Consider the following 113,374-nt stretch of genomic DNA (forward strand, 5'->3'; position numbering starts at 1 on the left):
GGAGTGCAGCAGCAGTCAGGTGTGCCTCTGAACAGGGAGGGGTTCCATATTTGAAAAACGGATGCTTGAGCCACAGCAGGGATTATTCGAAACTGATGGACACACAGCAGGGCCCTCACCGCTCAGACAGCCTTGTTATCCTACACTATACAGCCTTTACAGGTTGAGCCACTATTACTGGGATGAGGAGGTACGTCCCCCACTGTTTTTTTTTTCTTCCTCCAATCCCGTCTCTCTCTCCTTCTCATTCGTCTGTGCGGTAATCTTTTCTGTTTCTTGATACAGTCCTCCACACAAACAAACACCTGTCTTCTGGTCCCGGTGGATGCTTTCTACAAGCACTTTCTGACCTTCTGAGTGCGGATGTCTCAGAGCAGCTGCTCCAGCTAAAGACTCTACTGACTTCTTCAGAGGAAAAGGTGTTGCTCATTTCCTACATGGCTGTGTTTAAGTTTTACTTCACTTTACTTGAGTTGAAGTTTTTCAGATATTAAGTTATTTATCTTACATTTCAACCTTCCATTTCAAATCTCTAATTTTGTTCTGTTTCTCACTTTCTAACTCCTCCCTTTCACTGGTGCTGTCAAGTTGAGTGGAAGTTTGTAGATGACCCAAATGCAGAGACAAAGGTGGTATATTGGAGATTTATTGAGGGCTGATGGCAACAGAAGCATAAATCCAGAAATAAAGAAACAACTAAAACACAGGACCCACAACAAAGGGAACACAGAGCTCCAGGGGGGAATTAAGAGAATCCAACAAAGAGTTACTGCAGAGGTGGAGTATATGCCAAACACGACAATGAAGGGAGTAATAAACTGACTGTGAGCTGGTTTGGACAGAAGTAACTAGAACAGAGCTAAGGGGAGAGGAGAGTGCAGCTGTCATAAGGTTCAATTTGCATGTTTCTAAGCCAAAACAAGGCTTTGTTTTGGTCCGCTCTATAAAGCCTCATTTCAATTTTTGACATTTTAAATTGAAAAAGCTTCTTGGATGGGAAGCAAAAGAGTCTAGTATATTGTTGACTATGAACTGGATGACTGAGAATCTTCACAAGCAACAAACCAAAACATCAAAGTATAAAACGAAATGACCCAACCAAGGTGGGCGACAACGAAACTAGTGTCTTTAGGAGATGACAACAAAGAAGAGATCCAAAAGGGCAGCCGGAAGGCCAGCGACAACAGTCCCTGGACGACAGTGACGAAGAACAGTAAGTGGAGAATGTTTGGGGGGCACTGTCTGTAGTGCAGGAACCTTGGGGGCCGGTGTCAATGCCAGCTTGTTAAGCAATGAGCTTTCCTGACTTGGGTCCTTTGGAGATATATACAGTTGGATAACTGTAAAATCAGCAGCTCGGTGAAACCAAAACAAATATACTAGCTACTAGCCACCTCCTGCACTGGTCTCAGTGCAGGAGGTTGGAAACCAAAGGACCCTAACTAAATTAATATCTCTATTGGATAATGTCTCCCACCCCATGCATGAAGCTGTTGCTGAACTGGAGAGCTTCTTCAGTGACAAACTGCTGCACCCTAAATGCATCAGGGAGCGTTATCACAGATCCTTCCTCCCAGCAGCTTTAAGACTCTATAACGATCACTGTTCCCAACAACCTTAATAAGTTGCTACATTCATGCTGATTTTGCACAGTTTCTATCTTAGTCAGTAAAATAACATGCTGCTGTCATTTTGCACATCTCTGATGTTGCTGCTATTTTGAAATATTCAGAACTGTAAAGATGTCCATCACTGTATATGGGTTATTTATTTTAGCTGAGTATTTATATTGTTAAAACACTTTAAAGTACAGTATTTCATTTATTTTTTTTACTTTTCACTATTGTTATTCCTATACGCTTTTCTAAGATCCACATTTGTGTTTGTGTTTTGTGATTTTCTATTCTATTCTATTCTATTCTATTCAAAATTACTTAAGAAAAATTGGTCCCTTACAAGAAAAAGAGAAATTTACAACTGCTTTAAACTTTAAATTTTCAGACATATATGCTTCTGTTATATGGGGACGCATTCCTTCAACATCTAAGATGTAGTCCTTTTTTTTAGCGGTATAAATTTATATTTTTTATGTCTGCTTAGAGGGCTCAGAGAAGAGGGCAAGGCAAAACTAGATTAAGAAATACCAAGCTGAGACCTGGCAGCTGTCTGCACTGACCGAGACTGCTGGGGAAGTTGTTTGTCTGCCAACTGCAGCAGGAAGGCATTCATCTCCTGTAGGCTGCGTTAAGCACGAATAAATGATCGGATCTATAGTGTGTAAGTCACTGTTGCAGCAACAGCTCTAAAAATAACCCGTACGTAGCCACGGGCTTGTTGCTTTAGTATTTCTTTTAAAAAAAGGAACAGGTTCGAGTGCTGCTGCTCGGCCCCAGTAGATATGAAATCAAAGCCAAGGAATGTTTTGATTCTGACGGCCAGCTGGTGATGCCGGGAGACGGCAAGGTCGTCTGGGTTACGGCTTGAAACCGGCAGCAGTTAGTGGCGCTGCCTCCGCAGTTTGTTGTCAAGCGGGTCCATCTGGCGGGCAACATCAGGATTGCTCATTTAGAGACACTGTCGTGTTTGTATTCCCATTTTATTTATTATTTTTATGGTTGCAACTCTCACCTTCATCTGGCTACATTTCCCCCTTGAGCCACAGGGGCGAAGCTAGATGGGGGGCCATGGCACCCTTAGCCAATCATTGGCCACCCCCACCATTTTTTCCCATCTAATAGAGATGGTAGCAGCAGTAATACTCTCAAGTGGAATATTGAAAACATCTATATTGTTCATGTAGTAACAATTACCTGACAACAATAAGACTGTGGTTGATTATGCACATCAATATACTAACATTACAGATGATAAGTACAGAATTCACGCCCTTTTCAGAACTAGATTTTGAGTTATATGGGGTGCAGAGAAAATAATGTGCCTCTGCAGGTCATCTAGGAGTCTTCAGTGAAATCATAAAAAATAACTATTTTAATATAAAAAATATATATATATATCAATTTTATGCAAAATGATTATTGGTAAATGTAGGTAAGTAATGAAAATGGAAAAGATGTCTGCCCCAGAACTCAAACCTGAAAGAATTTTATCCACTATACCTTTTATCTACAAAGCACAGATGTCTAAATATAAAATGCGTCTATTTGTTAGCAAAGGTTATAGGAAAGTATACTTTGTCTCTATTAAGAACATATGGATGTTTCGCTCATTAATTGTCCTGTTGGAACAGTGTAGATTGACACTGAGGTTCTGGCGCCTATCAACTTTCAGCCACCCCTCATTGTACATTGGTTATTGCCTGGCCACCCTTAAAAAAATGTTCTGGCTACGCCTCTGTTGAGCCATCCCATGACACACTTCCCCACCTTGTTCAGTCCAGATGAGAGGAAATGTTTGCAGGAAAGGTGCAAATAAGGCCGGTTGCTGCTAGAAAGAACCCCCCATCCTGTGCAATAGCCCGTTAGAAATTATTTAGCTTTTATTTTTCTACTCCCTCTCTTCCTTCAAGATCAATGTGTGCATATATATAAGTGTATCTTGCCATGTTTATGAGCGACACTGCCCACCCACGGAGCTCATCAGCTCTCACTAGTGTGCGTGGAACTCAAGCCCCCTGCCCGTTCGCTGAAGAATAGCCATCGTTAAATATTCATCCTCTGTTCCCGGTGGCACACTTCTCCTCCCTGCAGACCGACCCCTGCCGCTTTTAGCTCAAGCTAGAAGAGCATAAATGCATACAGCAGTGTGGGCAATTAGGATTAAGAAAATATAAGAAGGACTTTTCTTTCATTTTTTTTTTCTTCTTCATTTTCTTTTTGACCTCTAGCCTAAGAGGATGGGGAAACGTGACTACGGAGCACCCGTGACGTGAAGTCTTAAAAGAGGTATGTGATGGAGAGCATGGATCTTAGAGCCTACAATAGGATATGCATGCACTTTCTAGAGTTGGTTCTCACAGTGTCTCTGCAGAGGCGTAGCCAGAACATTTTTATAAGGGTGGCCAGGCAATAACCAATGTACACTGAGGGATGGCCGAAAGTAGATAGGCACCAAAACCTCATCTACACTGTTCCAACAGGAAAATTATGAGCAAAACATCCATATTTTCTAAATAAAGACAAACTATACGTTCCCACACCCTTAGCTAAAAAATAGACGCATATATTTAAACATCCGTGCTTTCTAGATAAAAGGTATCTTGGATAAAATTCTTTCAGGTTTGAGTTTGGGGCAAACTTCTTTTCCATTGTCATTACTTAACTACTTTTATCAATAATCATTCTGCATAAAATTGATATTTACAAGTACTAATATCTACATAAATTGATTATTTAATAAGTTTTTATTAAAACAGTTATTTATCTATGATTTCACTGAAGACTACTAAGTGACTTGCAGAGACATTTTCTCTTTACCCCATGAAACACAAAATCTATTTCTGAAGAGCATGCATTCAGTCCTGATCATCTTTAATGTTAGTATATTGATGTGCATAATTAACCAGTGTTTTTGTTGTAAAGTTATTGTTAATATATGAAATTTTTTTTGAATATTCCACATGAGAGTATCACTGCTGCCCCCATCTGTATTAGAGGGAAATGAATGGTAGGGTTGGCCAGTGATTAGCTTAGGATGGCCATGGCCAGAGTAAAAAAAGCTTTTAGTTTGCACAGCAGCCAATTGTCACATAACATAGCATGTCTTAAGGTAAGGATGATTATTCTGGCTTATCTCAGGTGTAAATACATTTCTGTAGACACATCCATGGCCAACCCTGCCCCCCATCTAGCTCCGCCCCTGATCCTCTGCCCTACAAGGTGAATGTTTACAAAAGAAAAAGTATTGATCAAGGCCATCTTTTTGTTTTAGATATCCTCATAAGTGGTGCATTCACATTAATTTTACACCACATGCGAAACAGGATCAAAGTAAACTTTTTATATTTGAATTATTATGTCCAATTGTGCATGCTGTACTGAAAACTTGCTGCTGGTCGGGTTTAACTCATCCGAAACTGTGGTATACGTGTCATTTGCCTCAAGAAAGATTTAGTATACTTAGTTGCAAAATAAGGAAGTTTGAAATATTTTGTTTTTCTCTGCATGTGACCCATCCTTTAGGGAGCAGTAGGCTGCCACACTGAATAGTGTCTGGGGAGTTTCTGGGGTGAAGTATCTTCCAGTCCTCAAGGAACCCTCAGTGACAGCCTGAGTTTTTCAGCCTGCAATCTTACGGCCTTTCCAGACAGCAACTGCCCCACTTCCTCATGCAAATATGCATGTATTAATTGTAATTAAGAGGTAATAAACACAATAATCATTGCATAATGTGCTAAAGTTTTTATAGGTCTCAGTTAAAAATGAAGTGGGTGACAATAAATCTGAACAAGGATTATGGTTGCATATGCATTTCTTTAAAGCTCTTTGGAACTTGGATCTGTAATAACACCAAATTCAATCTAATAGTCTTTAGCTCCAAACTCTCAATAAATCACACTTCATATTTGAGTGCAAACTTGATGCATAGTTAATGCCCCAGACTGTGCCAGACCTTTAGCCCCAGAAAGCTTACAGTGGATGCTGCACAGTGGAAACCTACTGCTGCTTTAGGGATGGGCTAACAAACAGCATGTAAAAGTTGCTATGAAGAATAAAGATGTTTTTTATTATTATTATTATTATGCTTTTTAACTAAACTATGTTGGAAGATACAAATATCTCTCTCCTGTTCCTATAGTATCATCTGAGATACTGACACTATCCATGTCCATTTGTAAACATCATGACATTTTGCTACAAAAGAAGGTTGAGAACCACTAACTCAATCAGCTCAGATTAACTCCGAAATAAGAGCGCTGCAGGTGTTGATCTGTTCCACTAGATAGCAGCAGATTGCTATGTGTGTGTGTGTGTGTGTGTGTGTGTGTGTGTGTTTGTGGGTGTTTGTGTGTGTGTGTATGAGTGCGTGTGTGCGTGTGTGCGTGTGTGCGTACATGTGTGTGGTGGTGGTAGTGTGTGGGGGGGCAAATTGTGTGTTAACTGACAGAGATGATCTCTTGCTTCCCCTCAGGACCTGAATGCTTTTGATGAGGCTCATCATGTGCACCTCTGTTGTAATTCTACTTTGTTCTCCCAGGCATGTATTCTGGTGTCTCTATGCTGTTTCCTCTTTACAAATTCTATCAAAAGATGGAGGACCACCTGCCAGCACCAATTGCTTTGGGAAGGTGGAAAACTGGCTGCCTACATTTAAAGTTTTTTTTTTCTTTTATTCTAACAGCCACATGAGCTGCAAGACAAACTGTGGGATAAGGAAAAAAAAGTATTGTGCATAGAAAGAATCAAGCTTTTTTTAAAGTGTCTTTGTGAAACCTTGTGCAAACATGCATTAACATGGACTACATGGTTTGTAATAATTAGATAGACAAGCATTCTGAAAGATCCAGATCTGGCAACCTTACACCTGTACCCTGTAGTTGGACAGATCTGGCAATCTGACCCCTTCTCTTGGGAAGAGGGATAATTTGGTTGATGGCACTAATAATCACAGCCCTGTTACTGATCCTTTACTTGCTGGACCTCTGTAAGTTTGTGAGAGTCATTCTTGAGTTACTGATACCTTAGAGGGAAGACGTCATATCTTTAACAACTCCCAGCTTTTCCCCATTTCCTGTCTTAACACATGTAGAAATAGGTTAGCAGTTGAGGCATACAGTAGCTTGTTTCTGTTTGATTTAAATGCAGAAAGTATATATATACATTAAAACCTGAGTTTAATGATTACTTGGTATTTGTAGATTTGACATCATGTTAATACTAATCAAGGTAATCTTCTGCCGTTCAGAGGATAAGCTAATCATGCTTATCTTCTGTCCGGACGTTTTGTATTATTTATGCCCCGCCCCCTCAGCCACTCAGATATCTCAAGTTTCAACTGCAGAGCCAGATGACAAATTAAGGCTCCTTCCATGACCGGGAACAAGGAACTGTCCAAACACACACACACACATAACCACACAGATGCTTGCACATAAGTGCACACAGACAAATGCAACTCATCTCCTGTCTCTCTTACTTGCACACATTTGATATCACATTCTGCACAGGATGCTGATTTGAGTGAGGAAATGTGTTGCAGGTATTAGTGAAGGACATGTAAAGTCAGAGGAAGACACACATTGCTATCTGAAATTATTATTTTCTGCGTTCTTCTTTCTGGATCAATAAAGAAGAGACTTGTGATCATATCAGGAGCCACCTTACTTGAAGACTTTAGAGCCTGACCACAACCAAGTCAGGTCTTCTTCAATTCTGATTGTCTTTCAACAAGGAGAAAGACAACAATTGGATGCTAAAATTGTCAACATTGTCACAGGAACTTGATATTGGCTACACATCTGACCACTGAGAAGGTAAAACTAATAATTTAAAATGTTGTATTTCATTTTTACATTTGGCAAAATTCACTTGGAACTTGGAACTAAAGCTGTAATGTCTTGGTTTTTTTAAGTTCTAAGACTTAGACTTTGACTTAAACCACTATAATAAATCGCACCAGGGGCATTTCGTTTGAGCAGTATAGGAGGAAAAATAAATATATAAATAGATTAATAAATAAACATTTAATAACATAAAAATAAGATAATTAAAAAGAAAAAAAATGTGAGAGGGAGCTTAAGGAACAGAATAAAAAAAAAAAAAAGTAATGATGAATTGAATTTGTTACATTTGGAGAAACGTTGGACAAATTATTGCCATATTTTCAGTATACTTGGTTTCTAAGCCCTTGTTTGATAGTTCTCTTGTCTTTCTATATGTCTTTCATAGCTGTTGTATTTATCCCCTGGTGGTTTTTCACTTCAACTTTAATTCAAGTCCATGGGTTTAATCATGAAAAACTTTTATGTAGTTTGTGTGATTAAATCCATGTAAATAACTGGTGGGAGATTATTCGTCACACATAACCAGTACCTGAAAGTAATTTCTATAGGAAATATATTTTTTTAATGTGACAGAGGCTGCTGAGCAGTTAATTTTAATAGAAGAGCAGGAAAATATGTTACCTACTGTCTTACCAATGTGATTTTTCTGTTAAATGAATTCTCGTCTATTTTTACTGAAAAATAATCATGGGTGAGGTTACCAAGTTCCCTTACCAAGTTTCTTCTTGTTTTTTGAAGATGGAGGTATAAACAACCTGTAAAAATTTTACTTATTATTATCTTGTTTCTGGAATACTTTGTTTTCTTTGGAATTTGTATTACCGCTACAACCAATTTAGTAAAAATTAACAAAACAAGTTTTATGAAGAAATTTAACTTGGGAAAAAATCCATATAGGTTCTAAAAAAAACTTGACAATACTCTAGAGGGTGTCAACAATTCCACCTCCACCTAAAACACAATGTAAGAAAAAATGAAAAAAGGAAAGGCCCAATTAAAACTTATACAGTATTAAATATTGTTGTTCAGTTCTACCCTCTTCAACCCCCTTTGAAGAAAGTGAGATGCTTGAATAAATCTAGATTTTAGTGGTTTTACAAGAAATGTGTTTTTAAAGACTGCAAGTATGAGCTCTTTTGTATCCCCACAGGTGACTTCATGGGGACTAGATTTGAACAGTGTGGAGCTCATAAGAACAGGTGGATTTCTTCTCAAACTAATGTTGAACCCTCACAAAGTCCAAGTGCAAAATCATACAGTCACATCTAAAACAAAAAATACTTTAAAGGTTTGTTAAAGATAAGATTTTATTTGTGCATCAGTGGCTATCGTTGTGGCTTTGCAGACCTAATTTCACTTTTTTCTTTCTTTTTGTTTTAAGGTCAGCATCACTGAATATACTACTAGGGTCATGGTGTAATTCCAGCAACTGCTCAAAATGCCTGGCAAGAAAGACAATAAAAAGGACACCAAGAAAAGTGGAAAACCGGAACCGGAAAAAAAGAAAGAGGATGAAAAAAAAGCTAAGGATGACAAAAAGGGAGGAAAAGATGACAAAAAAGCTGGAAAGGATGACAAGAAGGGTGGAAAAGATGATAAGAAAGGTGGTAAGAAGGGAAAAGAAGAGCCATCCAAAGGAAAAGATGATGGTAAAAAAGGAAAAGACAAGGGGAAAGGTAAAAAAGTAGAGTCTGAGGAGGAAGAGGAGGATCTGAGTGATGAAGAAGAGGATGAAGAGTTTAGTGAAGACGAGGATGAGGAGGATGAGGAGGATGACAGAAGGAGAAAAGGTCGAGGCGGTAAAGGAGACAAAGACAAGAAACGTGGGAAATCTAGAGACGACTACTCTGATGAGGATGATGAAGACTATGATGATGAGGAGGACGGCGATGAAGATGAAGTGGCGCACAGTAAATCTAAAAAGAAATCTAAGGATGATCGTCACCAGAAAGGAGGAAAATCTGATATTGATGCGAAAAAGAAAAAAGGCAAAAAAGAGGAAACAAAGGCTCCAGTTAAAGAACTCCCAAAGAAAGGTCTAAAGAACATGTCAAAAATGTTTATGAAGTTTTCTGGCATCAAAAGGCGCAAAAACAGCGTAAAGAAACTAAAAAGCACATCACGATTGTTTCTTGGTTTGGGAAGGAGGAAGAGCCGGCTTGCTAAGAAAAAACGACGAAAGTCTATGATGAAAAACACATCTCGATTCATGATGAGATTTAAAACAAGTCAAAAGAAAAAGAAGGAAAAAGAAGCCAAAGAGAAGGCAGCAGCTAATGGAGGGAAAAAACCCACATACATGTTACTTCGTCTTGGAGGTGGAAATTCAAATAAGAAAAAAGGCAGCTTCTTTAGAGGGCTATTTAAAAAGCAAGATGGCACCAGTGATGACTTCAAGAACAGTAGTCTATTGGTTGGTAAGGTTGCTGCTGCAACCAATTGGCTTACCAAACGATTTCTGTCAAAAAAAATGCAGGAAAATTCAGGTCATTATGGCTTAGGTGTTCGTAGAGGAAATAACCGACATTCTAGCTCCCGGCGGTTTGTGCATGGTTACCACAACAATGGTTATGAGTTTGGGGAGGAAGATAACGATTATGACCAGCAATATATAGACACCCAGAGAGGTTACAGGTATGAAGATGGCTATGGTGATTATGGAGTTGAGTCAGCACCAAGAATTGGAAGAAATTGTCAATATAGCTACTATGAAAATGAGACTGAAGGTGCAGACTATCAAGACCTAGGGTACTATGAGGAAGATCAATTTTATGATCCAAATGGTGAATATTATGATGATAGACTTTACATTTACAATGAACCTTATTTCCCTGCCCAAGGGTATTATGACACTCAGGAACCAAATTATAGTGGGTACCAGCAACAGCAGGCAATGTATGGAGATGAAGCCCTTGATTATTATGCTCAAGGTCACATATATGGAGGGGAGATGGGAGGATTTCTTGAACCTCAGCCTCCACTTTATTATGATGAAAATGGACAGGGAGCTTATTATGCACATGGACAAACGGGTTACTCTGACATTGAGCAGGCAGGTTATTATGGGGATCCTTACACTCCAACTATGGAAATGCAAGTAGGATTTCAACCAGATTATCAGCTTGGGTATAGTGAGGCTGGGATGCATTACCAAGACTTGAACTCCCAACAGACAACATTTCCACTTGGAGGCCAACCGGTGTATGGTTTTGAAGTGCCAGGTGTAGATAATGTGGAAAGCCTGAGTGGGGACCAATATGCATTTCAAATGAATCAAACTGAGGAGGACTTTGATGGAATTCACACAGGAGACATTACATTTAGAGTTCCTAGACCTCAAGTGCGACTGTTTGGAAAAGAGAGACTAGAAGTTCCTTTGCCTCCTCCACCTATTCTGCCTCCAGATCCAGAGTTTGAAGACATGTCAGATATCCAGTATGAAGACCAGATTTCTCTTGCACCATATCAACTTGGAGATATGACATCATTTCAGCAGCAAATGCCGGTATTGGAACAACAACTACAACAAATACAATTAACACAACAGATGATGTCACCACAGCAGCAGATAATGTTTCAACAAGAGCATAGTATGTTACCTCAAATGATGCCTACACAGATGTCACCACAACAGCAAATGGCACCCCAGCAAATTATGTCTCCACAGCAGCAGATGATATTTCAACAAGGGAATGGTATGTTACCTCAAACAATGCCTACACACATGTCACCACAACACCAGTTGATGGCCCAGCAACCTATGTCCCAACAGCAGCAGATGATGTCAGAGCAATTGTTGCAACAACAACCCATGTCTCTACAACCACAGGTAATTTTAGTTATAGTCTGTCACTGATTATTGCCAGGATGGAGCATCTATTCTCATACAGCATATAAAACAAGACAGTAATTGGAAACAAAATTATGTGTCCAGGTTGTAAAGAATATATATTTACTGTTTTAGCTGTGCTCAGCTTGTTGCACAATATATAGGTCTCACTGTAGTATGCCCTATGGATTATATGTGACTAAAGGTTGAGACTCTGTTCAAGAGAAAAACACTGTAATATCGAGCACTTAAAAAGAAATGGGGCAAAAAAGGACTAGCCAAGCCAGCCTCTTGCCATGACTCAATTTGTGAACTCTGGTCCTGTGAGGACTACATTTTTTAGGTTGGTTTCTGCCTGAATGTACTGTACAAATGTCAACATGTCTTTTTGTCTGCCACCAAATTCTGCATATTGATGATAGCTTATATATTGAAATCAAATCTTAAAAGCTGCACATGTAACAAACATCACAGTAGTCAGATTGGCTTTGCCCATGCTTGTCCTGGGGCTAGCTGATTGAGCTTACTCTAAGACATGCTCTAATATACTATATATTTATCAAAGGTATACAGGTAATACTGGTCAGGCTATTTTACCAATGAAGCACTTGCAGTAGTGCAGGAGTTGAAAAACAGCCTTTAGCTTTTTAGGGTTTAAACATAGAAAAAGACATAGTATTTATCAGGTTAGTTAGTTTAGTTAAATTTTAACACTGGCATTTACCTCGAAAATTAAAATGCATCCATAGTATTGCTTGTAATGCAAATAAAATAGCCTAAGATTGATATTTAGTCGCTTTGTTTTAAGCATAATTCTATATTATTGAATACCTTATAAATTTTATAAAATAGTAAAATATTATTAATTTGGTAATTTTATAGCAGTCTTTTATTTTTTAATCTACATCTTTTCGCAGCTGCAGATGATGACAGATCCAATGATGATACCACAGCCGCCGGGTTACAACCTCCCAACAGTCCCAACACCAACAGCAATGATAATTAAACAAGCAAGCATGTCTCCTCAACCTGCTCGTCGTATGCAACCTTCGACTCCATCCCGCCGCTCGGTCATTATTCCCTCCCCGCAAATGCAGCGCCATCCTTCTGCCGTGGGTTCACCACCACCCTCCCCTATTGCTGCAAGAAGGCAGATCCCCTCCCCACAACCTTCCATTAGGGGTGGGTTCATTAATTCTCACAGACCTCCATCTATTTTGTCTAGGCAAATATCATCTTCTGCTTCTCCAGTTCTACATCAGGGAGTGCAGCCTCATAGGTCACCTTCTCCTATGGCCCACGTGCCCTCACCCTCCCATTCTCCTCGTACATCACTAATTCGTGGTAGTCCGCCAACTTTGGAAAGAGGACCAGTGAGGCAGCGTTCTCCACCTTCATCACCCCGCCTTTCCATGGGGAGACAAAGTCCGCAGCCATTAATCTCTCCAACTCGAAGTCCATTGGGAAGGACAAAGATGCAAAAGCCACCTTCACCTTCTCTTTCCCCAGGTCTCACATCGCCGCCTCTCTCTCCAAGATTAAGTCGAAGGCCCTCTCCTACTCCTTCCCGCCATAGTTTATCTCCTAAAGGGCCTCAGCAAGCTCCATCCTCACCTACACTTTCTCGTCGTTCCACTCGGCTGCTCAGGGACCCTACACCATTGGCCAGGCCAAGGAGATTAGGAAATGTTCCATTAGGTACTGTCAGGCCCTCACCCATGGGCCTAAGAGGGCGACCAGTTCCACCACCAACTCAGAATGTGCGTCCATTTCGTGCCTCTTCAATAAGAAGTAATAGATCTTCTGTTCTTACCATAGACTCCTCCCTTCATTCTTCTCCTTTCCATTCTCCTCTGATGGCCCACCGTGCTCCCCTGGGAAGAAGAGAATCTAGACATATTCCTGTTCGCCCCATTGCTCGAGGGCGTCCCCTTAGGGTGCAACAGTCAATAAGAAGTATGCCTCCTTCCTCCCCGCAGCCTTCCCTTAAACATATGTCACGCAGTCCATCCCCACGCCTTTCTCCTCGGCTGAATCATCAGTCCAATGTGTTGGATTCTTATGCTGGGCCTAATGGTGAGCCATTGCAACAATTTTTTGCCCCGTCTTCTGACAGGTTATCCTTGCAAAATCACACAGTTAGAGAAGAATCCAATATTTCTCCAATTCAAAGACCTCAGTCTGTGTATGCCCAATCCGTACCTTCATCTCCATTGCTCTCTGGAGCCATGAGACATAATCAAGCAATGAGAGGCATGGCCTCTTTTCAGACTCCACCATTACATTTACAGTATGGACCAACTGTCCATATGCCATATGACTATATTTCTGAACCTGACACTGCACCATTGCTTCAAGATGCGCTGCATAACCAACACTTTGTTGGTCCCTCCTCTCCCATGTTATCCAGTTCTTTACGGAGTATTCGACCAGATGCTTTTTCAGTACTTGGACCAGAAGCAGCTCAAGTCGTGGGCATGGGTCAGATGGTTCCAGGATTAGTAGATGCTCATGATTCTACACAGCAAAGACCAATTTCACCTTATGAACAGCCTTTGCTCCCTCCTTCACAAACTCTCTCTGGAGCTCTGCAAAACCAAACAGTGAGGGAAGCATCCTACATTTCTCCTCTTCGCAGACCTCCGTCTTCATATGCCCCATCTTTACCCTCATCTCCTTTGCTCTCTGGAGCCATGAGACATAGTCAGGCAATGAGAGGCATGGCTTCATATCAGACTTCACATTTACAATCCTTGTATGGACCAACTATTGGTACAACATATGATTACATTTCTGAGCCAAGACAATCACCATTGCTTCAAGATGCACCGCAAAACCAAACTGGATTGCATAATGTGTCTAATCTAAAATCGCCTATGATGCAACGTCGTAATCCTTATGCCCCAGCTGGGCCTCAGCTTCACAGTGCTCTTCAACAGAACCCGAATCTCCGGCAAGCATCCTTTCAGACACCTGTGCAACTTAGAAGATCCTCAGTGGTTTCTAGGTCACCCTCTTCCCCTATGTTGGGAAGAGCCCTGCAAAACCCTCAGTTGATGCAGGCATCATACCGGCTACCAGAGAGAACCCTGATGAGCCCTTATACAAATCCCAGGTCTTCTCCATTGCTTGGTCATGCATTGCAAAACCACCAAGTCAGAAGTGCCTCATATATAATGCCTGATGGATCAGTTATCAGGGTAAGTAATAAATTGAAATAGATTTGCATTTATGTTTATCTTTTCAAAGGTTAATGTTACTACCAGTTCTAATTTAGTTTTTCGACTCCTCAAATTGAACAAAAACAGGACCCACGCCTACTTCATAAGCCAATGTCACCCAACCTTTCTGGAGCCCTTCAAAACCAGAATCTGAGAACAGCTTCATATACTCTTCGAGATGGCAGCATCATGGATCCCAGACAGAAAGTAACAATTACTTCTAGTTCCAAACTTTACATACAATGAAATAATTTGTTCATACATGTTTCAGTTAAATATCATCCTTACAATCACATTGTTGATCATTAATACACATATCTTTCTGTTTCAGCACCCTATTTCGCCAAACCTTAGTAAGGCCTTAAATAACCCAGCCCTACGAGAAGCTTCTTACTCTCTTCCCGATGGTACCATTGTGATAGACTCAAAAACACAGAAGACTCCCAACCTCACAGCAGCACTTCAGAACCCTTACCTCAAAGGTGCTTCGTACACCCTCCCGGATGGCACTATTATCATAGACCCACGGAAGCCTACCTCTCCCAACCTGTCTAATGCTCTTCAACAATCATCTTTGCGGAATGCTTCGTTCACATTACCACAGGGGGTTCGAGACCCAAATACTCCAGTATCACCAAATCTGGCAAAGGTTAATTGTAGATTTAGATTTTTATGTCTATCCTTATTTTCATACTATTTGTGCGTGCTATGGTTTTAAGTTTCTAAAAATTGACATAAATACCTTGTTCTAATCTGCTGATTCTTCTATTTTATTGCACTCACTTTTACATAACCCTCCTGCCTGTCTAGGCTCTAGGTAATCAAGCCTTGAAAGCTGCTTCATACACCCTTCCAGATGGAACTATTATTGTGGACCCAAGAAAGCCAAAGAGTCCAAATCTGACAGCAGCCCTGCAAAATCCATATCTTAAAGGCGTATCCTATGCCCTTCCTGATGGAACCATAATCATCGACCCAAGAAAACCAGTTGGACCTAATCTGTCCACAGTAGGTGTCTTCTCTATTTAACCTTTGGTAGAGGTGAAGAAATGAAGTTGTTAAGAAGTTTAAATCAGAGTTAGTTTATGATAGAATAATACTGCCTTAAATCTACACAGTATGTTTGATGCTTTGAATCATAATGAGTTGTATGCAGTAAAAAAAAAAAAAAAAAATCAGTTTGGAGATAGGCAAAGTTGACAGAAGTATGCCCCAATGACTGGGACTGTGAGTGGTTTAAAAAGCATTGACTAAGAGGGTAAAAAATGCTTACAAAAGATTTCCTTAATGCTGATAATCAATTTCCATTTACTTCATACTTTTTATGCTCTTTATAGGTTTATTAAATGAATATGTAAAAGTTGCCATTTTAATGTCAAACATGTTTTGCAGGACACCGTAGACTATTTTTTTGGCCATTGTAATATTGATTAAGTATTTTTCTCTGATCCAACACCTCTAGGCTCTTCTGAATCAGAACCTTCGTACTGCAACATACCAGCTCCCTGATGGTTCTTTAGTATTGCCTGGTCAGAAACCATCCACTCCAAACTTGGCAGCTGCTCTTAGGCAAAATCAGGGACTCCGTTCTACTGGCCTTTACCATCTCTCTGATACCTCAGCTTTGTCTGCTGTACCCAAACCCAGAAGCCCCAATGTTGCCTCTGCACTGCAGAATGAAGAACTACGTGGTGCCACTTACAGGTGTGAAGTTATATTTTTTTTAATAAACTAGGAACTTATGTAAATGACAGAGCTTTCCATAATGTGGCAAAGAATATCTTCAGCCACCAAGTGTCTAATGAGGCATTTGGGTCTGTCCCCCAAAGAGTTTACTCCAAGGTCCATTGATGAACTGCCTGTTTATGATACATTAATTCCGATTTATAACATTTTCCATTACCAACACTTTTGTTTGAATATACACAGAAAAAAACAATGATACCTGTAAACAACATTTAATTGGGTTTTAAAGTAAAAGGTATGGTATAAAAAGGCATCTATTCGTACTCGTCGTCTTCCACTTATCCAGGACAGAGTCGTGGGGACAGCGGTCTCAGTAGACTCTCCAAGGAAGTCTCTCTAAAGACATCTATGCAATCAATTCAGTTTATTTATACTTTATAGCAACATTTCACAACACATATTATCTTAAGGCACTTTGCATAGACAACACACTCAGATTGGTTAAAAGTTTCTGTCAAGGAAAACCAGTTGAGTGCATCCACTTATTGACTCCAACATCTAAAAACAGAGATGTCGATGGCAGCAGCACAGCTAATATTTCAGTCCAGGATGTAGGGAGTCACAGCTGAACAGGAAAAGACCACATTAAACTACTATGATGAGAAAAAGCAGAGATAACATAAAGTTATAAGTGGAACTTAACAAATACTGTCAAACTGGAGAATTGAAATGAAATTAAGCAGAATGAAGAAAAGTGGTCCCTATGTTATCCAGCAGCCTAAACATATAGCAGGATAAATATAGAACATAACTCAAAATAACTGATAACCCAAAACGCATCATTAGAAATCATGTTTTTGGAATGGAAGGAAAGGCCTCAATATTCAGTCATATAAAAGTTTAAAAAAACTTTTAGCTTTTTAAGGAGAAATTAAGTAGTAAAAGGCCAGTTTAATTCCTGGAGTCCTTGATCTTATATTTAACAAGTATAGTGTAGCTCTTTACTAAAATTCCTTTACAGTATTATTTTTCTCACAGGCTCCCAGATGGCTCTCTTCTCACACGCCAGTTCCACAACCCAAAACTGTCTGATGCCATCCAAAACCAGCAGCTTCGTTATGCTTCATACACTGTGCCAACAGAACTTCAGGGGGAGGACCATCGTTTTGCTGTAATACCTCCATACGGGCCACGATCTGGCCACTGGGCCAGGAACGTTAGAGGTGGAGGTGAAAGTGGGGATGATGTTTGGGCGGCGGAAAGAGTTTTGCCACATGGCACTCTTCAGAATTTATCAAAGTGGTCTATGTACAAAGAAGATGGGGTGTTGGAAGGATATACACCAAACCCTCAGGTTGTGGACAAACAACCTCAGAACCAAGATTGGACTCCTAGCAGAGCCAGAGTACCAGGCCAAAGCTGGTATGATAAGGTATCTAACTTCATTCATGTGGAAAAAAAGACATGAATGTTGAAGAAAATAAAGAAAATAAAGTTTTTTTTCAAGTCATGTATGCATAGTTCAAGCAAAACTTAAAAGACCATATGTCTAAAAGTCACAAATATATTTTTAGGCTTACAAAATAAACCAGTGTTTCCCAGCCTTTTTTTACTTGTGTACCCCTTTGGGCATTTTGTCTTACCATGAGTACCCCTCTCAGTCAAATGTTATTTTCCTCTCAAGTAAAAAAACAACACAAGTATGTTGCGTTGAAGTTAGTAAGGAATCGAAATAAAAAAAATAAATAAGATCATGTTATAAACCAGTATTTATGAAATAGGAACTCCTCTGAGTAACTTCCTTATAATCACTTTTAAACTTGATGCATTAGGAACAAAACATAGAGAAGAAAAAATATAGTTAGACTGACATCATTAGTTTTACTTTGTTTTCATCAAGACACCTGAGCTTTGATGAGATCTGATAGATCAGTGTGAAATACAGCAGGTACCAGGCTGGTCTCTACATCCAGTCTGTTCTTCTGCCTGGTTTTGATGTGTGTCACAGCTGAAGGTGAAATCAAACATATAAGAAAAATTTACTGTTTGGTTGATAAAAGCTTGTTTATTTTTTCAATTGGGTCCTCACAAAGCAAAACCGATTTAAGCCCTATTTTATTTTACTACCTAAGAAATAAAATGTTTTCATGTACCCCTTGCAATGCACTCACGGACAACTAGAGGTACGGGGGTTCCTTCCCCTGGTTGGGAATTACTGAACTAGACTATAAATATTCTATAACAATTTATTTGCCAGCTCTGAATTCAACAGTGATTATATTTCTGAAGCTTAGAAAATGTTGTGTTGTTTTATGTCTCTAATACCACTATAATTGTCTATTAATTGTGTCCAGATCTATTCTATAATAAGCATGCCAACAACAGCCCACAGAGTGGTACGATGGGCAGAGGGAATGGAAGACATGACTCAGCTCCCGTAAGCACAATTCAGACCAATATAAATATTGGGCATTAACTGCTGTTATACTTTTTTCAGTGGATGTGTAATTTGAGAAAGCAATAGCCATTAAGTTTTATTATCCATAATTCAGTGCGCTTTTCGGACCTCATTAGCATTTTGTTTGCTTCACCACATAAGTTATTTTGTGTAAAACTAACAATGATGAATTTGTAGGAAAAAATACCCTGTTTGTCTTTAAGTAAAAATAATGAATAGTGGATTTCAGCATCACTGCAGGGCTGCTGATAATTTGACTATATAACTCAGTGTTTTTGTTTGTTGTTTGTTTGTTTTGCGTTGTTTCACTTTATTTCAGGGAACTGAATGAAACCACAGTTGTGATGAACCTGAAGAAACGCTTTGACCACGAACTTATATACGTATGTTTTGAACATAACCATAACAATAACCTAATATAGTCAAATATTATAAACAATAAGATTATCATTTATTTTTTGTCTATTTATTTCCTTCAGACCTACATAGGGAGCATCCTTGTGTCTGTGAACCCCTACAAGTTGCTCAACATCTACGGCACAGACATGGTGCACCAGTATGAAGGCCATGGTCTGAGTGACAACCCCCCGTAAGCGTTTGAGTGTTTCAGACCTTCACAAACTTTCCAATTATCTTAGTCTGATTTTTAAATTGAGAGCTATTTCATAATGTACATTTTTCCTTCACTTCAGTAATTAGTGATCTCAATTCAACCACTCTGTGTAAAGAGGAACAGATTTAGTCAGCAGCAATGCTAATTAATTTTTTTTCCCACATTTCTTCACATAAATTTTCACTGAATGTGGTAGGTATTTAAGACTTTTCGTATTGCTCTTTATTTCCATTCATCTCCCAGTCAACTTTGAGTAGTTTGCAGCAGTCCCTCTTTAAGAAAAGCCTGTCCACAGCATGATGCTGACACCTCCATGTTTCACTCTCAATGATATGGGATGCTGTGATTGAAGATGTCAAATTTTGTCTCTGTTTCTGTTACATAAGGTTCCATGAGCCAGAAATCTTAGTTCAGATTATCTTTCACCTATATGACTTTTGGCAAGAGTCAAACAGAACATTTTAATAAGTATTTTCTGTTATTCCTGTACAAAAGAGTCAATGAACAGTTATTGGGTCTCATTTTAGCAGATTCTCCCTTTGAAGATGTCTTAATATCTTCAGTCTTAATATTACCCTCTTGCCTGTTGTCTGTTATGTTTGCTCTGCTTTTCAGTAAAGTTAATATCCTGGATAATTTGCAGTCTTGGGATAATTTTTCCATTTTTCAGAAAACAAATCCCAATTAGATAAAATCATTTTGTTGTTTGATTGCGAAAACATCTTTGAAAAGATGCAGTTGAAAAAAACTTTTAGATTATAATTCATCATTATTGTCTGTGGTATTGCCTGATCTAAAATTGTGTTATTTAGCAGTTGTATTCTTGCTCTAAGAAAGTCTAGGAGTGCTACGCTGTCCTCAAAATTGCAGGTATTGTGAAAAGGTGGAATCCATTTTGCACCTTAGTGACAAGCATAGATAAATATTTCAATGTGCATGGTGGCTGGTTATTGTTACAGTAAACTGTAGCTAGTTGGTTGCTAAGCGAAGGTTTAGCCATGTTTTTCTCTACCACTTCTTCACAAAACAATCACACACAGGGTAGAGGAGTAACTGTTCTGCAATAATGGTTAATAAATAAAAATGTATCTTTGTGTTTCAGTCATCTCTTTGCCATTGCTAATCTATCATATACAACCATGATGGATGCCAAAAAGGACCAGTGTATTGTGATCAGGTATGAAATGCTGTCACTTTTGCTGCTGATGTTTGTTGTTATGGGAACTGTCAGGAAAGTATTTTTAAGATTAATGTCATTTTTTTTTCTGAAAGTCAATAGCAAAATGTAATATTTCTATTTCTGATTAGTGTTAACGGTAGATATTAATGCTTTAGGCCCATTTAAAACCCATTTAAATCTAGACCTCAGTGAAAGGGGTACCTGGATGGATAATCTAAACGCTAACAAAATTACATAGTGAAACACATATAAGAGATAATAATAGTAATATTAAAACAATTTAAGAACATTGCCTCTGTTTAATAGTATTTTTTCTTATGTAAACCAAGAATGGCTCAAATAATGTCAAAAAGAACAGAGATTTTCTCCACATGGGATACAAATGTCTAATTTCTTGTGTGAAAGTACTACTGGATCGATGCTTTCAGAAGCATCTCATATGAAAAAAATTGACTTTTATTTATCTGATGCAATATTCAAAGTTTCTGTTACATTGAATTTGAGGTTTTGATTGTCTGTAACCATGTTTATCAAAAATGCAACAAATATAGTAAAAAAATATTTGGCCCAATGTTTAACAAATCTATTTATTATATCAGTGCAGTGGTTAGCGAGCACCACCCATGTACAAAGGCCATAGTCGCCGACCCGGGTTCGAATCGGACCTGTGGTCTTGTCGCCCCCCCTCTGTCATACCCCCTTTCCTGTCAGCCTACTGTCGGCACAAGCCACTAGTGCCATAAAAAAAAGAAAGAAATAATTTACAAAACATGAAAATTGTTAATGTTATTCAAATTTTTTATAAGTATTTCTATATGGTTGCCTTTTTACAGTCTATAAAGTCAAATTCTTCTTTTTATTTATTTTTCTTATCACAAACCTTGTTTAGATTCCCAAAACAATTATTTCAGGTGAAACCGATATTGATAGAAATGATATTGTTCAATGAAAAAGGAAAAAATTACTTCAGTGATCTTATATTTAATTTATAATATGTCAGTTTTGTTGTTGTTGTAAGTGTAAAATGTTGTCAGACACATAGCCTATATTACCAGAAGTATTTTGCATGCCTACTTCACAAACATTTGGGAATGTCACTTAGTGACACCCAATTCTTATTCCATAGGTTTAACAAAAAAAAAAAAAAAGTCAGTCCACTCTTTCCAGCTGTAACAGCTCCAACTTGGTTAAAGAATGTATCCATTGGATTTTTCGACAATTCTTCCAAAAGAGGATGTTGACTCTTAACTTGGTCCTGTTCGGTTGATATTAGGACTTGGTTAAGGCTTGCCAGGTTTTCCTTCATACTTTTAACTTTTTCATCCATGTCTACTCATTATTGTGCACATTGTGCACACCATGCCTTGATTGTAGCCCCAAAACTGTGTAATAATCTGCTGAACCATATAAAAGTTGCTCATAACCTCAGGACTTTAAAGAAGTTTTAAAAACACATCTCTTTCTTTTGGCTTTTGAAGCAGATAGAGCTAGACATCCTGACTATTTGTAATTTAAAGACTATTCTACTTTTCTTCTTAAACAGTTTATTATTCTATTAATGTTTTCTGTTTTTAATTGCTTATATGTTATTTTTGTCATATCAATGCATTTATTTTCAGTTGTAAAATGAATTATTTTAAGTAAAGTTAATATTGACATTGACAGTTGCTATTATAAACTTTTTTTGCTCTGGTCCACAGCCATGTTGAATAAGCAGGGGGACATTCCCTAACTGTTCCTGTAAATTTGGAAAATTGAAACAGTTTTAATGTCTTTAATGCAATGAAGCGTTAGGAGTTTGCTTTTATGTAGTTATGGAAATATTTGATCTGACTCTCGATAATCAACACTAAACCATAATCCCCTCTGCATCAAAAATCCCATTCTTTTGCTCACTACTAAATCCAGGCTCTTCCACTGAATCATTGGATGGAAGGAAATAATTATTTTCTGAGGAGAACATATCTCATTGATCATTGATTTGTTTACATAGCCATCCACTTTATGGCCAAGCACCTTACCATTGTAAGAGGAGTGTTTTTTTTTTTTTTGGGGGGGGGGGGGGGTTGCTAGAGAAAATTTGTTACCATCAGCTCCTAAAATTTAAAACTGCAAAATGTATCTGTATGCTCAGTGATTTCTGTTGTTGTTGCTTTTTTAGTGGAGAAAGTGGGTCAGGAAAGACTGAGGCCACTAAGTTAATCTTGCGTTACCTGACAGCCATACATCACAAAAGAAATGTCACACAACAGGTATTTACTGAGAACTGCTGTGCAGCTTCCTACAGATTAAGTTGAAATTTTTTCACTTGAATTACATTTTATTTTCCATATGCCTCATTTCCTTCAGATAGAGGTAAAGTAAAATTTGTATTGTGAGATAACCAACATCTCTGTGTAACATAGTCATAGTGATGTTTTGGTTTCTGATGTTTTCTAAGATCCTTGAGGCTACACCCCTGCTGGAGTCTTTTGGGAATGCCAAAACAGTCCGCAATGACAACTCTTCACGCTTTGGCAAATACACACAAATCTACATGGATGAGTAAGTAATAATAATAGAGTCTTGCTTTTACTGAAATACTTGAAAGCAGCAACAGGTTCAGGCTCAGAGAGTGTTTTAGAGCTATCCAACTACTTATCTCTGTAAAGCATGTGTGCCTAGTAGTTAACTAGTAAGATTATTATGTTTTGGGAATGTATCATGTAAGTGTCATCAGTAGTGCATTGATAAGTGATTAAGAGACAGTGATGCTTTTTATGATGAGGACAATTGAAGTATAGATAAAATGAAAAGGTCCATGTAAATTGTTGTGGCACATCACTTATTAGGTGTACAGTGGAGGAGTCAGTCTCACATTTATTGGGGTGGCTAAACTACCGAAGAGTAACTCCAGCTAATTTTTTGTGAGAAGGCAGAGTAGGATATTATTAATAGTATCAAACACTCTTGTCAGATCTAACAAAACCTACAATAATGTAACAGTATGGTGTTGTGTTTTAATGAAAGCCTCACCAAATTTAAAATATTTTTTTTTCTCATTTACATTTTATCACAAGCTAATGCTGAATTTGTTTTTTGTTTTACCATTGACCCGTCTAGCACATACTTTTTGTCTTCAGTCACATTACAAGATGCTTGTGCTCGCTTTGCCTCCCCCTTTCGCCTGTGTGACTCTGGAAGGCAATAAAGTGGCAGTGGTAGATTCATTGTTGTTCTTGCCACATTCCTGGCAGGGGAGCTGCCAGGAATTTTGGGCCCCATATGAAAAAGGATAGTATTATTATTTAGTATGAATTATTTAGTATGCTAAACATTTATTTGCCCACAACTGATGTTAACTCTGTGAAGACTAGGGCATTTTCCTGTTGCCTGGTCAGTTTGTGTAAATGTTAATTCTCAGCTCTGTTAGCTTTCTGGCTCAGTTGCTTGGCCTCTATGTTAGTTACAATCATACAGTACGCTCATTACAAAGGCTGGATTAACCCTGATTTAATTGTCTTTACAAAAAGCAACAAAAACAAAAACAAAAAAAACAACCTTGTAATCTATTTCTGTTTAAGAGGCACAGCAGAACAAGGCCAGACGGCATCTTCAATGATGTGGTCATGCTCCGACCTGGAGGAGAATAAACTAAGCAGTTGTAGCCAGCAGATAGCTCGCTTATTTTATGCAATCAACCTTTACTCGGATAACAAACCTTTCTTGAAAAACTGGGTCACGTTTGTTGGACGCCTTCCTCCTTCTCTCCTCTCTCTCCTTTCCCGCTGTTCTTTTTGAAAACCAGACTTAGATTTTTTGGGGCGTTACATTCTTCAGCCACAGATGTTCTTTCACAATAGGGCAAATATTTTCTTGTTCATTTCGTTATTTATGTGCCCCTAAATCCTTGGTGCAAGCAAATTGTGCTGACAGATGTGACCTGATGTGACAAAGACCTGAGGACCAAAACATTTCTTGCAATTTCACAGGGTGGGTTGGTTAAGAAAGAGAACACTGCAAGAAGACAAGGATAAATTATCGTACTACTTGATTTTCTTATATTTTAAATTTATACTGGAACATATTTCATTGGCCCTTGGAATCTTCCTAACTTAAAGGCTTTAGACAAGTTACTCTGTCATTCAACATAATAAAGGTCCAAGAGAGACTCCTTCGTTCCCAAGTATGCTATCATTACTTCTGCCATTTGCTTATACCTCTGGTGTTGAAGTTGAATATGCCATCATACTCCTGCTCAGCTTAGACGCTTGTGCACATAAAGGTCAGACATATGCATCAGGCAATGTTTTTGCAGATGTGTCAGATGTTCATTGCCTGCTTTTATGTGCAATGTAATCAAGCAAGCAATAGAGTGACCTTGCCTTATTAGAGGTACTAATTCAGCCAAACTGTTGTCATTATTCCTGTAGTGTATTAATTTCCTTTCTGAGGGAATAGTACTTCATTTTGGACTTTAGTGTTTGACAAAATACCAAATGAACCTGCTTCGTGCCATGTTATCTTGTGTAAGTTTAACTTTCAAAGGGCACCTCATCTAATGAAATGGATATCCATTAGGTTAACTGAAAAATGTGCAAACATGACCCAGAAAAACAGTTACATCAGTAACAGATCCTTTGTTAAAACTGTTACAGAGCAGATCAAAGCACATTACAAATGTATGACCTGTTACCTAACTCAGTGATGTATGTGTGCGTATGTGCTATTTACCAGGGGCGTAATCAGTGGTGCCATAACGTCTCAGTACCTATTGGAGAAGTCCCGCATTGTCTTTCAGGTGAAAAACCTTGTAGCACACACCTTTACACACCCACACAGCACATTAGAAGGAGTCGTCTTACAAATGAGTCATAGTGAAAAAGAGGTAACCATAGATCAGGGCCTGACAAGTCAAGTCCTCGAGAGCTAGTACTCTGCAGCTTTTGTGCATCCCTTAAGAAAAATAATCTTAGTGAAATTTTTGGTCATTTAGCCAGGTGTGTTAGAAAAAATATGCATATTTAACTTCTAGTATAGCAGCTGTCGACAACTAGTTTCTGAAACACCTGCTGTAAAACATGAAGCCTTTGGTTAGTCCTGTTGGATTCTATCAATCTATTAAACAAATCAGTGACTTCTGCTCATTTCTGTTTCTCTTAATTCACAGGCCAAATCAGAGAGGAACTATCATATATTTTATGAGATGCTCGCAGGTCTTCCCCCTCATGAAAAGCGCTCGCTATATCTGCAAGAGGCAGAGACGTATTACTATCTGAACCAGGTACAATCACAGAACACATCACATGGGGACATGTTGATATATGTCAATAAATTAGCCTACCTACAGTATGTGAGGTTTATTTGTTTTACATTTTAGGTAATTAAAGAAGTGAATTGTGTATAACTCACTAATTTATTTTTGTTAGTTTTAATTATTCTTGCTTATAGATTATGCAAATCCAAAAACATAAGGCAAAGTAAAGAAAGTGTATTTACATAGCTCTACATTTTTTGAGAAAAGAGTTTATTTACTGCAGAGTAGCTGTTCTTTATCAATAGTCCATAATTTACACTAATGAATGAGATTGACATTAATTTTTTAGACTACAATGGAACATTATTGTGTTATGACGCTCCTTTTTGATGATCTAACATTCTGTTTTAATTTTATGAAAAATAAAATGTTTAGTTTTAAAACAAAACCCTCAAAATTAACAGCAATAAATACATAAATTGTGTTACTGTGCCTATAATAAATCTATAACAAATTAGTTGCACATGGTGTTGGTAATGTGAAGTAAAAAAACAAAAAAAATCTTGATGTGTTTTATTAATATAGATCTGATCACATTGGCATAAAATATATTTAGTGAAGCCTACTCCAAGCTTAGCTTGCACATTGAATCCTATGTTAAAGTTTTTTAAAGATTTCATTTGCTAAATTGTTCTTCAAATGCACCACCTGACTTGGATCTAATGTTTTTAGATCCAAGTTAGCTGGTGCTTTTCTTAAAAGGACCATTTTCATTGTAGCATTAACAACTTTTCTACTTGATAAGAACTGGCTGCAAGATTAACTTCAGGATTCAAGTATTAGATTGACTAAACAAAGGCTTGGAGCAAATGAGGCTGAGAAGTTACATTTATTATGTAAAAGTATTTTATTAAAGGACAGATTAAGTTGAAGGGGTAAAAATGTGCTTTGTGGTGTGATCTTATTTGTCTTTAAAATTAACTCTTGATCATTCAACACTCAATGGATTTGACGGCAGTCATTGTTTCTTCATGTTCATTAAGGCCTGATTGAGAAAATACTAAACAATGACTTTGCATAAGATGTATTATGCCCATTGTTAACAGAATGACACTATTATTGAGTTAATAATATCTGTGAAAAGCTAACTTAATGCTGTTGATGGGGGAGCTTTTAGAGGAGCTTGTAATTGAAAAATAAAAACTTCCTCCTCTTGGTGTGCTTCTTTAAGAGGATACCCTTTATAGATAGATACTAAATGGCAACTGGAAATTGAAATATAAACAGATTTTTCGGCATAAACCTGATGTCACTAATTGTGAGTTTTACATTACAAGTCAGCTTCAGGCAATCAGGTATTGTGTAATGTCTGTTTTTAATAGCTTGTATAAGACTTGGACAATAGTTGTAAGGAAATGTTTATTGCAATTCCAAAGAGTCCGAATTCACATCTTTAATTACTGTATTTTAAATGGCTTCCATTCATGCACATAAACAGTTAAATTCTAGAAAGATGTTGATGTAAAAATAAACAATTAGCCGACTTTCTCCCAGAATGCAAACCTACATGTGAACTCATCCATTGAAGCACGTGTGCTAACAACAACATTTGTGAACTTTGAAGTTGTGGTGTAGGCTGCAGAAGTTTGTCCTGCAACTTGAGGGTCACTTGTTTGAATGTCAGTGCCGTGGTTGTGACTTAACTTAAATTGGTGATGAGCTGATGGTGTTTAGAGGGCCTAGTAGTGCCTGTGTATTGGAACCTTGCTTCTGCTAGTGTGCAGCTCTAACTACAGTGTATCAGAGAACATGAGATTAAATACCACAGTTATGCTGATGATACTCAGCTATATTTGTATAAACACTAATAAGTGTTAACACTAGCATATTGTATTAAATTTTAGACAGTACACCATTGATAATTAATTCAACCTTGATGAGTGTTGAATTTCAAGTATTTACAGTGCTGTTCCAAGTCTCTCATATTGTTAACAGTAGTTTAGCCCCAACATTGTTAACTGTTTTAATTTTAATTTGATCTAGTGTGGAGCAATATTGAGACTTTAAAAATGTTGAATTTAATTAAATCTCCCAAATTTGCCGTGACAGAGTTTAGTGATCAAGATCATGAAGTGCATTGAGAGCGATGCGTTTTGTGTTCTTTAAAAAGGTGCAGAATAATGAAGAAAATAAGACAGCTGTTTGTCATTTCACTATAACCACAGTGGACCACACCCAGTGGACCATACAGGGACCCAATACAAACCCTGAAAAACCACTGCAGCACACTGACTGGGAAAACTGATAAATACACAATATAAGACTGATGTAATGCCTCAAGTCAAGAGGTATAGTTGTCAAACTTACTGTTAACAGCAGAAGCTAAAAGTAAATCCACCATATTTCAGTTCACAGGCCTTAATTTTAGTTTAGAGACCACTCATAACTGAATGGGGCTGTATTTAGTTAGTTAATGTGAAGTTAAATTCTTGCATTCTGGCACTTTAAAGCAGTAATGTTATGTACTGACATTGCGAATTGCGTCTTTTTATGCAAGCAGAATGACACTTAAAATAACTGTGAGTTGAAATTGCTGATAAGTTGTTGTCAAATCAGAGCTTAAGTAGAAGAGGTTAACTAAATTGTTATGTTTTTGAGACAACAGTGTCTGTCTGCATGTGTGTTCATGAAAGGGCATGTTTGCAGGGAGGAAACTGTACTATAGAAGGTAAAGATGACGGGGAGGACTTCAGACGTTTGCTGAGTGCCATGGACATCCTGTGCTTCACCCCAGAGGAGCTAAATTGTATCTACAGACTGCTCTCCTCTGTGCTTCATTTGGGGAATGTCTACTTCCAGCCACACCAGGTCTCTTTCTCCTTTTTTTTCTTTTAGAACTTTTTATTTTAAATTTTCACAGAACTAAAACTAAAAAAAGAACACTACTGAGACAAAGGAAAGCACTACGAATGATGATAAAGATATTCTGTACATATCCTCCTGCACATAATATTAATGTTCTTCAAATCTCAGCAAACATGTTACAACTGGTATAAAATATAATATAAAATGATATATATATATATCATGATATATATATATAATGATATAAAATATATTTAAAAAAAAAAAGAAAACAAAACACCTATACAAGTTAAAGCAGGTTTACATCTTTTAGGATTATTAGTGTCTTTCTTAATCATGCTGACACATAAACCTTTAAGTTTTCACAATTTTTTCCAAATGAAAACCAAAAACCTTCCTTTCCTTACTTTTGTCTGATGGACCAGATCAACACAAAGAACATAAACATATTTATATTATCGTGAAGTGAACGTCAATTCATACATGTTTTCCACATTTATTTTTACAAATGAAGATTTAAAAATTGTGGTCTGCATTTGTATTTAGTCAAATTTCGAAGTCAAACTGAAATGTTTCATTGGGATTTAACTCTAAATGTTGACTACTCATTCTAGTGCACATAAAGGGTACGCGTGGTTTTAACTGTATGTTTTGGTTGTTTTTCTTTTGAAAGGTTTTCCTCCACCTCAGCCTTCAGTCATTTGACACCTCTAACAGTTTTTTTACGGGTTGGGATGTATTTTCTCATCAGCTTAAAGTAGCTTTACTTTCAGAGTAAATAGAAAGTATCACCTTACCATTTTACATGTAAGCAGCATATGTTGTTGTCAGGTCAAGGTGTATAGCACTACAAAGGATTTTGTGTGTAGAACTTCAGTTTTAGTGTCATCTGATCAGAGCACCTTCTTTTACATATTTGCTAATTCTCTATCAGGTTGCAGATGGGATATTTTGTGGGCTTTCTTTAAACATTGTACAGACTTCTCAGTCTTCCACAGAGGCCCAACTAGTATTGGTGTTTAGTTGAGCAATCATGTCAATAGATCAGTCAGATGCAGGAAATAAACTTATCCCAGAGGCAGAATAAAAGGTAGTTTAGCCCTGTTCCAGCTACTCACTGACTGCCCATGTGAGAGCAAAAGAAAACTTGTATAAGGTGCATCCCCAATCAATGCCACCGTGAACAACTGCCCACAAGACCATATCAAAAAATACCACTGCATGTAGTATAACCTCCCAATAAAATGCATTGCAGTTTGTGACTGGAATGTGACACAATGTGTAAATGTTAAAGGGGTAAGAAAACCTTTGCAGGGTAATGTAATCATATACGCTTCATTGGTTCATTGAGTTTCAAAGACACCATTTATGATGAATGTATGCCTGCATATGTGTGTCCCTGCAGGTTGAAGGCCAGGAGGCTGTGTCGGTGGTGAGTGCACAGGAGATCAGAGTGGTAGCTGAGCTGCTTCAGGTCTCACCGGAAGGTCTGCAGAAAGCTGTCACTTATAAAATGACTGTAAGCACACTTTCAACCTCAGTCTCAACCATCAGTATATATACAGTTTCCAACAAATTTTTGTTATGGCTGTTTCTAGCTATCAGATCTGTGTAAACTCTCATCCTCTCTGACTGTTAGGATACAGTGAGGGAAAAGATCTACACTCCATTGACAGTAGATAGCGCTTTGGATGCCAGGTAAGTGCCTGAAGTAAAGGATCTGATTTCTTTTTCCTTTTGGGAGATCATTCAACTGAACCATGCTTGACAGTCTTATTTCAGGCTTCTTAATTTCTTCATTCTTTTTTAACTGTTCTTTTAGGAAATATACTAGGAAACCTTATACATGGGGGATAAATAGTCTGGTATTTTCTTTAAATCTTTGGTCGAAACGTGAGGACAAAGGATGTCAGGGCTTGGGGAGATTTTTTTCAGATGTCTGGTGTTACTATAGCAACCAGGTTTTCTGTTTCCATAGAAACATTATTGTGTGTTTCTTACAGAGATGCTGTTGCCAAGATCCTGTACACACTGCTGTTTAGTTGGCTGACAGAGCGCATCAACAGACGGGTCTACCCTCGCAACGAAGCCCTCTCCATCTCCATACTGGACATTTATGGGTTTGAGGTCTTGCTAGAAAGCAGTCACATCTTCAGATGTTTCTGAGCTGATGGCTTTAAAACTTGCCTTGATTAACTTGCAAAGACAAATCCTAATGTTCTCTTTTTTTAAACCCTTCAGGAGCTACAAGTGAACAGTTTTGAGCAGCTGTGCATCAACTACGCAAATGAAACATTACAGTTCTTCTTTAACAGAGTCATCTTCCAGGAGGAGCAGGTCAGGAAAATCACAAGGTGTAGATGAAAAAGACATAAAACGAAAAAGTTTTACCGGATACAGCAAACAAAATTTCTTACATACTTTTCATTTTTGTATGCAGACCTTCTTTTAATAAGTGTAAATTATCACTATCAGCAGTTTTTCCAGCTTTCGAAGGGAAATTTTATGTTTTTTTTAGATGTTTTCTTTTTTGGACTCTTTTTTTTTTATTCTGCATTTTTACAGGGCTTGCTAATCCATTTTACTTTCCTGGATCTTTCTCAACTTAAAGTCTGCCATAATGACCCAAATTGTTTCACTGTCATTAACAACAGTTGGAAAGATAACAGTTGGCTAAGAGAAAATCCTATTTCAACTAAAGTAATGTGACTCTGACAGAGCTTTTAGTGATTTGGTATCCAGTGTCAGATCTTTGTTGGACTTATTTCTAACTATCCACATGGCAGATATTATGTATTTGATATACATTGGATGTTTTGTTAACCTTAAAATTTCTTATTTTGCTTTTCACACATTTAGGGCCGGATTTATCAAAGGTTTGCGTGTATTAAAACGTGAGCTATTTCACCGCGCACGCAAAAAAATGTACAAACTGATCTATCAACAGCGTGCTAAAAGGATTTGGTCTTTAAAACGTGCTAAATAGCGTCTCTTATCCATTTAGTACTTTTTCTGCAATGAATATTCAATATAGGGCGTTTACACGCAAAAGTGCGTCTTGTGGGAGGATAACATGTAAATATATTAATTTAGCACTCGCAAAGTGATTTATCAAACCTGAAAGCAATTTTGCTAACGGTATCTGACTCTATATTTAACACGTTTCAAAAGAAGGTGCAAATGGTCTGTATGCGTAATTGCGCACACATGGCAGCGGTTATTGTCGCAAGAAGGAGAAATTTAAATGAAGCAAGGAGACGCAGAGAACGCATTTTTTCACTCCGTGTGAATATTTTTGGAATGAACGAGGAAACGATCATCAAAACATATCGTTTATCCAGCATTGCCATTTTGGAGCTGTTGGGGGAACTCCGAATGGATTTGGAGCCAGCCACAAGGAGGACCCACGCAATACCAGATATCACGAAACTCCTTGCAACATTGCACTTTTTTGCATCTGGGATCTCCCAATCTCGTTTTTCAGAAGTGCTGTCCGACGTTCTAAATGCCATGTCGCCCTGACGCCCTATCGGAGAACCCCGACACCCTGCGCCTGTGGAGCAACATGCCAATGCAGTCATCTTATCCACAGTCACTTCTTGTGAGCCATTTGGTATGTGCATTTTTCTACAGGCCGATAAAAAACACCTGTTTTATTTTTGTTTGTGTGTTTTTTTCTTACTGCGGTGAAGTAGAAATTCAGCCACATACCACCTTAGGGAATAAAGGTTGCCAAAGTTTATATATATATATATATATATATATATATATATATATATATATATATATATATATATATATATATATATATATATATATATATATATATATTTCTTTTTTTGGAGGGGGTGGTGTCACTGTAAGATTAAAATTTCTTAATGCACTAGTTTGCACAAACTACAAACTACTTTGCCGCAAACCACAAAACGCGCAAAACCATCATTTAAATAGGGCGTCTCCAACAGTTTTGCGCCTGCCACCAGTTACGCAATCGCTCTTGTTAAATCACCCGCAAACCATGGTTCAGCCCCTCGCGCAAAATTCCACTTTGCGAGCGCAAATTACTGCACGCAAAATTGGATCTTGATAAATCCGGCCCTTACTGTCCTGACTGTTCTAATCAGAACGGGTCAGTGGCCCCCAACTTCTTAAGATATGTCCTGAAGCAGAGGACATGACTTGGACCTGCCCCTTAGAGACATAAGTCTTGACTTTTTTTTGCTCCTTAGTGGCTTAAAGCTTGACTTACGCTTGATCCTGAAAGACTTGATCTTTGACTTTGCCGTAGAATACGTGAGAATTGGGTTTAGACTCATGTTTCCTCTGAGTGGATTATTGTTATGTAATCAGCGTTGTTCCTAGGAAAATACATGTAGTTGAGTCATAGTAGGAAGCCCTTAGTAAGAGGCAAAACAAATTACTAGGAGACTAGCAAAAAGGAAAACTGAATAAACAGAGTAAGTAGGACAATAAGATATTGCAGAGGAGCTCTGTTGGTCCTTCAAAGCTTAAGCTTTAATGCAATTTTCAGAAGGTACATCGGCAGCAGTCCTAACCTCAACAAAGATCAACAGCATCATATTTTTTTTATGTACAGATGAAAATACTAGACTGAAAATCGCCCAAAGTACGCAGAACATTTTTGACAGACGCTCTAAAAAAGTTGAGAGCAAACAATTAAGACTTATGTTAAACAGTGCTTTATGAGTCCTGAATTTAACTAATAGAAAATAAAATAATATGAATATAATTATTATCATAACCACTTTATGTACAATACTATCAGCTATAATTCAATGAAAATGTACCTACAGATGTTACAAAATAATAGTGTAGGCGAATGTTTTATCATCGTTCCAGCTATGTTCAAAATACACACAGTAATACTTTTCCTCGATACATCTCCTCCTTCAGAATAATTTTAAAGTCACAATTTTAAATTTAAATGTAAATCCCTTTACATGTGACATATGCCACATGCACCTGTGTTTTCTATTTGCGTGTTGCTTTGAAAGCTTGCCTTCCTGACTCTTATCTAAGCCTTCCTTCACTGGACAGAGTTTTTGAAGTGTGATAGAAAAAATATTCTTATCCACTGGTGGAAGATCATTCAGACAGAGTGGAGCTTTATACATTTGAGCAAATATAAGAGTATGACAAGGCAATCTGAATTCTAAAGTAGACAGAAAAAATAAAAATGTAAAACTGCAGACTGAGTCTCTGGAAGATGCAGTGAAAATTTGTAATTTAGCTTTGGATCTTACAGCTCATGATTGAGACTAATTGGTGTTTTGAATTTTCAAGTACAAAACATTGTGTTACTAAGAGATAACTGATCAAACCTGCACTTTGGGGCACATACAAATAGCTAAGCTAAGGAATTGGAAGGCATATTCTAATGTTGTGCAAGTTCATAATTGATAAGAACTAGCTCAAAGTTCAGTTCACACAGCTGAAAATAAACTAGCACACATTCACATTCACTTTTTCAAAATGAACTAAGTTCACATAAGTTAACTAGTTCAATTTTCTTTTGGTAAATTAAGCCCCAATCCTTAACAATAGAAACTCATATTTCACCCTTTAAATGTGTAATCATAATATATAGAGAGAATTGGAAAATACTTGATGGAGTCAAGGAATGCTCTATGTGCAGTGAAGCCTTTATTTATCAAAATTACACAGATTTTCAGAAACATTCAAGTACATTCAGGTTCTGCTGAAAAACATCTGTTTCAAAAATTATTTCTTACATTCCTCATTCAGAAGTAGATATTTCCCAAGATAGCTTCGATGCTTTGGCTTGATGTGTCGCTTTAAATTTGAAGTGGATGTGGCTGACTTACGGTTTGTTAAGTTCTGGTGGGCACAGAAAAACAGAATTTTTTTATTTCTGTCTGAGTCTTCCTTTGTTGGTACTTAAAACTCTGCAAAGCTCTGCAAAACTGGCATCAGAAATACCAGTAGATGGGTCTGATTTGCACAGACTAGTACTGGCAGCAGACATGCTGGTCTGCCATGCTGTTTGCCCTAATAAGTGTCGTACAACCTGATGTTATTCAATGAAAAGAGTCATCATCAAGTAAAAGCAAACGTGAGCTGTGTGTGTCGCTCATTATACCCAGAGTGAACGTCGCTCTAGTTCACGATGATTACTTAAAAACTGATCCACTCAGCTAACCGTTCATTAAAAATATGAATGTATAACGCCATTCATTGAACAACTTATGCACAACACTGGCCTATTCATCGTCATCTTCCTGACTTATTAAATAGATTTTAGGAGGCCTAAACATTTTTAAATTTCCCTTAAACTTGTCCCCTGTCAGCAATTTACGTTTCATAATATTCTAAAAGGGGCCTGGCCAAACAGGCCTCCTTAATTCTTGTAGGCTAAACTCTAAGTGGTAGGATAAGGAATTTAGCACAACCTGGTATTTGTAAGAACCTTCTGAATCTATAAAAAGAACAGGTAAGCCTAAAACCAAAAAGCTACTTTGTGTCAAAGTGTCATTTTTTATCGTATTTTATTAATGTTCAATTTTAAAGAAAACTTTATTGTGATTTGGACCATTGCCTTCAAATTTGGTCAATATGTTGTAAAGGAATGGGATATAGAAAATTACAAAAACCGTGAGATTTTGAAAATCTTGAAAGGAATGTGGACAGTCTTCAAGCTTGATGTACTATGCAACAATTTCAAAATACTCTAACATTTAGGTATCATTTAGAATAGAATGATAAGTCTGTATTGCCCCAGTGCAGGCAGGGGTGTCATTTTTATACCGGGCCACTTGTGCATCATCAAGTCTTTATAAGGGCCAAAGTTTTGGGATAAATTTTGAAGGCTTCTCAATGGAGCAGAACTCGGATGCTGACCCAGTGGCTGACTTGGCAGAGGCGGCAGCTCCTTTGGTCAGCATTAGCAGTACTGAGCTACGAGGGGCATCCAGGGCTGCAAGTACCTTTAAGTTTTTGAAATCAAGAAAAATGGTAGAAAGAGAAGGAAAAATAACTTAGAAATGATTTGAAAGTTTAATGATTTATAATATTCCAGTTGCAAAGTGGAAGTTAAGCTGATGTTCAAAACACATTGTTGGCCTAAGGCAAAACATTTTGTTTATGAGCCTCCAGGAAAAAATACAATTATAAGGAGATTAATACTCTATAATAATTAAGGCATTAAGTAGGAAGTAACAATAAATGTTTGAGAACTAACAACACTGTGACTTTCATAAAATGTCCTATTTATCATAACCAATTAAACTTTATTAGAATAAATCACTATACTAATCAGACTCTTGCAGAACAAAAATCTAATTGCAAAAATCTAATCTAATTGCAGAAAAAAAAACTAATTGTAATACGTTTAAATACATTTTTTGTTTAATACTTTTAAGTGTTTTTTGATCAGTACCTCTGAAACCCATTTCGGCTTTAAGATAATGTTTTGTTTTTGGCTTTAGTGATCATAAAGCAATCTTCTATTGGTTTTGTTAACCTATTGAACCTTGATGTTGTGTACTGAACTGCTTTCTGCAGGAGGAATACATGCGGGAGCAAATCCAGTGGCTGCAGCAGCCTTTCAGCAACAACCAGGCCTGTCTTGACCTTATTGCTGCAAAGCCTCATGGGATCCTGCGCATATTGGATGACCAGTGCGGATTCCCCCAGGTAAAAAATATAGAAGTTGGATGAGAGTAAACTGAATAAACACATGAAGGTCCCTTTACAAATCAACTCTTTCGAACACTCTTTGGAAAAGCATCCAATTCCCTAAGTCTGGTGTCTGTAGAGAGCTGATTTCTTTGGAATAAAGTAAAAGCTGATTATACGAAGCATTGGGATCAATAGCTGATTGTAATATTTGATACTTCATTTTCAGAAGAAATTAACTTTTGAAAAAATCTTTCCCATTTGGCTTTTCTATGATTCAGGGGATAGTATCATAGGCAGCTCAGATCAATATAAATCTATTAAACATGCTGACTTGATATCTACCTGCTGTTATCATCACTCCAAGGGCCCCTAATATAAGAAGCTGACTGAGCTCATATTGAGATAAATGTTTTACAGGATCTCCAGAGCTCAGCGTGAATTAAGAGCAGCATTACATCAGGGATAGACTGAATCAATTTGCCAAATATGTGTGTCTGCTGTAGACGCTTGGTTACCATGGCACATGAACCATTAACCGTCCACAATTATCGCTAGGCAACAGACCACACCTTCCTTCAGAAGTGCCACTATCACCATGGAACCAACCCGCTGTATGCCAGGCCCAAGATGCCGCTGCCAGAATTCACCCTAAAACACTATGCAGGAAAGGTCACCTACCAGGTAAATTTTTTCCTAGATTTTTCTAATGACTGTAATTTAGAATCTAAGCACTGACAATATGCTTTCTAGGTCCACAAATTTTTGGATAAAAACTTCGACTTGGTGCGGCAGGATGTTTTAGACCTCTTCATTCAAAGCAGGAACCGAGTAAGAACATGTCAATCCCACCTTTATCTTATGACTTATCAATCTTTCCCTTTACTTTATTTTACAAGGAAAAAATATTTAATCTGAAAAGGCATTCTGGTTAGCATTGTGTGACGTAAGAGAAGAAGAATAGGAAAAGAACAAGAAGATTGATCTTGGGTAGTTCTTCTGAAAATTTGATTCAGACAGTGATGTGTTTTTAAAAAAAAAAAGTGTATTAAGTAAAATAGAATCCAGGTGGAGGTAATGTCCAGAGAGAAGCAGAAGGGAAAACGAGCAGACTGCCGGATGCATACAGAAAAAGATGAGGGTGGGTTAGACTGAAGGAGGGCTGAACAGGTCCAAAGGGCAGAGCAAGAGTCATAGTTAAAAAAAAAAAAAAACTGTCCAGGTCATGTCCAGAATTAGAGAGGTGTCCAGGCAAGTACATAGAAATAAAAATTACGGTAAAACAAGAACACTGGACAACTACTCTTTGTATGGTTTCTGACAGTCTTGCCTTGACTAGCTCTGAGGCTGTGACCGAAGCTCCACCCTAACCCCTAACTCATAACACCTCAATCACTATATAGACCAGGAACTATATAGTGAACTGCACTCAGTTAATTGACCATTCGAACAGATGTTCGAACAGATGTTGACTCTACCTCCCCGGACAGTGCCTGCACTCTTTGTTCTCTCTTGCCCCCAAAACAAATCCCATTATGCTTTGTGAGGAGAGCTCTAGCAGAGCATTCTGGGATATATCTGCTCGTCTACTAACCATTGATGCACACTACTTTTCAAGGTGCATTGTGGGAAATGTTGTGTCCACTACTTTTTCATCCACTAGATATTCGGACCCTCATATAAAATGGCATGGTCTATGTAGGGGTTTTGGCGGACGTGAGAGTCTGCTATAAATGAGCAGCAAAGGAGGTGTAGGAAATGAGCCTGATTGAGGTTTTGCTGTGGATAAGCTTCCAGTGGCATTAGATGAAGCTGAAGCTGTGGAACAGGAAAAGTGTTAGAACAAACCCTCAAAAGCAGATCCGATGATATAAAAAGCATTTTATTGCTGAAGAATTTTGTGAAAAGCATTTTTTTTCCTTTTTTTTCCCTTTATTTATTGTTATTGTTTTTTTAATTTGTCAAACTATAAGCACTCACTCTTTTTATGATCAAATTAAGTATGTGTGCATGGGTTAGCTATGAGGGAATAAATATGCATGGATATAACAAAAAAATTAAATATGCTGCATAAATTTGTATTTAGCCTTAAAGCTAAAGTGTGTAATTTTGAGCGACATCTAACGTCCAGACTGCAGACCGCAGCAAAATGAACATCTCCCCCCCACCGCTTCTCCCCCCCAACAGTACGGCGAGCGTTAAGGGACAAAATGTCTTCCACGACGTCCGCATCACCTACCTTTTCAAGTGAGGAGGTTTGTTTACATAGATAATTTTACAGATAGTATTCTCAGGCATAATACTGCCATCTATTGTTCAGTACCGTCTCAGTTCATCTCTCTCAAGTTGCCGTAGTTACTTTCGAGCGCAATGGGCGATCTCGCAATCGCTAGTTTGTTGGCTCTGCGCTGCCATTGCGCAACGATGTCTGCCTCCATGGCTGCGAGACCCACTCCTATGTAATTATAAATAACGAATTCTAAGGCAACGCAAATATTAAGGTTAAGAGGCTGAGCTCGTAGATGATGATAAATAACACAGTTATGTATAATATATTACATTTCTGACTGTATATCCCTGTAATTATTACACACTGTAGCTTTAATTATACTGAACCTCAAAAGAGAATAATAATCAGCAAGCTTCAAACAAACCAATGATACTTCTAAAGAAGCTGCAAAAACTTGTCAGAGAGCAAGATGCACAGAACAGGGTTAGATGCAACGCTGTACTGTACTGGCTAGATGATTGGAAGAAGGAAACAGTGTGATCTTGTAACATGATCCGCTGAGGATGAATTGGGACGGGTACTGATGTTACAGGAGGAAAGTAGAATCTACAAGAATGAAACAGAGGAAGGCACTTTGGGCCGGATTTATCAAGATCCAATTTTGCGTGCAGTAATTTGCGCTCGCAAAGTGGAATTTTGCGCGAGGGGCTGAACCATGGTTTGCGGGTGATTTAACAAGAGCGATTGCGTAACTGGTGGCAGGCGCAAAACTGTTGGAGACGCCCTATTTAAATGATGGTTTTGCGCGTTTTGTGGTTTGCGGCAAAGTAGTTTGTGCAAACTAGTGCATTAAGAAATTTTAATCTTACAGTGACACCACCCCCTCCAAAAAAAGAAAAAAAAAAGAAAAAAAAAAAAAAAAAAATATATATATATATATATATATATATATATATATATATATATATATATAACTTTGGCAACCTTTATTCCCTAAGGTGGTATGTGGCTGAATTTCTACTTCACCGCAGTAAGAAAAAAACACAGAAACAAAAAAAAAAAACAGGTGTTTTGTATCGGCCTGTAGAACAATGCACATACCAAATGGCTCACAAGAAGTGACTGTGGATAAGATGACTGCATTGGCATGTTGCTCCACAGGCGCAGGGTGTCGGGGTTCTCCGATAGGGCGTCAGGGCGACATGGCATTTAGAACGTCGGACAGCACTTCTGAAAAACGAGATTGGGAGATCCCAGATGCAAAAAAGTGCAATGTTGCGAGGAGTTTTGTGATATCTGCATGCGTGGGTCCTCCTTGTGGCTGGCTCCAAATCCATTCGGAGTTCCCCCAACAGCTCCAAAATGGCAATGCCGGATAAACGATATGTTTTGATGATCGTTTCCTCGTTCATTCCAAAAATATTCACACGGAGTGAAAAAATGCGTTCTCTGCGTCTCATTGCTTCATTTCGATGTCTCCTTCTTGCGACAATAACCGCTGCCATGTGTGCGCAATTACGCATACAGACCATTTGCACCTTCTTTTGAAACGTGTTAAATATAGAGTCAGATACCGTTAGCAAAATTGCTTTCAGGTTTGATAAATCACTTTGCGAGTGCTAAATTAATATATTTACATGTTCTCCTCCCACAAGACGCACTTTTGCGTGTAAACGCCCTATATTGAATATTCATTGCAGAAAAAGTACTAAATGGATAAGAGGCGCTATTTAGCACGTTTTAAAGACCAAATCCTTTTAGCACGCTGTTGATAGATCAGTTTGTACATTTTTTAGCGTGCGCAGTGAAATAGCTCACGTTTTAATACACGCAAACCTTTGATAAATCCGGCCCTTACTGTACTGGAGGTTAGAGCAGATTGTTAATTAGCAGAGTTCAGAGCTTCAAAGGAAACTTTCTCAGGTGGGCAGAACCTCCTTTAACTGAAAAAAACCTGTGACAAAGGTTGGAGATGAGGAACCATATAGAGAGGAACCATCTCTATAGCTCTCTCAGAATGGCCGCCCTAATAACTATTTAAGGAACTATATAGTGATTACGCCACTTTAAATGAGTGTTCGAGTGCCGTAGGCATTTCCCACAATGCACCTTGAAAAACAGTGATCATGTATGATCACTAGACAAGCAGATATATTCCTGAAGGCTTTGTGAGGAGAGATCTTCTCACAAAGCATTATGCTGTTGTCGCAGCGGCCCGCTGTCGCCATAGACATGAATACAGCGGTCGCTACTCGACAGCGGCAACGAATAACAAAGATGGCGAAGGGACCGTGCGAAGAGGTGGTGATCAACAGGAAGCGAAAAGCAGTGATCATTTATCCAAACAGTCAGTTAACTCAGTTCACTATAAAGTCCAATATAGTTCCAGCTCAATATAGTGATTGAGGGATTTAGGGGTTAGGGCAGACGTTCAGACACAGCCAGAGTAGGTAAATAATGGATAACGAATGTCTCAGTACTGTCCTGTGTGCTAGTTTCATTTCTGTTTTTCAGCAGCAGTACCATGGTTGCAGATGTCAGATTTATAGTCCCCACACTGCACAGTTATTGGAATCTGTGCTTAAATGTCAGACAAACCCGTTTGCAAAGGGACAGATAAAACCTTTGAATAAACTTAACATTACCCGCAACATATCTGCCTCACTAACCATTAAACGTAACTATTTTCATTGATTTAATACAAAACTATTCAAATATTTGTATTATATTAAACTGCACTTACAATATTGCAACTGTTTGTCGCCATTTCCGTTTTTTCCTCTGTGCATGGAGCATGATTGGACATGCAGTGAATCACGGGATAACCTAGCCTATGAATGATACACTAGACCTGTCCTTCCAACCGGTCAAAAAGAAAGCTACATTGGTCGGTTGTATAAGAACGAGTCTTTAAGGCGGAAGAGGCCACAACACTGCAGTATGATTTAATTGGCCAACAAATTTGGCCCTCAGAGAACACAGCCATTTACTACATATCTCCCACTTCTGCCCTTTGGACACCTTTCCAGTACCTGACAAGATCAACAATTCAGGGGAGAGAGTTGCTCCACTGAATAACTATCAACTCCACAAATATGATTCTAGGAAAGAGAGGTCATTATGGAGGGCAAATAAATTGGAAACTTTATAATAAACTCTAAGTTGGACACTGCAAAAGAGAAAAAGATGCTTTGATTACCCATCCATAGGCTTTACCTACTTTACTTCGTAGGATTTTAAGGGGAATGCTGTCTGTCTGCAACAGCCATTTATTGAGAGACAGGGTACACCCTGTAAAGGTTCCCAATCCAACGCAAGACAAATAAATAATGGACACACAAACTCACTCCAAAGAGAGACCCATCAGCCTAAAAGTCATGTTTTTAGACTGTGGAAGTAAGCTTAATTATCTCTTGGGAACCTTACTGTACAACCCCCAGTCAGTTTGTTTAAATATGAGCTCTGATATGTAACTACAGGCTGTAGACTGTAATAACAATACTCTCCATGTCAAAAATCTCAGCTCTGAAATCAGGTAGTAAGCTTTTAATTTTTAATGTCTAAGTATCTTTCACCAATTTAGTCCAAATGTTACCTGAGAAGGTGTTCTGGTTAAGCCCTGTCTTTTAGTTTAACTCTTTATCCTCTGTTTGTTTTCTATGTATGTTCAGATGGTATCGAGCTTTTTCTTGAAGCATTCAGAGTCTTTGTCACAGCAGCACTCCAATTTGCGTCGCAACAGCACGGCACGTCGTCATCAGGCCAACACAGTCAGTGCAAAGTTCCAGAGTAGCCTACAGGACCTGCTGGACAAGATGGGGAGGTTTGTAGTTAAAGAAGACTTCTTACTTTTTGCCTTAGACTTCCATACAAAACAAAAGTCTAACTGGAGAGTCTATTTGTTCATATATACTGTACAAACCCAGGCTAAGACATGCTTTCACTGACCACTATTAATTGCTATAAGACAAGATATCACAGTCAATATCTTCTGAATTATAGGGAGTAGAAGAAGATTTTTGGATGAGTATTTCTTCTATTGTAGCTTTCTATAATATTTCATGTAAAATATCTTTCTTTCTCAGTGTAATGGATTGTGATTGATTTGTTACAATGGCAATTCAAGCATATGACTTAGCCGGATCCATACTGTAAATCTTAGCAACTCAGATAAATAAAAAAACAGATCTTAGGATAAAATCCTGTCTTATGCTGATTTTACGCCACTCTATCAAGTAAACTGGATTATATGCCTTAGCCTTCTACAGAAAATGCTGATTCTATTAATTTACACATTGAAAAGTAGACTTCCCTTGCAAAGTTAAAATAATGCCTCATTTAAATCACTTATCTTTGCATCAATTATCCTCCATCTGTGACAGGTGTAACCCTTTTTTTGTGCGATGCATCAAGCCGAACCATCAAAAGGTATATTTGCAAGTATGATGATGTATGCCAGTTTGTACATTTTTTGGATTCTTTGTTTGCTTTTAGGGGTTGCCTGTTATGGGACTTTTTTTGCATATTGATATTTAAAACAAAGTTGTTCTGTGTATGCAGATGCCAGGAATGTTTGACATGAATCTTGTCAACACACAGCTGCTTTATTCTGGTATTATGGAGACCATCCGTATAAGGAAGGAGGGTTACCCTGCAAGGTTGACCTTTCACAGCTTCTTATCAAGGTTGGTTGTTCAAAGATGTGAACAGATACAATATTAAAAGGTAATTGAAGTCACTTTTGTTTTCTTAGTGTGTTTTTGTTGGGATCTTATTTGATAGACCAACTCAAAGGGTCTGCCTTCATTTTTTTAATCAAACAAACCATTGTTTTAACACACCAAAATGTTAAAAGATTCTAATGGTATCACCATTTTATATTACTATGCACTTTAATGGGAATCCATTTTAAACACCTGTTTAGGCATTTTAATAGATTAGCAACAACTACTACTGAATATCATGATAGCTGAACAACAACAATAAACCGATCATCTAAATACAATGCTGTGTAAAAGTCCTACCCACCAAACTGTGATTTCTTCAGCTTTTACTTTATTGATTCACTTAAATGTTTCAGATCACCAAACAAATGGTATCGCATAGGAAAAAAATAATTTTATTAGTGATGATGTATAAAGTGATTACTTCCCTTCTTAAATTATTTAGTCATGTGACCTGTCTGATTGTGTAAAGCATAAAAGTTCTTAATAAGCAAACAATTAAAAAAAAAATGAAGAACAGCAGAGAAACATAATTTTGAAAATAGTTAGCTATCATACATTTTAAGGATTCCAGTAAAACCACAGGAGAACTATTATCCATAAATGTACACTATATGGAAGAGTAGTAAACTTACTCAGGGGTAACTAACAACCAAAATTACTTCAAGAGGCCCTCATTGCTTTATTTTTTTATAAAAAAAAAAAAAAATTGATTCAACAATGAGAAAAACACAGAGCAAAATACAATAACACCATTTTCAAATTGAAGGATTATAAATGATTACCCAGGATTATGAAAACCTTTTAGGAAAGTTTTCTGTTGACTGGCCAGAAAAAAGTGTGACTTTTTAAAAGATGTGAATTTGATTATATCTCGTGTAACACTATTACAGCATTAGAATAGAATAGAACTTTATTGGTCTCACAATGGAAAAATTAAGTTATGACACCGGCTTATAAAGAAACAGGAGGTGAACCGAAAAAGAACATGTTTCTGACATTGTATAGTCTTACACAGTGGCGATAGTGTGATGGGGTGGTGCTGTATTGAATACTAGAGATCTTCTCAACGTAACATCATTGGTCTGGTACTTGTTGTCTTCCACTTATCCTGGACCGGGTTGCAGGGTCGACAGTCTCAGTAGAGACTCCCAGACTTCCCTCTCTCCCCAGACACTTCCTTCAGCTCCTTTGAGAGAAACCTAAAGTGCTCACAGGCCAGCTAAGACATAGTCCCTCCAACCTGTGCTGGGTCGTTCCCTGGCTCTCCTCCTAGTGGAACGGGCCTCAAACACTTCCTGGTGGAGGCATCTGAAAAAGAGTCTCAGCCACCTCAGGATACTCCTCTCAATGTGGGAGAGAAACAACTCTACTCCAAGCCTCTCCTGAATGACGAAGCTCGTCACCCTATCTCTAAGGGTGTGTTTAGCTGCCAGTCACCCTGCAGAAAAAAAAAATAACTACCAATTTTCTCTCTGAGATCTCGTTCTTTTAGTCATGATCCAGATTTCATTACCATACTGTAGGTAAGGGTAGGAACTAGGGATGCACGATATTGGGATTTTGGCCGATATCCGATATGCCGATATTTTAAAACTCATGCAGCTGATAACCGATACCGATGTTAAAGCTGGACAAAAATAAGTAGTCATTGAAAATAGAAGTTTTGTTATCCATTTCTGACACTTTGAAAAATAATATACTCAAATATATTTTCATATGCTGATATCAAATAGATTTTTAAAAACGCGGTATCGATCTATTTTACTTTCAAAATCTCGTGAAATTTCATCGTCTCGTTACAAACTCTCTTGATATTTTGCAAATTCTTGTGAGATTTTGTTAGTAAAATACATAGATACCGCGTCAATATATCAACATATAAAAAGGGCAAAATTTCGTGAATTTTGAGGATTTCGTAGCATAACGATGACATATAGCAATATTTCAGTAGTAAAAGAGATTGATATGGTGTTTTTAAATGGCAATATATCAGCATATGAAGATATTGTGATATTTGAATGTATCAATATTTTTTCCCTCATCTTTAGAAGTTTTTAAGTCTGTAAAAAAGAAGTTTTTGAGGAAGAAGTAGTAGTATTTTTTATTTTATTTTTAGACTTTAGAAACTCAGAAGCTGATCAAATATCGGGTTAAATATCGGTGGGGTGGCCGATGTCCGATATTCAGTTTTAAGGCCGATACCGATAGGGGGCGATTATATCGTGCATCCCTAGTAGGAACGTAAACCAACCATTAAATCGAGAGCTTTGCCTTTTTGCTCAGCTCTCTCTTCAACACAACAATCAAACAAATGTGCAGCATCCACATTAAATCCACACTTGTGAACAGGACCCCAAGATACTTTAACTCCTCCCCTTGAGTCAGGAATTCTCCTAGAACCTGAAGGGGACATCCCATGTCTTCCTGTCAAGGACCATAGCCTTGGACTTGGAAAAGCTGATTCTGATTCCAGCTCCTTGGCTGCCTGTCCCCAAACCAGACCCCATCCAGCCCTTAGAAACCCATGACATTTTATTTCTGAATGTGTAAAATTTCTACTATATATTAATAGTAATGGCAATAATATTACCCTTTCAACATTAGGTGTGGGCTAACAAGTAGCCTGAGTAAACTAAATAAAATCAAAGAAGTGGCCTACTATGAAGCTGATCCCAGTAGGAAATTTGACCTCTGCATTTGTCCCTAACTGTGTAGGGGCAGTGATAGCCATGACAGTCCAGGGACTGACCGCAGTTCTATTGAGAGGTGCAATGGTCGAGGTCAATGACCGGGGTACCTGACATGTAACCACCATACCATGCATAGTGCATTAGTTAATAGACTATATTAATTAGGCTATGTATCAGAGATGGGGGATCTGGAGTCAACGAGTCATCGCTTTGTCAGCCACTGAACCAGGTGAGTCCAATCTGGTTTAACCTGTGCAGATTGGACTCACCTGGTCAGAACAAATACATGACATAGAGATGACTTGATGACTCCAGATCCCCCATCTCTGCTATGTATGCTTCCAAAAAAAAATACAAAGAATCTTCCATCCTCCTTTTTTGTTTTTTACAACTAGACTACTGGTTATGAAGATCGGATGTCAACTTGGAATTAAGTGAAGTGTAGCAGTAGGAAGCTAAACTTAACATTCTGATATCAAGAAATCCCTATTTCCCCATTGAGTCACTGCCTCTCCCAAATTTGAAAAAGACTAGGCCAGAATTCCTCAACAGGGATTTAAAAACATCACAACCTAGCTGTTTGGAATCCCTTTTCCCCTTAAAAAATAAACCGTCACTTAAAACTTGTATTTTGTACTACTGCATCTTATCTCTTTAAATTAGCTTAAAAATTCCAAACATTTAGTTTAAAATAATAGATAAAAACAGAAGAAAACTGCAGTTACTTTGTCACAACACTATAACAGGCTAGAATACCCTCCAGTTTTTGTAGCCTTTCTTTTCACCTTCCATTCCTGAAAGATTATGTGCCCTGTACTCTCAACATTCTGTCAATATCATTGTAATTATTGGCTTTCATTGGAGATAATACATTTCACGCAAACGGGTCTCTTCACATTGAAAGACCCATTTGGCATTTGTCAGCTTCCTCAGTAGGAAAGCTGATGAAACCAATTGATCTCCCAGCACCACTCACTGTTCGCTGTCAAAGGGATCTGATTTACAGCAGCACTCACAGGAGATAAAACTCACACAGAAAGTAGTTAGACCACGCAAATTACAAGCAGCCAAATACTCTAAATACGCAAAATACCAATTAGGCTCGAACAAGAGCTGTCAGGTTTGCATCCAATCTAAGATTTGCACAATTCTGAGATACAGGATGCAACTTTGTATTTCCTGGTTCTTATCTCTTTGGGAAATTCTGATTTCCTTGTCAAATGATGTGTGACCATAGGTATAAAGCTCTGCTCTGTCTGAAGGATCCTATGCCAGCAGATGGAGAAAATTGTGTTATGATGCTTCACAAACTCTGTCCAGTCAAGGAAGGCTCATATCAGGTGGGCGTCAGCAAGGTGAGTTTAACTGGTAACACAAACAACCATTTGCATGAAATACAAGCTGGCATGTATCATAACTCCAAGTTAATGGCAATAAATATGCATCTGCTTTTGTGTATATTAGATTTTCCTTAAAGAGGAGCTGTATCAGCTGTTGGAAGGGAAGCGTGACCGTGTTTTGGACATAGCTGCCATGACGCTGCAGAGATATGCCCGCATGTGTTTTGTTCGACAGAACTTTCTCAAATTCAGGCGAAGTATAACCTGCTTTGAAGCTCGCTGCAGAGGCTACCTGGCCAGGTAAATTTCTGAACATGCATGTGATTATTATTATACACCTCCTTATAAAAGTATTTATAATGCTGAAACATATACAAACATGTTACAATCATAAACTACTGTAAATGTCATTGGGATTTTATGTTACAGACAAGGTGGGAGATGTACCGGTAGTGAATAGAAAGAAAATGTTTCTTCAAGTGTCTTCTAAGAAAAATGTTGTCTTTTGCTGGCTTGACTCTGTGAGCTTTAAAAACATTGTTTTTCTTTGCAAAATATCAGTCAAGCAATTAGTGTTCAAGTCATGCAAATTAGACTTAGTTATGCACTTAGACTTGGTCCGTTTAACTATAATGAATAACTTTGATCTAAACACTATTCTAGGCTCAGGGGCTAGGAGTTTGTCCTGTTACAAGCTTGCTTCCAGTTTTAGGCCCCACTCTCTAGCTGCAAGACACTTCAACCGTCTTGCCCGCCTTGCTTTTGCCAGTCTGCCCCAGGGCTGCTGTGGCTACAGTGTAGCTTTCCACATCAGTGCATGAATGTGTGAATACATAAGTGTAGTGTAAAGCATTATGGAGTCATTGGACTGGAGAGAGTGCTATAACAAAACAGCTCATGTAATAAATTAGAGGGCTTCGCAGAACAACTTGATGTTTACTGACATTAAATTAAACTGAGGTGGACTCCATTTCTAATGGTGGAAATCTAAAGGCATCTGGTTGCAGAAAACCTTTGGGGTAATTCTTTCTGTCTGGCAGCCTGGGACTGCTGCAGCCTTCTGGGGCCAGGCCTACCCCCTTTTTTTGCTATCAGGTGATGTAGGTGGAGGGGTATTTTACTGTTCTAATCACACTCCCAAGGTTACACATCACATCCACACAAACACATACAAATGTTTACCCACTTCCATACGTACATTCACACACATATTCACACACCAACGCACCAGTAAACAGTCACCCCAGTTTAAGGTCATACAAAAGAATGGCTAATATAACATTATTGTGGTCTTGCTACTTAATTACTGGATTAAATCTTGATTTCATAAAGGTAATCAATCAAATATGTTGCATTTTATTTGTCTTCACAAGACGTAATAAGTCATAAATTTCAACTGGGACTCCTCCTAAAACTGCTATCTGCATTACTATTAGTTAAACCTTCCTACTTGTGTTTGTTGCAGATCTAGATTTTAGCATATTATTAAATCAATCATTCAGTGTCTACTTGTGTTTAGAGGATGATATGTACCCACCTTTTTATTTGCACAAAAATAATGTAATTCTTAACATGAGGTCAGATCTACTACAAAGTTTGCTTTGATGGGTCTTGAGAGATTAAGAAGGTAAATCTGTTTCTCTACCCACACCCACCAGAATGATGCATTTCTGGATAGGAGTTAGGGCAATTATAGAACATTGTATCAAACATATTTCCTATTGACATTGATCAGGTACCTATACTGCTATAATTAATGTTATTGTTTTATTTCCCATGTCTACTTGAGGGATTGCTATTAGGAGCAAAACTGCCCAAAAGGCAGAGTTAAGAAGCAAAACCAGATTTTCTTCAGTTTGCCTTCCCTACTCAGTCTTACTCCTTCTCTCTTAAGGTGTACTTAATCATTAGTTCTACAGATTTTGTGAAACTCTTTCCCAAAAAAAAAAAAAAATATATATATATATATATATATACACTATATTGCCAAAAGTATTTGCTCACCCATCCAAATTATTGGAATCAGGTGTTCCAATCACTTCCATGGCCACAGGTGTATAAATTCAAGCACCTAGGCATGCAGACTGTTTTTACAAACATTTGTGAAAGAATGGGTCGCTCTCAGGAGCTCAGTGAATTCCAGCGTGGAACTGTGATAGGATGCCACCTGTGCAACAAATCCAGTCGTGAAATTTCCTCGCTCCTAAATATTCCACAGTCAACTGTCAGCTGTATTATAAGAAAATGGAAGTGTTTGGGAACGACAGCAACTCAGCCACGAAGTGGTAGGCCACGTAAACTGACGGAGCGGGGTCAGCGGATGCTGAAGCGCATAGTGCGAAGAGGTCGCCAACTTTCTGCAGAGTCAATCACTACAGACCTCCAAACTTCATGTGGCCTTCAGATTAGCTCAAGAACAGTGCGCAGAGAGCTTCATGGAATGGGTTTCCATGGTCGAGCAGCTGCATCCAAGCCATACATCACCAAGTGCAATGCAAAGCGTCGGATGCGGTGGTGTAAAGCACGCCGCCACTGGACTCTAGAGCAGTGGAGACGCGTTCTCTGGAGTGACGAATCGCGCTTCTCCATCTGGCAATCTGATGGACGGGTCTGGGTTTGGCGGTTGCCAGGAGAACGGTACTTGTCTGACTGCATTGTGCCAAGTGTAAAGTTTGGTGAAGGGGGGATTATGGTGTGGGGTTGTTTTTCAGGAGCTGGGCTTGGCCCCTTAGTTCCAAGGAAAGGAACTCTGAATGCTTCAGCATACCAAGACATTTTGGACAATTCCATGCTCCCAACTTTGTGGGAACAGTTTGGAGCTGGCCCCTTCCTCTTCCAACATGACTGTGCACCAGTGCACAAAGCAAGGTCCATAAAGACATGGATGACAGAGTCTGGTGTGGATGAACTTGACTGGCCTGCACAGAGTCCTGACCTCAACCCGATAGAACACCTTTGGGATGAATTAGAGCGGAGACTGAGAGCCAGGCCTTCTCGTCCAACATCAGTGTGCGACCTCACAAATGCGCTTCTGGAAGAATGGTCAAAAATTCCCATAAACACACTCCTAAACCTTGTGGACAGCCTTCCCAGAAGAGTTGAAGCTGTTCTAGCTGCAAAGGGTGGACCGACGTCATATTGAACCCTATGGATTAGGAACGGGATGTCACTTAAGCTCATATGTGAGTCAAGGCAGGTGAGCAAATACTTTTGGCAATATAGTGTATATGTATATATATATATATATGTATATATATATATATATATATATTGTACTAAACAAGTGCCTTCCTAAACAAGGCCCAAAATATCCCAGAACTTCCACACTACAGTATTTGATATCAGCTGGTTTTATGGGTTTTGAGTCTAGAGTATCACCCAACAGCTCAGAAATGTAGGCCTTACAGTTTGGTTTTACTGACCTGAACACTAAGAGCCTTATCACGGAAACCTCATTCAATGACCTTGATACGGGGAGATAAGATGTGGAGTCCAGGCTGCACTCATCCAACAAAGGGGATAGATTTCCAGGCCGGTGCCAGTCGTGTGTACGTGTGTCGCAAATTTGCATTTTCAATATAGGTACTAAAATCGTGGCAAAAAGACAATAAAGCATAGATTTAACATTATGATTCTTTAAATTTCAGAAAAAAGGTCTCTGCTGTCTGATGAATTAGCACAAATGACACTTTTTGAAAAACGTGTGTTGAAACTATAGCAGTGTCATTAACTTTCTGCACTGGTTCAACAATAGTGACTTAACTTGATGCAGTGTGGTGCAGACTTTCTATACCACACACAGCAGTATATAGCTTTATGATGCAATTTTATCAAATATATTATTTCCAATGAATGTATGATAACAACACCTTTCCCAAAAACAGAAAAAAGTTTGCTCTAAGGAGGAAATATCTCATCAAACTACGTTCTACCATCCTGCTAATTGTCAACCGCCAGCGCTACATGAGGGTATGCACACAGATTCTGAGTTTGATTCTTAGGAAGCAATTAAAAACTGAACAAATGTTTAAAGTGGGATGCTTTTTCTTTTTGTCAGACAGTGCTGGAGCCGGCAAGGAAGGCAGAGGAGGTTAGTAAAGATGCAATCTAAATGTGCCCTAGAGGGGAGTGCAACTATTTGCACTAAACATGATGCAGCATGGGTTGACTGATTTGGTTTGCGCAGGACCGGATCAATCGAGAAGTGGTGAATGTGACAACATTGCCTATCCCTGCAGAGCTGGCTGGCCTGCTGCAGGCTGTTTCAGGTGCGCACACAAATAACAGAGACCTTGTGTCTCTCTGAAATAACACTGTAAATATTGCTTAGACAACCTGCAAACATGGAGGTTTATTTATGGTACGTCATCATGTTGATTTCATATCAGTGTATAAACATTGCTGTGGGTGTGGAGGTGGTGGTGGGGTACTTGTAGCTATTTTTTTCGCGACACTTTTATGTATTTCACCTCTAAAACAAGGACAATTTTGGGAAGTGAGGACATTTCCTACTTCTCACTTTGATTAAGCTTGAGTTAGGTTTAGAACTTTAATATAATTTCAGTTAAGTTAAGGTTAGGATTAGGCCATAAAAAGGTTTAAAAGTCAATTTCATTGCAAGTCATTGCAAAGTTCTCATAAATTAAAAAAAAAAGTTAAATACCGAAATTTGTTTGTTCTGAAATTTGTTGAAATGTGAGGCCCATTTTCTTTATTTATTTTTTAGCTCATACTATATTTTGAGAAAGCAAGGCCCAGGCTTTGGGCCCTATATGGAAAAGGGCTGGTTAGACTCAGGTTAGCAATACATTTTGAGGGTTAGGTATGTACTGGTAATGGTGAGGTTTACGGTCTAGTGACTGTTAGAACATAGAACTGAGTGGAAAAGGAATGGAAATTAAAGCAAAGTCCTGCAAGTATAGAAAGATGTAATACAGTATGTGTTTGTGTCTGTGTGTCTGACAGGGGGTAAAGAGTTGCATACTGATTGCTTGGCAGTTGTTCAAGCTCCAAAGGTCCAGGTGGACCCTCAGCTCACGCTTCCCCTTGATATCAATGAATACCTCATAACACATTACATCCGGACCATGTTCAGGGTAATAAAACACACCATTATGTCAGCAATGTTTTTAAACAGCAGAAAAACAGTACCATTTGCTACCATAGGCAGACAAGGCAGTTATTTAAAAATGAACTTGAACTAAGTGCAAATCCTTCATGAACCATTGTATGACCTTCAGTTTGACAAGGAATGATTTCATATTATTAACATTTTATTCATCATCACTAGGCAACATTCATTTTGCTCACACTACACATAATCTCTTCTCCAATCCCTTCAAATTTCCCCCCTGCCATTATACCCAATCTTTGGGTAAAGAATTTTTTTTTTTTTTTTTTTTTTGCCACACTGACATCCAGACAGCTGCCTTGTTCTGCCAAGCAGATAAAACCCTATCAGTAATTATATAAAATAATAAGTTGAGGTAATGGGGTTGTTTCAAATGCAGGTTGGGTCTCTGTTATAAGCTGTGTGTTTTTGTTTTTGTTGTAGGAGCCACTGTTTGGAATGCTCACTGCTCCACTGGAGAATTCCCTGATTCGTCTAGATCAGGAGCTCCTAAAAGGATCTCTGAACGTTTTCATTCTGGTACATGTTGTAGTTGGATGCTTCTTGTAAAACCCTGACATCATCACCCAGCCGTTAATTATATGCACTCAGTCAATCATGGGAGGCTGCTAAAATGAATAAAATAGAAAGAAACAGAGATATGATATGAAAACAGCAGATGATCTGAAACAAGAAATGACCACAATTAAATTAGGATATTATATCTTCTTTGAATATATATATATATATATATATATATATATATATATATATATATATATATATATATATATATATATATATATATATATATATATATATATATATATATATATATATATATATATATATATATATATATATATATTTTTTTTTTTTTTATATATATATATATATATATATATATATATATATATATATATATATATATATATTTATATTTTTTTTTCTTTCCCCCAGATTCTTCGTTTCATGGGTGATCCAAACCTGAATGGAGCTCAAGAAAACATGTTTGGGAATTACATCATTCAAAGGGGACTGGCCAACCCCAGCCTCAGAGATGAGATTCTGGCTCAGATAACCAACCAGGTTTTAACCTGCTAGTTTTTACATTAATAGACAACTTCATTCTAGATCCCTGAGAAGCTTTTACAATTTCTTCTTCAAGGTGTGGAGAAATCCTAACATACTGAACTCAGAGCGGGGCTGGCTTCTTCTCTCATCCTGTTTGTCTGCCTTCCTTCCCTCTCAAAGACTGGCTAAATACCTCCTGAAGTAAGAGCATAAACCTTAGTATTGTCACCCCTTGAACTTCTCATATTTTGTTGCAACCAAGCCTCAACTGTCCATGGATTTTTTATGACATTGTATGTAAAAGACTAATGTTAAAAAAGAATGATTATGCAGTGGAAAGAAAGTGAGACATTGGAGAAATGTACCTCTACATTTAACCCATCCCCTTGGGGAGCAGTGGGCTGCCATTGTGCAGCGCCCAGGGAGCAATCGGTGGGTTAAGGGTCAAATTAATAATTTGTAATAAGATCACCTGAACAGATGAGAACAAAACTGATCTGTTTGTCATTGATGCGAAACCCCAGGATATGAGAGAAACCTGCAAAACTCTGCACATTACAAATAAAACACCATCCCCAGTAGGAAACAGGACTGCATATTCAATTAAAAATCACCTTCCAGTAGGACAACAACCCTAAAGATTCAGCCAATTCAAGATGCAACCATTTCAACACTGTAATTTAGACACATATTTAAATATTGGAATGGACCAGTCTGATTGTACTCAAGTCTGCTTCAAAATTTGATGCAGACACTCTCCATTTAATCTGAGCAATAATGCACAGAGTGGCAGACAAAAATCCCTTTTCTAGATATGCAAAGCTTCTAGACATATACCCCAAAATATTTGCAGGTTTGACCACCAATGGTTCTGAGAAGCTCTGTGTCAGGGGGACCCGTACAAGTACAAACTTACACCCCACTTTTAATAGTCTTTTTAGAAAAAAAATTCTCAAATGTGCTTTCCTGTGTGTTATTTTCTAATATACTATTAATCTCATAAAATTATATCGTAGTTTGTAATTGTATGTAAGAATATGTAATTAACTTCAGTGTTTAAAAATATATTATTTAAAGCTCCATGCATCTGATCTGAAGGTATTTTGCTTCCCTTTAAGATATGCAACATTTTATTTCAAGTCTCATACTTGTTTTTTCTTTTAGGTTTGTGTCAGACTATGGCCCAGAGGGCTTTGACTGTATGTGTCAGAACCGACTGCTTCAGGCGATGCAGCGTCTCAGTGTCGGGCCTGAGTATGCCCGGACCTACCCACCCTGTCTGCTGGAGTGGACAGCAAATCGCAAGAAAGCTCACACTGTTCTGCACATACACTGCTTGGATGGTGAGCAAAGTCTGAGAAAACCTATACAGCTATATAGAAGATGATTTTTTTTTTAAATGTTATTTTTGAATGATCTCTTATCTATTTACAATTTTTTTTATTTGTCCTACTTGCTGGCCCAGCCTTACCTTTGACCTACATCATTAACCTACTTTATATTTTTACCTGAGCCCAGTCTGTGTTCAATATTCAGCAGGATTGAGTTCACTATCTTCCTTTCTCTCATTTCCTCCTCTCGTCCACTTAATCTGACCTGTGGTCTTTTGGCAAGTCTGCGGATTAAACAACACCTGATACTCTTGTTTGCTGGTTTTATTTGTGTCTGTTTGGGACTCTGATAGCCATGGCGGTTCTAGACAGGGGCCAACGGGGGCCAGGGGCCATGTAAATCATGTCCTGGCCCTTGCTATGGCCCCTGTACTGAAGACATAATACTCAAAGAAATTATAACGATTATAAGTGCTGGAACAGGCATGGTTACTCATAGATCCTTTGGATCTATTTCCTTTTTTTCTTTACAAATTCTGTTTTATTAACTATTTAAAAACAATAAGGTGAAAGCTTCAGTGGTATTGAGATAGGATCCCAGTTTTCATTTGCTAAATGTTTTTTTCAAAACAAATTTAAAAATTACTCTAATTTTTACAGCTGAATTTAACAGTTTTTTCTTAAATTCTAATTCAGATTCTATAGAAAACTGTAATTTCAACTTAAATTAAGTAAAAAATATGTAAAATTTCTGAATGCATATTGACCTAATAAGACATTTAGAATTTTAATGAAACCTAATTGAAAGAAATTGCAGCTATCTTTATTTATTTAAATCCCTTGCCCTGTTTTTTATTACATGAAAACACGCTGGCCCCCATGGTACATTTGGTCTAGAACCGCCACTTCTGATAGCTACAGTATAAGCAGGATGCTGGTGAAACCAATTTCTTGTTGTAGTTACCTACCTGAAATGTATTTATTATTTATATTGAGTTGAACAAAAGCGATTGCTTTTCCACTTTAGGGTTGTCCTTCCTGTGTCCACTGCATTCCTGGACCACAGGAGAGGAGATTGCCAAAAACATCTTACAACACAGGTAATATAAATACAGAGAAAGGGAAAGAAAGGTTAAAATGTGTAGTTGGAAATTTTGCATGCTCTGTGTGTGCGTGTGTATAGGGGCGTGGTAGATGGCCGCAGAGGCTGGTCTGTACTGCTGAAGGAGTCGGCTCAGTGGGTTGAACTTGAGGGCTCAGACTACGTTCTAGACTTGATGTCAGACCTGGAGCTTCCTGCTGACTTCCCCAAACACAACAGCTACTTCATCATCTCTGCTCTGGAGCCAGCAAGAGTTCGGCCCAATGCCAGCATGTGAGGAAACACAAATACACACGCATTCAAACTGTCAGGTTTCAATAAAGGCATCCAGCTGTTAAAATTATGGCTTTATTATCCTGGTGATTTTAAAAAATAAACTATAATTAGGACACATTTTATCAGCTGCACCTGCACTTTACTAGAAACCTGTGCTGTTAATGAAATGTTAAATCAAATTCAAATGTTGAAATAGTTTGTCACTAAATGTAAAAGGCTATCAATGTTACATCTCTAAAGCTGTCATAAAATATCCGAATGATCTTCAATATCAATATTTTAACCAAACACTAAAACCACCAACTATTTTGGAAAATATAATGAATTTAGTAAAAGTAAAAAATCTAAACCTACAGCAGAAGCTCCTGTGTCTTAATGTGCTAAAAGAAGAAAAGTAGCAGCATAGTGCTGCTTTCAATGGTTTTTATTTATTAATCACTGATCAGCAAGCTTGACCTCATATATAAAAGTAGGAGTTGTTGTAGTTAGTCGACAGAGAGTGTAAAGATATATGTTAACCTGATGCAAAGGTGGTAAGACATGACATAACCTGGAAAAGAAAATGTTGTTTCCTGTCAATCTGATTATTTGGGCAAATAATTCTGATTTCATTGTTTTTTAATAGAAATGAATACATACAAGTTTTATCTCTCACATTTAGACACCTGCCACTCCCCCAAGCAAACTCACCGTTCTAAAACATAGGTAATTCACTGTGTTTTAAAAGTTCAAGCTTGTGGCAGTTCAATAAGAATTCAAAAAAGCAGTTATCCTGAGACAAGAGATAGAAAAGAAAGAACTTATAATCATCTGTGGACTGATGGAAGCTAATTAAGCCATATTCTGGAAAGTGCATGTCCAGTTATATCTGCTGTAAAACTAAGAACGTCCCTTTGACAGGCAAAAATGGCGGTGATAGTGGGACGGTCTGTAATCTTAAGCAGGTTTGGGTCATGCAGCAGTACATTACCCTTAGCCTTCTTCTGATTGGCTTAAAAAATCTGGACGTAAATCTAACTGATATGCAGTTCTATGTTTGACCTTAAACAATATGTAAATTTTCCCAATGGGGAAAAAAAAGAAATATATATATATATATATATATATATATATATATATATATATATATATATATTTTTTTTTTTTTTTTTTTTTTTTTTTTTTTTTTTTTACAGTGTCCTGTCTGGCGATGTGGAAATAAGAATAATTGTCTTGATGCCAAAAAGAGCCCAACAGATGCCGTTTATATTTACTTACATTATCTTTGTGTGATGATGAAATTACCTGAATGTAAAATAATTGCATGTGGCCAAAAAAAAGAGATAAAATAACTTGTGTAAGTGTAAAAATGTTTTGACAGCACCACAGTTTTTAATTTTTATAGCTACTTTTTCAATAAAAAACATTTATGACATATTTTATCTTTTAAATCTATTTCTGTCAAGAAATATCAGATAATTCTATCATATTCTGATAAAGGAAGTTCTAGATCCCCAAGACAGTTGTCTTTCTCATTTATGCAATTAGCATTGTTTTAAATTGTTGGGGATTTTGTGTGGGTTACAAATCAGATCTTTATTTGCAATGTTAGCTTGGATCAGAAAAGAGATTAAGAAAGAGCAATATTTATTAAGTGGAAACCAAAACATATCTGATGGATTTAATCTTCATTTTAAGCATTAATTTAGCTAATAAACATGGATCCCCAATTCTAACTTGTCCTGTCACAACCTTGTCCATTCTTGATAAATGCATGATCTCATGAAGATGCTCTTTGTTATTGTTTGACAGAAGCCTGCTGGGTGGTGGGTTTGAAATAAGCAATGACGTCAATCCTTCAGCCGTATCCGGCTCCGATCACTTTAGCCAAGGTGAGTTATGTGGCAAACACAAGAACACCTTCCACTGCTTATGATGGGAGCAGTAAACATATCCCCGCTCTTCTCTCCCTGCAGATTTAGAGCCTCAGAGAGGGATGGATCGTTATCTTGACAGCCTGTTTGACCCTGTACTGTCTGATGGAGCTGGAGTAGGTTACATAACTCAATCATTCTGACACTATTTACCACAACAGAGGAGACTCCACCATCAACTATTTTCTGTCGCAAACAGTAAAGCTCTTTAGAGCACTAGATCTTAGAGTTGTCTTGAACCAAACCTACGTCATGACAAGCAGTAAGAATTGTATATAATATTTTTTTTTGAATGGCTTGATTTTTGCAGAAATATCATGTAATACATCTAATCATATTCTTCAACTCAATCATTAAGTCAAGTGTTTAATAAATTTTAGTTAAAAAAAGGATTCAGCTAAAGGAATTTAGCTAAAGGAATAGCAATTTACTGCATCGGTCGATTCTACATGCTGCCGGCCACAGTCACAACAAACATGGCTACCTACGATGAAGTTGACAGTGAGCTGAGACTTTAGAAAACAAACATTGTTTTCTTTGATTCCTTATTATTATCCAGAGGTGGATAATCCAGGTAAAAAAAACTAGTCAGAGTCCCAACCTTTTGCATTTCCAGCTCAACAACATAGACTGGTGGCTAATCATCTCATTAAGTGAACAGAATGTAAACTAGGCACAGTTTTTACTTTTTGGACCAAGATTATGCACCTCTGCATGTCCCCCCCCCCCCTCTTCGTATTCTTCTGCTGTCGTCTCAGTTATTTGACATGGCATCATAACCTCAGTCACAGCTAGTGACACACAAATTCACTGTGTATACATTAAAAAAGCTCCAAAAAGTGTATGAAGTTAGATGGCTTGTGTAGAGCTGGGTCAGATGTTGAACTATCTAGAGAGGCTCTTTCTCTTTATGCCTAAGGTAACAATTTACCTTGATCATGTTTGATGTAAAAGTATGTTGTGGCCAACTGATAGAAGTCGACTAACCATTAGTTTGTCTGCTTACCAATCATCCTTGGCAGACATGTTTAGATGTTAAGTTCTTCCTTGTCGTTCAATAACCCACTTCCATCATCATTCAAGGATGTTTTTGAGACCATTCAGAAATAATGTAAAATTACAAAAATGTACATTTAAAACAACAAAACCCCTATTAGCTGCACTTGAGACGCATTGGTCCTACTTGGTATTCCTACCTATGATGACTAAGGGTCATGTAAAAAGAGTTAGGTTGTTATAAGGGTAAATTATACACATTTAAACTCAACATACTTTTGTAAAAAATAACATTCGTTGAGTCAACTATATGTTGCATGAATTTCAGTCTCAATCTGGCCAGCTTGTTTGAGTAAAAAATTATATTTAAGATCCTTTATCGCTTCTCTGCCTGCTGTGTTTGTAATGAGAGTTATCATATTAAAAAGATGACTTGTTAACATGTTCTAATAGTTGTTTGGAGAGTTTGTGAATGTTCCATCTCTCTACCAAGATTTGGATATTTGTATTTTACCTAAAAAAAAAATATAACATAAACATCAGTCCCAAACCAGCCCGTCGCCAGTGGCTAAAAGGAATGAAAGATAAGGACCAAAAATGTATTACTATGTATATTTTTATGACCTGGCATGTTTCATCTGCATCTGTTAGATTAGGTGGGGTTATTAGCCTTGTAGTCTGCTTCTGGAATCTATTGCAGGAAAACAGCAAATAGTTGGTGCAAAATATTGTTAAGAAATACATTCCATAGCTGTGTAATTTGTTAATTTCAATACAGAAATAGGGATTCATTTGATACCTATGCAAACTATGGTATGCTTTTCATTTGTAGGAAACATGTCCTGTTTGTCCTAGTCACAAAAAAAAGTTGTTCTTGAAAAGAAGTTAAAACAATAATACAGTAGGATTATCAAGGAAAATATCAAGTGGTAAAATTGAACCATCAAAGCATGACTTTGTGCCATGATTACCTCCATCGCAAACATCAGACCTCATCTGTTCAGTGTTGCAAATACCTAGGTTTGTTATCTGATGGGTGAGACGAAGGTTTCTGTGAAAACTGACTACACGGGACCAGCATCTTTCCACGAAGACGGGAATGTGGCTGATGCTAGCTCTGCTATCGGATGTGGCTGACAGGAATTAGCATGTATCAGATGTGTTCTACAGGCCTCTTCTGCCCATCAACCTATTACGTTACTCAGTTACCGTAACCGCCACAGCCACCGACTCACCTCGGTGATTTCCCACCCCGTGGCAACATGGAGATCTGCTTACGAGGAACTGACTCTTTGGCAAATGAAAAGCTTACTATTTAATGAAGCACAGCCTGCAAAGAAACACTTAAGCACCCAGGATTGATGGGTCAGTTACTGGTTTCTATAAGACACTATGAAGAATCTAGATGATTAGATTTGTAACAAAAAGCAAATCAGAAACACATGGTAACCAGTGTTTTGGTAGCCAAAATAAATATTTTTAAAAAGATTTCAATGAAAAACATTTTTTGTAATGGTGCAATTTCATTCATTAAATTTTAGGTAATTGAACCTTTAATTAGAGCTATTTTATTCAATTGGGGATCTGTTGCCGTTTTGGAAAGGTTTAACCCAGCATTGTTTGTGTCATCACAAGAGAGGTGTCTAAAGCTTGTTTCCTGATAGGAGCAATGATCACTTAGTTGTGTGGCCTGTAGAAAGGGAAGTTGATTTTGGTACAATCATCAAGACTGTTAAAGATCATGTGTTTATATGGCTTGAAAGGGAGGCTTTAGCCACCTCTTTAATTGCTTATAAAAATGAAAGAAGAATATTATCAGTATTATTGGCTGTAACAAATACAAAGATGTACAAGATTTTTTATTTTATGACAAAATTCTGAAACACAGAACCATAAGAAATGGCAGGTTGAGTGGAGGTTTGAAGGACCCAAATGCAAAGACTGAAGCTGAGGTGGTTTCTTGCAAGATTTAATTACCGAAAGGCACAACAGATACAAAAATCCAAAAACATTAATCCACAAAATCCGAAAATAATGAAAACCAGGAAAGAAATGACAACAACAGCGAATGAGCAGGAGGTGCATATATCGGAGAGAGAAACAAAGACCAGACTAATCAGCAGATTGGGAGCAGGTGTGCACAGAGGTGTCTAGAAGGGAGCTAGGGAAAAGGATACTGACACAAGAGGGCAACAAATGGAAAACAAGAAATACTTAGGAACTCAAATGCGATCAAAAATAACTAGAATAACACAAAATGGAAATAAAACCAATGAAAACTCAAAGATAAAACTTAAACAGAACCAAAAACATGACAAGAAAGAATAGTTCTTGGCAGCTGAGGCGCTCTACAAAATATGCAGATTTGTAGAGTGAAACCCCACAAAGGCGAAGGAAAAAACAGATGACACAAGAAAGTATCACTGATATATGTTTGCTCTATTATATCTTTCTTGTTATTGGCTTGAAAACTAAGGTTTTTTTTTTTTTGGTTTTATGCCACATATTTTACCTCACTTGAGGTAAAAAGGAATTCCTCCTTTTTTTTTTCAAAACTTGAAAGTTGTAACGACATAAAATACTTGTTCTTTCAGAACGACAACACTTATCCTGCATCAGTTATTTAGAATATTTACGTCTTTAAAAGATGACATAAAAAACGTAGGTAATGGTAAGAACATTTCCGGTTCTAAATTAGATTAATACTGTTGTACTGAAGGCAAGAAAAATATTTTGATTTCAAAAGGTTACCACACTCTGCCGTTTATATGCTAAGATCTAGTGACCTTCTGCCCATCCTTCCTGCCTTGTGTTCCTACTTACGTATCTACTACCCTTTCTTTCTTTGGTCTTTTTGTCTTCATTGTTGTCCTAGCTTCTTTATTTTTTTTATTTATGCAGTCTTTCTTATGTTTTCAGCTCCCACTACCTGGAACAAATTTGTCTGAACTTCACATACAAGCTCTTGTAATGCTCAAAGATTTTAAAATCCTGGTTAAATCATTACAGTCAATTATGTCTGTGTAAATGTTTTAGGTGAGAGTTTTTGCAGAGTTTTAATGTTTTGTCTGTTGTAAATTATATGCTGTGGCCAGGTATCTATTGCAAATGACATTTTAAATCTCTATGGGACTAACCTGATTAAATAAAGGCTAAATAAACTGTAATAATACATCAATCACTCTAGCTTTTACCTGTAATATATTCTCTCCTCTTTAGCTCACTCCAAAAGTCTTCTTAGACGCTTGTTAATATGTTCTAATAGTTGTTTTGGAGAAGTGAATGTTGAAGCTCTCTATCAAGATTTGGATATTTGTATTCTACCTCAAAAAAAATAAACATCAGTCCTCAACCAGTCTGTCGCCAGTGGCTAAAAGGGATGAAAGATATGGACCAAAACTTTTATAACTATGTATGTTGTTATTTTACAACTATTTCAATTGGGTTAAATGTAATAATAAAAAGGTGAAGTGATAAATACATAAGAAATGTGCGGAAAAAATGTATTTTGGCATTTTTTAAAATCTGTATTTAAAGCCTGTCTTTTCTCTCAGGAAGTAGAATCGGTTGTTGGACTGTCAGGCAGGATGAAGGGGGCCGGGGGAATTGGAGGGAAGTGGCAACAGCAGGGGCAATCCTCCGGCCACCTGCCTCCTGGAGGTTTGTAACAAATAGACATACATGCTGAATATTGCCATATTCGCACTTAACCAGATTGAGAAATAATTTGTTAGCTCCATGACAAAACATCAAAAGAGACAGAAATTGGCTGCTTGTGTCTGCAGCTGTGAGAGTCCTTCCTGTAGGAGGTGTGATGTTGCCTCCTGTTGCTGCTGTGGCACCTGTAACAACTGGTTTGTATCAGATGTGATGATTAAAATATAAAACACAAACAGTTGAGCAAAGGGTTTCTATGCCTTCCTCCTGCTTACTTGCTGGGTTTCTCCTCCAGAAGACCAGCAGGCTGTTTTGGCCCAGCAGCAGCAGGCGATTGTGAACCAGCAGGCCGTCATCATGGTAACTCCCCCGTTTGGATCCTTGTCTGTTTTTCTGCTTCACTGCAGCTTCTGCCCTTTGATTTCATGTGTCATTTTCTTGTTTCTCAGGCGCAGCAGATGACCATGCAAGCCATGGCCATAGTGACTAGCCCCGTGTCGAGCCCCCCGACCTCCCCCATCACCAGCCCTCCTATGAGTCCTGTGCCCCATCACCACCCGAGCTCATATGCGCTCTCCAGCCCATACGCTGTCATACCTCCAAGTCCATATGCAAACATCCCCCCAAGCCCGTACGCTAACTTCACTCCGACCCCCTATGCAGCAGCAGTGTTACCACCCAGCCCTTATAACCCTTCTGCTCAGCGGGATCAGACTCTATCACAGGCAAACACTCAACCCCCTGCTGATCCCCCTACTGATCCTCAGCCCCAGCGGCAGCCTCAGGCTGCCCGCCGTGACCATCATCTGAGCTCCTCCAAAGCCGAGCCAACACAACCAACATTTAAACCTGCTGCACAGGTGAGAGACCCAGACACATGGGGATAACAGTTTATGCTAACACATTGCAGTGCTTAGGTCCTGACAATGTGTTAAACAGAAAAGACCCCTTTTCATCTAGAAAATGCTTTTTTTCAGAGCAGAAATTCTGCCCAATTAGATCGTTTCTGCTTTTACAATGCCTTGCAAGAGTACAATATCAACACCCCTTGAACTTTTCTTTGTCTTATCACATTGTAACCTTAAACTTAATTACACTTCTTTAATATGATATAGTCAAACAAAAAAGCAAATTCCGTGTTACAAAACACCTCAAGCTCAGTCAGACTGGATGAAGAGTGTCTGTGATTCCTTTTTAAGTCTTATCATACATTGTTATTGGCTGTTTTCTTTGACAGGCCCGAACTTATATAAAGAAATGCTCTGGTTCGCTCTGAGTGATGGTTTATGATCCTGGTCCTGTTGGAAGCCGTACATCGGTCTCTAGTCTCGTGCAACATGTTTTCATTCAGCTCTGCTCTTCAATTACCTCTGTCCATCTTCTCATCAGCTCTGACCAGTAGTTTTAGCTTCAGCTAAAGAAACCCTCTTCCCACAACATTATACTGCCACCACCATGTTTTATAGTGAGGATGGGGCCCTCTTGTGTCACATGTAAAGGTGTCACTTATGCCACACAGTATTTCAAACTTGCAAGCCAAAAAGTAAAATTTCTGTCTCATCTTACCAGCGCGTTTTCTTCCACATCTGTTGATTGAGTGGGTTGTGTACAACTAACTGGTTTCTTCTTTTCATATGTTTCCTTAAAAACAAAATTTAGTTGAGTGCATTAGTAATATTTCTGTTTTATTGAATCCTGACAATAAAACAGAAAAGGAGTTAGCACAGGCTTCTTGGCTGCTTCTCTGATTTATGTGGCCTCTTGCTTGGTCTATACCTGATCTTTCTAATGTTTCTAACAAATCTCTGACGGCTTCATAGAACAGCTGTATTTGTACTGTGATAAAAAGGGCTATTTTTCTAACTAGATTCTAGGCAATTGGTTAATATGCATTTATTCTGATATCAGAGTAAAGGCATTTGAGCACAAAACACACACTTCAGATATTAATTATATGTATCCTTTGATTACTGTTTTGAAATTAACTGGTACGTTTGATTTAGTGTCACTAAAATTTCCCTAAAATATGGATAGTTCAAAAGGGTTTTTGTCAAAAGGTTACTTTTTCAAAGCACTGTATGTTGCTAACTTGTGCTTGTTACTGTTTTGCCTCTTCCTCCAAATAAATACTGCCATCACTTGAGTAACCTCTTAGTGGGTTTTTCAGACTCAGTCAGGCATGGACAGTGTCTCTAGGAAAAAAGCTCCAGGCATCCCCATTAACAAGGAACCAGCCAGGAAATTTGGTATGAGCACACGAGAGGAAGCTAAAATCCACACCTTAAAGATCCAAGCACAACAGAGAATCATCTGTGTTATTTTGGCATGCTTCTGTCTCTGTTTCAGCCCCAGTGGTGACATCTCCCCCACCCCCTGCTGGAGAAGTGGTGAAGTACTCTTCTAAAGCAGCAGATCACATCATCCCCAGTCAAGATATTCAAGGTGACTCCTTCATTATTAAAGGAACGGCTTGATGCTGTGATGATTCTCTGCTCTGATTCTTTGCAGTTTTTAAACTTCTCTATACTTCAGCCAGTGTTCAGACTTTAAATGAAACTATACAGAGTTCATTCTTTGTCTTTTCTTTTCTAGAAATAATCAGAAGATATAACTCCCCCTCACCACCAGTAGACCCACTACCAGTTGGAAATCGGTCAGTTTGAACACCCACACACACACAAGCACACACACGTTTGTATTTCTTTCCATATTAATAATTTACAATTACATTTACAATCAATTTAGTTCCTGAATTTATACCTAACCCTGACATTTACCCTGACAGTTATCAGTATATTCTTAATCCGAAACTTAACCTAAAGTTAATTCACACCATACCTCTGAACTGACTCGCTAAGGTTAAAAATGGGGCTCTGCCACGACAGCACCTGCCTTAAGGCCTGTTGGTCATAAGACTGTTGAAAAACATATTAAATTCAGTCTTAAATAGGTAACACAAACAAGTGCATACATACACATCCATATAACTCTATGTTTCCAAGAACTTTGTAAGGTTTTCACTTCATTTTCAATTATTTTCTTATTTTAAATAAGAAGTAGCTTTTCAGTCAGAAAATAAAAAAACACAACACAGGTTTTGCATGAATAATACGATGACTACCTTGAGCTAAGTATGATGGAGATCCGTGATGCTATAGGTGGCTTTTCCTCCTAAAGTCCAGGGAACTATATTAGATACCATTGCCTCATAATTCTATTGGAAATACAAGGCCATTTAAAATAGTGCTGAATCTACTACAGTGAAAATATATGTCCTCAATGGGTCTGTCTGCTGGACAGGTTTAAACACATAATCGGTGTCAAGACACAAAATCAAGCTCCTTCTATGGCCATTCTATTTGCCGAAGCAAAACCTGTACAAACCCTTGGAGTGGGATGAGGACAGCGTCCAGAAAAGTGGGCTGTTTAAGCTTTTGACGAAATGTTGAGACATCTTTAGTAGGGTTCCATATGAATGTAGAGGAGCTGCAATACACAGTTCTTTTGTTATACAGCCATTAATTGTGGTGTTCCATTTTGATAAGCAGACCAGATGGGAAGTTCACAAAGAAGCAAACGCCTCGTGATGAAGCTTTACAGATCCTCAAACCCCAGATGGACAATCCTCCTCCTCCACAGGTAAACACAACCCTGTCTGAAAGAAGCAGTCACAGATTTATACAAGCTGCTCACCTGGGATCATTAACACCCCCACATTAGCATGGAGACACAGTGTTGAAATGCTTCTTTTTTCCTGTCCAGCCCAAGCGTCCTGTTGGCCAGTCACAGTCTACGTCTGTGATGAAACAATCAGGAGTTAATCCTACCAAAACCGCAAAGACAAGGGCTCCAGACCGTCGTCTGCCTAAACCTCCACCAGGTAACCACCTTCTAAAAGCTGGACTCATCCATATACTATAGACAAGGTTTAGTGTGTGTTTTGATATATTTCTTGCACTGTACAATTATCCTTGTGATGATATTTTTAAATATCATTTCCTCTAATCTCTCTCATTTTGTTCTCTGGATCATATTAAAGCAAATCCTGCATTTTTGTGCTTACTCATATCACTGCAACAAAATCCTTCACAGAACCTTGTGGTCAAACTTCTATTTGAAAAAAAATCACGTTTTTCAGGCATTTAAAAAATTTTATGCATAAATCGGTTACCAATGTTAACTAGTAAAAGTTTAAAAGCTTTATTTTCTTTCCTTTCTTTTTCCTGTGGCTTTTCAAGCAAAACTTTCAAGCATCAAAAGGTCAAAGGCTATTCATTTATTCTCTTGGCCATCAATGTGATTTTTGTCATTGGAGTGTTGGTGGTACTTGGGCTCCTTCTTGTGGTAATAAGAGGGATATTTTCATATCAACTCTGCAGGCAGATTCATCTTCATTAGCAGAGCTGTGATGTAAATGTGAAAAAGATTAGTGCTGCAACTATATTATGACTTCAGATCCAAATGAAAACTGCTCCAGGAGACAAGTGTAAAGGAAATATTGGAGAAAAACCCTGCGGAAATGAAAGTGAACTAAGTTCAGGCAGTTGAAGTTCAAGGTAGTTCAATTCAAGTTATCTGAACTTTTTAAATAGCTATCATGCTTCAATTAAAGAATACGTTTAGTGATCTGTGGTGCCATAAACCTAACCTTAGAACCGTAATATTTATAAAAGAAAAATCTAAAGGTATGGATGTGCTTTTATCCATCCAAAAAAGTATTTCTCAACTAATGTTTACATTCCTTAGAAATCCATTCCTTTAATCCTACAAGAAACATTCAGTTTTGATGGATATATAGCTTAGATAACTTTTTTTTTAAACATAATTTTTATTATGTTTTTTTAATCTGTGTTATTTTTAAACAAAGCTTTCACAAGGAAATTAAAACGGATGAAATAAGACACAGTTAGAGCACAGATCTCCTAAGTTAATCTTTACAAGTCACATATTAAAAGGAGTTTTATGATCCAGTATTGCAATTTCTGTAATAATGACAAGGATATTTGAAATGATTGGTATTTTAGGAGCTACCTCTTATAAAATCTCAGAGAACTACGGAGTTTATCTGTTTTTAAAAAGGTTAAATAAATTATAATTTGCTGAGTTGTATATTGCTCACTTGGAGACACTGTGCAGATCATGGATCGCTTTCCAAATGGTCACTTAAGATTTTTCAGGCTTCTTAAAGCGAAGCTGCGATACTTAAAGCTGCCGACTTCTATTCTGAACCCTGAAGACATTTTACTGCCATATATGTAAAATGTTTTCTTAGGCTGAGCCCCAATCCCCATTTGCATAAAGAAAAAAAATGGCCAGAATTTTTGCAGCTGTCACTACTGTTAATTTCTCTCTCTTTCTAGGATTTTATTGTTGTAACCAGTATTCATTCCTTCAAAGGTTACAATGATTTACATCTTTGTTTTCTACTTTCCTGATTCCTTGGTCTTTTCCACAACATGTTATTCCTTAAACACTCCCCATATTTTTTGGACTTACCTGCATTTTTACGTTCTTTTGTTGGAATATTTTATTTTTTTCTTTCATTTAACTTCGGAACATATCTGTTATATTTATATTACTTATTTAAGAACAGTATCAGGGAGCAGAGAAACAGAACTTAGCTAAATCCCCCCAAAAATCGGAAGATACAATAAGAAATGGTGACACTATTATTATAATTTTTTTTGTGATTCAAATATTTATTGAGTTTTAGTATTGTATAACAAAAAAACAACATATAAATCAGTTTAAATCTGTAAACAACTGATGTCAACTTTACATTGTAGACATGTAGGTGAAATTGCGACACTATTAATGAAAATTGCAGTAATGTATTTGCCCGCTGTCTTATGATAAGACTTATAATTCCTCCTCACTTTGTAGATAGTGATATGTACTTTGACATTATCCAGATAAAGACCCCCTGTTTTAACATAATTATGTGCTGCACCTTTCAAAGAATATCTCAAGTGGAAAGCACTCCTGAACCAGTGAGAGAATGTCAGGGGTCAGTGCTCTTTCCATTTTATAAGGATAAGTTGCCTTGCAAGGAGTGTAAAAAACACAACTACTACTAGACTCTGCACCAGATAGACAATGTGAGGTTCAAACCCAAACAGCCCATTTAATGGATAAGGAGGTATATATCTCCCTATGAAGCCTCACTTCATGTCCGAAAATAAGAATCTCAATTAAAGTTTGGCTTTGGGCAGGAATTGAACTTATATATGATGCCAGGTTCCCTCTGTCACAAAAAGGGGTTATCACTGGAAACCACCTAGATAATCTCAGTTTAGTCAAATTGATACAATGTACTACCTTAAAAATAAATAAACCCTGTCCTGAACAAATTTAAGAATTTGAACCCTGTTTAGAGTGACTTCCAAGGTCTTCTAAGAAATAAGTTTTCCAAGCTCCTCTTTCCATAAACATACTATATTTGATGATCCACCGGGAAAAAGAACATCCTCCACTTTACCTTTAAACAAAGGTCGATGTGGTATCATTTTACACCATTTAATAGTGTTGAAGTCAAGACCACACCAACCAAGACAAAGAAGTACGGAGACTGAGACAAGGAAAAAATCTTTAGAGGACTAGATGGCCTAGCCAAGACCAAGATCTTATATGGTTTTGGCCTCTAAATGTATTGGTCTTGTCTTGGTTTCTGTACTCCTTGGTCTTGGTTGGTGTGGTCTTGACCACAACACCACCATTTGATGTGAAAGAAATGCAGAATGGCATTTATTAAGTTCTTTTCTTACATATAAACACTCAGCAAGGTCCTTCACTTATTATGTAAATACAGCCAATTTAGCCCTGCTGCATGTCAGTTACAGATGGCTCATTTCAACTCAGTATCCTACGATCAGTTATGGAGAAAAACTGGGGGAAGCGTCAGAAAACAGCATTCAAATGATCGCATTTCAGTTTAGTACTTCATAAAGTGGAAAAATAATTATTAAGGTAAAGAAACACCGGAAAACTGATAAACCATCATCTTCATCTAATAAGTCCTAATAACCCAGTTACTGACTTTATCACTTTGCAATTTGATATGTTGTGTTAGTTTTACTTTCTAGTTATTAAACATGTTTCTTTGCAGTATCCCGAGAGCTTCCAGTAGAGAAAGAGACCATCCAGACACAGCTTCATCTGAGCACCAATGAGGAGCATTACACCTACACCAATGTACCCTGGAGGCTGTATCTCAGGAAGGAGGTGACCACACAAATACATCAGCAAAAACAAACCACTGAACATCAGCTATTTCTTATGAATAAGCCATGGTAAAAAGAAAAAAAAACATAGAACCTGAGCAGTAACCTGCTACAGATTCCACTCAGTCCTTATTGAAATTGAAGCCAAAAACTCTGCAGAAAATGTTCCACCGTTTTAAATGATTATGAAATTCTTTGGGCTCCCACACAGATGATCAAGTTGTATTTTGGATGCTACCATTTTTTTTTTAAATAAGAGGCCTTCTTCTATCTAATCTTCCAAACAAGCTGGAATTATGCAGTGTTTTTCTTTTTAATTTAATTCTCAGGAATTTGCTAACTGACTCTGGTCCAGTCTGAAAGCAACCCTTGAGAATTATAAAATTGTTTGGCCCTCTCTAGCTCCACTTCTGCAATAGCTGGGAACTCTCTTTAAGGTCTTCATTACTGCCTTACCATTTTGTTACACACCCCTACACCCCATGGAGCAATAAGCTGTTGGAAATGTTACTGTTATAGAGGCCGTCACACTAACGGACGATCAAACTGTTATTCTCCTTTTTGCATAATGGAATTAAAAATGGCATACTCATCTTTCAAAGTGCTTCTCTATCTCTTTGTGTGATTTTGTAAACTTTACTTAGGATTTGTATCATTTTTGAAATCCTGCGTTATTTTAGAATTTCCTGCAGCTTGTAACCCCAGCATTGAAAAAGGGTCTATGTTCTTGTTATCATGACAATATCTGCATCAATGCCAATTTAAACACTATATTCGGAAAACAGTCCTCAGATGAATATATATATATATATATTTTTCTCTCAGGTGTTTTATCCCAAAGACAGCTTCAACAATCCACTGTTGCTAGATCTCATTTTCAAACAGGTAAACATTTTTAATTCTCTTTTTCTTTTTTGTATTTAACAGTATTTCTTTCAGCCTATATAATCTTTCATAACTGAATAAAGACAGATTTATACACTGATTCCTCTTCTCTCCTGTACTTCTCCCTTCCAGATAGTGAATGACACCCTGTCAGAGGCATGTGTTCGTATCACCCGGGATGAGAGACAGAAAATGAAAGCCCTTTTTGGTACCCCTGTCTGTTTTTCCTGCAGTCTTTTTTCATAGCTGCATTGCTGTAATAAGCACAACCCCGTGACATTTATGAGTTTGTGTGTCTGTTTCTTTGAATGACAGCAAAACATAGTATTAAGCAGAATATGGATCCAGTGGAGGAGCATGTGAAGAAAACAATTGTAACAGCGGCCAGAGAGACCTGGGAAATTTACTTCTCCCGACTCTTTCCTGCCTCGGTGAGTTTGGGGGTGGGTTTGTTGGAGCATACTATTGCATTTTGTGATATATACATTTTTTACATTTTTCTTGGTGAATGTGTGCCTCTGTCTGTCTGAGTGCAGGGTAGTGTAGGAACAGGTGTACAGGTGTTGTCCGTGTCGCACAGCGGTATCAAATTACTAAAGACAGTGAAAAGCAGCGCAGCAGCTCCAGACTACTTCAGAGTCCTTCGACCATACACGTAGGTCCAGAAGTTTTTCACAAACCTCACTTTTTTCAACTTTTCTTTTAGCCACCTTTTATCTCCTAAACTTGTCTTGTTTCTTAATTTCAAATGTTTATTTTCACCAGTCCTTGGCTTTCACACTTTAAATCCATTTGTGCGAAAATTCTGAATATTTAAAACACATTTAAATTCTGTGAAAACCTTATGCAGGTCTTATGCATCTTTACGGATCATCTTGAGACTGAAATTATTTTTTCTATTTGCTCTCTTTGAGATTTTCTATAAATTCAGGTAGAGAAACTGTATAAAATAGCTTTTTTAGTGACAGGCTACTTCTTACAAAGCAGTTAACGCCCCATTAATACCAAATTAGAACTGCACTATGGTGTCAATAATCATTGGAGAAAAAACAAAATCTAATTTTAGAGCAATCATGACCTGAGGCAAGCTTTCTATCTGGCTCATCAGTTTCATTTGTTGTTTTCTTTGTAGTCCAATCAAAATGCTATAGATAGGCAATAGCTTACCATAAACACCTTTGCCATAACCCTTATTATTACTGTAGGGGAGGAAATACGATATTTTTTGGCTCATCAGCAACAGGATGATGCTCCTTAGAGCACCACTCAAAACTGCTGACAATGAACTATTTTTAAACAACTGAGGAAAATGTCTAAACTTGGAGCAATTGTGTCCAGAGATGATCTTGAAATTATTATCCAAAAAGGGGTTGTCTGGTCTTCAGCAAATTCAAAACTCTGCGATGAGGTTACTGACTCTTTATTGGCTCCCAGTCTCTTTTCGGTTTCAGTTTAAAATCCTGGTGCTGACCTTCAGATCCTTTACGGTCAGGTCCCTCCTACGTTAGACACTTGTTATGTCCTTATACCTCCTCTCGGAGACTGGGGTCTCCTGATCAGAATCTGCTAATGGTCCTTCTAACTCGTTACAGGACCAGGGGAGATCGCTCCTTTCAAGCGGCCAGAAGTCTAGAACAATCTTCCGCTTTTTACATTTTTAAGAACGAACTGAAAACCTATTTTTTTAAGAAAGCATTTTAAGTAGTGGATTAAGGGTTGTTTTATGATCAAGTTTTTTGTGATGTAAATGTAAATGCATTTTTATTTGTATTGTAATTTTGTGAAGCACTTTGTGACCTCTATGTCTATGAAAGGTGCTATATAAATAAACATTACTTATACTAATTTTATGCAGAGTGCTTTGTAGAGCCAAGCATGTTTATTACTTCTCACTACAGCTATTTCATTTTACCTTTATGTGTTGTATTGTGCATGTACATTGAAATGTGAAGCCAGATTCAGTAAAGTGAACAAAATCTTTTTTTTTTTCCAAATGTTTTCCAATTTCCTTAATATATAATATAATATAATATAATATATAATTCAATTTTATTGTCATTACACTGTCACAAGTACAGAGCAACGAAATGAATTCTCTGCATTTAACCCATCCCATTGGGGAGCAGTGGGCTGCCATTATGCGGTGTCCAGGGAGCAGTGTGAGGTTAAGGGTCTTGCTCAAACCAGAGTGGCAGTCTGTGGGAGTGCGGCTCCAACTCAGAACCTAAGGATACCACTAGGCCGCCACTCCCTTCACTCGTATCTGATGTTATGGAATGTGACTGCAGTCGGATTAGTGACCTTGAGGTTTATCTCCATCCAGTTTGTCACAATATTGTTCTGCTCAGCAGGAAACTAAGCCAGACAGCAAAACGGACAGAAGCTGGGATAGCAATACTGAGAATCTAAACAATAAGTAAACTATTTATCCTTAATTTGAGAAGGTACGTTATATGATCTGCTAATGTAATTAGCACTTAGTAAGATAATTAGATGATATGAAATAACATAGCAGAAATAACATGCTAGCAATTTCCAATCCTACTCATCCCCGCTCATCTTCAATAAATATGAAATTAGGGCCTCTCTTTTTAGTAGGCCATATACATTTTTATTGTAAACAACCACCTGAAGAATTTCCAACTCTTCCCTAATTGGCATCCTACCCACTTACTTAATTAGGGTGGTTGGACATGTCCAATGCTGTGGCTAAAAGTGTGAGAACAGGATTTTTTTTTTCTAGTCTAGATTGTTGGCAATACCTGCTTGCCACAATTTCTTTTGGGACAAGTGACAGGAAATAATCAGTACCATGATATGTTGCCACTGCAATAATGAACCACAACCATCTCACACTGAAGGTTTTTGCCTGCGTTAAACACTCAGAGAACTTACTGCTCCATCAGGCACTTCTTGATGCACAACTTGATACACTCCAGATGACCTGGTAAAGATTCAACAGATACTATTCATTGTATGGCAGACTTAGTCCAGTATGTAGAGACCCTAATATTTAAAGTTTTTCTGTTTAAGTTTTTTTGCAGTATTTAGACTGATGTATTCTTTCTGTCTGTCGGCCGTTTCATACAAAGAAAATTACACTTCAAAGAACACCTTAAAAACTATCATAAGCAGACCAGATTATGAGAAGGTTTGTTTGGATTAATTATGGTAAATATACATTACAGAAAATGAAACTAATTCTCAATAAAATAAAAAGGTTTATGGTTACCTACCCGATTCGGTCTGACTAGATCGCTTGAGATGCGGTACTTGACAGAATTATACTGATGTTATGCATACTACTGCCTGCTATTTAGTGGTCTTGCTTTACTTAACTTTGTTTAGTTTAAAACCTCAAGCTCTGATGAGTATTACAGTTGGTGAGTTTGGCTCATTGTAAAGGATTTACAATATAAATAAACAATCGATGGCTTAAGTTAGAAATTGCGGGCAAATGCATCACATTTTATTCTTTCTTTTATCTTTATTTTACTGAAAGTTTGGTTTACATGTTATGCAGACCCTGTTGGTTATTATTGTGATTGTTTGCTGTTTCTCCTGCTTTCTGTCTCAGATATGCAGACATCCTGTTCGTGACCATCCCATCTGAGAACATGCTGGAGTTCAATCTGACCAATGAGAAGTTGATCCTGTTCTCTGCCAAAGCCTTACAAGTCAAGCATCTTATTGACACCTTTATCAATGAAATCAAAAAGGCATGAAAACTCATACCACACAATTGTACATGCTTACATATTTTTACATCCTGTTATCCAAAACTCCAAACACTTTTAAAGAAAATAATCAGCGTCATTTCACCTAATCCAGGTTTGATTACAATGAACACAAAAGGTTTTTGGTATAGGTTTGAATCAGCATCCTCAATTTGGTGTTAAACCCAAAAAACTATTTAAGTTGTGCTTAGGGTTCTTATTTCACTTGATCAAAAAATTCAGAGGTTTCAACTTTTCTAGCTTTGACTTAAGTATTTTGATTCCCATAGAAGTTATCTTTGTCATGGTCAAAACTATACTTTTAAATGCTCTTTGCTGAAAAATCACAATACTTTATCTAAATTAGCAAAGCATATTAATTAACAGGCTGAGGTGGTTAAAGACTGAAACAATTATGTCCCAGTTTTTATTCACCAAAGTAAGAAAATCAAGGGAAAACTTTATTTTTTACTTTACCATTTATCACAAGTATTTCATTACCAATTAAATATACGTCCCATGTTCTTTGTTCTGTCAGGACTCCGATTATGTCATTGCTGAGCGCAACTTTGTGACAGATGACCGCTCAATGCTTAGTTTTCATAAAGGTGATATCATCAGGTTGCAGGTCATGGATGGGCTTGAGAAAGGTGAGAGACCATTTTAGTCAGAGTTTCCTGGGTGGACATTACAAGAACATTTACAGATGCAATGTCCTACAGGTTACAGTTACGGCTGTGTGGTGAGGAAGAAGGTTGTGTTTCTGGAAGAGCTTAAACGTGACACTCAAGACTTTGGTGAGTATTTGATGTGTTCAGGAAACAGATCAATAGCTATAAACTTCATGTGCCTTTAAACATGGAGGGACTTTTTGAACCATTTATCCTCTGTTCTTTAGAGCTAATATTCTCCAAATGTAAGGGGAAAATGCAAGACACAACCGCCAGAGCAGCCTTTACATACAATATTTGAACGGAAGATCATTTTTAGGTGGAGAATGGCAAAGCAATTTAAAAATCATTGTTTCTAACTCAACTTGATAACATAAAAAATACCATTTTAGGTCAGAGGTGTTGCATTACTCTGGTGCTACACAAGATCTGAAGGGGACTGTCTGATGTTAAGGAGTTCCAGTCTAGTAAAAGACATCTCACAATGTCAGCATAGAGTAGAAAAACCACAAGGCAGCAAAATACCTTGACTTCCATCTTTGACTGAGCTTAAACAGACCTTGTTCTCACATATGCTGAGTTCGAATTCAGAGGCTGCGTCCTTCAAACACCAGATTTGTCGGCCGATTGCGACATAGTGCGGCGCCATGGCCTGTTCAGATTGAAACAATCCTCATTATGCAGCCGACAAATGCATCCTTCTTTTTGCCTGTTTTGAAGGACGGGTCCATTGTATCCTACGTAGCCTTGGGTATCCCGAGATTAATTGCGTGTCCAAGCTGCTCCATGTTTAGAGGAAAAAGTAAATTGCTAGGTGACAGAGCGTACACTGAGGCCATTTCTAAATTCACAAGAACGTGAGAACGGACTCGTGTCCTCAATATGTTCTTGAGAAGAACACAGGAAAGTATGGACTCTGGGAGAACAGGAGCACGCAGCATAAATATGGGTCAATAGGTGGAGCTGCATTTCTCCTCCTGTTATTCAGAGTCTCTAGATAAAGATAAATTCTTACTTTTTTCGTTTAGTGGGGGGATAATAATTAGAAGAGTAAGATAAACACAAATCAAATGAACATTTTGCCAAATAAAACAAAGCCAGCGGTACTTCACACATGGCTATGCCGAGAGAGGGCTGCTGCAGACAGGCTTAAATTGGCCCTGGCTGCAGTTAGCCTTGGAGGTCCACTTGTTGCCACAGTCTTCTCAACATCGGACCTTTTTTTTTTTTTTATTACGCACTAAATCATTAAATGGGCCATATAGTGAAGCTTAAAGTAAAATGTTCTCGCTTCAAATTATCTTAAAACATACTTTTATAGAACAACGGCAACAGAAAAGAGATATTTTAACGTAATACCCTGAGCTCTGTTAGCGTTTCACTGGAAGCTGCTGCTGCCACAGTGCTGGGGCAGCTGTCAATCACAAGAATGGGCAAGTTCAACTCAATTCAATTCAGTTTATTTATATAGTGCTGATTCACAACAAATGTCATCTCAAGGCACTTTACAGTTCACCAGATCTGTTTTCAAAGTTTTCTATCTAAGGAAAACCAGTTTATTGCATCGATTCATTGACTCTAGGGCATTCCCTGACACTAAACATGCCTGTAGCAACAGTGGAGAGGAAATAATCCCTTTTAACAAGAAGAAACCTCCAGCAGAACCAGGCTCAGTTTGAGCGGGCATCTGTCGAGGCCGACTGTGGTTCAAGGAGACAGAAGCAGAGATGCAAAAGGCAAGTGTAAAAGGGGCCCATCCAGGAAACACAGCCATTCAGACGACCTCCGAGCCAAGATAGCACATCGAGCCAGTCGCAGTCACAGGACTACACTCAAAAACAGGCAGATCTCGAACATCTATAAACAAAGGTGTTGATGGAAGCAGCACAGCTGGTATTTCTCTCTAGGATGGTGTCACAGCCAAACAGGAACAGACTATGAAAAAAAGCAGAGAGAGCATAACGTGAAAGATTAAACTAACAAATTCTGCAGAGTGGGAGAATAGAGATAGAATGAAGCAGAATTATGAAAAAAGTGGTCCCTATGTCCTCCAGAAGTCTAAGCCTATAGCAGCATAACTATTGAGATAGCCCAGGATAACCTGAGCCCCTCTAACTAAAAGCTTAATCAAAAATGCATGCTCGGTACAGAGGGAGGGGCGAGGGAGGGGCGAGAACAACATCCGGGGACTTTGTCCGTTCTTGGTCTTTTGTTCTTGTGAATTGGAACAGTACTATGGCTGAGGCTGATGACGTTTCACAAGCACATGAGAACGCACAAGTAGAAGTATTGAGAAACGGCCTGAGTGAGGGGCAGTGACATTTGGAGAAGGCTTGAGCTGTTTGAATCCATAGCCAAACCCTTCCGGCCTCCTTATTTTTACGACCCTCAAAGGACCCAGTCCAGGTAGACCGGGTCCTTGGATGACACAGCTGCTGAAATTAAACACACCTATTGATTATTAGGTGACTTGCTTAGGAGAAAATGCAATGATGTGAATCAGGTGTGAACTAAAACATGGTAGACAGTATAGGCCCTTTAGGATCAGAGTTGAGAAAAAATGCTCTGATCTAATGCAATCTACCGTACCTCTGTTACTTTGTTTAGGGTGGCTGTTCTGCGAGAAAAAAAACCTATAAATAAGAATACATTATAATTTCAATTTATTGATCACACATTGGAAACATTTACCTCTGCATTTAAACCATCCCCTTGGGGTGCATTGGGCTGCCATCGTGGGGCGCCTGGGGAGCGAACCTTAGCATTCCAAGCTCTGTGCCCTAACGACTAGGCCACCACTCCCCTTAATTCCCTCCCCCTTGCCTCAGATTTTCTATAGTTCCTTACAGATTTCTCTTCAATAATTACCTTGTATGTGATTCTATCCATTAGCCTATCAAATTAAACCAGCCTCTCTACCCATGCAGTAGAAAAACATTGCCCCAGCCTGGTTCTACCATCCACTTTTTGTACAGTGGGTATTGTGTTCTCAGGGTGAGGTGCAGCCTACTGCGTGATCCAGATAACTTACATTTCTTTGTTTAAAGTTTGTGTTTTTAACATGGAAAGATGTGGTACAGTATGAATAGTTTTGCAAGGCACACTAAGTAACTGTTTCACGGTTGTGAGATAAACAAGGTGTCAAGCTTAGCTTTAGACAGTGTTCTCCCTCCAGACAGCAGTATCTTTATCATCTTGTGTTTGGTTATCAGCACAGCCCAATTCACAGAAGGGTGATCTAACATGCAGTTAGGACAGAGTAGTGGAAAATAGAAACTTTATGGTTCCTTGTTTATCTGCTTGTATCTGCGCATCAGGTTGGAAGTTTGGAGCTGTGTTTGGCCGCTCTGGGACTTTCCCGACAGAGTGCGTCCACCCCGTTGCTCCTCCTGATTTCCTATCATTGCCACTGGACCGGACGGCCGAGCCTCGAGGTGGAGCTGACCAGTTTGCTGCATCATCGGCCATTGCTGTTGCTGTGGCATCTACGATGGCTGCCCATGAGATAGATCAAACGATTGAGGTTTCACAGGCACACACACTTTACACTGATTATTTTTACGTCTTACAAACTGACTTTTAATCTCTCCTTTTAGAGAGTTTCACTTGATAGGTTCTCTGATGGAGAGCCTGATGAGAGAGCACTGCAGGACAGTAAATATGATATGCTGGAGTTTGCCAAGAAGTTCTGCAGACAGGCACCGAGTGGACAGGGGTGAGCGATATACACCAAGGAATATGTAAATTCAGATCCTTTCATTTTATAATCCTGCAACAGGGATTACTTTGAAGAGCTGCAGAGCTATAGGGACCATCAACTCAGTGTGTTTTTTATAACACTGAGCAAAGCTGTTAAGCAACACTGTAGTTGTTTACATTTCTTTTTAAATAAATACACTTTCTTCTTATCTTTTAAAGGGGAATTGATCAGTGTTTCTAAAAATTTGTTGATATCATTCTTTTGGTATGTCGCTTTCAGTTCTGTTTAAAATTATGTAATTTATATTTACACTCGTCATCAAAAGGCAATTAAGAGACAGTTCAATAAAAACATACAATCAGATTTGCAGGATATGGTTCTCTTGAGCATGTGGCAATGGTCTACATTTGCATTGTATACCTGCATTGTTCCTTTGACTCTCCAGCAGCGTGCTAAATGTTTTTCTTTATTGCTTAGTTAATTGAAATAAAAATGTAACGAATACATCCAGATTTGTTTTTCAGAGTTAACAGAGTTAACTGCTCTGCTGCTTTCTGATGAAGGTAGAGCAGATGGACTGAACAATTTTACATAAACTAATTGACTTAGTGTTACTAAAACATTAGAACATATATATATATATATATATTTATATATGTATGTATATATGTATATGTGTGTATGTGTTGTTGTAGGTTTATTGTGTTATATTGTTTTTTAGTTTCATAATTGTAGTGGCCTCTTGTTGGGCCCTTGTCAACAATCATGGGCCTCTGGAATGCTTCTCTTTCAACCCTTTTTGGTGCCCCTGAATAAAGAGGTAACTCTAGATAACCTAAGCCAATCTAACCATAAACTTTACGAGGAAAGTGTTAAGCTTGGTTTGAGATGTAGAATAAATTAAATTAGATCTATGTTTTTTTTCCGTGATGTTTACAGAATGCTGGTCAGGTATTTTGAACATCATTGCAAAATTAGTCACAGATGAGGAATTTAGTTTAAAAAAATAAAAATAAAATAAACATGCCAAAGTCAAAATGAAAACCCTGAAAGGATGTTCAGAAACCCTTACAAACATATTATCAAGTCCAAAATGAAATACTATAAGACAGGCTGGCTCTTTGAGGGCAAAATGTAATAAAGAGGAATAATTTAACATGGGTAGTTTTCTATTTTAAACTGAGGTTCACCTCCATCTCACAAATCATTATTGCTATTGCTGAGCTATTTAAATAAAGGAAATAGTTGAGGTCACACCAGTAGATTGTAAAATACTTGATCCATATTAGGTGAAGAGTTTGAAAAAAGAGAAGCCCATATAAAACACTCTGACGACAAACTGGTTTTGAAAAGACAGTGAAAATAGAGAAGGAAGATATTTGTGTAACAGGTACATTTATGTGGGAATGCTAGAAGTAGATAGAGATTAATCATGAGCATGTAAATGCAAGGTTCAATATGCCAATTGCAAGCTTTCATAAATGTAATGTTAAAAGTTAACTGATAATCCAGGTCTTTACATTCTTAAAATCTAAATGTATCATTATCTGTCTACATCTGTCTTTAGAGATTCTCTAAAGAGTAAAAGCAAGAACAGAAATTCCAGGGAGCCCACTGAAATGATCAAGTTCTCCAAGGTATCTTGTTGTTTCCATCATTTAACAATAGCTTCCTTCATGGGCTGTTTAGGTAATTCTTTTTAACTGATTTATTATTGCAGGCCCCTCTCACTGAGTCTCTGATAGAGTTCACAGATCTAGCTATGAACCGAGTAGCAGCTGATCTTTTCCTGTGTAAGTTTTCAAGTTCTTACATTACATTACGGTAACCTGTTTCATAATTCAGGTTTATTTTTATGGGAGTCACTTAAGAAGTTATCTCGACTTACCTACTTACTTTAAAAGTATTTAATATGTACTATGAACAATTGTGTTTATTCCATTTTTTTATTTCTGTATATATATAATTATATGTGTGTGTTTTGATGTATTATCTCTAGGCATCATGCGCTTCATGGGTGATTCTCCATTGAGGGGTTCAACAGAGCAGGAAGTGGTCAGCACATTCCTTAAAGTAAATATCCTTATTTTCAGTTTCCTGATCCATCTGATGTTGCAGGGTAAAAGAAAACCTCAATAATACTGTCAGTTTATTGAAAAAGAAATATCTTTTATTGTAAAACAGTGGGGAAAAGTGTGTGTATTATCAGGAAGGTGAAAGGTAAATAGAAGCAAGCAAGTACTACAAAAAAAAAAGAAAATATGAAAACAAAAAATAATCAGAATAAAGACTTAAATAGGTGATCTGCAATGGACTGGTCACCTGGATGGGTGGATGGATGGACGGACGGACGGACAGACTAAAAAATTAGACTAGAAACAGCATAAAGAATACAAATAAATATGCAAAAGGTGCATGTGTATTATTGCATATAGAACACAACAGACTGTTTATAAAAATGAAAAGACTGTTAAAAAATCTAAGTGTCGTGGAATCATTAATGCATATAAAGTCTGAAAATATGCTGTGAAAAAGAATATGCAACAATGCTCCTTTGGGCATTTAGGATACAGCAGTTTGTCTACAGCACTTATGAACAATTATGTCTAACATCTGCATGAGATTTTTTGTAAGGCCCTTGTTATAACATTTGCTAATGTGAAAACTGAAAGAATTGAGAAAACTGATTATAAAGGCTTTTTGTTTGTAACTAAGGGAGCAGGCATTAAAAAAAAGAGTCTTCCACCTTTTTGGTAGTTTCACTTATACCATTTTGTTACAGAATAAAAATTTATATTGTATTAAATCATTATTTTAAAGGAGTAAACTCCAGCTAAAGTCTTGTGGTGTTCTATGTTATGCTCCCCTCAGCTCATTAGAGATTTTGCCTTGATGAGGGATGAAGCCTACTGCCAGCTCCTCAAACAGCTCACTTCTAACACCAGCTCCAAACCGTAAGTTGACCGGCTGTATTCAACCAGTACATCGCTCTTTGCTTCTCTGATCCTGAGTGACTTTGGGGTTGCTTGTGCTCCACAGTGATAGTTGCCAAAGAGGTTGGAGGCTGCTGTACATTCTGACTGCCTACCATCGATGCTCTGAGGTCTTCAAGCCTTTCCTGCTAAAATTCCTGCAGCAGGCTTCTCGCAGTGCAGGAGCACAGTATCAAGGTAAAAACCATGCCCACTAATACCAAGTGGAAATACACTGTAAATGTTGCAGTCAGTGGGAAATATTTCTTTTGTCTTCCTTTAGGCATAGCTAAAGCGTGTGAACAGAATCTGAAGAAGACGTTTCTGTATGGTGGCCGGATTGTTCCACCCAACGGCATGGAGATAAAAGCTATGATGGTTGGTTCTTTTGTTAATTTAGGAAAAATCTTGAAATTCTTGTTAGAAACAGGATGCTATTACAATGGACATGCTGACAATAACAGCAGGTCTTTGAGTTGGTGTACAGGATGCAAGGTTTAAATCCCTATTCTGTCCATTTCGGTCATTGAGCCGTTGGGCAAAACACTGAATCTGTGTTGCCTGCTGTCGGTGGTCAGAGGACTTTGTCACTCCAGGCTATGGAAACTTCATTTCTGTTACTGTGCCCCTAAGCAGTGTTAATGTAACATTAAAAGAGACATTTCAACACTGAGCCAGGTTACATATGGTTATAGAGTAAAGTATGATTGACACTGACAATTTTAACCCAGTTTTACATTGTGAAGAATAATTCCAATTAGAGCAGAAATAACAGTCTGGCACTTCAACCTATGTAACTGTTATACTGTACAGGGCAGGGCCATATGTAACTTGGCTCAGTGTTGAAACTGACCTACTTTAACAATAATCTTACACTGTTGTACTGTGTGAGCCTGGTGCTGCAATTGGAGGTCATTTAAATTTACAGTAAACAGCAGATATTGTCACTGGAAGCATCTTACCCTGTTCTAGCATAAACATTAACTACTGTAAGCTCTCGTTTTGTAATATTTGTCTTGATTATTTACATTTAGAAAAGACAGGTTTATGTATAAGCACATTTCAACGTGCTGTTCATTAAAAATAATCAGAAAACACAGAGATCCTGCATTTCAATGGGATAGTAAGAGAGAAAAACATTATAATTTATAAAACTAGGTATTGAAAATAATAAAATAATAATTAAAGTAATCAAATGGTTATAGAAACAAATATAATAAATTATTAATACAAAATAATAAGCCCTTGACAATGTAGCTTCTGGGAACTTGTGAGCAACAAAAATCTTCCAACATTTAAGATGGCAAAAGGAAAAAAAAGAACAAAGTGAATAAAAATGAATTCTTTGCGATATTATTATTATTATCAAAAATTTATAATAAAATCATAATTCACGTAAATAAAGTTGTACCATAAACTTAAGCCAATATTGTCAACATAACAGAGTCAAGGACTACCTAAACAAAAAAGGTTTTTACCTTAATTTTAAGCAACTTAGATTTTCTGAACTTTTACATTTTTCTGATTTTGGTCCAGATTATTTTAAAAAGGTAAAAGCTATTTCTCCATGTTTGGTTCTGGTTCTAGGTATGCAGAGTAGACGATCCAGAAGACCTAAGAGGTCTGGGTGATTGATTCACTGACAATGCTGTAATATATTTTGGAGATAAGCCATAAAGACTAACAGAAATATTTTAAAGTTTATCCTCTGGATTACAGGGAGCCAGTGTACGAACTTAAGAATTGGTATAATGTGTTCCACTTTCTTAGTTTTAGGGCGCAGGCAGCAGCATTCTGGATAAGCTGCAGATGGCTGGTTGTAAACAGACCTGTGAAGACACTGTTAGTAATCACTTCAACTAAAGATGAAAACATGTATTAGATTTTCAAGATCCTGCTAAGGTGTTATCAGTTATCTGATCATATGAAGTCACTTGTCCTTTAATTCCGGATATGTTCTTTAGGTGATTGAGGGCCATATTTGTCACTGCCTTTATGTGCCTCTTAAGGTCCAGATCAAAGTTCTTTCTTTTGCCTTTGGTTATTTTGCAATGTGATTTTATTCGAGCTACTTTTTCTGTAAAATACCAAAATGCACAAGAAACACTTTGATCTGGACCTTCAGAGGCACATAAATACAGTTTTTCCAGTTTCTGCTAAGAGGTGTTAATCATTAGTCATGTAATCATATAAATTTATATTTTTTTAAATAAAATGTTATTACCAGTTACTCAGATCCGAATATAGCCTTATGACAAAAAACATTTTTAGGTCTTGCTTAAGTAATTTCTTGTATTTCTACTCTTTTACTTCTATTTGGGCTAAAATATGTTAAGGAAGGGTTTTTGTTACTTAGTACTAACTTTGGATACTCTGTCTCTTCTGTTGGACAGTACATTGAAGATTCAATTTTAACAAAGGTTTTCAATTTATTTATATTTATAATTTTAAATCCGATATAGAAACCAATTAGTGTTCATTTCAAGAAAACACATAGGTAGATTGGGTTGTTTGTTAGGGATTTTGTGAAAGAATAATATCACACAAATCAACTTTTATTTAACTGCAGTTTGCCAAAACCGATTATGATCTCAAAGGTTTAATAGGCAGCCAAAGAAGCATGAAGACAATTTTAAAGAAAGAAAGACAAAGAAAATTTTTATTTAGTCTTTTTTTGATTTTATTAGTTCATATAAAATTTAGATTTAAATACACAGACCTTTAGAGCATTCAGGACTCGGTGAAGAACTGCCCATGAGTTACTGCAGCGTCTAATTTCCCTATGAGATTAATAAAGTATTGTTAAATTTGAATTGGAATTAATTGAACTCACTTGAATTAAATGTATACTTACTTTTGCCATGTGAATGCTTTGCTGTCTTTCCTTAGGCAGGACGCAGCTCTAAACGGCAGCTGTTTCTCTTTCCTGGAGGCATTGAGCGCCATGTGAAAATAAAAACTTGTACTGTAAGTACCCAGCAGTTGGTGATCAGTGGGATGCATTGGTGTAGAGAGGCTGTGATTGGCTGATCCATCTCTGATGGCTCTGTTGGATTTGCTTTTGAGGTTGCATTGGAGGTGATAGAGGAGTTGTGCTATGAGATGGGGTTACACACACTAGAAGCCATTGAAGAATATGCCATATTTTTGGTCACCAACAAAGGTATGTACAGTTTTGTTTTCTTTATAACAAATATAGCTAATCCCAAAATATTCCTATCCCCAGAAAGATGTTCTTTTGTTTTCTGATAATGATCTTAATTCAAAATAACAGCAGAAATAAGAGTAAGACATACTCAACAGAATATACAACAATAATGTAAAACTAATAAAAAGCATCTCAGATATATTATATCCCATACCACCTTTATTTGTAAAGCATTTATATATATAAGAATTTTTGTGTCCTTCATATCTTTAGATACTCTACATAAACATATTACAATAGATAGATAGACAGACAGACAGACAGATACCATGGACTCTCTTTATTGGTCCAATGTTTCAATTACAATAAATTACACACATATACTCATATACAACAACCCAAAGAAAAAAAAAATTAGACGTAAATCCACCTTCTCCAAAACTGATAATAAGCATTTCATTATTAACACGACATCAAATGTCTCCACCTCCCCAAATAGAAATAAACTCATTCAGGTCTGACACCATTCTATAATATGCAAACTCTGTCCTAATACGTGCCGCCACCAGGCCTCTAAACATCAGTTCGACATCTACTGAACCTGCCTCCTTCATTTTATTTCTCATGGTGAGCCAAATGCTCATCTTTGCCAGACCAAACAGAAAATTAACCAGACAAATTCTTATTCTTCACTTTCTGAGCTAATCTCATTCTCTAAAGGTCAGTTTGAATGTAAAATGTTTTCTCCTCTGTTTTTATCTTTTATTTACAAAGCAAACCGTCAGCTTGTTGAACCGCAGATGGACTATGCTGTTGTGCTTGTTATATTTTAGAGTTCATCTGTTGCTGCTTTTACTGGTCATTGGACTGGAACTAAATTCAAACTAAAACACCTCCTGAAGTAAATGCCTATAAATTGATGAAATAACAACCGGATTTCTGTGTAACTTCATTCATTCAGGTCAAAATGTGCGTCCTTTGAACAAGAATGAGTACATCCTGGATGTAGCCACAGAGGCAGAGTCAATCGACTCCGGCTACAGTCTCTGGTTCCGGCGAGTTGTCTGGACTCAGCCGCTGAGGTTTGAGAATGAGCTCTGTGTCGCCATGCAGTATAACCAGGTATTAAAGAAAATGACTGTACACACTTTATTATGTTTTTCCATGTTGGCATGTAACTCAGGTGAACTTTATTTTTATTTTTAGATCCTTCCAGACTACCGTAAAGGTCTGCTTAATATTCTCTCACATGGAAAAGTGAGTGATCAACAGTTTCACCAAATCTCCAAGCTGGCTGCTTTGCAGCATAGAGCCAAGGACATCATCTATACCCCCAGCATGTAAGGAAACTTGAGCAAAAGACTTAATTCCAAATATCCCATAAGTTCTCTTTATATTTAATTTGTGTAGCTTTCTATGGTTGCTAAGGGATTCAAGCAACAAGACAAATAATAAACAAAACAATTACAATAGGCCTTTGCAGCGCTTTCGCTGCTCGGGCCTAAATATGTAGGACAATGCAGAAAGGTAATGTATCATTATATGTGGATCACAGAGTCACCTATTGAAAATGTTTACATTTTGTCTATTTGAACCATAAACTTAAAAATTTTTATTTTGTGAAGTAGACTAATAGAAATCTGTGGTTCTGTACGTTTTAACCCCCATTTAGCCCCTTCACCTAGCCTTTCTACCCGCTGAATGTGGAATTTCTCCTTGTGTTTGTGAGAAATATCTAAGCCAAAGATTCAGACGTTACTGCACTTGCAGGATTTTAGGGACAGTTACTGTGTTGTGCTTTAATGGGATGTCTGTTCCTATTACGCCCTCTTTTTTATCACTGCCTGACACAGAGCAAAGCAGCGAGCAGATCGGCTCACTGAGTTGTGTGAAACAACTTTGGAGAGTGTTGAAAATCACAGAGTGAAGCAGACCTCTGTTTATCTGAAGCTATTTTCTCCTTCCTCTCTCCTCAAGACACGAGCTATCGGAGTACATCGCCGCACCTCTCTTCAAAAAGCAACCTCCACAGCAGTGGGTTACCTTGGCAACGCAACATATGCAGCTAGTACAGCCTTTGAGTCCGCACCAGGCCAGGGCACAGTTTCTTGGTATGATCCCTACCCAAAAAAAAAAAAAAAAGAGAAAGGTTTTCATATACTTTATATATATGTATCTGAACTTGAAGCCCTTGGGATATGGAGGACCTAGAGAGTCACTAAAAAAGAAAACAAGCCATTTCAAATTAACATTTACATCAATAAAAATAAAACCCAATTTAAAAGAATTTTCTAATTATACATTTTACATTGAAAATTAATTTACGTTATATTACACTAATTGGCAACTGTAAATTGTCCTTAAGCAAGAGTGTGTGTCTGCATGGTTGTATGTCTCTTTGTTGCCCTGCAACAGACTGGCGACCTGTACAGGATGTACCCGCCTCTCATCCATAGACTGCCAGAGATAGACCCACCTCGATGCTGAAGGAATAAGTGGGAAAAGATAGATGGATGGATGGATTTGAAAATCCATTTTCAACTTGCTATATTTAAAATGGATTGATAAATATATAATAAAACCACAATTTCCCCATTGTGGGACAATAAAGGTATTTTCTATTCTAAAATTTTATAGTTCAATTTAAAGTGTGCAATTATAAAAATACTTTTCAAATTTGATTTCAGATTGCCTGATATAAATGTTACATTTGAGAAGACTGGTTTTCTTTTCAGTGACTCTCTAGGTCCTCCATATGGAGAGTGAAGAAATGACTTGCATAGAACCTGTGTGGGACCATGAAGTTAGCTATGGCACTCCAGCAAACCAAAATAACAGCCACTTTCCACAAATGGACAAAACATGGAACAGTATTTAACTCTTCTAGGGGCTACCACCTTTAAAACTGACTTTAGGACCTAAAGAACAGCATTCAAAACACTACCGTTCTCACTTATCTGTGAAGTTCAAATGTATAAAAGACTGCTTACCCCTCTAAAAAGACAAAAAGATCTTACTTAAATTTCAAAAAAAATTCTTATATTGACCTCTTTGACCTTTGGGAAACCATTATGTGGACTAATGAGATAAGGGTAGACTTTTTTTAAGCTGCATGTATCTTGTTAAATCTAATGTAAATCACGTAAGAAAAGGGTATATCAAACAGTCAAACACGGTAGTGGTTGTGTGATGATCTATAATCGCTTTGCTCCTTCAGGAGTGGACCACATGATAATTTGGAAAACCATGATTATTACCAGGATATCCTGTGCTTATTCCTTCAGTTATGCAGCGGGACAATAATCCAAAACCCAACAGCAAGCTGTCGTATTCAGCAAGTTATGACCAGCTATGAAATTTGGGGTATTTTTGGTGCATCCTGCTCAAAGTTTGAGTTTGAATACAGAATATAGAGGTTATATAGTAATCTTAATTATATTTATTAATTTATATTTAACCCTCCACTGAGGGTGATTTACGACATTTCTGCAAAAGAGTGCGTTTTTATGTATCCTGAACTGTATAATCTGATGTTCTGCATTTGCTTTTATTTTGTAGGCCTATCTGCCTTTTTGAAAATAATCAGTAATGCATACTTCCTGATAAGTTATCCTAAATCCCTGAAGATTCCCAAACTCATCTCAACCTTTTCTATTTTTTTGTTGTCTTCCTGTTGTGTTTTCTTATAAACCAAGACATATTTATCACATTTTATCATAATGTATGTAAGACAATATTCATGTCTTTGTTCCCCTTTGTCATGTGCTGTCTGTGTGCATACAGGTCTGGTAAGTGTCTTCCCCATGTTTGGTTCCTCCTTCTTCTACATCCACAGCAGCAGCTCCACCACCTTCTATGCTCCTTGCATTCTTGCTGTCAATGCCAGGGGTCTCCACTTCCTGCACAAAAATACACATGTAAGAACTGCACACGACACAAAGCGACACATATAGATAGATGAAGAAGAACTTTTCTCTGGAGCGCTCTAAAATCTGACTTCTGTGCTGCAGGAGCTGATGGCAGTGGTCCCCCTTGTGGAAGTGCAGTCTAGCCGCACCCAAACGCCCACTGCTGGAACCAGTTATCCATACGTTGACCTTACTTTAGGGGACATTAATACACAGCGAGTCATTCAGCTGCAACTGGAACAGGTATAGTTTCAAGCAGCTGATTGGGTTAATTGTTGTTTTTGATTCTTGGTGCTTTATGACTGACTGTTTTTCTCCGCAGGGCCTGGAGCTGTGTCGAATTATTGCCATGCAGGTAGAAAACATGATGTCTGTGAGAGAAAAGAGGCTTACTCTGCCACCCAGTGAAATCACCATGCTGTGATGTGTGCACATGCTTCATATTATACACAGATGTTGCTGCACATTTAAATGAAACTACCTCCATTTACTTTCGGGTAATTAAAAAATAAGATAATCAGGATGTCGGTCCAGGTTTTTGTGGATTATTTCTTTGAGTTAAAGTGCACCTTTTTTCTTTGTAAAAAGAAATTATAGATTAATTTACAAGTGTGTTTTTAAAGGATTTCAGCCTGTAGATGTAGTAACTTTGGAATAATGTCTTCACAATAGCAAAGTTTTATAACTCATCAGTTTTATGTGTGTTTTTTTTTGTTATACTTCTATAACTGGTTATGTTCACTTTTGAATAAAAAAAGTTTCTATATTTTGAAAAACATATATTTTGTCAGAAAGAAATAAAAGAATAATTTGAGAAACTGAGGAACCCACCGACTCATACCTTAAAATCTATATTTTTCTCAACATTTTAACAGGTTTGTCTAAAGTTTGGCACTTTTCTGATATATATTAGAATGATTGGGCATACACTGGATTCTCAGTTCTCAGAAAACAAAAAATATTAAGTTTTAAGCTTTTATATACGAATGTGTTGTTAGGGGTGTCTTTTAAATACAGTATTTAGGTACTGGGGTAGTTGTTTCTTTTTTCTGCTTTTACATTTAAATTCAAGTGAAATATTTTACATACTATTTGAACAAATGAAAATAGTAGATTTTCTCACAGGTGACACTGGGTAGGAGGGGGGGGGATTAAAAACCTAAACATTTTGGTCCAGCTGCTTGATTTACATCTGTCCTTGTAAACCAGTAAATCTTTAAAAGCTTGGGGAAAATCCATTGAGCTGTTGTACTTTTTAGCAATGTGGATGCAGAATATCAGGTTTTAATTGAAACACTCTCCATGTGTTGCTCTAAATGAAAAGAAAAGATGGACAGATACGAATAAAGAGCAGGATGCAACTTTTAAATCGTAAATAAAGCCTGGATCCATTCATCAGCCACCATCCATGCAGCTCTTGTCTATGCATATATCCACCTATTTGAAATGTGTTTAAGCTTGGAAGGCTTCCTTAGCACCATATTATTCTGCTCTTTTTAAAAATCCACTCAGATCTATATCGGGTTTCAAAACTTTGTTTTGTATCACTTCAAAGGAAACGTGGGGAAAATGAGAAGAGGTTCTAAAAACCAAAATCTGCCAGCAGTAAATAACTCTGTGTAAATTCCGTATTTCAGTCTGCATTAATGGATTCAAAAACGTCTACTACAGATTAAACCTTTTTTGAATATTGTAAATTTTTTTGACATTTTGAAATGTTTATAAATCCTGCTTTTTCTCACATTGGAGAAATTTACCTCTGCATTTAACCCATCCCCTTGGAGAGCAGTGGGCTGCCATCGTGGGGCGCGTTGGGGGCATTGTGGGGTTAAGAGTGGCAGGGGCGGAGCTAGATGGGGGGCCAGGGGTGGCCAGTGCCACCCTTAGCCAATCAATGGCCACCCCTGTGGCCACCCCTACTATTTTTTCCCCTCTAATACAGATGGTGGCAGCAGTAATACTCTCAAGTAGAATATTCAAAAAATGTATAATTATACACATCAATATACTAACATCAAAGGTGAATTCATGCTCTTTTTAGAACTAGATTTTGTCTTATTTGGGGTAAAGAGAAAATCATGTGTCTCTGCACGTCATCTAAGGGTCTTCAGTGAAATCAAAGATGAATAACAATTTTAATGAAAACTTATCAAATAATCAATTTATGTAGATATTAGTGCTTGTAAATATCAATTATATTCAGAATGTTTATTAATACAAATAGGTAAGCCTGGTAAACCAGAGTTTTATCCACTATACCTTTTATCTAGAAACTACGGATGTTTAAATATATGCGTCTATTTGTTAGCAAAGGCTGTAGGAAAGTATAGTTTGTCTTTATTTAGAAAATATGGATGTTTTGCTCGTTAATTTATTTTCCCATTGGAACAGTGTAGCTTGACCCTGAGGTTTTGGTGCCTATCTACTTTTGGCCATCCCTCAGTGTACATTGGTTAATGCCTGGCCACCCTTATAAAAATTCATGGCTAAGCCTCTGAAGAGTGGCAGTCTGTGGGAGTGGCGCTCAAACTCATAACCTCAAGATTCTAATCAGGGGCGGAGCTAGATGGGGGGCCAGGAGTGGGCATGGCCCCTTGTAGCTAATCATTGGCCACCCCATCATTTATTTCCCTCTAATACAGATGGAGGCAACAGTTATAATCTCAAGTGGAATATTCAAAACATTTTAATTTTTCATATATTAACAATTACTTGAGAACAAAAACACTGTGATTGATTAAGCACCTCAATAAACTTACATTAAAAATGATAAGTACAGAATTCAAGTAAAGAGAAAATTATGTGTCTCTGCAAGTCATCTAGGAGTCTTCAGTGAAATCATAGATAAATAACTATTTTAACTATTTTAATAAAAACATATTAAATAATCAATTTATGTAGGTATTAGTACTTGTAAATATCAATTTTATGCAGGATGATTACTGATAAAAATGGGTAAGTAATGACAATGGAAAAGATGTTCACCCAAAACTCAAACTTTTTATCCACTATACCTTCTATTTAAAAAGCATGGATATTTGAATATATTCGTCTAGTTGTTAGCAAAGGCTGTGGGAAAGTATAGTTTGCCTTTATTTAGAAAATGTGGATGTTTTGCTTGTTAATTTTCCTATTGCAACAGTGCAGATTGACCGTGCCTACCCACTTTTGGCCACCCCTCAGTGTACACTGGTTATTGCCTGGGCACCCTTATAAAAAATTCTGGCTACGCCCCTGATTCCAAGCTTCATGCCCTAACCACTAGGCCGCCACTCCCCAAATGTTTATGTTTTTCCATATTTGGTCCCTAAAAATCTAATATAGTCGAATAATCGATAATAGAACAAAGAACAGTAGATAAGTTATTTTCAAAGAGAATGTTATTGGTGAGTAGTTAAATGGTGAGACAAAATTAGCCTCACAGAGCGTCCCTCCCACAAACTGAAATCCCCACTGAGCATGCGCAGACCGTCGGCAGGTTACACGAGTTTATATTCAGGCTTATTCTTGGAGACGGGCTGAGGAGGTGTGTTTAGCTTCGCATTTTATTAACTATTTAGTTACTGTGTTTTTTCAGGCTTTATGGATCATTGAAAAAAGCCGACAAAGTTTCCAGCTTGGGAATGTTGGTGGTGACATGTCGCTGCGTGGTTTCTCGGTAATTCCAGGCGGCGAAGGAGTAACCAAGCCAGGCTAACCGAGCTAACGGCTATCAGCTAACACCGTTGGCTGCTCCATCGCTATAAAGGAGCGCAGTAAGGGTTTTTTTGACGCAGCATTTAATAACAACCCTCTTTCTTTCTCAACTCCTGGATATATCGACTTCAGAACTTTTAAATGGGAGCAATGCTTCAACGCGAAGGCTAAACGTGGAGTCCTAGCTAACATCGGCTACTTTTGTTGATGCTATGTGTGAGACTTAATGGACTCTTGTAGCAATTTATTCTGAGTTTGTGCATCGCGATCGAACTGTAGTAAATCTGTGATGAAACGCATAATTGAAGTGCGTTAATTTGTTTAATAAAAAAAAAACGTTTTTGCAACACGGCGATCATATTGTTTTGGTCGACATGGCAGCCAGCGGATACTCTGACCTGAGAGAGAAGCTAAAGTCCATGACTCCGCACCGGGATGACTACGGGAACAAATTCCGGGCGAGTAACGGCAGCGAGAAGGGTCGAAAGCGGAAGTATCGAGAGTCGGACGACGACGAATACGAGCATAGCGATGACAGCGCTGACCTCCGGGAGCAGGAGGCCCGCCGGGTGAGGAGCAGCGTCCTACAGCGGAGCATCTTCACCCCGGAGGAGTGCGGCCGCATCGAGGAGAAGATCGACGAGGTGGTCGCTAAAGCAGAGGCTGGACTGTACCGGGAGCACACGGTGGACAGGGCGCCCCTCCGAAACAAGTACTTCTTTGGGGAGGGGTACACGTACGGTGCCCAGCTGGAGAGGCGCGGGCCGGGCCAGGAGCGACTGTACCGCAAAGGAGAGGTGGACGAGATCCCGAGCTGGGTTCATGAGCTGGTGATCGAGCGCCTGGTGTCCAACGGGGTGATTCCTGAGGGGTTCGTCAACAGCGCGGTGATCAACGATTACCAGCCGGGTGGATGCATCGTGTCCCACGTGGACCCCCTCCACATCTTCGCTCGGCCCATCGTCTCGGTGTCCTTCTTCAGTGACAGCGCGCTGTGTTTCGGCTGCCGCTTCCAGTTCAAACCGATCCGGGTGTCAGAGCCGGTGTTCGTCCTGCCTGTGAGGAGAGGGAGTGTCACAGTGCTCAGGTAAGCACTGCCATACCTCACAATCACTGCACAATCAGGACAAAACATCAGTGAAAAGCTCCTCTCAGTTTACTCACTTTTACAGCTATTAAAAAAACCCTTTAGTTTCTTTTATTACAGTATTACATCAAATGAAAGTATTTTAAAATCAGAAGTCTAAATTTATCCTTGATCACTTTTAAAAGTAATTTTAATCTGAGCAATGAACCTAACCATAATTTAAATATGAATTTATTGAAAATGACTTATCTGTAATGGGGCCTAGCAAAAGTTTTTTTTCTTTTCTTTAAATATTTATTTCTCATTTATCACTGACTTGAATTTATTCCATTTGGATTTAAGGTATGAGTCATTAAAAATTATTGCGTGTTTCTGAAGTGAAAATAAATGCAATAATAGTTTTTTTTTAAAAAAAATTCATAGTTTGTGCTGCATATAGGGCTGAAACAATCAGAGTAATGTGATTAATTGATTATTGAATTAATCGTCAACTAATTGATTAATCGTTAAAACTAGCCTTTAGCTGTTTTAGTTTCACCAGGTTTAATTTCATTAAAAAAATCTCTTTGAGGTACCTTTTCATATCCGAATATTAATCCATTTATGTAATAAAAATAATCAACAGATTAATCTATTTGCAAAACAATCATTAGTTGCAGTCCTAATATGTAAATATCATGGTATGAAATTTTCAGAAAACATCCTTAAACATTAGATGTTTAATATGTGATTTTATGAACAAGTGTCGATGTTAAACATGTTAGGTTTACCTAACTATGCAGAGGAGGTAAGGATTACATTTGTCAACGAGGCAGTCAAGAGGGTAGTGTTAATCTTTGGAGGAGCTGCAGAGATAGAGTTGGACATTATGGGCAAGAATGAGTTCTACACTCTACAGTAACGGATGACTGTGGGATGAGGAAATCCACTGTTGAATGAGAGAAGAATCAGGAACATGGAAAATAATATTTTTGGAACAATCAGACCAACACTCGCCAGCAGAAAACAAAGAACCATATCTGAATGAATCATGATGGTTGCAGTTTTCTGCTGTTGGTTGGTTTTACCAAATATGGGGTGGTGCAGGCAGGGGAGCTTTAACAGTTGGCAAAAGACTGATCCTTAGGTTAATCTTTTAACAGAAGAACAGAAATAAAATGTACAGCCTGAGCTACAGGCTTATGTTGTAATGGCCTAGTCTTAATCATTTTTCACACTGAAGATAGGACATTAACGTTTTTCAAGTAAGGGTCGACCTGCTAACAATCAGCATTTGGCTCCCTTCCCACTGGCAAAGAAAGGTGGATCTAACCCCTCGCTGGTGAGCTGCATGGCCTCCGTTCCCCCCCGCTGCTGCATGTCTGGGAACACCATCACGCTGGGTTAGCGCTGATGATGTCAGAAATCAAGAAAATAAACAATGGAGAGAAACATGTAAGGAAGCCAGGGCATAATAAGTGTGCTTTATTGTTTTGCTCTTTTGTCCCTCCGAATTCCTCCCACCAGTGTTGATCGAATGTAAACGGAGTCGTTTTGGCTTGTTAGATCATAAGCATCCAGAGCGGTGTGATGTCCGTACATTGCACTGAATGGTGATACGTAATTTAGTGGGCATTCTGGTGTTCCCCAATGGTGATTTTAACACGGGTCGCTTGCCAAGTCTTTTGACCCGGGTAGTGATAGTTCAGTGAGCTGTTCCCACTGTCGCTAATAGCTGATTGTTCCCGGGTTTAAACAGGTTCTTAGGCCAGTGGGAAAGAGGTATTACTGAGCTTGGTGTTTGCTAGCTTACTAGACTAGCCCCACCTGCCAGCGGACAAAATAATTTTCGCCTGCGACTTTGGTCTAGCCTCTATCAATGCCCCAGGCCCTAGAACTGGCAGGCCAATCACAACAAAGAGATGTGTTTTGAATTTCTGGATGCAAAGCGTGCAGGGTTTTGAGGGCGGGACGACAAAGCTGTGCAACGCTGGAGAAAGCACAACAAGAAACTAAAGCTACGGTGCATGACTGTTAGAAAATTAAGCAGTTAGATTTTCACAGGTCGTAATTATATACTGATAATGTCAATTTACCTTGGCTATATTCCACGGAAGAGCGACAGATATCCTTGGCTCGTCTGTGTTGTGGCGGAGCTTTTTAAAGACTCTGTTTTCGAGGAAGTAGGCTCCCGAGTTCTCTTTTCAGCAGCTGTCGTTCTGCAGGGGCACCTGCTTCCACCCCGTTTTCAATCCACCTCCATTAAATTGGCAGATCTCTTTCCAGTCTATTCAACACCGTTGTACATGCTCAACAGACTCGAATGAATTCCCCCCGGTGTAATCGAAACGTTCACTCCAACTTTCTGTAATCTTTTTGCCACTGAAAACGGTTGATTTGAACTTTGGAAACGTTGTGTACAGTGGTGTAGTACACTGGCTACTCGCATGTCTTTTTTTGCACAACAACAATAGTCCAACTCCATGATCTCAACAAGTTATCCACTGCTCACATCACACGCCGTTTGTTTACACTCCCCCACCAGCTTTCTACTTCAGTCATTTGCACGCATTGGTCAGAGCGTTGGCCAATAGGCTCAGACATGGTTTGAAAGACAACGGTTACGATTTTTCATTCATCGGGGCCAGACTGAATTACACGTTTAATCTCACATTCAGTCTGGTTTATCAGGCTAAGTATTTGCTGCAAAGAGGAAAAAAATATTATTAGTTTATATGCACAATTCTGGTAGAGACATTTTTTTTAACCAACCCAGATTTTTGTTTCATTAGGAGCATCAGTCCGTGCATCATAAATGTATATATTAGCTTTTACTTTATTTTATTTAATTGGTCGAATAACATTTTCATCATATTTTACTTTATTTAGATGTTACCTTGAGTCTTATGAACTCCACTAAAATACTTTGTATACAAGTTTGTGGTTGTAATGTGAAAAAAAAAAAGATGAAGTGTGTTTCCATGTGTTTCCATGACTCAGTAGCTGAAAAAAAAGCTTTTCTTTTGATTCACAGTGGCTATGCTGCTGATGACATCACTCACTGCATCAGGCCTCAGGACATCAAGGAGAGACGTGCAGTAATCATCCTCAGAAAGTGAGTCGGTGTCCTGTTTGTAGAACACAACTGCTCAGGGGAAATGTCCTTTTATTTAATGTTTTTAAACTTGTGTATTCTATTTGATCTCTTTACGTTATCAGAACTAAACCCGATGCCCCTCGGCTGGACTCTGAGAGCCCTTTAAGTTCGTCTCCTGCACTGAGACCCGCTCCTCTCAAAGCCAAGCGCTCTCATCGAAAAGCAGACCCGGATGCTGCTCACAGGTATTCACCTTAGATTTTTTAAATTTTTTTGGAAAGTTTACTGCTTGACCTGTAAGGCAGTTATAGCATTTTAAATGGTCTATAGTCTCTTAAAGCAAGATAAACAGAAAAGAAGTGGATCCCTATTTATTTTTATAACTGAAAGGCTGGTTGTACGTTGTGACTTTGGCATTTTATTATTTTTTTGCTCAGTTTTGTTCTTTTAACTTTCAAAAATCAACCCAAAAAAATTACGTAGGAGAGAGAATAGGAAACATTCATAACTGAATGAATTCTGGTCTTTTCTATCTGAAACACTAACATTAAATTAAAGGAGCATTTGCACAAAGTTCCGTTTTAACTGAAACTTATAACTTGGTCATGATAGGATCTTGAGTGTCTCAGGGATAGTGTTTGACAAAGCAAGCATTAGCTGGCAAAAGGTTTGAGTAAATAATAACAGCAGTCCATTAATGATTTAGTTTAAGGGAAAAGAAGTCATCATTAAATAACTAATTATTCAAATGTTTGATTTAGTTTCATCGGCCATACAACTGATTTATATTCTATTTAAAATTCGATTTTTATTCCCATTTTTGTGTTACCAGGCCAAGGGTCCTGGAGATGGATAAGGAGGAGAACAGACATCCTTCACTATCCCGCCATCCTCGCCGCGGTGCCAGCTCAGAAAATTACAGGAGCCGTGATGAAGACCACGACAAACATCAGGAGAGCTCAGGGCGCAAAGTCAAAATGAGACGCCACTGAGCACCTCTTTGACACGCTTGTTCACTTACTAAAATATTTCTGCTCCTTTATCTACGTCAGTATTGTAACTTTTCTTATGTTTCTTTGGTCAATTGTTATTTGAATGGTCCAGTTTATTCTGATGCAAGAACCTCAGCTAGGTTTGAGTTTTATTTGAGTCTAAAAAATGTTTGTTTTCTGGCAGATAAAACTGGCTTTTCTGCTGCTTATGATAAACCTCACCTTACTTACTAAAGTAAGAGTCTGTTGTTTAACAGTTCAGTTAGTTTAAATTAAACATTTCTTTGTTTATGTATTAATAGAGGATCGGAAAAGGCATGTATTTTTTCTACCTTGAAAACTAAAGGACAGTTGGACATATGGACCTGTACAGAAGCAAACCCAGGCTGTAATCTAACCTCATAATGTACAAATCAGCAGTCTTTATTTGGGGGTTTTATGGAGACCGATCTTGTTTTTTGTGTTCTCTATATCCTTTCAAATCCATTACCTTTGCATCATGTCAAATCTTTTCTTTTTACTTTTACTTATTCTATTAAGCTACAAATTTCAGTTATAAGTTGATGTATATGGCACGAGTTCATCTCTGCTTTATGACTTATGATTTTAGTTAATTTAGGTTGAGTTGTTACAGGAGCTAAGCGAATGCTCTGTGGGAGATGATACTTTCTCCTGCCTCTGTATAAGGCCGCTGTATACTTTATGACATGAAACATGTCATTCCTGTTCCTTAATAAATCCACTTTTTCCTCATATTACTCTGTTTTTAATGTATTCTGTTAAAAGGAATTTGTATTTTATGTCTGAAAATATCTGTGAAGAAATCTGCATTTGTGGATTGTTGCATAAACATGTTTCTTAGATACCATATTTGGTAAAGGTGCTGCCTTAGCAGACAACTAGGTTAGTCTGGAGTTACACATGAATAAAAATAACCTCAGGTCACAGGAGAAATTACTTTCTAAAAACAGGATGAGTGAAGCTCTGCTGCACTTACGAACTTGGTTAAAGGTTATCTCCACAAACCAAACCTGGGATCCTTAGTGGTGTAAAAAGTGCAGACCAAAATGGATTCATTGGAAAAAGGTCAATATTTATAGCCCACAGTGTGTGTACCATGCAAGTAATCAACATGATTCCCATTTAAAAGAAACATCCTATATCTGCATTTTCAAATTAGGAGAGTTATTTGAGGTTTCTGGCCTGTTTGACACTTCTTAATGTGTTTCTACTCTTTGTTTCTAGGTTAAAGGTCCAGTTTGGGTTTCTTGAATCGATCAGTATTCAGAATGTTACCCAACCCTGTTGTATTGGCCTGTTTTTCAACAGATAAAAGCTTAGTTTGTGTGTTTGCAAAGAGTTAAACTTTAACTTGGGTAGAGGTGCATTAAGTAAACCTACCAACGGGTTTTGTCGCTCTCTTAGAGCTATTTTCTCTGCAGATTCTGTAAGATAGTTAACATGTTGTTTGAAAACTATTGATGAATAAGGAATAGATGTAAATTTAGATGCGACCATCCTGTTAATAGAAATTAATCCATGAAAATAAAGACAAGACCTGGTTGTTACTTTGCATATAATCCTAATAAAAAATCTGAAATAAGATCATTACAAAATACAACAGAGGAAATTGACATTTTAAGTTGCTGTTGTTACTTTATTAATCCCAAAGGGTAATTAAATGTTACAGTAACTCATGAGCAGTTTTTTGTCTCACTAGATAGAAAATGAAATAATATTTATAAAAACTGATGTGGAAACATAAATGCTAACCTAAACATTTGTCTGTGTGCATCTATGTCTGGTGCGTTTTCTGGTTAAAACATCCTAGTTCCTCATTAAGTGAAGTAACACTGGGTAAAAGTAGTCATATTTTAAAACAATATGACTCGAGTAGAAGTAAAAAGGAGGGCCAAAGCTGGTCATTTTTACCTAATAATTACAAAGGTAAATGAAGCCAGTTACTACCTGCCTCTGCTGCATTTAAAAAAAAGGAATTTTGAATTTATAATCACGAAATTGCTGCATTACCATCAGTTTGTCGCCAGAGGGAGCTGTTAATTATCCAAAAAACATCGCGAGAGGATTCAAACACACGAAGAAGACGGAGCGAACAGCTGTTTGTTAAATGTTTATGCTAATGACAGAACTGCGGTGTTCTATTGTTAAACAACAGCTGAGGACGTTTTTAATTTCATTAAAGACTGATGGTTTGAGTTCTGAAGGACGCATTTTTGTCTGCAACGAGCGGTCAGTGTTTTTAACACCTAAAATCACTTAGCTGTCATTCACAGCTAACGTAGCTAAATTGCTTAACAGTTGCTGCTAGAAACGTTAGCGTTGGTATTGTAGGGGAAAATTGGACAACATCCTCTAAGTATTACTGCGCATTTATGTTATTTAGCTCGAGGGTTTTATATCTGTATCGACAGAATTGCATAACTTGGTCCTCATACCATTTGACCTTTGTTATTGTTCTCAAGACAATATAGCTTGCTGTTTGGGCTTTAGTTTAGTTTATTTATGGAACTGGGCCTCAAACGATGTAGTCTTTGAAACTATAAGCTTTATATATATATATATATATATATATATATATATATATATATATATATATATATATTTTTTTTACTGTACAGACTATAACTTGACCTGGAAGATTCTTTTAAACCAGCTTGCTGTGAACTAATGTAGCTACTCTGTTTATAAATTGAGCATGCAAAACTCATTGCATGATTGGCTTCTTTTTTGTTTTGCTAAGAGTATGTAATGTAGCAGATTATTTGACAAATTTCTGATAATGATTGTGCCACTTGATCTATGTGTCGTTGTCAGAAGTGAGACAGAATTTGATCATGTGTTTGGATCATCCCCCCCCCCCCCCCCAAACTCTAATCTAAGAGGACTCCTGATTTCTGTCTGTTCTGTCACATAAATTTGTCTGGACAACATTTGATCCTGGCATCTATAGTGACCCTTGGTTGCTATATGGAGCATTTTCTATTGGACCAAATATGTGTAGAGCAGTAAATCAACACTTTCATACCATGGGGATCAAACAACCAAATCTGCAACTAAAACACAGCTGATCTCTGGTTTAATTTTTGTAACAGATCAGTTCTGATCCAAGTTTATTTAATCAATTGTCAGATTTTCAGAATTTTGAATTTCCGAAGTAAGAAAACCTTTAACAAATAAATAAATGGCAGCCAGTTTGTTCTTGTCCTGAAAGACATGTTGTTTTTTATTCTATATACCTGGATATTTTTGTTCTTTCAAAGGCTAACCACAGAAAGGAAGCCATGAGCTTTCAGGGCAGTCGGAAAAGAGGAGAAGAGGGCATTGCCGTGGTGATTGACTTCCTGCTGGCTAACGCTCGGCTGGTTCTGGGAGTCGGTGGTGCTGCTCTGCTAGGCATTGCTACCTTAGCAGTTAAACGGGTAAGTGCTCCTGAGGTGGTTGTTGTTGCCACATTACTACGTCTCTCCCAGTTTGTTTACCAAGCATATTCAAAGGCAAGCACAGATGTGCTTGCACGGATGTGCAGAACTAATTTGTTATTTAGTGCATGTCAGTGCCGACATCTTATTGAAACCAGAAATAGGTTCTAACCATGAGGGATTGCTGCTAAGTTGACAATTCAAGTGACAGTCTGCTGTTAATTCATGCTCTTCCAAGAAGTGATAGCCGGGCACTTGTTAAACACTTTGAATGATAAACTAAACTTGAACACGTTGTTGGATAACTGTGATCAATTTGGAAAGTTATTACATTGAATCTGTGTTCATGATTGAATCAAAACTTTTTTTTTTTTTTTTAGATTCATAAACTGCTTTGAGACAACTTGCACTTTTAAACTGGTGGCATTAGATAGATTACCTAAATTTGTATGGAGAATCATAATTTTTCTGACATTCTGGGATTTTTGTTTTGTTGTAATGCAGATGGGACCATAATCTGCCCTTAAGGACATAAAGAACTTTTTCACTTTTGGTAGCATCCGCTGCCAGAGCTGATTGCTTAGTTTTAATTACGCTTCTGCTCATGAATCCCATTGATGTCACATGAGGTTATTGCTATTGACTTGAACTTTCTTTTGAATCTATGTAAGGTCATCTAATGTTGTGACTACTTTTTCTTTTCCATACTAAAAATGCCTGGTTATGTCATTTTCTATTCAAGTACTGATTTTACATTAACATTCAATATATCATCAATCTGTGTGTCTATTATAGTTCTAGAATTTTATTCATAAACAACCCTTTCTTCACTTGAAATATTGGATATTAACTACAATGTAATGGTGCAAAAAGCACCTCAGGTTTATAGTGTAACCTAGTTTTCCTTTATGGTCATGTTAGCGTATGCTTAGTTTGTGCCTCTTCAACTTGATGATTGGAAAAATGAATGTTTGTGTTTAGCTGATAGAGCGGGCAGGCCGTGCAGCAGAAGATGAAAAGGTGGAGCAGAAGGTGGCTGAGAGCTGGGAGGAGCTAAGTTTAGTCTCTGCTTCTCCAACGCTCATCAAGAAGGGAATAGAGGGTGTTGTAATGAAGCACGTCTCCAAGGCAACTAAACAGCACAAAGGTATGGATTATACACATTGATATATTTTCAGATTTTTCCCCCACTCTTGTTACATGTCAGCTGTTCTTCCCCAACCAGCTGATCTGTGTGAAAACCTTGAAGTGTCCCCACTGGAGGTACAGCCTAACCTTGAGGCTAAGTCCAAGAGGCTTCAGCTTTGTGTGCTGACACTACAGGTACAGTTTACCTTTGAACTACTCTGTAAAAATCAAGTTGTAACAGCTGCTCTGTCAAGAGCTCATTTATCAGAATCAGACATACTTTAATAATCCCAGAGGGAAATTACAGTATGTGCATGTGTAAAGTCAAAACACAGTATAGAAGAAGAGAGCATGAAAGATACTTAAAGTGGATTGAAGAGCTTGAGGCTTAATCTCAAGCTAAAGTAAACTGATTTATCTTGTGATCATGAGCTCTTCAATTCTGAACCTTTTCTGCAATGCTTTGAATACATCTGTTATTACGAACATTTGAAACTAGCAGAAAAGTTGAATCTTCTTGACCTTATTTGAAGGAAATTAACAATAATTATTCAGCCAGAGTTACAATAAAACTTAATTTAATTCAAGTTAATATAGATATATTTGAATGGCCAAGGTTCAGTATAGACATTTTCCTGCATTTTAATTCTCTTTGGCATTTTATGCTGAAAATGTTAATTAACTTTGTCAGTTGTTATTATAAGGTAAAACACATAACTTTTAAACACTACAAGGCAGCACTGTGTAATTTTCAGCCACTAGGGAGGGCTAGACCTGTAACTTCCAGGTTTCAGCACCTGGCAATGTGTCTTTGAGTCAAATAGCAGACCACTTTGAACCAACAGATTGAGAAGTCATGGAGTTACCTTTAAAGGCAAGGAAACATTCATCCCTCTAGATTAAATCCTACATAAGAGATCAAAAATATTTCTGGTCAGGTAAATGTTTTATCTATTTTGTTGCATAGCAACAGCTTTTTTAGGGTTAGCGCTTGTGTTTAAGGGGAGCTAATGCACCTCTCTGGGCTATGACTGACTTTTTCAACAATGGGTCTGAACCTCACAGTCCACATGGACCATCAATACATGGCAAGTGCTCAATATTGCCCTGAAAAATCATTTCATATTTCTCAATTCAGATCAATACTTGGGTCAAACTAACAGTGTTGCTTTAAAAATAAACTTTAATTGATTACCCTTTGTATTGTTTAATTATTAAGGCTTGTGAGGGATTAAGTTTTCTTATCTTTGCATTGAAAAACATGCCGGGTAAAACATTGTTTCCAATTATTGGACATTCTCTAGGAGCGCCTGCAGCAGTACTACTCCAGCAGAGTGGTGCTGGCTCCACAAGAAGTAAAGAGGACTCAGTCTCTGGCGCTGGATATCTGCTCTGAGATTCAGGGCTTTCTTCACAGCCGTCACCCAGACATGCCTCTGGGAGAAATGAACCTCGGAGGTTCTCTCCTGGATGATTTGCAGGTAACCTTGATGAATGTGGAGCTTTCTACTCTTATTTGAAGAAGCAATTTTCTGTAACTTGCATGTTTATGTAGAAGAGATTACATGTACATAGAGATTTTTTTCTCTTTTATATTTGTTTATATTTAGGTGGTCTGTGCAGACCACGTGTGTCTGCTAGTGCCCCTACAGCTGGAACCTTCATTGTGGCGCCTCATTCCTGGAGAGGAGACACTACTAACACACCCTCTGCACTGGATGGTGCGTCGGGTCAACCTGGAATATTTTCCAAGAGGGCGCAGTTACTGGGACAGGTAATCACACGCAGATTAAATGAGGTCAAATTGTGTTAAAACTTAACTAGTTCATCAGGATCCATCTTAGCCTGACCTCATGATGTTGGAGATGCAAAGAGGCCATGCGGTTTTTGTTTTGACCTGTCTACCTTTGGGTTTTATAGGTACTTGGTGGGAGGTTACCTGTCATCAGAGGCTGTTGTGAGCTTGTTCAGTAAGGCTGTCATGGAAACTGTGAACTGGCCGTCTGTCAGCAGCACTTTGGACTGTCTCGTCAGACCAGTACTGGGAGTGTCGGACCTGAGACTGGAGATCCGGTCTGTTTGTTCTGATGGATTTTTTTTTTCCTTGATACCCTTTAAATTTTCGTTGATCTTATTCTGCAGCACAGTATAGGGGGTCTAAATAATATGTTGCATTTTACCTCCAGCATTTACGCACTGAGTGATGATGGAAAACTTAAATCACACAGACTTTGTATTTGAGAGGAAAGTGGGCTTTAGGTGTGGTTCATCTACTGAATGAAAGTATATCTTTTTTTAGTTGAGTGGTGAACAGTATTAGCCAATGAAACTGAAGATTTCATTTGCCAGCTGATTTATAAAATTATAAAACAGTATAAATGTATTTATGTTTCGGTTTTTTTGTAATATTTCAGGCCTGAAAGTGAAGCGTTGAGCAGTGATCGACCAATCTTCATCTCAATGCTGCCCGTCCTCAGAGAGGGCGATGTGGTCCTGACGGCCCAGCCAGAGCTCACGTCTCCTTGGGTTAACGCCTGGCACCTCTCTCTTTACCCATGGGAGACCCAGCGCCTGGCTCAGCTGGACACTGCTGATGACGGCTGCCGCAGGTTAACACTCAAAATCCTGAAGGCTGTTTGCAAACTGAGCCCCCCTCTCCGTCCCCTAGAGGCCGCCCCGCTGGCCAATCTGATCCTACACCTCAGCGACACAGAGGACGACTGGTCAAAGAACAGCCTGGATGTCAGATTACAGCAGTGTATCACTCAGCTAATTGGTCATCTGGAACAGGGAGCGTTACACAGCTACTTCAAACCTGCCGTCAATCTGCTGAGCAGCCTGTCCGAGGATCAGGTGGACCAGATGGGTTTCATGCTCTACTGTGCGGTGTCAGATCCTGAAATACTGCTCATTTGAATCCCAAGGTTTCCACAGACATGCAGAATTGCATCTGATACAAAGAGGTGCAGTCACTGTGTCATGGCAGGTGAAATGTCTGCAAAGCAGATACAGAAGGGATGGTTAAAGTGCTAAAAGTCCCACAGAAAGAGGGACAAGTGCCAATGGAAAAAGAAGAGGACAAAATAATAACGCTTTAGTACCAACCTATGCTGCTGGTTTTGCATTTTGGTTTTTGCACATTTATGAATTAAAGGCTTGCATTTTTCTTCATGATTTTTAAAAAGTTCTTTGAATATCCTGCTTACGCAGAGAAACGGATAACCTGCTGAAATTGTTCCTCTTCAGTAACCTGGCTTTGGTAAATTTGAATAGTTCTCAGTAGGACTTTTACAATTTTCTTCCGTCTTTATTCAGAAAGTTCTCTCATCATCTTACGTATTTTTAAACAGTGAGCTTTGTCAGCAAATTTCATCTGTGTTTTTATTAGGATCTGTGCGTGTGTGTGTGGATATAAACAGTGAAATAAAATGTCCTTATTTACCCCATTATGTTACATAACCTCTGTATTACATGTCATTTGACTTTATTCATAATGGTTAGATAACCAGCATCCTGGGGGGAAAGGGCAGAATTTCCTTTCAAGCCACAGACTAGTTTTTATTTTTGTGTATTTTGTTGGAACCGTTTTCTACATGTAGATTTAACAGCTTTCAGGTTAACACTTTTTAAAACACTATTTAATTTCCCTTCACCAAATATAAATTAGTCAAATGTGTATTTACTTAACTGAAACAAGAAAAATGTAAACTTCCAAATGTTCTATTTTTTAGCATGTAAATGCATAGGCTGAAGGGATTGACAAGAAGTTATAGCTGAAAACCTTGAGGTTTATCTCACCACAGCTTTATGTGGGAAAATAACTAATTTTTAAATTCACATTAGTGAATTGTTTTACCTATTGGGTCCCTCACCTTCTGGTGTCTTAAGTTTAAAGCATTATGGGTTTCACCTGGAGTTTTTTGGATCTAGAGGATAGACATGTGTTCCCAGGTTTTATTCAGATAAATTCAAGTGATTTTTATACTATTTTACCTCCAAACTTATCTAAAGGTAATTAAAGGTCCAGATAATTTCCATTTATATGGCATGTTTTGAAAAATTCTAGTACATTCATTACAAACCATTATATTATCCATCCATTATCTGACATGCTTCTCCCAATTGGGGTTGTGAGGGGTGCTGGTGCCTATCTCCAGCAGTCAATGGGCAAGAGGCAGGGTACACCCTGGACAGGACGCCAGTCCATCGCAGGGCAACACACTCATACCTAAGGAAATTCTAGAGAAGCCAATTAACCTAACAGTCATGTTTTTAAACTGTGGGAGGAAGCCGGAGTACCTGGAGAGAACCGTGGATACCCACGCATGCTCAGGGAGAACATGCAAACTCCATGCAGAAAGACCCCCCGGGCCAGGAATCAGTTTTAAGGTTAGGCTGTGCACAGATATGTGCATATATGCTCTAAACATATTTATAAATATAATACACAGAACTCTTCAGTTTTTATCTATTTCCTAGATGCATCAAAAGCATTTGACAGGGTAAATCACAGAAAACGTTTTATGAAACTGCCACAAAAAGGTGTACCAGAGTATATTACTGTATTAGTATTATGTCATATTGATATGCTCAGCAATGACTGCAGATTAAATCGGGGCAGTAACAGGATGAGGCACGGTGGGATTTTGTCCCCAGTTCTGTTTAATTTGTATCTGGATGATTTATCTAGCAAGTTGGGAGCTTGTAACACTGGTTGTTTGGCTGGTAGCTCTGTACTTAATCACCTCATCCATGCAGATGATTTAGTAATACTTAGTACTTAAAAACCATTTAACTTCTTTTGTAAAAATTTGATTGCTAACACTGAGCCTGGTTCTGCTAGAGGTTTCTTCCCGTTAAAAGGGAGTTTTTTCTCTCCACTGTCACTACAAGCATTCTTAGTGTGAGGGATTGCGTTCGAGTCAATGCAATAAACTGGTTTTCCTTAGAAAGACAACTTTAAATCAATTTGACTGTATGATCTGGTAAACTGTAAAGTGCCTTTAGATGATGTGTTGTGAATTGGTGCTATAAAAAATAAACTGAATTGAATTGAATTAAAATGTTATCCCAGCCATTGAAAACAAATAATACAAAAGCTGTAAAAAAAAAAAAAAAAAAAAAAAAAAGCAAACAAGAGCAAGAAGCAAAAGCAAAATCCATTCTTAAAACAGCTGCTAAGATGTACCCCTTGTGTACAGTGGGTGGCGCTATAGTCAGAAGTTGTTTCCATGTAAGCATGCTTGATTAAAGCAAAAACAAAGTAGCCTGTAACAGTTTTAGTATTTTTAAATAAGGCAAAACCTTTTGTTTGTAAGAATCGATTTTTTTTGTTGTGGCTGTTATCGATGTTTTGTTTCAAAGGAAGCTGTCAATATGAGGCAGTTTTTCGTTGTTTTTTAAATATAGAAATAGACTTAAACTCTATGCAGTTGTTTCTTTGACAAAAGAAACAACTGCATAAACAACAGATAAAAGGTCATTACAAGTGGCAGCAGGGTATTTGTAGGTTGCTGTTTTTTTAACCCCTCAAAGATCAACGATGGAGACCTCAGGGAACAGTGAGGAGAACATCGTCCTCAGTGATGATGAAGATGACAATTCCTGCACCATCATGGAAGAGGACGTAGCTAAAAAGACAGGTGAAAGTTTTGATCTAAACATCTGATTTCACGTGTTCTTTATTTTTTTAGTCACAAAGATCATCCCTGTCTTTGTTCCAGATGAAGTTTTACCATCAAGCTCTCAGGATGAAGACCTGACCTTTTCCCGTGGAGCTGTATGTCAGGATGTACGGCCTCACGCCCGCTATGACTGTCCCATTTATCCTTTTACGTGAGGAAGCCTCTCACAGACCTTCTAACACAGATCACATCATATAATCTCATTGAATGGCCTGGTAGACATTAACTCATCTTGTTTTCTGTCCTTCTTAGGCCTGAAGATAGTGCAACAACTGTTCCAGTGGCCAATAACCACCTTTTTTGTGATCTGTGCTTCTGCTACATCTGTGACAACCTGGCATCGTTGGTGCGTATAGATTTGATCTTTATATCCACTGCTGCAGATGCTCTTAAAATATATGCTGTAGTTTCCATGATAATGGGTGCATGACTGATCTCTAGTGAAACTAAGGGATTCAGGTGATTGTCCTCTTTTATTCCTTAAAGGATGTTGATTTTAGTAAACCAAAAAAGTTTAAAAACCAATCCACTGGACTTTGTTTCCCAAGTTTGAAGACATTTCGCTTCCCATCCAGGAACCTTTTTCAATTCAAAATGTCTGAATTAGCGTTGAGTTCCAAGCTTTATAGCAGGTTTGTCAAACTGGTTCCAGAAAGGGCTGTGTGGCTGCAGGTTTCCTTTCCAACCAAGCAATCCATACTAGACTCCAGTCATCTCATCAAGGGAGTCCAATCTGAACATGATGACTCGCTGGTTAAGGGGGAGGACTTAGTTTTCAGCTCTCAAAAACCTACAACGCCTACAACCTATAGAGTCGATTCCTTCCCCCTCTCATAATCCTCATTACCATGCAGGAGACTAAAACATCTTGCCTGGTCAGTCAGGCCAAAATTAAGTGTTTGTGGTTTTGTTTTTTGTTTTTTTTTAGTGTGATTTGTGGTGCCTTAATGAACCGTGTCACTGCAACAGCCACAATAAAAGCAAGTTCTGGAGAAGCATCAAAAAACCTGGTCTGGTGGAGGTGCGGAAGTTCAATCTTCCCCCGGCAGAGCTTGACAGTGACATTTGCTTTGCAGGTAGTAGACCTCATCATGTATCCAAAATCCTCAGACTTTAATTAACCTTCTTTTAACCGGGATTTGTTCAATATCTTTTCAGACGAAATGTTGCAAAGCTTCGGTCTTTGGCAATTGACTTTGTTCATGTACATTAAGGCTGATCTGGCACAGCATCCAGATGGGAATACAAACCAGCAAGACCTTAGCTCCAGGTGAGACTTTAATCAATGGGGTTCTTCCTAACAGGAGCTCAGCTCTTTCTAAAGAAAGTTTAAACAATAACAGTTAGGTTTATTTGACTTGTTTTCAGTTTTTCAAGAAACTTACTTGAAAAGGTTTATAAACTATAGACATTGGAATGCTATACTCTTTATTTGTTTACAATCAGGTAGTTTTTATTACATTTGTCACTTTTTTATTTCTGTTAGACTTTTACAGTTAATTAGAACCTGCAATTTGAAAAAATTAAAAAATTACATCAGACCAACAAGCTTATGTTGTATCCTGCACAACTATAAGGGCGCCCTCCAGAAGGAGAGCAAGACACAAAAGTTGTTGTAACTAGTCATATTGACTAAATAAAAAAAAGGCTCACAAATAGGGAAAAACAACAGTCTACTGCCGCATTGGTTTTTGTTTGTTTTAAGCTACTCCTAAACCAGACAATGTGAGACCTGTCCTGACTACATTCATGACTGTATTACTGTGACTGATTAGGTAGCAGATGTACCTGAACTAAACCCAACACAAAGTCTATTATAAGAAACCAAAAACAGGATTGCAGGGCTTCTCTGATTCCTCCTGAACTCATCACCTCAGTGTCATGCTACATTTATGCAGAACTTCATGCAAAATGAACCCTGATCCATTAATTAATAAACTTCATGGAGATCATAAAGTTAATCTTCATCCGGCTGGCTGTTGCATTATTTATTTATTTTTTATTTTTTTACCCTCATGCAATATTGTAATTTTCCAGAGTTACCAAATCTGGGTTTGTATTAGTTTTTAAGCCAATTGAGCTGAAATAAACGAACAAATTTGATCTGTCTGCACTAATTGGTTTCACGTTTTCAACCAGACTACATCATTCGGCCATTCTGATGGAGGTTTCTTCCTGTTAAAAGGGAGTTTTTCCTCTCCATTGTCGCTACAAGCATGCTCAGTGTGAGGGATTGTATTTGAGTCAATGAGTCAATGCAATCAACTGGTTTTCCTTAGATAGAAAACTTTGTATCAATTTGACTGTATGATCTAGTTGAACTGTAAAGTGCCTTGAGATGACATGTGTTGTGAATTTGGCGCTATATAAATAAACTGAATTAAATTGAATTGAATTGAATCATAAATGTGTTTTTCCAAAATTAACTTTGATGAATCCCAGCGGTTTTATTCGGCTACTGTCTGCATATCATGTATAATGCACATATCAGCGGTATAAGGCACAGTTCATAATGTGTGCCCAGGATAAGATTATTGCCTTTTTTCTCAACCAAAAACATGTTTAATGTAGATAATAAAATAAAAAGACTGGGCAGAAATGAATATATACCCCGGTTGAAATATTACTGAATAAGCTAATTTTGTGTATTTTCTGCGTCTCCTCAGGTTCGAGCCTATGTTTGAGAGGGTGACCAATTTCCTGGACAAAGTTGAGAAATACGGCGGTCCCGCTGCGGCCATCATGTATCTTGGAGCTGCTGAAAAGTTTATGAGTCTCTTTCAAATGTCCGGGTGAGGAACAGCAGGCTACCTTCACTCTGAACTCCTACACAGTCTGGAAAAAACAGGAAATGTGTAAAGTTTAGTTTATAATGGCAGAAAATGTAATTTTAGAACCCCTCTAGAAATAAGTAAAAAAATCTTAAATTTAGTGTATTTACTCTAGATATGAATAGGTAATAAGATGATTTGCCAATGGAATTAGTATTTTTACTTTAAAATAATTTAATTGGATAAAATACCCTTGAAATTAGACAATGCAATAGTTTTTCCTTATTTTAAATGTAAATTGTCTTATTCCATTGGCAAAGTGCTTCACTTACCTCCTCAATTCATGACAAGATGCACTTATTTGAAGAAAAAATGACCAATTATGATTTCAATTTATTGCTGCACATTCTTTATTCCCTGCCTTCTGTCTTACTGTAGCATCATTCTGTCTGTGTGTCTGAATGCTACATATCCATCTTTTCACCAATCCAACTTTTTCTAAACTTGAAACGCCTGCAGTAAATCGTAAATCCTAATTTGTCTTGGGAACCCATCAACTGTTAAACTCACTCTGTTTCCCTATTTTTATGGATATTCTTTTATTTACAGGCTTTTAGAATCATCCTCACCCTCTACATCATTAGAGACTATCAGAATGTTACTGAACAGGTAAAATCTAGTCATGTTATAACAAGTTGTAAAGTTTTAAAGTTAACTGTTAGCTTTTGTTTGTGAACATATCAACCATTTTTTGGGCTGCTTTTTGTTTTGAGTCAATTAAAACCAGATGAGGGTAACGAAATGAGCTTTGGTGGATAGATTCGGATGATCCGCTAAATCTTTGATTTGTTATCAGATATTTAGAAACACTGTTCCTCTGGAATAGCATGCTGCAGATCATGTCCTGTATGCGCCACGTGTTTCTGCTTTATAATTCTTCAGGGAAAATATCTAAAACTTCATATAGGATATTACTGTTTAAAGGAAAAGTCCGGTCAGAAAGGAATAATCAGTGGATCATTATCTATACCTAGAACTAATACATTGGCTGTGATTTAATGAATTTTAGTGTTAATCAGTAAAAAAATAAATATATAGTAAATTTTGTCATGATCACTGAGTCTGGGAGCAGCATTTTTGCAGCCATATATTAACACCTCATTCCTTCCGGCAGTGACGTCACGGTGCGGTAAGCCTAGTCCCATTCTCCCTGCTTGTCAATGGGAGCTAGACACGTCTGCAATCAACAACAATTATTTAAGATTTCCAGAGGACTTCATCATTTAAATTCGTGAGAGCTGTAGTTAAACTGACAATGCCCATGTGCATTGCAGTTAGATGTTGCAATACATTGGGTGAAAGTGAAAAGAAAATGTGTTATTTCACCTTTCTGATTCCTGATTCTCCATGGACTGGTTTGTCATTGAATTGCAAACTTGAAGAGGGAGAATTTGCCATCAAACTTCTCGTCAGAGAAAAAACACGTAATATGTAGCCAACATTTCGAAGAAGAAAGTTTTCAAAATGACTTATAATAGTGCGTTGTGACAAAAACACCAGATACAGCACTGGGACTTGCTTAACAGGCAATACCACACCGCGAAGTCACAAACAGGTAGGTGGCAGTAGTGTTCTTTGACAAACATGGATGTTTACGGTAAAGCACATTCAAATGAATGAATTGCTCTTAATCAATAACAACATGTGATAGTTTCATATTTAAAGTACTTTCAGAGGTTTTAATTTCCTAATATGATCGGACTTTTCCTATAAATACCCCTTAATTTCATCTAAATAATATTTTGTGTTGGTTTTACCTTTTTTTAAAGAAATTTATATATATATATATATATATATATATATATATATATATATATATATATATATATATATATATATATATATATATATATATATATATATATATATATAATTATATATATATGTGTGTGTATATATATATATATATATATATATATATATATATATATATATATATGTTTTTTTTTTTAAGCAGGATTGTGATTTTTTAAAACAATACTTTATAAATTTACTTTTGTCACAAGTTTAAAAATGGCATTTCTTTTACTTCCCATAATTGCGCTAGCAATTGGCCAGCATGCAAAATAAGTTTTCCTCTATTTATTGCACTGAGTGGGATTCAGGCTGAATTCTCTGGGTATTTAAGTCAGTAGGCTGCACACCATCGTTCTACTTGCTACTTTAAGTCTCTGCTGCAGTGAAAGAACAGGGACAGTGGTGCACAGTGGTGTATGGTGCACCTCTAGTCCCATCACAGACTCTATATAAGAGTAAGATAATAAAACCTTTGTTTAGCATTAAAAAGGGTGGAAAATGGGAGGCTGATCAGTGATTGAACAAGACCAGAGTAAATAGTTTGTTGTTTTTTGTTTTGTGTTTTTCCTTACGAGTGTGCACCACCCTGGTGTTATCTCAACTCGTCACCAGAGGGAGCAACCACCTAAAAAAAACTCTGGAATTTGTGCTCTGCCCCTTTAAAGTTAGTATTGGGTGAAGGGCAGATCCATTTTATACATAGTAATTGATTTTATTTACTTTTTTACATTTCTTTTTGTTACACACACTCAGCAACCCAAAAATGAACACCAA

At 37.8% G+C, this 113,374-nt stretch overlaps 3 protein-coding genes across 3 annotated transcripts; all 3 read left to right on the forward strand.

The window, feature by feature from the left end:
- The first annotated feature begins 7,034 nt into the window (after positions 1 to 7,034).
- Positions 7,035 to 89,558, forward strand: myo15ab (myosin XVAb). The gene is made up of 76 exons (XM_038285265.1): positions 7,035 to 7,429; positions 8,610 to 8,747; positions 8,841 to 11,288; positions 12,206 to 14,488; positions 14,597 to 14,716; positions 14,841 to 15,158; positions 15,320 to 15,517; positions 15,972 to 16,213; positions 17,234 to 17,627; positions 18,550 to 18,632; positions 18,973 to 19,036; positions 19,133 to 19,242; positions 20,369 to 20,443; positions 22,608 to 22,698; positions 22,796 to 22,801; positions 22,887 to 22,990; positions 25,163 to 25,226; positions 25,596 to 25,709; positions 28,389 to 28,550; positions 29,953 to 30,066; positions 30,187 to 30,245; positions 30,551 to 30,674; positions 30,789 to 30,884; positions 36,090 to 36,221; positions 36,762 to 36,887; positions 36,957 to 37,034; positions 42,105 to 42,256; positions 42,816 to 42,861; positions 42,994 to 43,118; positions 47,088 to 47,205; positions 47,315 to 47,490; positions 51,075 to 51,159; positions 51,248 to 51,280; positions 51,377 to 51,458; positions 52,156 to 52,286; positions 52,745 to 52,840; positions 53,261 to 53,389; positions 53,469 to 53,575; positions 54,539 to 54,717; positions 55,733 to 55,805; positions 55,889 to 56,080; positions 57,875 to 57,954; positions 58,039 to 58,112; positions 62,547 to 62,652; positions 62,778 to 62,846; positions 62,945 to 63,009; positions 63,099 to 63,509; positions 64,817 to 64,895; positions 64,996 to 65,091; positions 65,242 to 65,302; positions 66,198 to 66,288; positions 66,412 to 66,529; positions 69,755 to 69,870; positions 70,695 to 70,754; positions 70,887 to 70,962; positions 71,070 to 71,185; positions 71,291 to 71,409; positions 74,332 to 74,473; positions 75,009 to 75,120; positions 75,193 to 75,267; positions 78,459 to 78,664; positions 78,738 to 78,856; positions 80,409 to 80,478; positions 80,562 to 80,634; positions 80,841 to 80,914; positions 81,713 to 81,795; positions 81,881 to 82,011; positions 82,097 to 82,191; positions 84,703 to 84,780; positions 84,880 to 84,976; positions 85,923 to 86,083; positions 86,168 to 86,301; positions 86,939 to 87,072; positions 88,745 to 88,878; positions 88,972 to 89,112; positions 89,192 to 89,558. The coding sequence occupies exons 3-76, from the start codon at positions 8,898 to 8,900 to the stop codon at positions 89,291 to 89,293; spliced, it is 13,170 nt and encodes a 4,389-aa protein (XP_038141193.1). The 5' UTR covers positions 7,035 to 7,429; positions 8,610 to 8,747; positions 8,841 to 8,897; the 3' UTR covers positions 89,294 to 89,558.
- Positions 89,559 to 92,892: 3,334 nt separating this feature from the next.
- On the forward strand, positions 92,893 to 98,245 carry alkbh5 (alkB homolog 5, RNA demethylase). The gene is made up of 4 exons (XM_038285299.1): positions 92,893 to 93,652; positions 96,666 to 96,746; positions 96,851 to 96,973; positions 97,561 to 98,245. The coding sequence occupies exons 1-4, from the start codon at positions 92,940 to 92,942 to the stop codon at positions 97,718 to 97,720; spliced, it is 1,077 nt and encodes a 358-aa protein (XP_038141227.1). The 5' UTR covers positions 92,893 to 92,939; the 3' UTR covers positions 97,721 to 98,245.
- Positions 98,246 to 99,803: 1,558 nt separating this feature from the next.
- On the forward strand, positions 99,804 to 105,747 carry mief2 (mitochondrial elongation factor 2). The gene is made up of 8 exons (XM_038285298.1): positions 99,804 to 99,970; positions 101,002 to 101,160; positions 102,142 to 102,307; positions 102,386 to 102,483; positions 103,593 to 103,769; positions 103,899 to 104,062; positions 104,209 to 104,361; positions 104,703 to 105,747. The coding sequence occupies exons 2-8, from the start codon at positions 101,023 to 101,025 to the stop codon at positions 105,202 to 105,204; spliced, it is 1,398 nt and encodes a 465-aa protein (XP_038141226.1). The 5' UTR covers positions 99,804 to 99,970; positions 101,002 to 101,022; the 3' UTR covers positions 105,205 to 105,747.
- Positions 105,748 to 113,374: the final 7,627 nt, after the last annotated feature.

The sequence above is a fragment of the Cyprinodon tularosa genome, unplaced genomic scaffold (assembly GCF_016077235.1).
Source record: "Cyprinodon tularosa strain WSP-4 unplaced genomic scaffold, ASM1607723v1 ctg21, whole genome shotgun sequence".
Lineage (NCBI taxonomy): Eukaryota > Metazoa > Chordata > Actinopteri > Cyprinodontiformes > Cyprinodontidae > Cyprinodon > Cyprinodon tularosa.

Coding starts and splice junctions, on each gene's coding strand:
- myo15ab (XM_038285265.1), top strand. CDS start 8,898: ATGCCTGGCAAGAAAGACAATAAAAAGGACACCAAGAAAAGTGGAAAA. Junction 63,510..64,816: donor CATTTAAACCTGCTGCACAG/GTGAGAGACCCA, acceptor TGGGTTTTTCAG/ACTCAGTCAGGCATGGACAG. Junction 70,963..71,069: donor GAAAATGAAAGCCCTTTTTG/GTACCCCTGTCT, acceptor TTTGAATGACAG/CAAAACATAGTATTAAGCAG.
- alkbh5 (XM_038285299.1), top strand. CDS start 92,940: ATGGCAGCCAGCGGATACTCTGACCTGAGAGAGAAGCTAAAGTCCATG. Junction 96,747..96,850: donor GCAGTAATCATCCTCAGAAA/GTGAGTCGGTGT, acceptor TTACGTTATCAG/AACTAAACCCGATGCCCCTC. Junction 96,974..97,560: donor GACCCGGATGCTGCTCACAG/GTATTCACCTTA, acceptor TTGTGTTACCAG/GCCAAGGGTCCTGGAGATGG.
- mief2 (XM_038285298.1), top strand. CDS start 101,023: ATGAGCTTTCAGGGCAGTCGGAAAAGAGGAGAAGAGGGCATTGCCGTG. Junction 101,161..102,141: donor CTACCTTAGCAGTTAAACGG/GTAAGTGCTCCT, acceptor GTTTGTGTTTAG/CTGATAGAGCGGGCAGGCCG. Junction 104,063..104,208: donor GGGCGCAGTTACTGGGACAG/GTAATCACACGC, acceptor TGGGTTTTATAG/GTACTTGGTGGGAGGTTACC.